General features: G+C 41.7%; 1 protein-coding gene across 2 annotated transcripts; it reads left to right on the top strand.

Moving 5' to 3' along the window:
• Window positions 1–27,317: 27,317 nt before the first annotated feature.
• Window positions 27,318–102,111, top strand: DOK5 (docking protein 5). Of its 2 annotated transcripts, none has more exons than XM_020779541.3 (8): window positions 27,318–27,779; window positions 80,699–80,806; window positions 88,546–88,660; window positions 88,783–88,902; window positions 91,495–91,684; window positions 95,777–95,912; window positions 98,251–98,371; window positions 101,449–102,111. In XM_020779541.3, the coding sequence occupies exons 1-8, from the start codon at window positions 27,714–27,716 to the stop codon at window positions 101,505–101,507; spliced, it is 915 nt and encodes a 304-aa protein (XP_020635200.3). In that variant the 5' UTR covers window positions 27,318–27,713; the 3' UTR covers window positions 101,508–102,111. The 2 variants fall into 2 exon arrangements, with proteins under 2 accessions (XP_020635200.3, XP_020635201.3); XM_020779542.3 differs by having other exon boundaries at window positions 27,562–27,779; window positions 91,534–91,684.
• The last annotated feature ends 42,068 nt before the right edge of the window (window positions 102,112–144,179 follow it).

The raw sequence follows: 144,179 nt of genomic DNA, 5'->3' as shown, positions 1-144,179 counted from the left end.
GCTGGCAGACATCCATCCTTGTGTGTGGCTGACTTATTTAACTTCTCTAAGACTATTTGCTATCCTAATCACTTGTGACTACATAGACTATCAGCCTGCTCATTTCGTGACTCCAACATGGTATTCTTTAAATTGTGGATGCAAAACAAACAACAACCACAACCACCACCGTTAACTTTTCTATTCCTTTTGTCTCTCCTGCCCCATTCAAATGATTTCCCAGACAGAATATTGGGTGATTCAAAAACAGACAGAAGAAATCCAGATCTGCATTCTTGTGCACATTGCTCAGGATGACAAACTTTGAAAAGTTGCTTTTTGGATTATTCATTTGCTGGCCAGGGGATTCCGGGATCTATAGTCCAAATCAGTACATTCTGAACTCTACCTAGAAGTAAATGCTACTTAAATTGAGGTGAGTAGGGATGTAGCCAGTGGCATAGTGGCAAATCTGGAAACACACCTGCTCATCGTGATAGTCCCTGTAACCTCTTTCTAAAAGGAGAATACAAAAGTGCAATTCTCCTTTGGATCACTCCACACCAACTAATGAAGAGATTTTAATTGCCTGTATAAGGTCAACCCCCTTCTGAAATACAGTGGTGCCCCACATGATGACGATAATCCATTCTGGGAAAATCGCTGTTAAGCAAAATCGTCATGCGAAGACCCTTTCCCCATTGGAATGCATTGAAACCCAGTTTCATGCATTCCAATGGGGAAATTACCTCGTAGTCCAGCGAAGATCACCCATAGGGAAGCCATTTTGCGAGTGCCGATCAGCTGTTAAAATGGCTGCCCTGCGAAACATGGGTCTGGAAAAGACAAGGCAGCCATTTTAGGAAGCCAACGATCGTCGGAAAAAATCATCGTCTTGCAAATAAACAGTCCGCGAAGCATGGACCTAATCATCGTCAAGCGGAATTCCCCCATAGGAATCACAAAAAGTCATCGTAATGCAGTTTTGTCGTACAGTGGGGTTGTCATCTAGCGAGATACCACTGTACTTTGTATCATAACTGGGATGGCTTGCAGCATTATAATGTTGCTGAAAAAAATCAATTGCTCTCAACTTCTGTGGGGATGGTAGCTAAGATCAGCAGCACCAAGAATGGTGGGATGGCAAATAATATCAATCCGTGCTGATCAGAAAGTCCTGGGCTTTGATCCTGCAAGCCCTGGCTGTACTACACCAATGGTTACTGCTGAAGACTTCTTGAAGGCATCAGGTTAGGGTAGCCTGATATAGGGGTTGCTTACGTGTACTTTGTCTCTTGATGGACTCTCTAAATCTTAGGCAAGTGTAAACAGAACAGCTCACTGCCGCACATGAACATGGCTGGACTGAGACAAATGTAACACTTAATCACTTATTTTATGGTCAGTATTAATTCATTGATAAGATGAAAGCTAGTAATCCATGGCTGTCCTTCACGAAGCTGTCCCAATTCAAAACCTAATGAGGGAGAGGAAGAGAAATTCTTATTTTCTCTGTCAGGCACAGGAAGCCAATGATGTTCTCATTTTAGATTCCTATTATCCAAATGTTTTGCCATCAAAACCCACAATGTTTCGCACAGTGCTAATTTGTAGATAATTTGGTATTGAAATGGCAGCTCCTCATTCTTTCAAGTATAATTATGCAGCCACAGTGAAACCAATCAGTCCAACAGGTCGTTTTGGGGGCTGAGCTTGGAAAACTTCATATTTTGGCTTCCTGAAACTCCCAGCCAACATGGGCCCTGGAAGCATTTTTCGAAATGCTTTACATTCTTTGAAAGCAGCGGGATGCTTTGTATTCAATGGTAAATGCACATAAAATAGTATGTGTGTTGGAGAGAAGGGAGGGAATGTGTGTGTGTGTGTGTGTGTGTGTGTGTGTGTGTGTGTGTGTGTGTGTGTGTGTGTGTGTGTGTGTGTGTGTGTGTGTGTAAGAGAGAGAGAGAGAGAGAGAGAGAGAGAGAGAGAGAGAGAGAGATCAATTCTGCTTTCCTCCTTACCATTTAAAGATTCGCCTTTACAGATCTCGGTAACAAAAAGAGATTGGGCATCAAACTGACATATGGATCTTCACCGTTTGGGCTTCTGCCATCCACACAGACAACGCTCGATGTGAATTTCCTCCAGCAGCTAGAAGGAAATTGAATTTTTAAAAGCACATTTGTTGAGAAGCTGGATTTCCTGTGGGGAGAGAAAAACAGCCTCTGAAAATAGTCAAGTCATAATGCCACCCTAGCAAACTCTTTCTGCTAGCTTTGTTGGTGTGAGAATTCTGAATGGATGCTAAAATTGTCATTCTTGCCCTTATTATACATATATTTCACGAGAAGTCTATCATACCTAGCAGTAAAGGTACAGAAGTTATTTTCAAATGTAAGGAGTACAGGCAGTTCAAGTTTTGTACTGAACAGTGAATCCTTACACCATATTCTGACAATTTAATTTTTTTTGAAAAATGTCTCCTTCATATCTGTGAGCAAAACAAAGTTCTGTGAGAGACCATAAGCTCACTCATTGTTTCAGTAGTGTCCTGGCATCTTGCCTCTGAGGGCCTCATTACAGTGACACTAATTTTATTTCTAGAGACAGAGCATTCTTAAGATTAAAAAGGCTAACCCATACTTGCTTCAATGCACATTTAGAAGATTAGCCTGGCTTTGTTTCATAACTGGAAATATGATAATATTGCTTGCTTGCATGTCTGATGTCTTGGGGATGCACTGCTGGAAGATTCATGTGCCTGGAGGGATAACGTAGTGAGAGGATGAAATAAATCTTTGTCTTAACATGTGATCTCATCCTCAATTTTGTCCAGAAATACTCACTAAACAATGACTTAGTATCACCCAGTAAGAGAAAGATGCCATTTATTCTTGCTTTGTATTAACTTGATTAATTAACAGGAACTTAGACTAAACGACTAAACAACAACAAGAAGCGTTCTCATTAGGTACGCCAGCTATGCATAACAGAGTGACTACATATTTTCTTTCTCTTTTTTCTTAAAAAAGCAGCTTTTCCAACTGCTCAAATGCCCCATTAATACTGCGCACGGGAAGGAAAAGTATGTGAACAAAGAGCATTTTGCTGCTTGCTCAACAGAAATTAGTTGGGTTAATTAACATTAATTAAGTTAATTAAGTTTTGTTAATGTTAAATTCTTCTTGTCGTTGTTCCTCTCGTAAGTCATCGTGGCTTTTCCCCCCGCTTTGGATGCAGCAACTCCTAATGCTGACTTTGAGTTGCCTCCGACGCAGTTTCACAGGTTCTTCAGACTTCCTGCTCTTCTCTCCCCCCACCCCGCAGTTCATTTCATCCCGGATGATCAGCTGTGACAATCTGTACTTTTTGTTTCTCACAATGTGACTGAAGTAGTCTAGCTTTTGGATGTGTTTTACGGCTTTGTTCTTCATTTTTGCCAATGTCCACATGTACCGCTAGCTGCCTGTTGGGTTGCCTGAACCAAGTTATTAGCTGGCTGGAGAGCTCAGTGAGGTAAGCATCTGGCTATGGAACCAGAGGTTGGGAGTTAAATTCCCCATTGTGCATTCAAGAACAGCCAGCCTGTATGGCTTTGGGAAAGCTGCACAATCCCAGGATGGCTTCAGAAAAAGGCAGTGGCAAACCACTTCTGAGTACCATCTACTTAGAAGACCCTGAAAAGGGCCACCATAAGTCAGAACTGGCCACTAGAGAGCACCAAAGAACATGTCCTTGTAATATTTTGTCCTGCTGGAGGGTCACTGTGTGTGTAGGCATCCTTCAGTCTCGAAAGACTATGGTATCGTGCTCTGTATGGAGGACTTGGAACAGCGTCTAGTGTGGCTGAGGAGGCCAATTCGAGAGTGACAATCCCTTCCACACTGGAGACAAATCCAATCTGTCCCCTGTCCAGCTCCCTGGTTTTGCTTCCTTTGTGACTTCCTCTTTGCCTCAGCCTGCTGGACAAGGGTCTCTTCAAATTGGGAGAGGCCGTGATGCACTGCCTGCCTCCAGGCTGAACGATCAGATGTCAGAGTTTCCCATCTGTTGAGGTCTATTCCTAAGGCCTTCAGATCCCGCTTGCAGATATCCTTGTATCGCAGCTGTGGTCTCCCTCTGGGGCGATTTCCCTGCACTAATTCTCCATATAGGAGATCCTTTGGAATCCGACCATCAGCCATTCTCACAACGTGCCCAAGCCAGCGTAGACGTCGCTGTTTCAGTAATGTATGCATGCTGAAAATTCCAGCTCGTTCTAGGACTACTCTATTTGGAACTCTGTCCTGCCAGGTGATACCAAAAATCCGTCGTAGGCAACACATATGGAAGGTGTTCAGCTTCCTCTCCTGCCGGGCACAAAGGGTCCAGGACTCGCTGCAGTACAGGAGTGTGCTCAGGACACAGGCTCTATAGACCTGGATCTTGGTATGTGTTGTCAGTTTCTTATTGAGCCATACTCTCTTTGTGAGTCTAGAGAACATGGTGGCTGCTTTCCCAATGCGTTTATCCAGCTCGACATCTAGAGAGAGGGTGTCAGAGATGGTTGAGCCAAGGTACACAAAGTCATGAACAACCTCCAATTCTTGTGTGGAGATGGTAATAGAGGGAGGTGAGTCCACACCCTGGCCCATGACTTGTGTTTTCTTCAGGCTGATTGTTAGTCCAAAGTCTTGGCAGGCCTTGCTGAAACGGTTCATGAGTTGTTGGAGGTCTTCAGCAGAGTGGGCAACAATGGCTGCATCGTCTGCAAAGAGGAAGTCCCTCATGCATTTCAGCTGGACTTTGGTCTTTGCTCTCAATCTAGAGAGATTAAAGAGCTTTCCATCTGATCTAGTCCGGAGATAGACACCTTCTGTTGCAGTTCCAAAGGCATGCTTCAGCATGACAGCAAAAAAGATCCCAAAAAGTGTTGGTGCGAGGACACAGCCCTGTTTCACTCCGCTTCGGATGTCAAAGGGATCTGATGTTGAGCCGTCAAAAACTACAGTGCCTTTCATTCCATCGTGGAAGGACCTGATGATGTTAAGGAGACGAGGTGGACATCCAATCTTGGGAAGTATTTTGAAAAGGCCATCCCTGCTAACCAAGTCAAATGCTTTTGTAAGGTCTATGAAGGCCACTAAGAGTGGCTGTTGTTGTTCCCTGCATTTCTCCTGCAACTGTCGGAGGGAGAATACCATGTCAGTGGTGGATCTATTTGCTCGAAATCCACACTGTGATTCCGGATAGACTCTGTCTGCAAGCACCTGGAGCCTCTTCAGCACAACACGGGCAAGCAGCTTCCCTACAACGCTAAGAAGAGAGATACCACGGTAGTTATTGCAGTCACCCCTGTCACCTTTGTTCTTGTACAACGTGACAATGTTTGCATCCTTCATGTCCTGTGGTACTCCACCTTCCCTCCAGTACAGACCTTTAACACTAACAACAACAAGTGAAAGAAAGTTCTTGTATAACAAAAGCAACAGTAAAGGTAATCTGACTGCCAGAGATAATGACTATCATAATGTTTTCTCTTTTGAAAGTTGATAGTCTCAACTCTCTTAATAAGAAGCAATAATGTTTCTTTAGGTATTTTCAAGATATAAATTTTGGAATGCTTCGTTCTATATATTGAACATGATCATGGCCCATGTTTTCTAAGGGGTCTTTTTCAATAGTGAAATGACTGAGTATCCATTTCATTGTATTTCCTAGAATCTCACGTGTGTCGACATATATTTTTCTGCCTGTAGGAGCATGTATGCATATTTGTGAGTGTATTTTTGTTGCTCCATTTAATAAAGCATGCTCATATGCACTTTTAAATGGCATAATTATGAAAAGTCATTCAAATTTTCAAATGCATACATGGATTTGGAAGCAATGCATGCTATGTCTACATCAAATCTTAGCATGTGCAAAATAAATGTTTTTCATAAAGAGCCACAACACTAAAAAAATTCTTTACAGTCTTATTTTATTTATTAGTTTGTCTATCTATCTATCTATCTATCTATCTATCTATCTATCTATCTATCTATCTATCTATCTATCTATCTATCTATCTATCTATCTATCTATCTGTCTGTCTGTCTGTCTGTCTGTCTGTCTGTCTGTCTGTCTGTCTGTCTATTTATTTATTTATTTATTTATTTATTTATTTATTTATTTATTTATTTATTTATTTATTTATTTATTTACCGCCCATTTGGTCTATTCGACCGCTCTGGGCGGCTTCCAATAAACAGATATACAATATTCCCAGCACTGTTGAAAAGCATTTGAATTAATACAGTGAGCTGAGAACGGGGGGTGGGGTGGTCAGTGGCAGTGGCGACGGAATCGAGAACATTAACACTAACTACACAATTGACAAACCTGATCACTCTGTGTTGCAAGTTTCCAAAATGAGAAGGGAATGTATACTCTGCTATAATCTCTGTCTAAGGTCTCTGCCATGAATCATTGACTGGAGATCCAAGGAAGATCTCATTGGGCAGAGTGTTTAGAAAATATGGTTTAAAACCCTCCGGCTACACAGCAGAGAAAAATCTAGACAGGGACCTACAGAGCAGATTATTATAATTACAAGTCACTCTCATACAACCCATTATTGTATAATTAGTTTTTTAGTTAGGTTCACCTCAACTGACATAACATAGTCTCAGTATATTCAGTCAGAAACTCTGATGTTGAGAAAGAATGAACACTGTATCTCTTTTACTTACAAAAAATTCATATATATCAGAATAGATACCAAGCATATTCATTAGTTACATGATATTTAACTGGTTAAAAGATGATATTTTAACTGGTTAGCTTCATTATTTGCTTCACCATCTGACTGGTTACATAAACACTCAAAACTCTGACACTGCCTAACAATTTCAGAATGATGCAAATTCTAAACAGACTCAGAACCCTGACTGAGGTAAAATAAATGTGGGAAAGGAATCTGAGGTAGAGAGGAATAGTTGACAACTTGAAGTGATTGACCTACAGATTGTAAATCCAACAGATCTTTGCCTTTACTTTAATATGCAACTCTTGTTCAACCTGTTTTGGTATCAGGACCAATATTTCTATTGTATATACTTTCTGTAGCCTCTTTTTCTCAGATCAAATGGCTGAACTTCTTTTAAAACCTTTAAGCTCCACAAACACTAGATAGTTCAGGCTTGATTCAATCTCGGACCCACTTATTTGTCTTTTTGGCAGTCCAAGATATCTACAAAGGTCTCCTCCAGCACCACAAATGAATCAATTTTTTTCCTGTCAGCTTTCTGTACTGTAACAGCTTCCACAACTGTACATAGTGACTGACAATATAATAGTCTGGATGATCTTGGCCTTGGTCACCAGTGACACATTCTTACATCATGATCTTTTCAAATTCCGTCATTCCTGCCCTTCTAAATCTCAGTCTTCTGATTTCTTAGCTACACTCTCTGTCTGAATGAGTGCTTTAACCATGGTATACAAGATCTCTAACTATTTCAATTTCTTCATTGACAGCATTATAGTTGTGCGTTTCCTCTGTTTTTCAGGGCATGATCTTTTTTCAGGGCAAATAGCAATAGGTTACATGGGCTGTTGGTGGCAGGAAAGTGTATGTGTACACACACATACACACACACACACACACTTACAATTAATAACATTTTAAAATAACAGGTTTAACATTGGAGCATTGGGAAAATATTTGTTCAACAATTCAGTGCTGTTCTTCAGCAATTCATTAGATCCACAAACTCATGAAAACACAGCTGCAGCTAGCCAGTTTTTTTTTTTAGGAGCACGAAAGAAACCGTGATGGCATCCAATATTGATTTTTTTTAATGAAAAAGATATCTTGGTTTCTGCAGATAAACACACGAACAAGTGGCATTTGGCATGACTGTACAGATTTCAGATTAATGGGCTTCACTCTTTCGAAGGCGGAAAGGAATGATCACAACCTTTAAGTATTAATCATTTTGTGACAATCTTTCTTAATAGCGTCATATGGTAAATTTAGCTTTCAGTGCTAAATCTCCCACTGTACTTCATCCATCCTCACAACGTCGTTACATATTTTCAGCACTCAAAATTGTGAATTAAAAAAGAAAGTAGGCAGGGAAGGAAGGAGAGAGGGAGAGAGAGGTTGTATGAGTCACTGAGTATTTAATCAAAGAGAGGAGGGTTAAGATCAAGGTTTTGAATGAAGAGGAAATGTTCGCTGCTGTTCCATCCATAGGGGCAGGTGAGAGAAGATCTGGAAGGGGACAGTTTGGGAAGGAAAAACAGATGCCATTTAAAAAGAAGAAGAAGAAGAAGAAGAAGAAGAAGAAGAAGAAGAAGAAGAAGAAGAAGAAGAAGAAGAAGAAGAAGAAGAAGAAGAAGAAGAAGAAGAAGAAGAAGAAGAAGAAGAAGAAGAAGAAGAAGTGGAAAATAAAGCTGTGCAACCAATTTGGGCAAATTCTGAACCCTATACCAAATGAGACCAATCTGTAGTGATTCCGTTCACGTCTGAAGAACCTATGATTGGCCCAAATTGTGTTTGAATGACATCTGGATAATTTTGGGGCGATGTCTTCCAGATGATAGGATTCAGCTACCTTGCTATCTTTACTCATGAGTTCACCATCCTTTTTCCTTACTAAAAATTAAAATAAAGTAAAACAACAACACAAATAATTTAATAAGGGGAAAAACAGAATAAGCACACAATGACTTTTAATTGTGACCCTTAGGAGCAATCTTCCTCTGGAAGCACCTTGAGCACCAAATTAGGAGTCAGAAAAGTCAAGACCAAAACTGTGTTACATGGTGGATTGGAGACTATGGCTGCCTTTATAGGGCAGATGGGGAAAACAGCATGTGGGCATATGCACATGTCCTGAAAGCATGGTAGGGGGGATGTTTATCCTTGATCGTCTTGGACTATTGTGAAACACATATGTTCGTATTCATATTAAGGGCATTGCAGTCCATATTTATTTCAACAGTGTTCCCTGTCCTCTGGTAGCCTTCAATGCTTAAATCCCCCGGCGTTTACTAACGTTCAGCCTAACAAAGCAATTAAGGCCACAATTCTATACACACGTACCTGGCAGGAAGCCCTACTGAAGGCATGGCAAAATCCAACTGAAGACGCATGAGATCACAGTGCACAGCACAAGCCCAAAGAAGTGGTTCACCAATGAGTATATCAGAGAGTGGCAATATAAAACAAAACTTATCAGAATAATCCTTCTAATTCTGCTTGAAAGTTTCTGTTCTTCAGCAGAAAGAGAACCATATATTCTATTTGATACTGGCATGCATTTGCCTTGTTTGTGTGTATGTAGGTGTGTATGTCTGCACTGCAAATTATTGGCTTCTAAAATATATATTTGGTTAGCTACATTGGAAATTGTGATACTGGTCAAGCTGGGTTCTTGAGACTAATCCTGCATAGTGATCAGAATCATATTTTCCCACCCTTATTAGAGATAAAGTGACATTCTCTCTTCAGTTCTGAAATCTTAAATAGTTTTGTCTGCAGATCATACAGTAGCTCTTATGTACAAACAAGGAAACCTGGAATTTCTGGCACCAGGATGATTTCATGTTGCTTGAACATGATAATTGTAATTACTAGGTAACCGAAGGAGAGTGAACTCCATCAACAAGGCATGAGTCTGTACCCCTTCACCAGCTGCTATTGTTCCCCAAATCTGCTGACCATCACTTTGCCTAGAATCCATTTCAGTTGTCGCTTTTTCAACGGTGCCAAAGCCAGACACACTCATAACTGAACAGATTCATTCGGAATTGGTCCCAACTGTTTTGTCTGGTTAGGCTTCAGTAAGCACCAGACCATATTTGCGTTCCTTCATAATGGCAGAGAAACAAGAAACAGTATTTTAAAACCACACAAACTTCTAATATGTAATGGGAAAGAAGCAAGAGGTTTATCTTGCATTAAAAAACTAAACAGAACTGAGTGTTCTGGTGTGAATTCAGATAAAAACAATAATCTAATGGAGACAATAAAGTGTGTGAAGTGTCATCACAGTTTGGCCAAAAAATCAGCAGAAAACAGAGCATCTACCAACCCTTAAGCTAGTGATTCCACCATCTTGATTGTTTCTATTAATTGTTATTTCTGTGAGGTATTTTAAGTTCATAAAGTTTATAAGTGATTTATAATGTTCAGTGTATGTTTATTCTTCTTTATTTTAATGTTATTTTATTTTTGTTTGTTTATGTTGATCATTATCTTATTTTCTGTTATGAACCACCCAGAGTGGACTTGGTAGCCATTTGGGCGGTATAGAAATCAAATGAAATCAAATCAAGCAATCAAGCAATCCTCCTCATCCTCCAGGGCTCACTTTATACTTCGTTCTCTGAAAAGGATGTTGTTGTTGTTGTTTAGTTGTTAAGTCATGTCCGACTCTTCGTGATCCCATGGACCAGAGCATGCCAGGCCCTCCTGTCTTCCAGTGCCTCCTGGAGTTGGGTCAAATTCATGTTGGTAGCTTCAGTGACACTGTCCAACCATCTCGTCCTGTGTCGTCCCCTTCTCCTCGTGCCTTCACACTTTCCTAACATTAGGGTCTTTTCCAGGGAGTCTTCTCTTCTCAGGAGATGGCCAAAGTATTGGAGCCTCAGCTTCAGGATCTGTCCTGAAAAGGATAAGACATGCAAATTGATTAGGTGGATGTTAAATGCCACAAGAAGGCCTTGAAGCATAATTTGGTCAGTGGAGATAGAAAATATTGTTTTCTTAGAAACCTGGAATGGGGGACGCTGTCAAGAAGGGGAGAAAAACATGTCTTTGGTTCTGTCTCAGCAGCTGCTCAGACAAGCTTGCCAAAGCTGTTTGAATTTCTTTCTGGTGCTAAGAGGAGAAGGTGCATTAGAAGCAGTGGTGATGGTGAGTTTGATTTTGTGGCTTTATGTATGTGTTGTATACATTTCAGAATTTGTATGGCATCTTCCAGACAAAAACCCTGCAACGGCAACATTAGTATACAATATTCCTCTGCCAGCTTTTAAGCAAAACTCTTTAGTATCAAAAATATTTTTAGGTAGTGCACAATTCATCATGTATGGGCAAAGCTAGAGACAGGGGGAATAATCACAAAGCTACTAATTCTTGATGAGACAAGCTGTCTCCACGAATTGAGGCAGCCTGTCAGGAAACTGCCAGCATTTTTACTTGCAGCATGAAAGTGAGACATGGAGCAGCCCCTTGCATCAAGCTTTTTGTAAATTACACAGAATGTTCCTGTGCACAACTACTGACTGAAATCCTGTTGCACAGCTCTGTATGTGCAATTTGTTGTTGCTACACGCTGTAAGGTTACCCTGATTCATGCAGACCTGATGAATGTGTGATCTCCCAAAAGTCCTATCTTCAAAAGTCCTGCTCAGCTCTTGCAGACTCAAGCTTGTAGTTTTCTTTAGGGAGTCAGTCCATCTCGTATTTGGTCTTCCTCTTTCCCTGCTATTTCCCAGCATGTTCGTCTTCTCCAGAAAATACAGCAGTTTCATGATGTGCCCAAGGCAGGGCAGCCTCAGTTTCAACATTTTTGCATTTAGAGATAATTCAGTTTTGATCAGCTTTAGAACCCACTTGTTTGTCTTTCTGGCAGTCCAGGGTATCTGCAAAGCTCTCCTCCAGCACTACATTTCAAATAAATTAACTCCCCCCCCCCCCGTCAGCCATCTTATCTGTCCAGCTTTTACACCCATATATGGTGATCAGAAATAGTAGCCTGTGAATGAACTTGGTCTTAGTTTGTCAACACTTACAACTTACTCTGTATTTAGGCTGATGATTGAACTCAGGTATACAAAATTGCTAATATTTCAGTTTCTTCATTGTCAGCGTTAAAGTTCTGTAGTTCTTCTGTAGTCTTCTTAATGTCTTGTCTTCTTAATGTTCAATTGCAATTTTGCTTTGGCACTTCTGTGTGCAACAGGGATGGTGTAATAAGCACTGGCCAACGGTAGTTGACTAAAGGCTTACTTTGGTAATTTCAGAGTGCATGTGAGATGAGCTCACATGCATCCTGAAATCACTAAAGGAAGATCTTAATTGGCAGCAATTTGTTTTTCCCATTCCAATTGCAGATATGCTCAACAGGATTCCAGTCACCGTCTTCTTTGTTTGCAAGGTAAAATATGCACACACACAGCAAGCACAGAAGGACTGGTTAATTCATCAAAAAGATACAAGTAGAGATGTATGCTGTGTATTTGTATCCAGAGGATATGAATGTGAAGTGAGCCAGCATAAGTGGCCTAGCAGTCCATTCCTGCCCCTTAGAACTAGTCTGGTCCACTTACTGGGCTCCACGTGGCATGCACATCCATCAACATTGGCATCACACTAATTGTGGCCACAGTCCCACTGGTGCTTCCCCCACCTCTCCCTACAGTCAACCACTTCAGCTCCCGGATACGAATACAAAGTGCACATCTTGAGATGCAACAAGGAGGGAGATATTAAAGTTTTGGAGAGATTGTGCCAAAACTGATTTCAAAAGGTGGGATTTTTCATTGATAGCACCAGAAAATGTCTTGCCATATTCCAGATGAGAAGAAAAGGTTTGCTGGGTTTACATGAAAAGGAATCAAGCAAGAATTTACAATCCCTAATACAAGCAAGCAAGCAAGCAAGCAAGCAAGCAAGCAAGCAAGCAAGCAAGCAAGCAAGCAAGCAAGCAAGCAAGCAAGCAAGCAAGCAAGCAAGAAGCAAGCAAGCAAGCAAGCAAGCAAGCAGCATAAGACATAAAACAGCAGTCGTTAAAAGGAACACAGAACAACATACATATTAATTAAAGGAGTTTGAAACAGAAATATTTTTGAGATTTGTTTAAAAGCTAGAGGAAGAAACACCATATATCTCTCAGTTGAGAGGGAATTCAGCTGCTGTGGGGCCACAGTGGAGCAGGCCAGGTCTCTGGCTCCTCAGTAGAGGCAAGTAGTGGAATTTTTGCCTTTGGAAGAAGGAGAAGGAAGAAGAAGGAACCATCAGTGGATATTTTTAAACACGACTGAATCCAGTGCTACAATTTCACTTTTAGTCATGTCAGGACTTTCTTTCTCCCCCTTCCTCACTACAAAGAGCCTCAACAGAAGTAGCATCTCTCTGCAATACACAGTCAGGAATCACTGTACACATCAAAGTAACATAAATATATTGGAAATTCCAAACATACTGCACCAGGAACAATGCAGTCAAACAGTGAAGTAGTAGACTCAGATTTCTCCAAACTACTGGTAATACATATTCTCGAAGGCTGGTAATTACATCACATCTTTGAATGCTTTTCAACACTTACAACTCTGTCTCTAAAGAACGCTTGCACTAAATGCAAATGCATAGGTGGGGGCTTAATTTGCTAGGTTTTGTTAGACGCAACAAAAGCACAAACAACAGTTTGCAGGATGGATTATATGCCTATAGGGAACAGTAGTTGTGGAGACCACCTGGAGGGACCCTGATTTCACTTGATCTACCCCTTTGCCCCACCCACTGCAAAGCTGCTGTTCTCAGGCCTTCCTTCCTTCCTTCCTTCCTTCCTTCCTTCCTTCCTTCCTTCCTTCCTTCCTTCCTTCCTTCCTTCCTTCCTTCCTTCCTTCCTTCTCTCTCCCAAGTGTGTAGATGTTATTTGCCCTAGTTATTTGACAGAGTTCTCATCACAAAGTTTTTCACAATTTTGCAGGACATTCTTTGCTGCTGAATCCATATGCGTCTCTGTGAGAGATTTCTGGAGAAGTTCTTGTCCACCAGTTTATGGTCCTTGACATGGTACAGCCCATTCAACGTCCTCATCAAAAGTAGACTACCTCTAGATGGGCGGCAAATAAATAAATAAATAAATAAATAAATAAATAAATAAATAAATAAATAAATAAATAAATAAATAAATAAATAAATAAAGGACCGAGGATGAGATGGCTGGACAGTGTCTGCGGAGCAACCAACATGAATTTGACACAACTCCGGGAGGCAGTGGAAGATAGGAGGGCCTGGCGTGCTCTGGTCCATGGGGTCACGAAGAGTCGGACACGACTAAACAACTAAACAACGACAACCATGTTGAAGTACAAGGTCCAGATCCATATCTGGAGAGGACCAAAGCCACTTTATAAACTGATTTCTGTGTGGTGCATAAGCTGAAATGGATGGAGCTGTGTTGTGCTGAAACTTTTTCAGGGATGCTGGCTAGGTAAAGTTAAAGGTTCCCCTTGACATTTTTAGTCCAGTCGTGTCCGACTCTAGGGCATGGTGCTCATCTCTGTTTCAAAGCTACAGAGCCAATGTTTGTCTGAAGACAGTTTTCCATGGTCACGTGGCCAGCGTGACTAGACACGGAACACTGTTACTTCTTACCGTGGTGGTACCTATTTATCTACTCGCATTTACATGCTTTTCAACTACTAGGTTGGCAGGAGCTGGGACAAGCGACGGGAGCTCACTCCATCCTGTGGATTCGATCTTACGATTGCTGGTCTTCTGACCCTGCAGCACAGAGGCTTCTGCAGTTTAACCTGCAGCACCACCACGTCCCATGGCGCCACCACGTCCCACGATGCTGGCTATCTTCTTACAATTCACTAGAAAAGAAATTTGCCTTGAAGAGAAGTTCAGAGGAGGAGAAGGTTCAGTTCTCATGATTGAAGTTATGGATTAAGGACTCTGCACACATGTCTTTCAATGTGCAGGCACATCTACACAGCCTATTATACTTCAGTTAAAGCCAAGGGAAAGATTTTTAAAAAGCTGCTTCCATTGGGCTTTTTCAGATCAGAACGTGTGACTAGCCAGGAAACCTGCAGCACAGTGAAAAGATGTGCAATAATATTAGTGTTCTTTAGCTGGCCATATGAGCAGCAGGATTTATTAATATTGATGTTTTAAAGATTGCTTTTAATATAGGATATTATTATAATATTGCCTATTTTAATGGTTTTAATGGTTTTAAAGTTTCAATATTGTTGTACGCCACTCAGAGACCACTAGTAATGGTGCGGCTAAAAAAAAAAAAATCTCGCAAATAAATGAATAAATAAAAAATTATGAAAGAAACAGGACCAGTGCTCTCAGCCCCCTTGCAGTATTATCCTAAGCTCAAAAAATATAATCAAAACAAATTCTACAAGGTGCTGATAATGAGGCAGACAAATTGGAAACATTTTTCATGGGGAAATAAGAGTTCCTGGAAATTGGATGACAAATTATGCCACAATCCTGGCTTCAATAATATGGCTCCTGCAATATTTTGTACAGGACTTAGAAGGGCTGTGTTATACAAGCAAAGTGTTATTTACAGTAACTGCTCCAAATGATTGATATTGGAAAAGTCTGAGAGAAGTTCTAAACCCTGAAGAAAAATGAATGTTTAGGTTAAATGTATCAGAAGACTTTTTTTTAATGAATGTTCTCAGATTTTTCTTTTGTTGAATCCCCTAAATATTGAATAATTAGTTTCAAAATTTCTCCATTTTTTTTTGGAGGGGGGTCTGCTTTCTTGTCACCAACACCTTCCATGCTCTAAAGAGGTGGTTCCTAACCTTGGGTCCCCAAATGTTTTCAGACAGCAATTCCCAGAAATCCTGGCCAGAACTGCTAGTGGTGAAACCTTCTGGGAGTTGCAATCCAAAGACCCCTGGATTACCTAAGGTTGGGAACCAGTGCTCTAAAGCTAGGTAGAAAGATTTGCAGAGGAAGCAACATGATGATCGGACTGCCAACACACTGATTGTTGTTGCCACAATGCAAAAGACCAACATTCTCAAGAGGAGAAATACAAAGCTTTTGTGCAGTGATGCCGAATGATGATCCCCTCCACTGAGAAACTGAGAATTTTTCCTTCCCCTGGAGAAGTGCAATGAAATGATGCTCCCCTGCCCAAATATGGTGGGGAATTTCTAAAAGGCACATATATAGCACACATTACTCCAGCCAAATCAAATACAATGGGGTGCAAATTACTCCAGACTTGAATAGGGATACATTCTAAAGTCCTAAATTGGCTTGAAAATCAGGCGGAGGGACCCATTCACAGTGCTACAGTACACTTGTCTAAGTTTAGTTACATGGTAGCAAACACCAGTCAAGTTATATTGGTGCCATATTTTCCGTGTATAAGACACCCCCATGTATAAGACGCCCCACACTTTTCTAACCCAAAATTAAGAAATCTAAGTAGTGCTTAGCAAATGTAGGGTAAAAAGGATCAAAGTGCTGCAGGATGGCTTTGATCCCTGCTTTCTCCCTTTGTGCTAACCCCCACGTGGCTTAGCAAAAGGAGGGGGAAAGGGATCAAAGCAATTCCATGAGTGCACAATCATTTTGATTCCTTTCGCCATTATAGAGCTATGGGATTGCTTTGATCCTTTCCCCCTCCCTTTGCTAAGCCCCATGGGACTTAGCAAGCATAGGGGAAAGCAGGGATTGAAGCGATCCTGCAGCATTTTGATCCTTGCTTTCCTTCTGCTAAAGCTTAGCAAGTGGAGGGGAAAGCCCTGCAAGATCACTTTGATCCCTGCTTTCCCCTACACTTGTTTTTTTCTCCTCAGCTTCTGTGTATAACACAACCCTCAATTTTTAGTCTAAAGATTTTAGACAAAAGTATAGCCTTATATGCGGAAAAATACAGAATATGGGAGGTAGGAGACACCTCCTGTCATCTTTGTTAGAAATGTACAATAAGAGCAATAACTGCTTGGTGCTTTTTTGACAGCCCAAATTTGCTGCCTAAAGCAACAACTTCACCTTGACTAGTGGCAGGGCTGGCTCTGGCATTCAGGCATCTTCGTAAGGATTGTGAAAGTCCATATTATGTGCATTCAAATTTTCCCATCCCACTTTCCTGTTTTTGGGGCTTACTATCCAATCTAGATAAAGACTGAAGGTGTTAGAAAATGAGCCACAAATTTCTATATGTAGTTGTAGATGAAAACACTAGAACTAGGTTATGTGCTACATTACTAAGCAGCAGCGATTTCCTTTTGTGCTGCTGGCTATGACTAATTACTTATTAACAAATCAAAACTATGAAGGGTTATTTATGGGTGTATGTGTTATTTTTGCTGCTGCTTTTAAAGCATCAGGACATAAAATGAAGGGTAGATACTTTTTGAAATTAAGGGCATAATCTGGGTTTAAAATACCCAACAACAAAATTATATTCAACAAATATGGAAACTTTTGTGGGATTCCATGGAATTCTTAGTTCTTAGCTCCATGCAGGTGTAGAAAGCTGCAACCAGAGTAAGCCCATTTGAATCAACAGAACCTATGGAGGGGCTGAGGAGGAAGTCAGACTAAACTGATTCAGTGTGCCTACTCTAACGTACTGTGCTAAACAACTGCATTTCCACCAATGTGTGCAAATATTCAATGTTTTCATCAACATTCCAAGAAAAAAGTGGTTTTTAATATAGTTAAAAGGTGGTTTGATTATGACCATCTACCAATTCCTCTTGGAGGTGGAGGCCAGAAGGCACGATGCACATGGAGGCACTTTCTGTCTCCTATCCCCAACAATATGCTCATTTTCATCTAGAATGCTGAACATTTCCTTCCTCCAGCCCCCTGAAAAGAGACATCAGCAAATAAAAAGCATGTCACCTACCGAAACATTTTTCCATGCTCCTGTAATGCGATTATAATTATTACCCATTTAAATTATTAATAACAGGGCTACTAATACTTCAAAGCGACCTTTTGTTCTTCCCAAACTAGAATGGTTAACACAATGTTGTGATTCTCTAATAATGAGATTTCATAAAAACGCTTCAACAGCAGCATTTATTTCCATGCCAAACTGCAGGATCTATAAGCTGCAGTTTGGAGGTAGAGGGCAGAATGCTTTCTAGAAGGTCCCACAATTAACCCTGACTTCATTTCTATTTCAAAGACTACGATCGCTGGTCTGGGAAAGACCTCTGGCTGAAATCTGAGAGCTGCTGTAAGCCAAATTAGATAATACCCAGCTGCAAATACATACTAGGCATAAAATAGATTTCACCAAACTATTCTGCTAGATTCCCAAATGTAACAGCAGCAGTTGGAAGTCTGAATTAAAGATACAAAAATCAAAGTTTCTCTTCTCTTTGCTAAATTAGCTTAGTTTATTTATTTCAGTTATTGTATACCTTCTGATTTGTGCAAATCAATATTCTGGGTGGTTGGCAATAATGTAATAAATTCAGTACAGCTCCCCCCAAACCAATCCCAGATGTACTCAGCCCAACATAACATCTCATAACAGACAAGAGAGAAAGGGGGGGGCAGGTAACATGCTCACAATAACTCTGGTGGGAGAATCTCTATGAAGGCTTCCTCAAGAGACAGGTCATTAACTGCTGGGAGGAAGGGAGCCACTACTAAGAGGCTCGAGTCCTCGTAGAGACCTTTATTGCCTCCCTTGGTGTGGCCACCTATAAGAGATGTACTGGCATGTGTGTCTGCATCTGCGTGCAAGCATGTGAGAACACCCACACTTTATATGGTTTTTGCAGGAAATATTCCTGGCAGTTATCACATACAAAGCTCCCTGTACAGTTACGCATGTACATTATTTTACTATCAAGTTTTCTGAGAACAGAGCCGTTGCTGCAGGTTGTCAGCTTGAAGCAGTATCCGGTCAGAGTGAATAACTCATATGACCAATATCCAGTCTTCACCAATGTTGGCAGGCATGTTGGGGAAAGACATAGGAAGCTCCGTTGTGATTCTGGCCTCTATAAGTACTGGGGGGAGCTTTCCTGGGCGTCCTCTTTGTGAGTATATAACACAGGGGTCTGTGACCCAATGTTCACCAAACTTTCAGACCTTGTAGAAAAGCGTCTGAGGAAGCTTCCCTGCAAATTTGGTGTCTCTAGGTGGTTGGGTACAGTTTTATAGCAATTTAAAGGAAAGATAAATCAACAGATCAATTTGTTGACAAATATTTGTATATTTGTATCCATTGAGCCATTAACCTTGACGGATCATGAATCAAAACGGATCGCCATTTTTAAAAAATTTGTCCCCATCTCTATAATAGGGTTTTTGCAACCTCAATGTCAAGACTCTGGTAAAGTGTTTCCCACCTCTGTGACCATGTTCTGGAAGAGATTTCTAAGTCCCATCCTCCTGCTTTTGGAGTCTATGTACTATCTGGAAACTCCCAGTTCCTAACATCCTGTTCGGACATTGCAAACAGAGTGGAACCTTTCAATTTAACTTTCATTCAGATTCAGAGTCTAGTATCGGGTGCATCCACAATAATTTTTTATCCTGCAGTTTTCTTGACTCATTCATGAAATGTCAGCCCTCCTGTCTACAAACCTCCTGTGTTTTCTCTCCACTTCTTCAGTTTCTTTTTTTCTTACCAGAAAACTTTGTTAAGGGAAGAAAGAAAGAATGCGTGCACCTACCTTCCACACAAATACTGTATATTAAACACACTTCCAAGGTGATAGGATTGGTGGTTATAACAGGCTCTATCTGAAAGCCTATGGTAGGTGTTACATAACAGCACTGATGTTACCTGTCTGTCATGGGTTTGGAGGGAAAGTTCCATCCTATGGGGAGTGGAAGGCGGGACATCAGGAGGAGGGGCTGTACTGTATAAATATGTGATGCCTGTGTGGTGAGATGCTGAGACAGACTGTGAGACACTGGGTTGGGACGAAGCAGCAGCTGGGGAAGAAGAAGCTGTTGTGGGAGTCTGGGTGTCTGACAGGGTACTACTGTGTGTCAGAGTACCAGCCTGAAAGGTTCAGGGGTCTGTTGGTTAGCCAGAACTGATGGGTTCAGGGTCTGTGCTTTAAGTTAAAGGTTCTAGGTGAACCAAACTGTATGCTTGTGTGTGTGAGAATAAGCCACGTTACTTTATTTTATTCACCTGATTGTTTTATTTACCCTGTTTGGATTTAAAATAAACCTTATTCTTTTGTTGTTTAAAAATCCATCCCTGGTCTGTGTGACTTATTATAGGGAATGGTTGGTGGCAGCTTAGTGTAACTGTGTGACATATCCCAGTAGGTCTGGGTTTGTCACATTGATTGGTGGCAGCGGTGGGATCCGACTGGTCCAGTTGTCCAGCGGTCCAGCAAAGCCTTGGCAAGTGTGCCCAGAGCAAGGGGGGTCTAGTCAGGGACAGTCTGAGGCGCGTAGGTAATCTTCTAGGTGTACCTCACGGGGAGGTGCACTAGTAGAAGAACGTGCCAACTGGGGAGACTTAGATTAAGGTGCTCTGAGGCAGCCTGATTTTGGCGGGAAAACGCTGAGGCAAAACTGCGTAGCAACAGTGAGCTAGCTTGCCAGCTGAGAGGCCCAGCAGAGGGGGGTAGGCTCTGACTCGATACTGTTGCAAATTTAGTGCTGAAGAACAGCAGCAATCTCTGGGGAGAGCTGGTTCTGAGGCAAAAAGGAAAAAAAGTGATCGTTTTATTTTGAGGCTTGACTTTTTAAAGCAGCCTGTTCTGAGGGGGGGTTATGCCCTTGACTCGAAGCCAAGTAGCAGAAATGAGTGAAGTGAAAGACCCCCAGATTGACCAAGGTTCTGAGGATGAATTTGGCTCAGTGCAAGGTGACAGCACAGGAGAGCAGGACCCAGAACTCAGGAAAATACTCCTAGCCCAACAGCATGAACTGAGGGTGAGGGAAATGGAGCAAAGGGAAAGAGAGAAACAGCGGCAATTTGAAGAAAGAATGGAGAGAGAGAAAATGGCGTTTGAATTAAGAAAACTGGAACTGATGAACCAGAACAATAATAATAATAGGGATTCTGAGGGAGGCCAATTGTCTAAGGCTGACCTGAAGAAATTCCCTGTGTACCACAAGGGAGATTGTCCTGAGGTGTTCTTTTCCTTAGTGGAAAGAGCGTTTGTGGACTTCTCAGTGAGGGAAACTGAGAAGATGACCATCATGCGGTCTTTAATCAGTGGTAGCCTGGCTGAGGTTTATGCCGAGATGCCTGAGGAATTGATGAAAGATTTTGCAGAGTTTAAAAAACTGGTGTTTGCCAGACATGGGATAAATGCAGAGCAGCTGAGACAAAGATTCAGGTCCCTCACCAAGAAACCAGAACAGACTTTTACCCAAGTGGGGGCCCAATTGGTGAGGCTGCTTGAGAAATGGCTATCGCAGGAGGGAATAGAGACCTATGAACAGCTTAAAGACTTGATAGCCCTGGAACAGTTCTATTCAGTTCTGCATGGGGAATTGAAATTCCAGGTGAGGGAAAGGAAACCGAAATCTGTGGCAGCAGCCGCAGAAATCGCGGATTTTATCTCCCAAATAAGAAAGCCCTTGGGTGAGGGGAAATCTGTAGGTAAACCCAAAGAAACCTACAGCAAGTACTCTCAGGGACCAGGGAAAAGCCAGCAAGGGGGAGGGGCCCATGGTGAAGGGAAGCCCTCAGACATGAAACCAAGACCTCAGATTTTGGAGGGAAAACCAAAACAAGATGAGAGAGAATCAAAATATACCAGAAAATGCTATTTCTGTCAGGGAAAGGGTCATCTAATCTCAGAGTGTGAGAAATTAAAGCAGCTAAAAGGAATGGTGCCTCAGAATTCTAGTGGGACCAAGCCAAAAGCTGTGTTCTGTGTCCAGAAAGAGCAAAGCTCATTGTCACAGAGGGAGCCTGTTGCCATGACTACTCAGTCTGGAACAGCTACCTATGCTGATCAGGCTGAGGAAAATGGTCCTCTTCTGGAGGTAAAGCGCTGCTTGCTGATAAAAACAGATTCTCAGTTGTTTGAGACAGCAGGGGTGGACGTAGGAATACTTGACCGTCAGTATAGGGGGCTGCGGGACACTTGTTCCCAGGTAACCCTGTGCCATCCAGATATCATCCCTAGGGAGTTTATAATCCCAAATGAGAGCATGAAGGTGGCAGGGATTGAGGGGCAGATAATCTCTCTGCCAGTAGCAGAGGTACCTGTCAACTTTCAAGGCTGGAGGGGAGATTGGCGGATAGCGATTTCATCGACTCTGCCAGCAGCCGTGCTCGTGGGAAATGACCTGGCTGAACATGTGAAACGGGTGCTAGTGATTACACGCTCACAAGCCACCACAGGGACAGTTCAGGGGGGTAATGATGAGCCAGAGACGGAAGCAGGTGGGGGGAGTTCAGAAGCTGTGGTGGAAACCTTAACCACAGACAGCAGATTTGGACAGGAGCAAAAGGCAGACGCCACTCTCCAAAAGTGTTTTGAACAGGTGACTGACGCCCAGCTGACACCTGAAACCCCAGTGAGATTTCTGGAGAAAAAGGGGATTTTATATAGAGAAACCCTGAGGAATATCTCAAAAGGGGGAGATGGGATCAGAAGTCAGCTGGTGGTACCTGAAAAGTATCGCCCCATGATCTTACAAAGGGGGCACTCTGACATGTTTGCTGCACACTTAGGAGTGAACAAAACACAGCAGAGAATAACACAGAATTTCTACTGGCCTGACATAGGGAAGCAGATCAGGGAGTTCTGTAAACAATGTGATGTGTGTCAAAGGCAGGGGAATAACCGCGACAGGACCAAAGCAAAGTTGTGCCCTTTGCCTGTGATTGACACTCCGTTCAAATGCATAGGGGTGGATATAGTGGGACCTTTGCCCAAGGCCACAAAGAGGGGGAACAGGTTCATCCTAACAATTGTGGACCATGCCACAAGGTATCCTGAAGCCATACCCCTGACTAACATTGAAACTAACACAGTGGCCGATGCTTTGGTGGGGTATATGTCCAGGATGGGATTTGCCTCAGAGATAATCACAGATTTGGGAGCATCGTTCACATCAAAGCTCATGAAACGCTTATGGCAGATCTGTGGAATTAAGCACAAGGAAACCACTGCCTATCATCCTGAAAGTAATGGGTTAACTGAGAAGTTCAATGGGACTCTAATGCGCATGATTAGGGCTTACTTGGCAGAGAATCCAAACAATTGGGACCAGAAGCTGCAACCCCTTTTGTTTGCTTATCGATCAGTGCCACAAGCCAGTACCGGGTTTAGTCCATTTGAACTTCTATTTGGGAGACGGGTGAAAGGGCCCCTTGATTTGATCAAACAAAATTGGGAGCAGATCACCCAGGATGACCCACAAGACGTTGTGACTTACATAGACACCTTGATGAATGACCTAAGGAGAAATCTAGAGCTGGCAGCAGAAAACCTGCAAGCTCAGAAGGTCAGACAGAAAACATGGTATGACCACAAAGCTAGAGAGAGGCACTTTGACCCAGGGGAGGAAGTGCTTTGGCTTAGGCCCTGCAGAGAGAATAAACTGCAGCTCAAATGGGCAGGACCATATAGGGTCATTTCCAAGATGTCAGACCTGAACTACCTAATAGAGCAGGAGGAGAACCAAGCAAGGAGGGTGGTTCATGTGAATGCCCTAAAACCCTACTACAGAGGGGAACAGAGGGTTTTATTCGCGATAAAAGCAGCTGAGAGTGAGGAAGCTGAATTACCCTTCTGGGAGGGTAGAGGGGAAGTAAAATACAACCCAGAGGAGGTAAAGATCAGTCCTGCACTCACCCAAGACCAGCAGCAAGAACTAAAAATGCTGCTTAATAAATATCAACAGGTGTTTTCCAACAAGCCGGGGATAGTGAAGGGAGTGATGCATCGGATCCACACAGGGGATGCACCCCCGCAGGCAGTATCCCCATACCGAGTAACGGGACCCTATAGGGACAAGGTGCGGAAGGAGCTGGACGAAATGCTGAGGGAGAACATAATCGTCCCCTCTTCTAGTCCTTGGTCCTCTCCGATAGTCCTTGTGGACAAGCCTGATGGGAGCATTAGGTTTTGTGTCGATTACAGGAAATTAAACCGTGTAACCACTCCTGATGCCTACCCAATGCCCAGGCTAGACAACCTGATTGAAACCATAGGGGGTTGTCGGTTCATCTCATCATTGGACCTGGTAAAGGGATATTGGCAATTAAGAATTGATCCCGGGGATCAAGAAAAGACTGCCTTTTGCAGCCCTTTTGGTCTCTATGAGTTTCGAGTCCTGAGCTTTGGTCTCAGAAATGCACCAGCCACATTCCAAAGGCTGATGGACCAGACCTTGGCAGGGCTCAGTGACTTTACAGTGGCCTACATTGACGACATAGGGATCTTCAGTAATACCTGGGAAGATCACCTGTTACACCTGGAGTTAGTGCTGCAGAGGTTAAGTGCAGCAGGGCTAACAGTAAAGGCCAGCAAGTGTCAGCTGGGTAGCCCAGAATTAAAATACTTGGGTCACATGGTAGGGGGAGGAATGATAAAACCCCTGGAGGCCAAAATAGAAGCTGTTCGAGATTGGCCTAGACCCAACACCAAGAAAAAAGTCAAATCATTTCTTGGGTTGGTGGGCTACTACAGAAAGTTCATCCCGAGGTTTAGCGAGATTGCGGCTCCGCTGACCGATCTGACGAGGAAGAAGGCTGATGACCGCATCCCGTGGACCAGCGACTGTGAGGCGGCGTTCCAGAGGTTGAAGGAGGCGTTAATCAACTATCCTGTCCTGCGTGCTCCAGACTTCGACCGGGAGTTTATCATCTACACCGACGCGTCTAACAGCGGGGTAGGAGCAGTTCTGTGCCAAGAGGATGAGAATGGTGACCAGCATCCAGTGTCCTACCTGAGTAGGAAACTTCAAAAAGGTGAGAGACATTTGGCAACCGTGGAGAAGGAGTGTTTGGCCATAGTCTACGCGATCCAGAAGGCCAAGCCTTACATCTGGGGAAGACATTTTATTCTGTGTACTGACCATTCACCATTGCAATGGTTAAAGACGATGAAAACCCACAATAGCAAACTTATGAGGTGGGCTTTGAACTTACAGGACTATGACTTTGAAGTGAAGGTGGTCAGAGGGTCAGTGAACTGTGTTGCTGACGCCTTATCAAGAAGACCTGAAGACTGAAGACGGCGAAAGAACATGGACTATATGTATATAATGGTGAACAAAAAGTTAAAATGTACCTGTGTTTTGAATTTGGGTTTGTATGAATAAAGGTAAATTAATGTAATGTATATGGTAAAATGTTTAAATGCATATTTGCTATGGTTAACTTGGAGTGTAAGTATATGTAAGTATTATATGGTATGTATAAATGTTGTTGTGTATTTTATGCAGGTTGTTTTTTTGGTGAAAAGCACTTTTAGCTTTCCCCCTACAAAACAACTTTTAAAGAGGGGAGGTGTTACATAACAGCACTGATGTTACCTGTCTGTCATGGGTTTGGAGGGAAAGTTCCATCCTATGGGGAGTGGAAGGCGGGACATCAGGAGGAGGGGCTGTACTGTATAAATATGTGATGCCTGTGTGGTGAGATGCTGAGACAGACTGTGAGACACTGGGTTGGGACGAAGCAGCAGCTGGGGAAGAAGAAGCTGTTGTGGGAGTCTGGGTGTCTGACAGGGTACTACTGTGTGTCAGAGTACCAGCCTGAAAGGTTCAGGGGTCTGTTGGTTAGCCAGAACTGATGGGTTCAGGGTCTGTGCTTTAAGTTAAAGGTTCTAGGTGAACCAAACTGTATGCTTGTGTGTGTGAGAATAAGCCACGTTACTTTATTTTATTCACCTGATTGTTTTATTTACCCTGTTTGGATTTAAAATAAACCTTATTCTTTTGTTGTTTAAAAATCCATCCCTGGTCTGTGTGACTTATTATAGGGAATGGTTGGTGGCAGCTTAGTGTAACTGTGTGACATATCCCAGTAGGTCTGGGTTTGTCACAGTAGGTTGTGAACAGAATGAACTCTGTGTGTCCTCAGAGCCACATGAGTCCATTATTTTATATCTTCACAAAGTTCATCCCTGGCATTGAAAATGTGTAACCCAGAAAAGTCCTGGAGAATCACAAATTAATCTCTAACTATCTTTCTTTTCCCAGCACTATTGCTGTTGCTTCTTCTTCTTTTGGCCTTTCAATGTGGGCGGTGGTGGGAAGAATATCAGGAATAACAAGACTTTGAGCGTGGAATGGGCTGTCCTTCATAGAAGGTTCTTACATGAAGGTGGGATGGCCCTCTGCCAGGGGAAGCTTTAACTCTGAATTTCCTGCTTTGGAGGACAATAAAGGTAAAGGTTCCCCTTGACAATTTTTGTCCAGTCGTGTTCGACTCTAGGGGGCGGTGCTCATCCCCGTTTCTAAGCCATAGAGCCAGCATTTTGTCCGAAGACAATCTTCCAAGGTCACATGGCCTTAGACACGGAACACTGTTACTTTCCCACCGAGGTGGTACCTATTTATCTACTTGTATTTACATGCTTTCGAACTGCTAGGTTGGTGGGAACTGGGACAAGCGACGGGAGCTCACTCCATTGCGTGGATTCAATCTTATGACTGCTTGGTCTTCTGACCCTGCAGCACAGGCTTCTGCGGTTTAGCCCGCGGCCCCACCACGTCCCTTTTTGGAGGACAATGGTCTTGTATATATTTGATGCCCCTTTCAGTTCCACAGTTTGACTGGGAATCTGTTAGTGGCCTAACTTTTGTTTACTATTTTATTGTACATCCAGAAAAGGCTTCCATGGTATTAACTATTCATTTAAACTCATACACACCGAGAGACAGACACATTTCTTCCCCACAGAGGAAACTGTGTTTGGGGCTTGGGGGTGCCTCCTCCTGAAATCCAAGTGGCAGGTGTCGATAGTGGTTTAGACATCTGTCTGTGGACCCATTGGTTGAGAGTTCGATTCCCCACTATGACTCCTTAACTAGGAGGGCTGGACTCCATGATCCATAAGAGTCCCTTTCAGCTCTGCGGTTCTAAGATTACAGATCCCTTCCACAGAGACACAGAGAGGAAAGTAGACAGTCGTTTTACTCAACTCCATCTCATGTATTCACCTCACAAGTCAGCTGAGGGGCACAAAGCTCTACCTTGCCCCCACATTAGAATTCTTCCTACCTACTGGTTTTGTCTGGGTTTGGCTTGAAAGCTGGGCCGTGGGCTTATTTGTTCAAAGAAAAGCTCCTTATTCACCCCAACCCATCCCCACCCTCCAAAGACACACAGGCTGGCAGTTCAACGGGGGTGGGGTGGGGGGCAGGCGTGGGTAAGGGAAGGGGCCTGACCCCTTCGCCTCAGGTAAGGAGGGAGGCGGGAATTACGGGGCAGCGGGAAATAGGCTGGGTTGCCCCCACTGGCTTGAAGCGCCCAGCCTCCCTTTGCACAAAATCTGGCGGTCCTGCCGGGCGGAGGTGGCGGGTGCCTCTCTCCCCCCTCTCCGCGTTTCGGTCTGCCGGGCAGCCGCCAGGAAGGGCGGGCGGATCTCCTCGCCCCCTTCCCGGGGAGGAAGGCGAGCAGGGAAAAGAGGAGGCGGCAACTGGGGAATCTAGGCTGATCCTCCGATCCTCTGATCTCATTCCCCAAGCCAGTCAGCTGCAAGCTGTCTTTTTTTCCCCTGTCAGCTGACCCGGGAGGAGACCCTTTCTTCCGTTTCATTCACACGCTTCCCTCCCTTCCCCAGTGGATTTTAAACAACAGCCACAACGCCCCCAGGTTTCCTGCCCTCCTCCAACCTCCTCTCGCCGTCGGGGTTTCTGAGTCAGAAGGACCGGGAGATTTGTTCCAAGGGCTGATCGGGGTGGAGGGAGGGAGGGAGTGAATGGGTGGGTGGGGGGTGGGAGGGATGGGGTGGGGTGTCGTCTGAAAAGCAAACCAAGGACACCCCCTTTTCCCAAGCCACGCCGACGACCTGGATTGCATCTCAACTTTTGCTCCAACTCCCGTCCTTCTCCGCCACGCCGATTGTCCAGGATGGCTTCCAATTTTAATGACATCGTGAAGCAAGGATATGTCAAGATTAGGAGCAGACGCCTAGGAGTAAGTGTGCCTATTTTCCCTCTCGCTGTATTTCTTTTGAGGGTGGGAAAGGGCTGTGGTTTGCCAGATGTAGCTTTTTGCCAGATGGAAATGTGTGGAGTGGAAATCCTTCCGGTGTCTGAGGAACTGAAAGGAAACCCATGGGTATTTTATTTTTTATTTATTTTTGTTCAGATCACCTTGCCAAAAAAATAAAAAAATAATAATAAAAAAAAAGCCGGTCTCTTCCAGATGCCGCTTTCCTGTGCGGGATCTGGAAAACAGATCTGGAAAATATAGAAACAGCTTGTATATGCACATTTCCAGTCAATGGAAGCAAAGGGTGAGAAGCAGCCCAGATCTGCTTCTCTCAATATACTGTACCTTTCCAAGGGTCTTAAACACTTTGATGAAATAGCAAGCTGTTGAAATTCACAGAACTCTTTATTAAGCAGGGTGTGTGTTTGTGGGGGTTGGATTGAGGATGTCAATAAAGCAGAAGGCAAGTGCAGATTGAAAGAGGAATTAATGAAGAAATCACAACCCTCTGAATGCCTTCCAACTTTCCAGATTGGCTCATTCCAGAGGAGAAGCCGGGTGGCAGCAAAAAAACTTTGGCTTGTGAATAGTTCTCATTCACTTTAGTGGTGTTTGCACACCCAACTTCTTGACAGGTTTCTGATCTCTTTTTATTTCCAGGTATAGATGGTACTAGGTTTCCTTGAACATTTATAGGTAAAGGGTATTGTATTGTTGATAAAAAAGAAATAAAACAACACACACAGGATTACATGCATAGACAATCATTTTGCTTCTTGAGCTGTCACAGTAGTTTTCAGATGAGAGATTTACAGTGCAACCCTATACTTGTCTACTTATAAGTAATCCCTTTTGAGTTCAGCAGAACTTTATTCCCAGAGAAGTATGTGCAGGCTTGTAAGTTAACAAACAAAAGTATGCGATTCCAGCCTTAATCAGTTTTGGTGGACATCAGTTTACACTGAAGATGTAAAATCTATTATTGGCCTTAATGTGTACATTCAATTCTTCTGTCTTGTCAATCACATCAGTGCACAAGTAATTGGAATGTCTGTTTTGGAGCATTTTTGTTAAGGGGTAGATATCAGACAGTCTATGGGAACATGTTGGTTACCCTACTAAATGTTAGGTTTTTTTTTTTTTTAAATGTCTTGTTACTACCAATGTAGGCACCAGTGTACATACCATGGGGTTATTTGTTACAGTATACACAGAGATTGTCACTACAATAAATAAATAAATAAATAAATAAATAAATAAATAAATAAATAAATAAATAAATAAATATCTGGTTGCACATTTGCTGATATGATACCCAAATGATCCCTCTCTTTCATTTTTGCTATTAAGAAAAGCCATGACTTTGGTATGTTAAATGAGAATGCAACTCTATTTTTGGTCTGAAGGATTTGGGGAGGAAATCATTTCAAGGGATCTAAAGTTTTACAGAACTGTGCGAGGAAAATATCTAAAGTTTTCATAGTACAGAAGACCTGTATATAGAATTAATACTGTGAGCATGTGTGCATTTAGAGGCATCTCGGGTCCCTTATTTATTTAATCACAAATGGTGTCCAACTTTACCTTGACTTGTTCCTTTATTTCAGTTATTTACACTTCATTTTCCAGTCTAGGTTCATGTGGTTAATGCTATTGAAGATTTCTGTCTGTCTCCCTTTGCCCCGATATTGCACTGATAATGTAGAACTGGGTCCTGGGAATCATGGTTTCAAGTTCCTAGGGATAACCTTCTTTGTCAACTTTTGGCAAATCAGTATCTTTGTCCCTTTGTTCTTCCATCTGAAGAATGGGACCGTTGTTTTACATTGGAAACAGTATACCTATCAAAACACTACCTGGTTTGTAGTTTTGAGCCAAAGTGAGATCCAGAGGTGCATGGTATAGTAAAAGAGGAAGAACTGGGCTGTTGGAGGTAAAAAGATAAAGCTTATTAAGAGTAGTTTGCTATTTTAAAAGTCTCAGAGGTAACCTATTGGCATTTGTGCAAGATACGTAAAATCTGCTGCTTCTAATTGTGCATCATTGATAACATGCTGGGTCATGTGTCCAATTGTGAAACTGAGATGCACCCCAGCGCCTCATCCATTAGCCACAATTAGCTATGACAACTTAGGCAGATCTGATATGAACACCAACGGAATTCCAGCCATTGTGAGTATTGTAAAGAAACACACTGAAATGATCCTGTGTACCATGCTCTTGACAGTAGGGTAAGAGTAAGACCAAATATAAGATGGATTGACTCCATCAAGGAAGCAATGGCCTTGAGTTAGCAAGAGCTGAGCAGCACTGCTGATGACAGGACATTTTGGAGGTTGCTCATTCATGGGATCATTGTAGGTCTTTGGTCACTTGATGACATGTAACAAGAACAACAAACACCATGATCTTGGAACGGTTGTCAGATTAAATGCTCAGTGTTTCCAGAAGTGCAGGTGTTTTCTTTAATGCTTGTATTCAACGGCTCAATTACCTATTTTCAGTTTTGCAAGAAACTTAGGGTCATAGTTTAGGTTGGTATTGTTGCCACTCCCCTCTTGTATTTTGGAAACACAATAACAAAACAGGCAGTTCCAATGATAGAATTATTTTACTCTGCAAAAACAGCATCTAAGAATAGAGATCTACAAAAGAATTCATGACTTACCCAGGCCGGAAGTGGTGCTTACATTTTGTCTAGAAAAAATATCTTAATGAACATGTGGTTCAGAATGCCTGCTCTCAAAGTATGAAGATTTCTATTACAGTGGGGTCTCGACTTACGAACGGCTCGACATACGAACGTTTCGACTTACGAACCGCTCTCATAGGAATATATGGACTCGACTTACGAACTTAGATTCGAGTTACGAACTCTTTTCCCCCTTTTTTTAAAGCTAAGTCATCTTAGGTTAAAAGGAAAAAAGAAAAAAATATCCCCATCTAGTGGCAGAAGGCAGAATAGCAGCTTACCATTAGTTTCTATGGACAAAAAGAGCAGATACGGATTAAATGGTTTTCAATGCATTCCTATGGGAAATGCAGATTCGACTTAAGAACTTTTCGACCTGAGAACTGCCTTCCAATATGGATTAAGTTCGTAAGTCGAGACCCCACTGTAATTAAAAACACACATATCGGTGTTTTAAGAAAAAGAGTCATCAGAAGATTACCCACATATGAGATGTGTCAGTTCTTAATTGAATAATGAAATTTTTATCTGTATGTCCACGTGTTCACTGATGAATATGGAGACACAGAAAAGGAAGGGAAAGTAATATTCAATATGAATTTGAGTTTCAGTTAAATGATCCTTATTTTATTCAGTCCATGAAAGTTATAAGACATTATCTTGGTGAGAAAATATGCCATTCTTGAACTTCAATTAGTAGTAGACATGCATCGACAAAGTAAGTAAAGCAAAAATCTCCCTTTAAAAAATCTGTACCAAAATGTAAAAGTATTGAACATAATACTGAAAACAGCAGTAAATTAGAATCTGGGAAAATGTGGGAGAATGGAGTTTGCACAAACAAGCAATATATCAAACCATAGGATGTTCAGTTTAGGATTGGATGTAGTGTATAAATGGTATACAAGTGAGAGAAATTGGGGTGGAATTAAATGGAAAACTCTTGTGGAAACTTACAGAAACGTTATGTGTGACCAAGTGTTGTAGCTGACAAAATCTTCTGCCACAATCAATATACTGTATTTGCTGGCATATAAGACTACTTTTTTGCCCTGAAAAACATGCCTCCAAGTGGGTGGGGGGTCGTCTTATACGCTGGATGCACTTCAGTTGGGATAGACATAGCTGCCCATAGTGGCCTTCCAATGCTCTCCCGGTGCCCATAGTAGCCTCCCGATGCCTGCCCACCTCATTCTACATACCGTCTAGTATCGCACGGTATCCAGCATGGCTGCGGCGAGCATCAGCCGTGAGACGGGGTGCCAGTGTTTTTGACGTGACTGGCCTGTTCTGCTCGGTGGGAAGCAGCGGCGCTCTGGCCCGCCCCTTGTCTACACAAAGCTCACACATGCGCACTAGCGCACTAGTGCTGGTCACAGGGAGATGCAGGGGCGGGCCGAAGGCATTGCGGTCATGCTGCAGCCGTATAATGGTGACAATGAATAGCAGCTTTTATTTGGTGTATGGAAGGTGTGCGGAAGAGGGGGTAGTCTTATATAGTGAGTATATAACAAACTCAATATTTTGAGTGGAAATGTTGGGGGGTTGTCTTATATGCCCAGTCGTCTTATATGCCGGCAAATACTGGTAGCTTCAGAACTCTGCCAAATTATTGCTTTTACAGTAACTATGTGGCTGTGTCTCTGGAAATTATAGGCACCAATATAGTGGAGAATGGGCTTGTTTGGAATCAGATAATTCACATTTTTCATGGAGAAGTGATCAGTTATTAAGAAATAAAATATCTTGAATAGTTTCCAAAATCTTTGTACTTTTTCACATTCCCACCACATATGAAAGTATGTACCAATTTCCTTCTCACATGTCCAACAGACCTTCAAATTACTAGCTTTAATTTTATTTAATTTTGTCGGTGTTAAATACCATCTTAAGCCAAATTTAAAAATTTTTTCTCTTATTCTCACTGACATAAATCTTAAAACCCTCATTTTCCACATCTTCCTCCATTCTTCCTCATTTATTCATTTCCAAAATCTTGTTCCCACACTAACTTCAATCCTTTCTCACTTTCTTCTTCTAAGTCAAGCAGGAATCCATAAATTTTACTCACTGTACCATTTACTGACTCAGTCATCTGACTATCTTCATATGATAATATAAATTGTTCATACTTCGTGTATTCTCTGCCTTTGTTATATTTCTTTGCCCATTTGTTAGTCCGTCTTTCTAATTGCATATAATTCAACCATGAAATATTCTTATTCTGAAGGATTGGTTCCATTTGACCATTCAATCTCATTTTATAAACAGTCTTTCAATCCAATCACTTTTTTTCTTTAAATAATTCCACATACACTTTCATATTGACAGGAAAATTCTCTATTTCACTCAGTAATCCTAGTGGAGAGTTCAATGGACATAAATTCTTGCTATATTTATACCATATGTTTAACATTGACTTTAAAAACGCGTTATTAATTTCACTTATTTTATATTTCTTGACCATACCAAATAGGTATTTTTCAATATCTACCTGTAATTCTGATGGCTCCATTTTCCACCAAATTAACCTTCCTGGGTTATATATAACTTCTCCAGTAAACCTTAATTGATTAGCCAAATAATAATTCTTTTTACAAATTTATACCACCTTTTTGTTGTTTTATACCAATACTTTTTATTTATTCTGGCTCTCTTTCCTTCATTACAATATTTGTTAATCATTCCTTGCCAAAATTTAAAATCATTCTCTGTTAACTGTATTGGTAACATTCTAAATAAAAAATTAAATTTTTGGTAAAATTTTCATTTTTATCAGTGCAATCTTTCCAAGCCAAGAAAGTTTTAAATTATTGTATTGTAATTTCTTTTCAATTTCTTCTTTTAATTCATTATAATTATATTCCTTTATTTTTTGAATGTCTTTTACTAAGTCTATACTTTAATATTTAACTGATTTACATGTCTTAAAGTCATATTTATCAGCAAACCTTCCTTGTTCTAAGTTATTATGATTAAAAAAATATTAATTCAGATTTTTGCCTATTTACGTGTAATCCAGTTATTTTTCCAAATTTTTTCCAAATGAGTTTTAATTCTGTCTATACTTTCCAGTGGATTTTTCCACTGTCAATAGGAAATCATCAGCAAACAAATTAATCTTTATTTTATTATTTTCACCCATACCTTCAATTAAATCATCATTCCTTATTACATTTGCTAGCATTTCAATAATCAAACAAAACAGAACTGGAGAAAGAGGGCAACCTTGTCTAGTGCTAATCTTTAAAGAACTAAATGACATGTGAAAAAGATTCAGAATTTAATCCTGAGATAGCTTTGTTATCAATACAGTATTTGAGAATGTGGAATATGATAAGATGACTGAAGAATTGATTACCAATTTATTAACAGCCGCTAGATTAAGAATAGCTAGGCAATGGAAATCAAAATCTGAATTTAGAATGGGTAATTGGTATAATGAAATATGGAACATACCTATAAATGATAAGCAAACTTGTAATTTAAAGGTTAAGAAAGGAGAGTTGAAAAATAATAATTTTTATGATATATGGGGCAGTTTTTTGGAATATGTGTTAGCAAGAGGAAAAGGGAAGGCTCCAAATCAAGAATCAATGCAGTTATGGAGAAGAGGACAATAAAAGAAGAAGAAGAATAGATGAAGAAGAAGATTATTGCAAGAGGTCCCGACTATGGTTGTGGGGAACACAGTTAATCTGTGTTTTGGTTTATGTGTTTTATGTTTATGTTATAGTAAAAAAAAAAGAAATAAAATATCTTTGACAGAATATAAACAGAATACAGTAGGAGGGGGAAATGCATCCTTTATTGCTTCATTTCTCTGTCTGCCTATAAATGTTGTTTAGTAATGTAACTGAAGTGGGAAATATTTCCAGTCAGAGAGTTCATGTGATGCAACTTGGTTTTGAATGTTGTGTAAGTTGGACACCATATATTACCCTTGTATCCTGTCTCTCCATCATTTTATCCACACAGCAGTCTTTTATAGTAGGACAGGCGGGATCTCTCTCTCTCTCTCTCTCTCTCTCTCTCTCTCTGTGTGTGTGTGTGTGTGTCTCTGTGTGTGTGTGTCTGTGTGTGTGTGTGTGAGAGAGAGAGAGAGAGAGAAGACATTTCAGAACTAGTTTACTATTATTTTCTTCTGCTCAGTACTAATGAGAGTAAGCTTGAATGTCACTGCTATTGTATATGAAAGCTCCTTTGCTAGTGTCACCTTATCTTACTGCTGCCAACCACTAGCTACTTGTGTCCTTCAGAGGTTTCTCTTCATTCATCTCCATTGAAACTGCTTCACTGGAGAGGGTGCATAGACCTTGATCTTGTTGTCTTCGCCTTGACTACTCCACCTTGGGGGACCCTGCTGGGAATCTTGATTCATAACAGAGTCCTGTGGGTATTGCTCTCGGGTACCCTGACACACTCAACCCTGCTCACCTTTTAAAGATGTGCATATAAGAGTGTGAGTTATTATTTCATAGGGTCACCGGAAGTTTGAAGCAACTTGACAGCATACAACAGGAATAACAGCAACAGCAACATAGCAGCACCGCCACTACCAACAACAAAACAGCTGAGGATATGAATCTGACCATTCTTGGTTCTTGTCCGAAATTCTCGTCGCGCTTTTATAAATACACTGCAAATAAGCAGTGATTTTTTTAAAATGATGATATCTTTGTTACTCATGTGCATGCACATGTGCACCCATAGATGCAGCAAACATTTCCCTGCACATTCGCATGCACACACACACACACACACACACACACACACACACACACACACACAGAGAGAGAGAGAGAGAGAGAGAGAGAGAGAGAGAGATATTTTTTCTTCTGTTGGAATTTTTAGTCAAGTAGGTTTAACACATTATAGAAACTTCCAAAACCTGTTAAAAAACACACATCCCAAAACCCTGTAAGTGAAGGTGGCAGTGAGACATGTCTGTGTACTAAATGCTGGGAAATGGTGAATGATGCATCTTTCAGGGCACTGCCACTTTGAGCTCTCTGAAGTGACTTCCATCTGTTTCCAGGAATGCTTCTAAAGGTAAAAAGGTAAAGGTTCCCCTTGACAATTTTTGTCCAGTCGTGTTCGACTCTAGGGGGCGGTGCTCATCCCCGTTTCCAAGCCATAGAGCCAGCGTTTTGTCCGAAGACAATCTTCCGTGGTCACATGGCCAGTGTGACTTAGACACGGAACGCTGTTACCTTCCCACCGAAGTCGTCCCTATTTATCTACTTGCATTTGCATGCTTTCAAACCACTAGGTTGGCGGGAGCTGGGACAAGCGACGGGTGCTCACTCCGTTGTGTGGATTCGATCTTATGACTGCTTGGTCTTCTGACCCTGCAGCACAGGCTTCTCTGGTTTAGCCCGCAGCGCCACCACGTCCCCAGGAATGCTTCTACATCATACATAAAGGGTGCAGTGTACTATGCAATTAGTTGAAGTCAGGGACTCTATAACTCCCAAATGCACTGTGTTATCTGCATGAGGATACAAGGAAAGGCAACACAAGGAAATGTCAATGGCATTTGAAAACAGGTTCCTACTAGATCATGGATGGGCAAATTGTAGTTCTATAACTTATGTTGAATCACTTATGTGAATGCATACACTAGTCTCTTGTTTACCAAACTTTTCTACACATGGCTATCTCTTTGAAAATGATCTTATAGGACTCCTTGTCATAGCATCCTATGTAGATGCTTGTTTAGGTTACAAAGTACATCTCCAAAAACCGGGGAAATCTTACTCTATTTCTTGTGGGTTTTGAGATTCTGGCATTCACACACTTTAAAGATTCACACACTTTAAAGAAGCAGTGCACAGACATAAGAGCTACAAACTTGATTAAAAGGAGAGAAGCAGAAAAGGATACATAGGATGTGGAGGAAATAGATTTTAAATCACTGGGCTAGACTGTTCCCCCCCCCCCGGGAATTCGACAAAGCATCCACAAAGTCCTGTCCTTTGTAACCAAGCATGTTGTTTCTCTGTCTCAATAATGTAATAGTGTTGAATAATAGAATAGTAGCTTATTCCTGCTTCCAACCCCCTCCAAAAACAAACAAACAAACAAAAAACACAACAGAGCAGGAATTTCACCCATAGTATTTCATCTACAAGTAAAAAGAGCTTATTTAAATTAAAGAGTTCTCAGTGGAATCTAAGAATCCCATGCACAGTATGCCAGGGGAAGAAGATCCAAATAAGCATAATTAACCCATTCCAGTGGAAAGAAAAACTCATTGTCATATGCATGAAGGCATGAAACACAGAAAGACAAGGGTCCCCTAATAGTATTGATGTGGCCTTGAGTGAACCATAGGAACACCGTGAGAAAATGTGTGAATTGAAACTAAGATAGATGGATTTTCTTTACTAGATGGGTGCTAGGTGGAAAACTGTGGTTAGGATATAGGAATTGTAGGTAAGCAATGTTACATACAGCACTGATGTTACCTGTCTGTCATGGGTTTGGAGGGAAAGTTCCATCCTATGGGGAGTGGAAGGCGGGACATCAGGAGGAGGGGCTGTACTGTATATATATGTGGAGCTTGTGTGGAGAAGTTAGGAGAAGCTGGGGAGAAGAAGCTGGTGTGGGAGTCTGTGTGTCAGACAGGGTACTACTGTGTGTCAGTCAGTACCTACCTGATAGGTTCAGGTTTCTTTATGGTTAGCCAGAACTGATAGGTTCAGGGTCTGTGCTTTACTTTTAAGTGTTCTGTGTGAACCAAACTGTTGTATGTATGATTGAGACTAAGCCACGTTACTGTATCTTATTCACTTGATCATTTTATTTTCCCTGTGTGTTATTTAAATAAACCTTATTCCTTTGTTTGTTAAAAATCCATTCCTGGTCTGTGTGACTCCTTACAGGGAATGGTTGGTGGCAGCTTAGTTATAGTGTGGCGTATCCTCCAGTAGGTCTGGGGTTGTCACAAGCAACACTTACTTAAAAGACAAATAAATCTCATGTAACTCAGTAGGGGGGATAAGAACCACATTTTCAGAGGAGGTGGCTTATGTTCTAATTTGCCCGAACTGCTACATCCTACTCTCTGGGCATCCTTGAGACAACACACACACACCAGCCAAAGTATACCATTCCCCTAATTGTGGAATGATCCCCCCTCTCTATTTTTACCCTTTCTGTTACGAGTCTCCTTACCTAGCATTAACGTTTTCACCTTCTTCGACAATTTGTCTCGCTTTCCAGAATTCACTAAGTCTCTTCTTTCTTCCACTTCACTGTAAGTGTCATTAGAAGACATCACAATAACTCTGCACATCTAGATTTCTATGGAAAATGTGGGTATATTGCAGTTTCACTGCATATTCTATCGACTGATTTACATACATGTCATAGGCTAAAATCCTGTTGCATAAATTATGCCTGCATAAGGGAGATGGTATCATCAACACGGGGATACTACTAGTAATTAAAGAACTCTTGTTTCAGTCTTCGGGCATGCACAACTCTCCCACAGCCAGTTTCATTGTATGTGAGTGATGCAAGCCTCGGGATTGAAGCAGGAAGTCTTCAGTTGGCAGCAATCTCTCCCTGCCAGTAACATCATCTGGCAGTGGAAGATTGCTAGTTCAGTGAGACTGATTCCTTGTGATTCATGCAAATGATTGGACTGAAGCAGGAGCTCTTTAGTTACTATCAGTCTCTCCCTGCCAGTGATATCACCTCCCTTACACAGACATAATTCCCACAACAGGATTTTGGCCACTGAATTATTGCACATCTATCATATTGTCTATTTCACTAGTACAATGTTGTTATACTCATACATTTTAATTAGAAATTCAGTCACTTTGATCTGGTGGTCACACATCACTGTTTCATAGGTTATGGTCCCATACTTCAGATTTGGGAGAGGTCAACTCCAGTTCCTGGACGTATTACTCCACATTTACCCTGTAATAACATCATTGTTGGTTTATGACCAGAGCAGAGGAATCACTTCTTCTAAAACTGGGCATGTATCTGTGAGGTATGTCCTACTCAGACCATAATCTCTCCCTTTCAGGAAAGCATCTGCTTGCCATAGCATTAATTTCCATGTATACAAAGGAGGTATATTTGCAGACATGCCACATATGGACATCAAAACCTGCAGAGATATCCAGTGTGTGATCTGTAGCCGTGCATTGAGGTGTAAGGTGTAGGGAATTGTACAAACAGATTTGGATTTATGATGCAGGTCCTTGTATAATCAGGGATGGTGCATCTGATCCTGATCTCTTCCGTACCTTTATCTGTGCAGTGGAGGACCATCTCTACACAAGTCTTCAGCAGACTGAGAATATCTAATAGCTTTGCAACACACAGTGCCAGCTTGTAATATTGTAACAGTTCAAAATTTCTGCTCTACCTTGAAACTGTTTATATTGCAGTAAACATAAACTTTGGTAAAAACTACTCTTTAAATGTCTTTGAAAATCCAGTTCAGGTTGCCATAAGTTGGATGCAACATGCCAGCACATCAAACACACACAGACATCTCCCAACATTGAAACAACAAAGTTTGTGCACACTTTTCCAATTATGCACATACTGTATCAGCTTTTTGAAATGGACCATGATGCTTTTTCTCATATTCAGATAGGAAAGGAAGTCAGATGTTTTTGGCTAATAAACATTCAAAGCTGCGAAGAAATTACGAGTTAGAAGTCTTTGATCCAAGATAGGAAACTGAGTTACATAATGGATCTCCAAGGGCTAATTTGAAAATCTGATTTGGGTTATTTATTCTCAGGAAAAGAGCAATTTTACATGCAGTTTCAAAACTGGCAATTAGCATATTTATTGAACAACAACAACAATAATAAAGGTGCGTTGCCATAGCAGCATTACCACGGCATCCTCCTCCTTTCAAATAAGATCTCATATGGAGTAAAATTATTATATTGTTTGTTTAATTTACCATATTTTGAATGTGAAAACCCATCCTTGGCTCCCTAAGACAAATATTACTATAAATATTTTTATTTTAGAAAATCTCTATGTACCATTTGGTTCCCCCACCTTGGAAGTCCCCCCCCCCGGATGAAAAAAAATAGATAAGCACAAAAATAATATGATTGCATTTCCACTGGGTATAAATTTCATGAACATAGTGAAGACTGTTTTCTATGCAGTTCTGTATAGGATTTAATTTTATTAATGCTATTTTATTTATTTTATTTATACCTTCCTTTCTCTGCAAGAAGACCCAAGGTGGCTTACAATATTAAAACAAACAAGCCTAAAAATACCATATTAAAAAATAAATAAATCAGTGGCTGGAATCTAGTAGTACGTGGCAATTAGAGTTGGCATGTTATATCAATGGAATTTGTGGAGGAGATGAACCGACAAATCTCCACAGATTTGCTGGGCCTACTCTAATGGCAGCTTACTACTGGATTTCATCCTATGTCAGTTTAAGACTAGGAGATAAAAGCATTTTAAAGCAATTTTAAAAAATATAATACATATATATAATCTGCCTTCCTACTGGCAGTCTACAAAAAAGGCTGGACTGAAGAGAATGCACTTTGCTTGCTGGCGGAAGGACAGCAAAGATGGGGCCAGCCTGGCCTCCTGTAGCAATGAGTTCCACAGACTGGGAGCAGTGACAGAGAAGGCCCTCTCCCATATCTCCACCAAACATGCCTGTGAGGGTCGTGGGACTAAGAGAAAGGTCACCCCAATTATTTTATTACTTTCAAGTCTCATAGATGGAAATGCGATCTTTCAGGTTGCTTAGACCGAAGTCTTTTAGGGCTTTATAGGTCAAAAGTAGCACTTTGAATTAGGCCTGGAAACAGACTTGAGTTTTTAACCATCCTATAGCTAGAGTTCTTTAAATGGCACACAGGGAAACTTAACACATGACATATGAACAACTATAAAACTGGGTTTTATCGAAGATGTTAAAATGGGAGTTTTAACTTTTCTCTAATTATGTGCAAAATCCTTTCCTGTTGGAAATGTGAAATCATCTTAATGAATTCTTTTCTTCACCTTTAGGTAAATGAAATAGTTGATGTTTTGTACCTTAGTTGCAACATGTGATACAAAGAGCATTAATCACAATATTATGTTGCTTTCCACATACGTTATACGTACAGCTCATCTTTTGCACCGAGGTGAGCTACTAAAGATGGTTAAGCACAGCACCCATCCCATTTCCTAATCCCTGCAGAGCCTTGTGGGCTGTATTTTGTCCCTTCTTACAGTTTGTAGGTTCAGCAGGTTTCGGGATGTTAATCTCCATCCTTCAGTGGTGTAGTGGAGATAAGACTCACAGAATCAAAACCTGGGGACTTTCTGAGCGTTGGAGACTATGACATCACCCCCAGGGTTTTCTTGTTCCCTCCTGGTTTAGCTGCAATCACCACATTAACTGGGAAATACATGGATTTTCCCAGGAACACTATATCTTTGCAACCTGTCCCTGTTATCATGCTAAGTATTCAAGGGTGAGTTGGTCTTGAATAGGCAATTAAGAGCCATTAACTTTACAAAAGCCCTGTCCAACTGTTAATGTGCACTAGTTCAATGCACTGCAATGTTTGGGTTGTCTTTAATAGGACATGCACTACGGGGAAATCTTACGGTGAGCATCTGCACCTAATTTACTATGCTACACAAAAATAAACAAAAATAAAGAAGACAAAAACATTGTGGCTCCTTAAAGACTAACTGCTATATTCTAATGAGAGCTTTCATGAGCAACTCCACTTCTTTAGTCAAATTCTTCTTAATTTGCTACAATACCACTACTGGAGTTCCAGGGTATTCCTGTGCATCTCCAGGTCTCCGGGCAAGGTGGATCAAGAGAACATTTGATTGTGATGGGAGCCTTTTACTGCCCAGTCCCTGGTGCCAGCAGCCCATTATCTGGATCAGGTGAAGAGAATGCTCTAGCAGTGAGCTTTCCATCATCCTCAGCAGTGATGTGGGGAGTGTAAAAAAAAAATTCTCATGTGAGCTGTAGGTAAAGTAGCATGGGATATGACCCCTTGCAGGAAAGACAGCAACCACTTTAGCTGCTGGTGTATTTTGCTTAAAAACAGTTCTATCTTTCCTTCTTCTGGGATAGTGTTTCCCAATCTGGAAGTCATGACCCCCCCAAGGGAGTCACAAAGGGAGGGGGTGTCACACATCTCCTTATATGTATTGTGACTCTTGTTAGACCCTCCCTTGACCTTTTAAAGCTAGATATTAAAGTTAGTGTGTATGTGTATGTTTGAGAAAGGCCATTGGGGAAAAGAAAGGAGCCTCTACTTTCTGAGAAGGGATAACTTTACCCTATTAAAAATGCCTTTTTATCATCAAACATGGCTGTGTGTGTAAATGTCACAGGTTACTTGGCTATTATAAAAGGGGGGGTGTCACAACTTGGAAAATGTTGGGAACCACTGTTCTGGGATATGGAATCTACTTACTGGGTTCTACCCACAACCTGGGCCCATTTTCTCCCCCCAGATTTCTTGCTAAACACAGACTTGTTTGTTCAGCTTCTGTGTAAACGATTTTCCTACCAGACCTTGCATGAACTTTGCAGATCTCCTGAGGATCTTATATGCTGCACAGCTTCTCAGAATCTGCCCTGTACACCATAGCATTTTGCCATTGATTGTAAGATGATGAAAAATTCCAAGAGGCTCCTGTTTATATATAGAGAGTGTGGTTGCTTAGAGCTGAGCATTCCATAGTTCCTTCCTTCCTGCTTCTTCAAGATCCTATTTAAAGAGGCAATTTGAGGATAAGAGTTGATACCGGCACTAGCACATCTTGGATGTGAGCCACCAAGGAGTGTAGATCCACCCACTGGAGACTGTGGATGCTACCTAAGAAATTCCCTGCCACTTCCAGCTGCTACTCTTTTAACTCTGATGACAGTTTTAATGATAGTATCATCATCGTCGTAGAACTACAGGGCTGGAAGGGACCCTATCGATCATCAAGTCCAGACCTGGTCAAAGAGGCAGAGTGGAAAATTGAACTCATGACTTCTGGCTCTGTAGTCAGATGATTAAATCAATGAGCTATCCAGCAGTTAATAGCACAGAATATCCAAGTAGAAATATCAGAGTTACAGGCTTCAGCAAATTGAGGATGATTGGTCTGCTTCAACATTGTACTGTGATTTAGTTTCATAGATGGATGAGAGTCTGAGCGCATAGTCTGGAAATTTGTACGTTGAAATATTCAAATAAGATAATGAAAGTCACACTCTGAATTAATAATCAGGGATGTCATGTTAGGCTCCATGAGCAATGAGCGATATTCAATAATCCAATATTCAATTTTAATCATCCAGTAACATCTATTAATTCACCCTGGGTTTGGAAAAATGACTCACTTGCATATGTATATTTTTGAAAAATATACATGGTATAACTACAGAATTGTGGGCTGGGGGCTCCATTTTATAGTACAGCAATGCAGGACTGCTAAGATGTGGAGCTGGATGAATAAAGGATTGCTTTGCTGGCCACACTGAAAGAGGTATAAGTCATTTTTTAATACAACATTCCCCTCCTCTTTTTTCTCTGTGTTGTTTGGGAGGCTGGGATCTTCCTCGTTCTTGACTAATGGAGCCCCTGAGGTGAATGATTGGTTTGGATCCAAAGGATCCGAAGTCCTCTGATCTTAATAAATACACACAATTATTGTAGTGTGTTCTGTGTGGTGCTGCCGTTGGAAAGTGTCAGGAAACCTCAGCAGGTCCAAAATGCAGCAGCCAGATTGCTGACTGGGGCTGGTTACAGACATCATGTGACCACCACCACCCCCCGGTTACAGAAGCTCCACTGGCTGCTGATGTCTTTTTGGGTGGCATTCAAAGTGCTGGTTTTAAACTATAAAGTCCTAAATGGCCTGGGTCCAAGCTATTTCAAAGACCATATCTCCCCCTATGTGCTGGCTCAGTCCTACCACCTTCACAGGTGCATCTGATGGGGGCACAGGAGAGGATTTTCTCTGTGGCTTCTTTCAGACTTTGGAACTCCCTCCCACAGGAGGCCAGACTGGCCCCAACTTTTCTATCCTTCCACAAGCAGACAAAGATCTTTCTCTTCAGGCAAGCCTTCCTTCAGTAACCAGCTACCTGTGTGTGGATTTTAGATAGATTGTTATGCATTACTGCTTTAACTGAATTTTAGTACTACTAGTTTTTTGTGTATTTTTGTGTTCTCAGACTACGAATTTAAAATTTCTGTATAATTATTGATCTTTGCCTAAATATTGACTGTTAATGATGTAAGATGTCTCTTTATTCATCGCCCGTAGTTTGTAGTTTTAAATACTGTATTGTCTTTCAGTGATATAAACCACTGTTTTATACTTGCCTTTCATTGTTGTAAGCCACCTTGGGTCCTTTTCATGGAGAAAGGCGGTAGGTAAATATATTTTAAATAAATAAAGAATTTCCATTCACCCTAGTAAAAGTCATTTCCTCTTCTTTCTTTAGCTGAGAAAGGGTTAATACCATTAAAAGCTTGCAGTATTCTTAACTGAAAGTGTACAAGAAAAGCATTAGGATCATAAAAACTAAGGAATGTAACTGAATATAAAGCTGCTATAACTTTGTATTCTGGACATGCTCTCCATCTCCCAAGGTCTGGCAATAAGAGAAGCGTGCGCGTGCACACACACACACAAACACACACACGCACATGCACACACACACACACACCAGGATCCTGTCCTTCCCTTGGAACATCACCCGGATGTAAAAGTCTCAAAGAAACCAAGATTGAGTAAAACCTCTTTCTGTTAATGCCTGGCTGCTGTTATGAGACAGCCTATAATATGTGGTTAGCAGGCTGTGTTTGGTTTGTGGGGTTGCACATTGTTCGTGTTGGCTTTCGCTTATAATCCCCCAGCGTACATGATTTCAGTTATCTCTTAGTGTCTCTAGTTATGCCATCTTTCGAATGTAAATTAGGACTTTCTTCCATTGCCAAAATTCTTGACAGGCAATTTGTTTGATTTGTCTGTTTTTCAATTATTAGAAGACCAAGGGGAAACCAAGGGAGAATGATAGCTCATAGCTGTGATATTTATATTCACTGAGCTTCTGTTGGATGCTTTGTTACCCAGCCTAGCTCACACTGGTGCTTAGTGGGTTGATAGGCAATTTGTAATTCCAGACCATGTTTCCCCAGCTTCTATGGATTTATGCTCCAGCCTCATCATAAAGGAAAAATTGCCAAGACAAACTGCTGGTTGTCGCTGAAGATTTACAAAAGAATATTTTGTACTCTAAGTTAATCTTAGAGGAACATCTTGCAAAATACTGAAAAATGCTTTCATAGGTTAGATATGTTGGCTCATGTACTTGATGAGCTTGGCTTGTGATGAAATTTGCTCTTGAAAAAGGTTAAAACTTATTAAAATTATTATTAAAATTGATTGTGACTGCCAAGCCTATCTTGAGCTTGTTGAGTGGAGATAAAAGACGTATCTGGCAGTGTCTGAATTACTTTTTGTTAGAAATGCTATGGTCATCTTTGACATTCAGGCGGAATGATTTCTTTCGTTGATAGAATGGGTTCCAAGCCTGCCCCAAGATATTTTACTGCCTCCAATGAAGATGGCACCCCCTCCCCATTCCATGTCCAGTAGCCAACCACACCGACAATTATACCTTACTTCAACACTGGTAGTGGCAGAACATTGTATTCCACTGTGCTTTGGCAGGAAGCATTTTTAGGAGGTAAATAAAAAGCTGTTTATTAGACCAGTGAATTCTAACCTTGGATCCCCAGATGTTTTTGAACTACAACTCCCAGAAATCTTAGCTAACACAGTTAGTGGTGAAGGCTTCTGGGAGTTGCAGTCCAAGAATATCTAGGGACGCAAGGTTGGGAATCACTGTAGCAGACAAAGCTATGCCCCTTGGCTACAGGTGGGCATTGGCTCCCTTTTCATGAGGATGGTTGATCTGCTCCAAATTTCAGTCTGAAGGAGGTGTCCAAGGTGCTGAACTTATTTGGAGCAGAGGGTTCAGTACCTTAAAAGTCTGGACGAAAACCTGGAGGGGATTCAGTGCCTCTGAAGGGCTGATGCTGCTTGTTCTGATTAATGTTATCAGTGAGCCCTTATGTGTTTTGAGCAAAAGAAGTATTCCTTGTTTCCTTGGAAGGAAGGAAAAATCTTAGTTTTTAGACAGTATCTTTATATTTTTCTGACATAACACCTTGCCAGTTGTCATGAGTGATGTAATTTTATTCTGCCTTTATTGTTATTATTTGGTTATGTGCAATATGATTTCCAATTTGCTGCCTTGCACTTTCCCAGTAAATATTTGGTTTCTGTAGCAGAGCTATCTTTCAAATAACAATAAATGTTGCATATAATCATAGGATAGAACTGGGCTTGAGCCAATGTGAGATAGCTGAAAGTTAAAGGGTGTGTTCATATAATGTGACATCATAGAAGCCAGTGTGGTACACTGGATTTTAGTGTTAGACTGGGAGATCCAGGTTGAATTCCTACGGAGCTGTGAAACTTGCTGGGCCAACTTGTACTTCTTAGCCTGATCTACCTAATGGGGTTGTTGTAGAGGAGGTAAAAGAAGAGGAGATGTGTGCATTGTGGTTTTTAGGTCAAAGGAAAAAAGATGGCATGTAATGTAACTCAGTGGTCCCCAACCTTGGGCCTCCAGATGTTCTCAGACTGCAACTCCCAGAAGCCTTCACCAACACCTCTGCTGGCTAGGATTTCTGGGAGTTGAAGTCCAAGAACATCTGGAGGCCCAAGGTTGGGGACCACTGATGTAACTAATACATCAATATTGGTTATTTATTTGCATAAATCAATCAAATGTGAAAAGGCCCTGGTTTTCTGCTAAGACATTCTGCAATGCAAAACATTCCCCTCTCTACACAAAGGAGGACTTGCTAGAGGTGAGAATTCTCACAGTAGTTAGAATCCGCAGCAGGCTGCCCTGGTATATCAAGACACCCTTTTGTGACCGCAGTTGAGACAATGGTGAGATGATTTCATATCCTTGATTTAAAGCAGCTATTTTTTCTTAAGAGGAAAATAAGAAAATTTACTCAGTAAAGTACGTGACAGAGCCTTTAGTTTGCAAGAACTGAGGAGGGCTATCAATGACTGTAAATTTCAAAAGCTACTGCATCAGGGGGCTGCTATAAGTTGGAAGCAGTACGGTGACCAATGATAACCGTTTTCTATTAGATTGGGTAGCAAACTATTTTGCTGGGTACTAGTCATGTTGAATAGCAAGTCGGATGCACTTCTTCACATTTCATATTGGGGGAGCTTCATTACATGGAGTCAGTTGACTTTGGTTAGCAGGAAGAGTTGCAAACAATTTGGTTATACAGCAACCTGGCTTTCAACAAACTGGAAACATTGAGAGCTGCGTGGCAAAGGTCAAGGAAGCAAATCACAAGTAGAAATACTAAAATAACAAGGTAGGGGGTTAACTTAGAAAAAGATCACTAAGACTCCAGTCCTGTGAACAACGTTGCAAGCTTACATGTTGTTAGGATCAACTGGTTGGAAGTTTATAATTTTCAAATATTGAAACCAGTGCTGAAAAAGAACATAATTGTTGCCTTGATCCTCAGGAGAAGCAGTGGTGCTTCCTACTAGTTTTAGTTCAGTTTATCACCGGAACCAACAGCTTAGATGCCCATGGAATTTCCTTTCCAAGAAAAGACTGAGGAGGCATGTGTCAGAATTGCTTCAAGTACACAGTATACTACTTCAGAATATGGTGAAGGATCAGATAGCAAGAGCTTAATTTGTAGCACGTCTCAATAGAGTACAGAGCAGGCTACACAAAAATGTGTAAGCAAATAGTTTGTTGCAAACACCCCCCAACAAGAAACAACAACGAACAACATGCATGTAAGGGCTACTGTTGGTGTGCTGATTGGTTGTGTGATTGATTGTATAATGATGACATGATTGGATGTACAACGGGCAACTGTCAAGATAGCTCTTGGTAGTATAATTGCCTGGTTGGGCTCATGTTTTCAAAAGGATTCTGGCCACAGTTGTAGTAATGCTTGTGGTAGTAGTTGTACTCGCCACCATCTATATTAATGAACATTTCACAGTGCATAGATACAGTGGACCCTCGATTTACAGACTGCTCGACTTTCAGACTTTTCGAGTTACAGACTTCTCTGGTTGCAAAATTTAGATTCGACTTGCAGCCAGAGAATCGACCTACAGACCAGAAAAAAACCAAAATGGAACAAAAATGGAACAAAAACGGCCGGTTACGGCATCAGTCGGTTTTCAATGCATTGTAGGTCAATGGAGACTCAACCTACAGACTTTTCGACCTGCAGCCACCATTCCAATACAGATTAATTCCACAAGTAGAGGGTCCACTGTATGTGGTTTATATAACCCCATTAACATCTGCCTGTTAATGTCAATAAGCAACCATTGAACCTGTGGCTTAAATTAAGCCATCTTCAGGCTGAAACTGAGAGATTCATGTTTGCAGTAGTTGCTATCAGAAAACAATGATGAGACAAAGTATGAGTGATACATGCAGGGACCTCTCAAGAATCTAAAGAAACTGCTTATCATTAGATGCCCTCAGCCAGCATCAACAGATTGTATGAGCTGGTCCAGCTACTGTTTATTTGTTTGCTTATTTGGTCACCATATGGGATCGGAGTCCACCTGGCTAACATGACTGAGACATTTCTTTCACTGCAATTAATATCATGAGTTTTAATTGAAAGTACTTATGAATTAGACAGAAAATGCAGATTAAATATTTGATTGTTATTTGATTATTTAGGGTCTACCTGGGGAGCAGAAGTGCTGCTTTGTGAGTGAAGAGGATCTTAGTTGTGGTGAATTCACTGATTTTGTTTTTAGTACACAGGACTGTGGACTTCATTTATTCCAGGTTGGTCCGTTAGACAGAGACTGCAATACAGGCAGTTCTGTATTTTGTTCTATATTTTTTCCACTCTCTATTTTTCTTTTTTCCATCCTGCTTAGAGCCTCCTTCTTTCTTATCTCTCCTCAAACAAACAGGCAAATAAAAACACAAATGGCCTTGTTCTCAGTACACCTCACATGAGGCTGTGTCCACAGGTAGGCCAATGAAAATATTGAAAATCAGTACCTACTCATGTAACATCTGCATCAGCCCTAAGGGGGGGGGGAAATGGTGGCTGTACCTAGGGCTGCTGTGATTGATGAATTGCAGCCTCCCCAAACCTGCTCCAAGTTTCACTGGCAACAAATACAATGATAAGGTCATTGAAGAATAGAGGGATATTTGTTTAGTATTAACAAGCAAGAAATTATTATTTTTCTTCTAATCAATGGTACAAAGGTACCTATTTTGTGACAGCAAGCCAAAGTTGCCTCTAACCCAGTATGTAGGGAACAACAACAACAACAACAACAATAATTGGAATATTAGAAGCAAATAACATCACACATACAAAAGATAAAGAACTGACTGGAAGGTAACATATCAAAAGACTGTGAAAATCTTAAAATCAAAATTAAAAGGGGGAAACACTTAAAATCAAAATTAAAAGGGGGAGACACAAAATCAAAATTAAAAGGGGGAGACACAATCACAGCTGTTCCAATAATTAGATTATCCTGGAGAGTTCACCTTTATGGCTGGCACAAGGTGCAGCACCATAGATAACATTCCGGTCAGCAGTCACATATTACCACTAGTCACAGGCCTTGAAGTCCTTCCAGACCTAGAGAGTGATCATTTACCTCTTCTTTTAAACATGGACAGATTATATTTACCACCAAAAATTGGAGGCTGTGGATTATTGCAAATACAACAGGTGGTAGAGGAGGAAGAAAGAAGCCTAAATGATTACTGTATATCAGTACAAGCAGATAAAAATTACTTGAAGCAGTGAAAATAGAGAATATTTTGAAAACAACAGAAACAAAGGTTCACTATAAGAAACAATAATGTGAAAATAAATTAAACAGCTAGAAAAATAAAACACACATGGACAGTACCTGAAAAATATTGATGGAAAGCATGATCATAATTCAACGTGGGCCTGACAAAAACTGGGGACCATTAAGAAAGAAACCGAAGGCCTGATTTTTGCTGCACAAGGAACAAGCACTCTAAACCAACGTGATGAAAGCTAAGATCCAAGGAATTAGTGCTAATAGCAAATGTTGACTCTGCCAAGAAAAAGGTGAAATGGTATCACACCTCTGTAAATGTCCAAAGATTGCACAAACAGATTACAATGTTAGACATGATAGAGTGGCAAAATTAGTGCATTGGTCATTATGCAAAAAATATAACTTGCCAGCCTCCAAAAACCTGTGGGAACATCAGGTAGAGGTGTCAGTAAATGAGGAAGTCAAGATCTTGTGGGATTTCTGGATTCAAACGGATAGAAACCTTGAATACAACACAGCAGACATATAGTAGTAATAGAACGAAGAAATGTCTGGATCATTTGCATTGCAATTCCAGGAGATGCCAGAGTTGAAAATAAAGAATTGGAAAAACTAATAAAGTACAGAGATCTGGCAATTGAAACATCTCGCCTCTGGAAGAAACACACTTCAGTGGTTCCCATAGTCCCTGGTGCTTTGGGAACAATATCACGAAATTTCACACAGTACTGTAAGCAGTTGCAGATCTCAGAAATCACACAATCAGAGCTACAAAACCCAGCTATATTAAGAACAGCATAATACTGCGCTGATAACAGATACTTAGGGTTTGGGTGAAAGGAACGTGGTGGTGCTGCGGGCTAAACCGCAGAAGCCTGTGCTGCAGGGTCAGAAGACCAAGCAGTCGTAAGATCGAATCCACGCAACAGAGTGAGCACCCATCGCTTGTCCCAGCTCCTGCCAACCTAGCAGTTCGAAAGCATGTAGATGCGAGTAGATAAATAGGTACCACCTCGGTGGGAAGGTAACGGCGTTCCGTGTCTAAGTCACACTGGCCATGTGACCACGGAAGATTGTCTTCGGACAAACGCTGGCTCTATGGCTTGGAAACAGGGATGAACACCTGCCCCTAGAGTCGAACACGACTGGACAAAAATTGTCAAGGGGAACCTTTACCTTTACTTTTAGGGTTTTGGTTAAAACTTGTATCTGTTATACAATACCAGTCAATTTTTTTGGTAATGTTGACTGTGCCTGGTGTTTCTGAATAATAATAATTGTACAGTATCTTGTAACTTGTAAACTTGTAATTGTTATATAATACCAGTCAATGTTTTTATAATGTTGACTGTGTTTGGTGTTTCTGAACAATAACAACAACAACAGTGTGCTGTCAAGTCAATCCTGACTCAGTTTTTTGAGGTTTTCTAGGTAGATTCTTCTGTGGGTATCCCGGAACCATGCAGCTTGCCCAAGGCCACACAGGCTGGCTCTTCTCCCTGGAGGTGTGGGGAATTGAACTCCCAGCCTCTAACTAATTCACTGAGCTATCCAGACAGCAGAAGCATCATATAGCCTGCCTTCCAACCCAAATTACTGTACGTTACAGCTTTTAAAACAAATGATGATGTTGAACAACTGAGAATTAAGAAATCAAAGGGTATGAATCCATGCATAAACCAGACTTATTTTTGGAGGATTATTGAGATTTGTGTGTTGGACGAGAGGCTCACTCTTTGTTTGTATGTGTGTATTTTTTCAGTGATGCACAAAAGGAAAAGTCATTCAAGAGAAAGATGAAAATGAGAGGCAAGGCTCTTAAAAACATGAAACTCAAAACAACAAAAATAGTTAAATGTACACATTTCTAATGAAATATATTGAAAACCTAGGAACCACACACCCTAGCAAAACAGTCAAACAAAATCCACGGACATCAGGATACAAAGTCAACAAATCTTTGAGATGAACAGTCCAAATGTTCAAATGAACAACCCAATTTGAGGACAACTTCAGACTTCATTATCCTTTCAGTTCAACATTGTTACATAAATGGACCTTAGCTAGACTTGACCTTCCCAGTTAAAGTGAGTTAATGGCAGACAGCTGGCTGGATAGCTCAGTGAGTTAGGTGTTTGGTTGGGAGTTCGATTCCCCATTGTGCCTCCTGAGAGAAGACTACACAAACTACACAGTACTTTTGAGTACTCTGGACCTAGAAAATCCTGGAGAGGGTCACCATAACTCAGAATTAACTTGATGGTACATAATTATTATTATTTTAGCAGCAATATAGCTAAAGCCAGGCTAATGGCTTTTTCAGCAAAGTATTGTTCTATTGGCAGAAGTATCCTTAAAACAAATCCATAATGGGAAAGGCCTTGTAGCCAGTAATTGCTCATGTTTGACTTCCATTTATTAGAGTAAATCTCTTTGTTTCCTTCTAATAGTTTATGTTCATTCTGCAGTGCTTAATTTGATTAAGGAGTAGTTTTCAGGCTTATTTCCTTTTTAATATAAATTCAAATGTATGCATGCTTGTGATAAACTCATTACGACTATATGAGTTTATGGCAATAAGTTTTCCTTTAAATGAGGTGTAAAAATGGGCTTGAAAAATAGATTCATCTGTATCATTCTGACTGCTTGGAGAATGCTTCCCACCCCCAATATTTGCCTGTTGTGAGTCTTCAAGTATTGTTTGCTAATCCACAGATTAAAAGCGATGTGTGTGTGTATGCCAGAAACGGAGACTAGCACTTTCTAGAGAGCAGGGGGTGCCAGGGACTCCCTGGGTTTGCCAGAGGTGGCACTGCCACCAGAATTTGGGTGTGGCCATCTAAATTTGGCAGCAACTACAATGAATGCCTATGATCCCCCATGATGTTCTTGTGATCAAGCTGGTAAAATATGAGCTTTCTTGGCCACAGTCATAAACACAACATGAACGAAATGTAGGCCGAATCAGAATCGTAGAAGTCATACAACAAACCTTATAAGGTGGTGTGTGAAGAATTGTTTACGATCTGTGGCCTTTTCCAAATGTGCCAGGGACCTTCAGGGGGGCAACCATATGGCCACCTTTGAGAATGGCTGGGCTAAATGGTGCAACTGTTTGATAGATTTGTAACTGGTTGATGGGCCGTATCTAAACAATGCTCACCAATGCTTCCTTATCAGCCTGGAGAAAAGTGGCCCATAAGGTGTTGACAAGTTCTGCCGAGGGTATGATATTGCCCCATGCTTTTATAAATGACTTGGGCAAAGTTGTAGAAGGATGCTTTTCAAATTTGCAGATGACACCATGTTAGGAGGGGTAGTTACTACATCAGAAGACAGCATCAAGGTCCAAGGTGACTGTATCAGGTTGGACAATTGGGCCAAAACAAATGAAATGGTTTTCAACCAGGAATAAAATAAAGTCAGCATTTAGGCAGGAAAAGCAGGTCCCTAAATATAGGATGGGTGATACCTGCCATGGCAGTAGTATATGTTAAAATTTTCTACGTGAGTCTTAGTAGAAAACAAGCTACATATGAGTCAACATTGTGATGTTACAGCAAAAAAAGAAACAAATAGTATGATTCTGTGCTGCATCAACAGAAAGATACCACCCAGATCAAGGGAAATAATATTATTGTCGTCTCTTTAGTCAGACGTCATCTGGAATACTTTGTGTAGTTCAGGATACAATGATTTAAGAAGCACAGCCACAAGCTGGAATGTAGAGGAAAGGGACCAAGATGGTAAATGTCTGGAAACCTGACCCTGTTAATGAATATTGGTATGTTTTCCCTGGAGAAGAGAAGCCTGGGTGATGATATAGTAAAGGTAAAGCTTCCCCTTGACAATTTGATCAGTCATGTCCGACTCTAGGGCATGGTGCTCATCCCCATCTCCAAGCCGTAGAGCTAGCATTTGTCCGTAGACAGTTTCCGTGGTCACGTGGCCAGTGTGACCAGACATGGAATGCCGTTACCTTCCCACCACGGTGGTATATATTTATCTACTTGCATTTTTATATGCTTTCAAACTGCTAGGTTGGCAGGAGCTGGGAAAGCCGACGGGAGCTCACTCTGTCATGTGGATTCGATCTTACGACTGCTGGTCTTCTGACCTTGCAGCACAGAGGCAGTTTAACCCGCACTGCCACCACGTCCCTGATGATATGGCAGTTAGGTTCAAATAATTGAAGGGTGGTTAATGTAGAAGTTGGAGATGTCGCTGGATTCAAATGAGAGGACTGGACATTCTGGCTAAATGTCAAGAAGAACTTCCTGAAAATAATTGCTATTCAACAGTGGAGCGGACCATCTTGGAAAATGGCAGGCTCTCCTTCATTAGATGTTTTTTAAACAGAGGTTGGAGAGCTATCTGCCAAGAATTCTTTAGCTGTAGATTTCCTGCTTTGGCCGTGGATTGGACATGATGACCTTGGTGTCTCTTCCACCTCTATCCACTCTATGAGTCGATGGTGCAGGAAGGTACCACAGCATCCTACTGCACTACATAGAAAGGTCAAGCAGAGTCTTCTCTTCCAAATGACTCAAAAATCACTGTTTTAGGTGGTGTACTTTGAGATTGTTACCAACTGTTAATACAGCTTGTTGGTGCAATTACAAACAGGCAGTAGTGAGGGCTGTGAAAGGAGTTGGGGGGGCACAGGTAGGCCATGGGCTATGTGTTGTTCATCCCTACCTTAAATAAAAGGTCATATGAAGGTATAATCTTGCGGCATTAAGCATTTTAAAGCCATTTTGCCATTTCTTTTATAGTCCATATAATTAAAAAGGAGGAAAAAGGGAGAAACCTGGGAGAGCGATGTATTAATGAGACCCTGCACAAGCAATATTAACAGGAGCAAAAAAATTAAAAAAATTATTATCTTTCCTTCTGCTTTTCCCTAATTAATGGCAATAAGTAGAAGGCAGGAGAGTTGTGAAATATTGCAGCCTTGTTCCTAAATGCTAAGCCTCCCCCTTCCCACATTGCACAGTCCTTCTAGTCACAAGTGGTAGTCCCTGAATATGTTGCACTGGCAGCCAGCCCATGTTATTAACGAACTGATTCTTTCTTTCTTTATTTTTTTAAGAGTCACTGACCTGCATTTGTGGAGGCTCCAGGCAGGTAGCTGGAATCATGCTGAATCAATAGGATTTTCTATGCCTTTTTTTTTTGTTCTGGGCTTAGTCATTGCACTGTGAACATGAGTCATCCAAATTAGGTCTGGAATCGGCTTCACATGGAAGCAAAATTGATATTATGGAGGAACTGATGATGGAAGTGCTCGGGCTGAGTAAGACTACTAGATCAAAAATTCTCAGAGAAGAGAAGTTGTGCACATTCAGTGTGCCTCCGCTGGAATCTTTTCAATGATCTGGAGGAGAGAGAGAGAGAGAGATAGAGAGATAGAGAGAGAGTACATGCCCCATGTAAGCGGACTTCACCAGCAATATAGTGTAGTGGTTAGAGCAGTAGTCGGCAACAAGCTGCCCCAAGTAGACTTTGTCTAGAGGGGCGGGGTATACATCTAAATAAAGTAAAGTAATCACCCACAAGCAGGTCACATGTAGCCCCTGGGTGCATTTTTTTGTAGCTCCCAGGGCCACTCCAGAGCCTTCCAATGAAAAACAAAAAATTTTTTTTGGGGAGCAAAAAAGGCTAGTTTTCCATTCAAGAGCTATAGGATCTTCCACAGTAATAAAACCAAGAGATAAACTGGAAGTACCCACCCAGGACTTCTTCTTTCTTTTCTTTTCTTCTTCTTTTTTAAAACAACAATTACTAGGCCCAGCATAAGAAGTTGTGGCGCCTGGTGGCAAGCAGTGCTCCCCTCTCAAGAATATTGAGATCAGTCATTGCTGTGTTAGGGTGCTGGACTAAGACTGGGGTTCAGGTCTTCATGCAGCTCAGAAGTTTACTGGTTAACCTTGGGCGAGGCACAATCTGATTTACTGTACTTTGGTGAAAATAAAGTTAGGGAAGGGGGAAGCAAAGCAATGCAGGGTATCCATGTAAAAATTAATGATCTAATCATGAACCAACAAATGGATGGAAAATATATTTTGCAGTCTGTGGACAGGATGATGCCCCTTCTCGCTTTCATGTATAGAAATCAACTGGATTATCAGTTGAATCTTTCTTGACTTGGCAAGTAGGTCAGGGCTAAGAAACTAAACTAGCAGCAGGCTATGTGGTGTCCATAGCTCAGTCCTGCAACAGAGTGGAAGAGCTGGGGAATTCCAATGGCCTCTAGCATCTGCCATTGGAGGCGATTGCCTTGTTACTATACCTAATAGTAGAGCCGGACTGGTTTGCCATTGATTCCAATGTAGTGTGAAGCCAACATGTCAGTGGAAAGACTGCATGTGACTGCTCCTGTTCCTTATGTGAACCCAATTTCTGGATGCACATGAGAACTCCTGTGCATGAATTGTGGGCCTGACCATATTAAGTGGGGTGCTTTGTCGTACTCATGTTCCAAATTCATCTACCTCCAGAACAGGAGCAAGGAGAGAACCTGCAACTTTGCTTTTCATGCTTTTCACGACACTCCTCTACCTCTGTGCATACTTTTGCACATGGAGATAATTTCTGTGTAGCAGAAAGAAATATGTGCAGTGGCTGAGTGTTTCTTGTTTAATAAAAATAGCTGGCACAGTTGTAGCAGCAGGAGGGCAATGACAGTGTCATGCTTAATAAATTTCAGACATATTTTATGATACTAATGTGGAAGCACAAAATCCTATCAGTTGTTGTTGGTTTAACTGTAATCCTAATTACAATGATAGTTTGCATGTAAATGGTAGTGCGTGAGCGGAGGGGCTGTACACTGTGTCTTGTGAGAGCTGATGGATGCTGCAGCATGAAACAGGGATGTGACGACTACTCAAAATTTTCATTCTCGGCAATCTTCTGAGTCTTGCCATGCTGATACTTCCTGCCAAGACCTCTCATTGCATCAGTGAGATTTCCTGGCTTCCTCTGAAAATGAGACACCATTCTCCTCCCCCCCCCCCTTTACACCTGTTGTTCTGTGCAGGGAACTGCCAAATCCTGTACAACTTAATGCCCCTTCTGGTGAATCCTGAACAGAAAACAAGCCATTCTGTCCAGGAATTATATTAATTCTTCCCAGCTTACCAGTTCTTTTAGGAAAAATGACTGTGAAACCACTAAGAACTTTTGCAAGATTTCCCATGAGGCATCCTGGGTGGTGATCCCTTCCATTTTCCTCCTAGTTTCTTTCCAAGGAAGTGAGGCTTTGAGATTCACATCCTTGTTGGGAAGCTCCGGGAATGTTAGAAAGAATCCCCTGAATTATTTCCCTGAAGGAAATATATAAACAGAAGCCCGACTGCTAAAGAGCAGGGAATGGAAATGGCCAAAGCACAAGCCAGGCAGAAGAAAAACTGTAATGGCCGAATTATCGTAGCTCCAGAACATTAAAAAGAGGTCAAGAAATGTTTGCCAGTAATCACTGCTGGCAGTGATTCCACCATCATCATAGGCATCCTTCAGTCTTGAGAGACAATGGTAACATGCTCTGAATCAAGGAGTGTTCTCTGCAGAGCATGAAGCCTGGGTAAACTAATATGGAGGCTAGGCTGTTACCCAAGCAGCAGATCCCCCCTCTCCACATTGCTGAAATGGTCCAATGGAAAAGCAAGAGCCAATTCAACTGGTTCCAGCAATGTCGCAGGAGTTGGCAGAACGACACGAACTGCCTTTGGGACTCTAGCTCCGGATTTTGCCTCAAGGGTTATTCCTGAAGCCTTTTCCATGAGTGGATATAGCTGCAAGGCAGTGCAGGTTTGAAATTGGAGTTTTCCTTCTCCTAGATGGGCTGCATTCCATGGCTAACGAGCCCCACCTACCCGGCCTGCTCTTTAATAATGCTGAAGTATGGTCCAACCCTTAGAACTTTCCTGCCTCCCAGGTATATGCAAATCTAATTGGCTTTCCTATATACCATATTAGGGCCAGAGATAGAATCAGAGAATTTGAGAATTTTGCGCGCCGTTAGGGACACGCTCATTTAAATGAGTGATTCCACCATACTTGACATAAATGCCCAAACTCTGGATCAGAGGGAGCAGAAGCATTTCTGGAAAGCTAAAAAAGATCTGAAATGCTACAGGAATTTATGTCATCCCATTTTGATGGGGAGAAGGGATGTACAGTAACATGGAGGCCCATAGCCATGCTTTGTGATCTGTTCTACCATCCATAGCCACTAACTAATTTATCCACTGGAATTTGGTGGCGAGACTGAAAAGTTCACCACTTTGAAAAAAGCATGCCCTGAAGTGAACATGCACCCTGTTTTTAAGTCCCCCCCCCCCAATCCTGGAAGCTTCCTGGAAGCTTAGATAAAGGAGTTAATTCGAACTAGTTTTTCATTGAAATAGTTTGCTATCCAGACTATGCAATGCTTTCAAACTACCTGAAGTCTATTTCAGGCCCTTAAGGATTGTGAAGGATCATAAAAGGACTTTTCCCTTCAAAGTCTTTGAAGCTGGTTGGCAGAAAACTGTAGACTATTAAAACCTATGCACCTCACAGTTATTGCCTAGGGGTTAGAACGTCCAGCAACTTTAGCTAAAGCAGGATCATTTTGTTCCTTGATGGATTTAATGGACATGAGCTTCTTCCTGGACCTCAAAACTCTTCATGGCTTTTCACAAGTGACAGTTCATTCTATCAGGAACTCGATATCTGATCTATATAATTTTTTTTAGATGCACTGGTTTGGCTTAGCAAAAATAAAATAAAATAACATCTCCCAGCTGCGGGAAAAAAACCTTGACATCTAATTGTGCTGCAGAACGTTGCAAAGTAAAATTGCTTACATGGATAAATTTATATCACGTTTTCCCTCTCTTTTAAGAAGAGAACAGTCTTAGTGAAGCAGAACGCATGATGAGATATGCCTCCCTGATAACAAGCTGCTGTCCTATCTCTAGGTCATCTATTTTTACAGGTTTATCGTAAGGGTATAAAAAGTCAAGTTTCTGGCACAGGGCCAGGTAGTAGAATACGATCTTGAGTTGCACGGTGGTGTGTTCGCTCAAGGAAAAAAAGAACGACAATTCTTCAGAATGCCTTACTATTTAAATCTTTGTTTTTCCCTACATGAAATAGATTCCAGATTTTTTTTTTCACAGTGGAAGTGACAGACTCAATAAAGAGAAAGACCTCTTTTCCAGAAGGTCATCTCTGGACTTTGAATGTGCAGTGTCTGCCTGGTGTCCTGTATACAATTACACCTAAAATTATTAAATAAGTTTATTAGGATCAGTGTAATACAGCTGATGAGCTCTTGAGAGTCCCCTGGACTGCAAGGAGATCAAACCTATCTGTTCTGAAGGAAATCAACCCTGAGTTCTCACCGGAAGGACAGATCCTGAAGCTGAGGCTCCAATACTTTGGCCATTTCATGAGAAGAGAAGACTCCCTGGAAACGATCCTGATGCTGGGAAAGTGTGAAGACAAGAGGAGAAGGGGACAACAGAGGACGAGATGGTTGGACATTGTCATCGAAGCGACCAACATGAATTTGATTCAACTCCGAGAGGCAGTGGAAGACAGGAGGGCCTGGCGTACTCTGGCCCATGGGGTCACGAAGAGTCGGACATGACTTAACGGCCAAACAACAATAATACAGCTGATGTAAATGTGGATATGTTTTCTTTAGCCTCTGGCTCCTGTTACTGGATTTATTGATTAGCTGAACAAATAATTACATTTCTATCCTGTCTTTCACTAAAAACAGCCCCTAGGCTCAAAAACATTTAAAAACAGGTCAGTGAATAAAATAATTCAAATAATAAGAGGAACAATAAAAACCATATTTGGTAGAAGAGTTTTAAAAGCTGCAGCATTCTGAAAGCAGTGAGAATGGGAGAAGGCCATACGTTTTACAGCTTGGAAGCAACATATGAAACAGCCCTCACACATCAACCTGCCTTCTAAAGGTAATAGTACTCTGAAGAGAACCACTAATCTTAATATCTGGAGAGTTTGATCATGAGATGTATGGTCCTTTAGATAGCTCAGCTCAAAGCCATTTGGGACTTCAAAGTAATTGAAGAACCAATACATTTGATCCCAAAGAGCAATTAGTGACTAATTCAAGTCTTTTGGTGTTGGGGTGACATTGCACACTAATTAGCAGTTTAGTTGCCTCATGTTGGACCAGCTGAACATCCCAGACACTCTTCAAGGCTACCTACATAGAGCACTGAGGCCTTTCTCTTGGTCCTACCACATTCACAGGTGTGTTTAATGGGGACACAAGAGAGGGACTTTCCTGTTGCTGCTCCAAGACTTTGGAACTCCCTCCCACAGGAGCCTTATCTGGCCCCATCTTTGCTGTCCTTCTGGAAGCAAGTGAAGACCTTTCTCTTCAGGCAAGCTTTCCTGTAATGACTGGCTGCCTGAGTGTGATGTTCTGCATCACACTGCTTTGATTGTGCTTTTACTATTTCTTGCGTTTCCCATTTCTAAGATTGATATTTTGTTTGTTTTACATTAATATTTCTATACTTAGTGTTTTTAGCTTTAAATATTGCCTTTAAATTCTGTATGCCACCTTTGTATACTTGTTGCTTTGTTCTTAAACATTGTCTTTAAATGCTGTAAGCCACCTTGGGTTCTTTTCTAAGAAGAAAGGCAGGGTAAATATATAATAAGCAATCAATCAATCAATCAATCAATCAATCAATCAATCAATCAATCAATCAATCAATCAAGCAAGCAAGCAAGCAAGCAAGCAAGCAAGCAAGCAATAAATTGATGGCCAGTGGAGTTTCATCTGCCTTGGTAACCATACCAGATTTGAATAACTGAAGATGGGTGTTACAGAGTTTCTCTTTTTGCTCTTATGAAATGCCTCCTCTCCTTCTAGGTGACAGCTCACTTCCGATTGCCAATGCAAGTACCTACCTATGGAGTAGCAGAGATCTGTGAAATCCAAGTACTCATCATGATGGTTCTTGTAGCTATCTGCCCAAGGAGAATCCAGAAATAGAGGCAGATCTATAGATCAATTTCACCACAGTGATTATGGCAGTTATTATCTCTACCAGGAGATAGACGTTTGTAAAACTCATAGGTCTTAATGTCCCATATAAGACGAAGTCACTACACAATGCATTGTGTCGTGATAAGGATAGGCCACACAGCAATGTACTGTTGGGAAGATCAGTTTCTCCTGTATACTGGCTACTGTGAAGATTTCAGCTACTATTTGTGTTGAGGTCTCCCACAAGTGTCTGCTGTTAAACAGTAGTCATTTTTGTTGCTATCTACATTCCAAAGTGCTAATTTCTAGCATCATGTTGACTTATTTAATTGTTGTCAGTTTATCTAACCAGATGTAGAGGAGACAAAATTCTAAATGCCACGATGGCAGAGACAACCCAACCTTCTTATGTGCCTTCAAAAAGCTGATCATTTAGAAGAAATTACTACGATTTGACTCCTGGGCTGTGAAGAGCATCCTGCTGTAATAGCTGTCCTGTGTCCAGATCAATATAGAAGTGTGGAGCAATTGCTTTTGCTCTGCTCTAATGAAAGCAGCAAATTAATCATTTTGAAGAAAATGCACTTGGCAATATATTAATCCCTGTATCTTGGTCTGGGTTTGTTTTCCTGTAATCCTTATGCAAAAGAAAATGAAATCTTGGCAATATGTGTTATTGATCTCTCTAGATATTGCTACTGTTCCAAATTTTATTGCTAAAATCATAGTTGACTTGCATAATGCTGAAGATGGCCCCGATCCAAATAAAATTGGTTGTAAGGCCAGCCCAGAGGTGGGAAAAGTTGCTTCAGTATAGTCTGAGGTATGTAGACTTAGCAGCAACTTTCAGTATGCCCTGTGAGACACAGTGATGTTAGAGTTTTTGCAGGCTGCCTCTCGTAGCCAAGACTGGGAGGGATCTTTCTGGACCCTTGACTTACAGACAGCTCAACTTACAAACTCTTCAAGTTACAGACTTCTCTGGCTGCAAAATTTAGGTTTGACTTGCAGCCAGAGAATTGACCTACAGACCAGAAAAAAAGCAAAATGGAACAAAAACGGAACAAAAACGGCCGGTTATGGATTAATCAGTTTTCAATGCATTGTAGGTCAATGGAGACTCGACCTACAGACTTTTTGACCTACAGCCACCGTTCCAATACGGATTAATTCTGTAAGTAGAGGGTCAACTGTATCAGTCTCTTCGGAACTAACCAATCATTACCTCCTTTCTCTGAATCAAAGAGATGGCTGTCTCTCTCCTTTTGAGCCTTTCCCCCTTTTCTGTCTGTCCGTAATGTATGACTAGTGAGTGTATATCTGTTTAAGTTAGGGGTGGATAAAATGGGACTTGTGATTTGCATGGGCCCATACCAATTTTAAAATCTTTTGAGAATTTGTTTGCTCAGAAAATATCTTTATTGTCTTTAGAGGGCATGGAGACCATGTTCCTGTGTTTTAAGACCTGCACAGGCATCCTTGTCGCATACTTGATTTTTTTAATACTAAAAAAATAGTTTTTGGTCACTAGGGGGATTTATTTATTTATTTATTTATTTATTTATTTATTTATTTATTTATTTATTTATTTATTTATTTATTTATTTATTTATTTATTTATTTATTTATTATTTGCTTTGCTTTGCTTTGCTTTGCTTTGCTTTGCTTTGCTTTGATTTGATTTGATTTGATTTATATCCCGCCCATCTGGTATATTCTACCACTCTGGGTGGCTTACAGAATATCAAAACAATTAAAAAAACATACAAATATTAGCATACAATAATAATAAATAGTGCAGGAATAAATAAAGAATAAATAGCAAAGCAAAAGAAATCAGTAGTTGACAGAAGGGAAGGCCTGGATGTACATCCATGTTTTCAGCTGGCATTTGAAAGTACCCAGCGTAGGGGCCTCGCGAATCTCCAGAGGAAGGTTTTTCCAAATGCGAGGAGCCACCGCTGAGAAGGCCCGGCTTTGATTCTTTTCCCTCCGGGCCTCCCTCGGCGTCAGGCTCCTCAGCCTCACCTCCTGACTCGTGTGGGTGAGCCGAGTAGATCTTGGTGGGAGCAGGCGTTCCGCCAAGTATCAAGGTCCTAAACCGTTTAGGGCCTTATAGGTAAGCATTAGAACTTTGAATTCAATGCGGAAATGGGTGGGCAGCGAATGCAGCTTGGTCAGAACAGGAGAAATATGTTGGTGTTTTCTCACTCCAGTAAGGAGCCTGGCCGCTGCATTCTGCACCACTTGAAGTTTCCGCATCAGCCTCAAAGCCAGCCCCACGTAGCGCGTGTTACAGTGGTCTAATCTTGAGATTACGAGCACATGTACCAAGGTAGTGAGCGCCCCCATGTCAATGTAGGGTCGCAGCTGGGCAATCCACCCTCAGAAATTCTGTCTTGTCCGGGTTCGGCCTAGGCCCATTTTCCTGCATCCATTGCAGTACAGCCCCCAGGCAGCGCTGGAGGGACAGGACGGCATCACCTGCAGTTGGTGAAAAGGAGATGTAGAGCTGGGTGTCATCAGCATACTGATGACACGACGCTCCACACCCCCTGATGACCCCACCCAGCGGTCTCATATAGATGTTAAACAGCATTGGGGAGATAGTTGACCCCTGTGGGACCCCACCATTGAGATTCCATGGGGCTGAGACATTCTCCCCAGGCTGTACTCTCTGGGGTCGGTCCTCCAGGAAGGAACGGAGCCAGGCTAATGCCAAGCCACCAATTTCCAACTTGGAGAGCCTCCCCAGGAGGATACCGTGGTCAAAGGTATCAAAGGCCGCTGAGATGTTGAAGAGAACCAACAGAGACACTTTGCCCCTGTCAGCCTCCCTCAACAGGTCAACGTACAGAACAACCAATGCCATCTCTGTACCATGGCATGGCCTGAAGCCTGACTGGAATGGATCCATGGAACTTTCTCAGCTACAACACCCCTTTTAGAAATTTAAACCCGTTTTTCATTAACAAAAGCCCATTGTAGCAAGCTTTACAGTATATAACTACTAAACTGAATTTTTAAGAAGATAAATGATTAAACATCAAGTGTGTAGATTGGGAAATATTACCCTGAGGCTCTTGGCAAATCTGAAAAATGGCCTTCAGTGCTGCTGGTGTCATTTACCCCTTCTTTAAGAAATACAGTGGTGCCTCGACTTACAAACTTAATTGGTTCCGGAAGATGGTCGTAACTCGAAATGGTCGTAAGTCGAAGCACCATTTCCCATTGAAATGCATTTAAATGCAATTAATCTGTTCTTGTCGAAGAAACAACAAAAACAAAAACAAACAAACAAACAATCAAACAAATCACTGCAAGACTCATTGGAAACGTGATTTATCCCTTCTGGCTGGGGGGGGGGAGGAGAAAAGTAATCAAGCATGCAAGACCCATCAGAAATGCAAAGAAAGCAAAGGAAAAAGCAAGGAGAACACATCGGAAATGTAAAGAAAACAAATGGAGCACATTGGAAATGCAAAGAAAACAAAGCAAAAAGCAAGGGAAGCATGCAAGACCTATCGGAAATAGGAAAACCACCCCATAAGCAACCAAATCCCCAAGACCCATTAGAAATGGGAAAAAAACCCAAAAAACAAAGCCCCCCAAGACCCATCGGAAACGGGGAAAAACCACTCCAAAAAGCAACCAAACTCCCCAAGACCCATTGGAAATGGGGGAAAAAACCAAAAAAAACAAGCAATCCCCCCAACACCCATCACAGCATAGAAACATAACCCCCTCAGCCCAAAACCATGCTGCAAAAACAATCAGAACAGTTTTTAAAAAGCAAAAAGCAGCACCTTACCTTACCAGGCAGCCTCCTCTGATTGCACACTCTCTAACCGTTGGGGTGAAAGAACTACAAAGAATTTTTATGTATTTATTTATTTGATTTGTACCCTGCCTATCTGGACTACCAGACCACTCTAGGCGGCTTCCAGTATAAAATAAAAATAAAATACAATTAAAATACAAAAATGTGCATAGACATGGAATAACAATTACAATCACAGTAAAATAAGGAAAATAGTATAAGGAGAATTAGAAAAAGAATTTAGGAATTGGCTGGAGGGAAGGCCTGGATGTATAGCCATGTTTTTAATTGGGTTTTAAAAACACCCAACGTAGGGGCCGCGCGAACCTCCGGAGGGAGGTTGTTCCAGAGGCGAGGAGCCACCGCTGAGAAGGCCCGGTTTCGTGTCTTCTCCTTCTGGGCCTCTCTCGGCGTCAGGCTCCTCAGTCTCACCTCCTGACTCACACGGGTGATCCGGGTAGACCTAGGTGGGAGCAGGCATTCCGCCAAGTATCGAGGTCCTAAACCGTTTAGGGCCTTATAAGTAAGCATTCAAACTTTGAAGTCAACGCGGAAACAGATGGGCAGCCAATGCAATGAGGCCAGCATTGGAGAAATGTGTTGGTATTTTCTCACTCTGGTGAGGAGTCTGGCCGCAACATTCTGCACCACCTGAAGTTTCCGCATCAGCCTCAAAGGCAGCCCCACGTAGAGCGTGTTACAGTGGTCTAATCTTGAGCTTATGAGCGCATACACCGTGTCGAGATAGGGCCGCAGCCGGGCAATCCGCCAGAGGTGGAAAGAGGTGGTACGGACTACCGACGCCACCTGTGTTTCCATGGTGAGCATCGGGTCCAGATGTATGTCCAAGCTGCAGACCCCACTCTTTGTGGCCAGGGTCGCTCCCCCAAACATGAGAGAGTCCCCCAAGCCACCAACCACGGGGCCACCCACCCTCAGAACTTCCGTCTTGTCCAGGTTCAACCTCAGCCCATTCTCCTGCATCCATCCCAGTACAGTCCCCAGGCAGCACTGAAGGGACAGGACGGCATCACCACCACCACCAGCTAGCAATTTGAATTTCCCACCTTTCCCCCCCTGCCTTTTTGTGTTTGCAACTGAAAGCTTTGTCTGCAGGTCAAAGCAAAAATTTTGGGGCTGGAGCTGATCATAACTCAAAATGGTTGTATGTCAGGACATTTGTAAGTCGAGGCACCACTGTATCAGTTAGGGAATAAAAGGGATTGGACTTAATAGTTGTATGCGGGAGGGGAGATCACATGCTCCTTGCAGTTCTAATTTTCTTCTACTGGTTTGGGAGCTTTCCTGAAGCTAGGCAAAAAAGCCCGAGAGTTTTACTCTTAAAGAAATAGTTTTATTCTGTAGGTTAGAAATATTAGACAGCATCACTATGAAATCAGCCATGACCTCCACGCAAACCAACACCAGAAGCATTCATTCCAGTCATGGATTTTGGAGCTGGAAGTACTGCAGAGAATTGGATCAGATAAAAAGAAATCACAGAGTTCACATTTGTAGAACCAGAAACAGATCTGTGGTCAGCAGCCTGGAAAGGTGTTCATTTTTTAAAATATGCATTGGGCAAAAGGGCAGCAATATTTGTAGAGTAAGGGCTCAAGGGAAAACAGAGGCAGTAAAAAGTCCCAAAGAAACTGTTTGAGTTAATTGAGGTCCACTATATCTCCAGGAAAAACACCTCCAGACGGAGATACATTTTCTGGGGGAGAAACCAGGGCTCAACACCATTTATGGATGAATGAATAACACAGTTGTACTTAATACTGATAAGAATGTGCCTTCTCAGATGGGGCTGAAATGCTCAGAGACAGAATATTCATGGCAGCAAACTCCACAAAGAAATATAAGGCTAGCCTCTTAAGCTGCTCAGCTAACCTGGAAAACAATACCACTAATATTTCTAGGGCACGAAAGTCATCCAAAACAGCAGTAAAAATACTAAAGAAACATAAACAGACAATAGATGCTGTATAACACTGGTTCTTAACCTTGGATTACTCAGGAGTTTTGGACTGCAACTCCCAGAAGCCTTCACCACCAGCTGTCCTGACTGGGGTTTCTGGGAGTTGCAGTTCAAAAGCATCCGAGTAACAAAGGTTAAGAACCACTGCTGTATAATACAGAAGTGAAGACGCAATGGCGTGCCACCCTATAGGATATGCAGCACAACCAGAAACTTCAGCAAAAGGCCAACCCATCTCCACTTGTCACCAATGCTTACTTGACCACCCAAAAGAAACCCTTTATCTTGCCCAAGGCCAATAGTTTTACACACATTTGTGGATTGAACGTGCAGGAAACAAGAGAACACGGTGTCGGTGCTGGTACGGATAAAGAGCAAGATGAGAAATATAACTAGCATGGCACCTACTAGGAGAAGATGAAAGTGAAGCCCATGTAATCATCTTACTAAGTCTGAATGATGTACCCCTAACATTAAAAAATTACTCTGGAGCACCACTGAATTGCATGTCCACCAACACACTTGCGTGTACAACACACTTGTAGACTGCCATTTCCTCTTGTGCCTTCCTGGGGCAAAACACTTCTTTGGATATAGAAGAAGCCTTCTCAAGTTGATAGGGAAATTCAGGGCCAAAAGTGCAGACAGTAAAATCCTATTTTAATCTATCCTTGTTACCTTCATGTCCTGGAGCCTGTTAAAGTACTGCCGATGTATGTATGGCTTAACAGACATTCGCCCGTGAATTTTGAAGCTGGTCGCCCAGATGTAAATATATGCATCGCATGAAATATTAGGTTAGAATTATATTCTCAAAAATCTATTTTAATGTGTTTTCTTTCCCCCATTAAAATGCTTTTTTAATGCAAATGTGGCAGTGGGTCGCAAGTTACTTGGCTATTATAAAAGTGGGTCACGACTCGAAAAAGGTTAGAAAACACTGATCAAGAGCAGCCGTTCCACCAAGGCTGGCCCTGCTTGAACAGATCAAAAAGCTAAGCTCACAAAGAAATCAAAAGTACCTAAAGACTGTATTAGGCATGGCATATTTTTTTTTCAAGTTAATATCCGAACTAGTTCAAATTTTCTAAGTTCATATCCAAACTAGCGGGTGGTACTTTTCTAAACACTTGAGACAGAAAAGCTGTCAGTGGTACAAACATAAGATGAGGCATTCACGAATATTACATGGTGTCACTGTGAGAGATGCAATTAGTTGGGCAGCCAAGCCAAAATATTTCACGAATATACAAAGAAAGTTCCATCTAAAGCTGAAAGTGGGTTAGCACCTCCTTCTGCCTAATGGTAGGGCAAGCTTTGTAGCTCTGTATAATAAATAGAGGGACGTGGTGGCGCTGCGGGCTAAACCGCAGAAGCCTGTGCTGCAGGCAAAGAAGACCAGCAGTCATAAGATCGAATCCACGCAATGGAGTGAGCTCCCGTCGCTTGTCCCAGTTCCCACCAACCTAGCAGTTCGAAAGCATGTAAATGGGAGTAGATAAATAGGGACCACCTCGGTGGGAAGGTAACAGCGTTCTGTGTCTAAGTCGCACTGGCCATGTGACCACGGAAGATTGTCTTCAGACAAAATGCTGGCTCTATGGCTTGGAAATGGGGATGAGCACCGTGCCTTGTAGTCAGACCCGACTGGACAAAAATTGTCAAGGGGAACCTTTACATTTACCTTTAATAAATATGGACTAACAATGTCTGTCCAGGATTTCACATAGGAGTCTTCCATGGGTCTTCCCACCAGAAGGCAAAGGCTGACCTGATGGGACAGGAGTAGAGTTAGGATTTTTGGATGTGTTTGGCTACAGATCCCAATATTCCCCATTCTGAAGGTTCTTTAAAAAAATCATTACATAAAAGTAAAGATGGGGATCTGGAAGTTGAGTCAAGGCAACTGGACTTCTTTCTTGTTAGGTTGAAACGTTTCACTACTCCTCCAAGCAGCTTCTTCAGTCGCTATTTGGAAAAGTAGCAAAATGTGTCAGCCTAACAAGAAAGAGGTCCAGTTGCCGTGACTCAGCTTCCAGATAACCACACCTGGATGACTGAGAAGCTTCACAGATATGAAGAGAGGGAGATTCATATATGGATATCCCTGCCGGAACTGGCCCTAATGAGGGCCTGGGCTCCAGGACCGGACTGTCCACTCATGCGTCCTGCTGCAGTGATGGTCCCGCTCATCTTGCCAATGGAGCTCAGAGCTCTGCTGTCTTCCTGCTTGGCTGGCCACTCTAGACAGGGGATGGGAGGATGAGTGTCGCTGCATGACTGCTGAATGGTGAGCCAAGCAGGAAGAGAGCAGAACTCCAGGTACCATTGGCAGGATGTGCTCCCCCCAGGTCTTTTGGAGATATAATAAATTTTCCTCCCTTTATGATACCCCATTCCCCTTCGAAAACTGCATTGACTCATGCAAGGTGCACATCCTTTCTCCTTTATTAATTCAAAATCAATAAAATATTCCAAAATGTCTATAAAAATATTCGTGTTTGTCAATTGCTTCTTTACTGGAGATTCAGTTTGACAGGAGTACACCTTATAGGCACCTACATATACCTCACCTGGGAGAAAGGTCTCAGCCAAAAGGCTTTAAAGCTTAGCTAGGCCTTGTTGCTGTTTAGTCATCAAGTTGTGTCCGGCTCTTCGTGACCACATGGACCAGAGCACGCCAGGCCCTCCTGTCTTCCACTGCCTCCCGGAGTTGGGTCAAATTCATGTAGGTAGCTTCCATGACACTGTCCAGCCATCTGCCATCCCCTTCTCCTCTTGCCCTCACACTTCCCCAACATCAGGGGCTTTTCCAGGGAATCTTCTCTTCTCATGAAATGGCCAAAGTAGTGGAGCCTGAGCTTCAGGATCTGTTCCTCCAGTGAGTACTCAGGTTTGATTTCCTTCAGAATGGATAGGTTTGTTCTCCTTGCAATCCAGGGGACTCTCAAGAGCCTCCTCCAGCACCACAGTTCAAAAGCATCAATTCTTCTGTGGTCAGCCTTCTTTATGGTCCGTCTCTCACTTCTATACATTGCTACTGAAAAAACCATAGCTTTGACTATGTGGACCATTGTCGGCAAGGTGATTACTCTGCTTCTTAAGATGTCTAGGTTTGTCATCGGTTTCCTCCCAAGAAGCAGGCCTCTTTTAATTTCATAGCTGTCGCCATCTGCAGTGATCATGGAGCCCAAGAAAGTAAAATTTGTCACTGCCTCCATATCTTCCCCTTCTATTTGCCAGGAAGTGATGGGGCCAGTGGCCATGATCTTAGTTTTTTTGATGTTGAGCTTCAGAGCATGTTGGATGCCTTATGACCTGAGAGGCCCATCTTCCAACATCATATCTTTAAGCCTTTTGTTTCTGTCCATGGGGTATTCTTGCGAAAGATACTGGAGTGGCTTGCCAGGTCCTGCTCCAGGTGGATCGCGTTTAGTCAGAAGTCTGCACTATGACCTGTCCGTCTTGGGTCTCCTTGCACGGCATAGCTCATAGCTTCTCTGAATTACTCAAACACCTTCACCACGACAAGGCAGCAATCCGTGAAGGGGTAGCTAGGCCTAGCTGTCCCAAAATTCCCTTTTCCTGCCCCAGAGCTACCTGGGAGCTTTCTTTCTGAAGCAAGGCCTAACTAAGCCTCTTGAGGTTTTTCTCCTGAGTCCCATTAAGGCATCTGTCTCTTTGTCAGGTAGAACCCCCAGAATGGAAAATGATGGGTTTTGTAGTCCCAGAAGTGTTTAACAATATATCATCCCTAATGGAATGATTTGTATGACAAAGTGTATGTTTTACCTCTGAGTAGCAACCCTTTCTTAAAGATTCAAGGATAGCCTAAATTTGAGAATTTTTATCTGCATCATAGATGATTTGTGGACATAAATTGAGTATGTTGATGTAATGGGAAGATATAGTGCTCTGAAAACATTGGTGGAGAAAAGAGTAGGGGCTTCGATTGAGCTATGTTCTATTTCCAGCTGCTTTATATTCCCCAGTTCCATTGAACAGAAATGCATACACAGCCTGTTTAATATACTGGATGCCAATCTGAATAATTGTTGTGAATAGTTATGACAACAGTCCAGGAAACAATGAATTAATACATACTTATTATTCAGGCCTATTATTCAGAGAGCAAAATGCTCCCGAAGGATAGTGCCGTTAGACGTTTGTGAACCTATTTCACTTGTTCAGTGTATTGGACAGGGTTTTTTTTCCTGATTAAGTCTGAGTCCAGGAGCTATAGCTGTGTTGAATAGGCAACAATGTGAATTGACATTTTGAAAAAACAGAGGCACGGTGAATTTTGTAATGGATTCAGTGTAAGGAAGGTCATACTGCAATGAATGTAGATTGTATATACTAGGGTTTGCGGAGCAAAATTGGATCACTGAAGAAAATTTGGTATTTGTACTTATGTCCCCCAATGGCGGGGGGGGGGAACAGTCTATGTCATCTGGACAGCAACCATGGGTTAATTTTAGTGTGGGACATAGTGTGGAAAAGGGGAAAGACTGCTTTTCCCCAGAGCAGGGAGTGTGCAGACTTAAGTAGGGAAACAGAAGAGGATCACAGTGCTGAAAATATGATTTTGTTTGTAAGCCGCTCAGAGTAGATTCATTGGATTTAGATGGGTGGGGTAAAAGTTGGAAAATAAATTTAAAAATTACAAAAATGATGCTTAGTGTAGTAAATCACAACTAGATTAGTCCCACTGATTGGAATTTACAGTTGACTCAACAAATCCCCACTGATCCAATGGGCCCATTCTAGTTGTGACTTACTACGCTAAGCAACAGGATTTCACCCATTGGTTTAGGTCCTTTTGGAGTTTGGTGATGGTAACACTGCATTCGGTGGTCTACTTTTGGTGATGGCAGGACACATGACGGAGGCCTAGTTTTAGCAGGTCAGCGGCATCCTATTCCCTGAATTTTCAAACCAGAGACCAGGCAGTGGGTCTTCATAATGACATAGGGTGGTACTCTGTGATATAGAGGTTGCAACAAGCAAGAGTCAGTTCTGTAGAACTGTTTTTATGCTCACTGTGGAAATGGCCATATGTGGAATCCAGTACAGTGGTGCCTTGCAAGACGAATTTAATTCGTTCCGCGGTTAATGTCTTGCGAAAAATTCATCTTGCAAAACGCGTTTTCCCATAGGAATGCATTGAAATCTAATTAATGTGTTCCTATGGGCAAAAAAAAAAAAAAGTCAGAACAAAGTCAAATTTGCTTTACAAAGGGTTTATTAAGTACTCTTTAAAGCCATACATATTGTGCAGATGATTTAAAAACTTTCAATAAAAAAACTTTAACTTTTAAAACATCATAGAAAAACATTTAAAAATCAGCAAACATGATGCAGGAACAAAAAACAGAAAACATTCGTCTTGTGAAGCATGGCCATAGGAACATTTGTCTTGTGAATCATCAACCCCATTGCCAAAACCATTTGTCTTGCGAGGAATTTGTCTTGCAAGGCACCACTGTAAATAGGACCATAGTCTGTTGATAAACTCCAGCTCACCATATAATTTGGCAATTCAGGGGGCTGTGGGTTTTTTGTGGGGTGGCTGGCAGGCAATAAAGGGCGTACCGCCGTTCCTGCTAGATCCAGGATCTAATGTGGTCTTCTTATATAATTTGTCACACTAGCAAAGCATCAGTCTGATTTACCCAGTAGGAACTTCTCAAAATGTGAATGGAGCTTTTAATTTCTGTTCAGTGTTTACATTCTGGAATGGATGGCTATAGTCTTTCCTAGGAAGTCTTGTGGGTTTTTTCCTTTATAGTCAATAAAACCTTTTATTTGATCTTGCAGTTTTCACTAGGGAAGTGTTGGTAATGAAATACTATTGACTATTGCCTCTTAAACATTTTTAGAATTCTCCCCCCTTTCTAAATGAGGGGAAGAGAATTTGAGTATTCATGCGTGTTAATGGTTGGTCTACAGGATGGCACTTAAAAGCAGTGGAAAAATATGTATAGCTCAGCCTGTTTTGATGTCTCCATTTTAATTATATATCTGTATTTGTTTCCATATCTGTATCTGTATAATTTTTGCATTAATTTTCATGTAGTAATTTCATCTTTGACTTTTGTATCTTTTCAAAGCTGTAGTTGAATTGTACTTGATCATTTTATTGTGCTACAATCTCTGGGCTTTGTTTGTGTTGGAAGCAATCCAGTGGTTCTTCCTGAGATGAAAGATAAGTTGATGGAGTACTGTCATTGCTCAGCGGGTGCCTGACCATGTTCACCTTTCACAATATTCAGTGTATGGGCTAATACAATTACTGTCATTGGCCAGAATCGTGTTGGTGTTCATGTAAGGGTCCTGTAACCTGCTGCAGGTAGTTGTGGCTAACTGATAAGGTGTTGGGGCAAATCTTGGCTGCATGCCTGGTCACATGCCCAAGATGCACCTTGGCACCTAATCAGTTAGCTACAATTAGCTGTAGAAAGTTACGGAAACCTGATATGAACACCAATAAAATTCCAGCAATTGAGCAATAAGAGCACCTACTGGATGTGTGACATGGGAGGTTTTTGAAGTAATAAGAAGGCTAATGAGTCACAATACTGGCACTTTCTGTAGGTAAGAACCTCATGATGCAGTGGTTAAACTGCAGTGCTGCAGTCAAGATCCTGCTCATGATCCGAGTTTGATCCGGACAGGCTCAGGTAGCCAGCCTGAGGCTGACTCCATCTTTCATCCTTCCGAGTTTCGTAAATTGGAACAATGTGTAGTATGCATAATTAAATTGTAAATGGCGCAGACAATGTTTTAAGCACTATGGGGCAGTATATAAGCAGCACACTTTGTTTTGCTTTGCTTTCTGTTCCTGCAAATGACATAATAGGTCGAAGTGGGATAAATGATTAAGCCTTACTATATTGTTTACCGAGTATCACAAGAATCAACAACCAAGAATGTTGCATTTGTATTTCTAAAACTAGAATTGAAGAGTGAATTTTGTTAAGAACTAAATTGGCCTCATTCAGGCATAATGTGAAGCCATAACGCTTGAATGTCCATGGAAAATCCTTGGGATCATGTGTTTGCCCTCCTCTCTCTTTGATGTAGTCATGAGGAAAGGATTAGAAATACCCATTTCTAAGGTCTGTAGTTCTTTTTAAATTATGTCTATGGGAACCGAATTTGGGAAATGTATAAAAATAGACTTGGCAGATGGAGGCGAGGGAGGAGAATCAAAATCCATTTTATTAAGACTGGCCAACCAAAATGCTAGCAAATTCTGTCAGCTTTCAAGTGCTGCAGAACACTCGATCCATTTAGTAATGCAGTTCTTCCCATGGCTGGCCTGAGACATTTTGCTACTTGAGAGAAAGGTCAAAGTACTCTTTTCCATCCCATGCATAGAAACTGGTCAAGGTGGCAGCTGAATATTACTTAAATCAGAGCTTGTAAATGTTTCTCCTCTTCCCCCCCCCCTTTTTTTTTCTGATATGGACTGGGCATTCTGAGATCTGTACTCAAGAAAAATATGTATTACAAGGTTAGACTTTAACATGGGTGATATTCTGGGCATATTCAGCTCTATTCTCCAGCATCTCTGCGCCTGCCAGCTGAGGCAGTTGTCTCACTCTGCCTAACGACAGAGCAGGCCTCTGACTGCTTCACCCTTTTCAGCACTTTGGGATATTGTGCTGAACAGCTGAGATGGGGAAACGTAGAAATAACAATAGCAAAGCAGAAAATATCCCGAGGAATCTCTGCTCTACCCAAGCCTGTTGTAGTGAATGGCAGTTATTCAATTATTTTGCTGTTGATCAATTCCCCGTTGTTTTTGCCAGAGCTGTGCAGAGGAACTTTCTGGAATAATTTATTTTTAGGAATATCCTTTCAAAGAAAAATAAATGTCACATCTTCCAGTCTTTCAATAAAGGCTGTGCAAATTAATATCATTGGTTCGTGTGAACATTGGTGTGCTATTAAAGATTTCAGCTGCACAGTAACAGACTCTGGAGTCATGAATTGTAGATTTTCAGAAAAGGAGATAAAAAAAATATTAATTGCACTCCGAATGAAGGCAAATCTCCTCTCAGCAGTCTTGTTATTGCAGTAGACAAATAGGCATGTTTACTTTCTGGCTGTTAGCATTACAAATGCAAACCATGATGCTTAACCTTTACAAATAATCCTAAGGTTATTTTAATAAGTCACAAACTGTTTATTCACCAACTGGATCCCTGAAGTCCAGGAAAGAATTTTTTTATTTGCTTAACTGCTAAGGACAATGCCACCTGGAGACTGCAGCAGCTGCTGGTCAACCTCTGTACTTTTTCGAAGGACAATTTGCTTTCTTAGTCCCGTGGCATTATTATAGAGACAAACACTACAGTTCTTCTCTTGGGAGGATGTAGAACCATAGAACCTTAGAATAATTGACTTGGAAGGGGCCCGTAAGGCCATACAATCCAACCCCCTGCCCAATAAAGAAATCTAAATTAACGCAGATCTCACAGATGGTTGTCTAATTTTCTCCTGAATGACCCCAGTGCTGGAGCGCTCACCACCTCCCAAGGTAATTGCTTCCATTATCATACTGCTCCAACGGTTGAGAGGTTTTTCCTGATATTCAGGCTAAATCTGGCATCCTATAGCTTGAGCCCGTTATTACGTGTCCTGCACTCTGGGATGATTGAGAACAGATCCTGCCCCTCATAACTCCTCCTTTCTTAAGGCTAAACATGCCCAATTCTTTCAGTCTTTCCTCACAGTGCTTGGTTTCCAGTCCCCTGATCATCCTTCTTGTCTGAACTACCTTAGTTTGTTGGCATCCTTCATAAAGTGTGGTGTCCAGAATTGGACACAGTAGTCTTTAGGCCTAACTAGTGTTGAATAGAGGGGAATTAGTACCTCACAGGGTTTGGAGACTACAGTGGTGCCCCGCATAGCGACGTTAATCCATTCCGGATTAATCGTCGTTGTCCGGAAACATCGCTATACAGATAGGAAAACCCCATAGGAACGCATTAAACTCCGTTTAATGAGTTCCTATGGAGCTAAAACTCACCGTTGAGCGAAGATCCTCCATAGCGCTGCCATTTTCGCCGCCTTGGTAAGCGAGGGCAGCGCGCGAAAATACTTGTGGCGGCCATTTTGGTTACCCGGCAGCCATTTTGGAACAGCCGATCAGCTGTTCTAAAAACATCACAATGTGAACATCAGTAAGCGAAACGCTTACCGATCATCGCAATGCGATGTTTTCCCTATCTAAATTTTTGCAGTGCGATTGCAAAAAATAGATCACTATGCGGATTCGGTGCGCATAGTGATCTATTAAACGGTGCGCTCGTTATGCGAGGCACCACTGTATACTTCTATTAATTCATCCTAAAATAGCATTGGCCATTTTTGCTGCAACATTGCACTGTTGGCTCATATTCAGCTTCCCACAGCTATAAATACTCAAATATCCAACAAATTGCACCAGAGCACAGACAGAGTTCTAGCTCATGTCTTTTGAAGATGCCGGCCACAGAGACTGGCAAAACGTTAGGAAGAAAAACCTTAAGAACACGGTCAAACAGCCCAGAAAACCCACAACAACCATCGGATCCCAGCCATGAAAGCCTTCGAGCGATAGGGAAAGTTACAGAAAATTGAATGCAGACTTCTAAAGAATAGCAAGGAGAGACAAGAGGACCTTCTTAAATGACCAGTGCAAAGATATAGAGGAAAATAATAGAACATGACTTAATGACTAAACCAACAACAACATGGCAGCCTTGGCGAACCTGAGGGCTGTGTAGGTTTACTGTAATGACTGTCATCCCACAGATGATAGGGGAGTCATAGTGGCACACCTGAAAGTTATTTCATTGAGGGAAACTGATCCCTGGAAATCCTTTCTAAAACTTTTCAACATTAGGCTTGGACTCTCAAAAGCTAGCTTAGATGCTGGGAATCACAGGGTTCCCTTATCACATTGTATGTGTCTTATGCCACCATATTGTTTCCAACTTACATCAACCCTGGTGTGGTTTCTAAGGCATGTAAGAAGTTTCTAGGTGGTTTCACCAGTGCCACTCCCGAGTGAGTTCCTATAGCCAGGCAGGGATTTGAACCCAGGTCTCCTGAGTCACAGTCCAACACCCTATACTACTTTGGGCCTCGTGAGGGATTTGTATTGATTTACACTGAAAGTTCTTACAGCGTAGTTATAAGAACCAACTAAAATCATACATGTGTGAGATAGATTTGAGTTTCACATAACTCTTCCCCCGTGATTGACATTGAAGAAAAAAGAGTGGAAGGGCGATAAGATCTCTGAACAGTGGTGTGGCTCACAGTGCAGAGATGTTCATATTGTCTGTATTTTCTAGCAGCAGCTTTTTTGAGGGTATGAAACAGCTTCCTGTGTCCACCCCCCCCTTTTAAACTGTGTTTTATACACATAAGCAGCCCGTGGTGTGAGAAGCAGGGTGCCTCACCCTGAAATGTTGCAATAGGTTTTGACACAAGGTGCTTATGCGCACACATCCCATCTTATTATCATCGTTCCTTCCCGCTTTTTGCGTTGAATCCAGTCTTGTGAAAGAGAAGTTTAACACAATGATTGAAAATAGTGAACTTGCATGAACATGGTAAAGATACAGCAAAAGCTCCCCTGAAGCTAAAGTCCCTGATGATAAAAACTAATGTATTAGGAAATGCACATTTCCTGCTGTTACATTTCCTGCTGTTCTTGGTTAGGCATGTCAAGTAATTAGAGCTGTGAAAGAGGCTAGCGTTTCTATTCCATCAATTGATTGATTTTGACACATTTCTGCATTTAATGCACTTTTACAATCCAGTGTTTTTCACCACTTGAGGGAGCACTGCTTTTAGATACCGGATAAGCAGCTTGTCTAATGAGGTCTTGAATATGCTGTCAAAACCCTTTAATTCCGGTGCATCTCACTATTGTATCTTTTTGGCCTAGTAATTTTTTTTCCAGTCTTCTCCCAACTACAAAACATCCTTTTAACTGTCCAGCAAACAAACAATGCTCAAGTATACATAATGAGAAAGATGCGATGCCAGCTTTAATTAAATAGTCAATATGTTTGTACAGCATTTCAACAACACCAACAAAGCTGGCTCCTTAGGCAATATTGGTCTCTTGGGGTTTTACAGTAATTTACACTAGCATATTTACCATTTGTATTTTCTTAATTTTGCAATCATTTTTATATTATGCCATCATTTTGTTTTCCTGGTATTGTTCTCATGGGAAAATATACAAAATTCTGAGTCATATCCTTAGAGGCAGCAATTTGTTTGGTTTGCATTTTAATGCATTTTAATGCAAACTGACCTAATTTGCACTTCTCAAACTAATTTACAAACCAGAATGCATTTATCCACCAGTTTTCCTGTTTCTTTGAATTTTGTGATGAGATTTTGTAAAAATTGGTACATTTTGCATAGTTTCATTTTATTACAGAAAAGTGCTTGAAGAAATGTGCACATTACATAAGAACATAAGAGCTGGATCAGGCCAAGGGCCCATCTAGTCCAGCTTCCTGTATCTCACAGTGGCCCCTCCAGATGCCTCTGGGAGCACATGAGACAACTAGATACCTGTCTCCTGATACCCCTCCCCTGCATCTGGCATTTGGAGGTACCTTTGTTCTAAGCCTAGAAATTATACATCCCCATCATGGCTTCTAATCTGTGATGGACTTTTCCTCCAGGAATCTGTCCAGTCCCCTTCTAAAGGCATGTAAGCCAGATGCTATCACCACATCCTGTGGCAAGGAGTTCCACAGACTAACAACACGCTGGATAAAGAAATATTTTCTTCTCTTCTTCACATTGATTGATTGATTGATTGATTGATTGATTGATTGATTGATTGATTGATTTGATTTGATTTGATTTGATTTGATTTGATTTGATTTCTACCCCACCCCTCTAGACAGAATCTATTCGGGGCAGCTTACAAACAGTTACAAAAACATCATAAAATGCAATCATATAAAAGCATCATTATTACTATCAAAATATGGCATAAAACAATTACATGATTAAATCAACAGATTTAAAAGTTCAAGATGGCAAAAAGGAAAACTAAAGAGGAAAATATTAGGGGAAAATATGCTTTTGCACATGAAAGTGAACAGAAATATCCATGCAGATTCAATTCCACACCCCAGCCCCAAATTGGAAGCTAGGTAGAAATACAATTTGCTGGTGCAAGTGAAAAACACAAATGTAACAGAAAGCAAAGCAGACAAATGTGACCATACATATTTTGGGTGAATTTGTGTTTTTGTGCCATCAAGTTGGAACTGACTTGTAGTGACCTTCATAGGATTTTCCAGGTAAATGAGATACTTAAGGAGTGGTTTTATCAGTTCCACACCCACACACCCCGGTCAGTTTCCATGGCTGAGTGGGGATTCAAACCCTGTTCTTCAGAGTCCCAGTCCATCTACTCTGTCCACTATCCATCAGTACGAATCAGGTGGTTCTAACTTCAGCAAATTTCCCCTGTTTTCTAGTGACTGCATTTATTTTCTGGTCCTTGTTCTTGACTTATCACTGTCCCAGCTTTTAGCCTTTGGAAGCAAATTTGGAGATAAAGTTTTGTACTTCTTCTGTATTAAAGCGCAATGCTTATTTTGCATATTTCAGGTAGGGAGATACATTTTCAGCTGGAAAATATAAAAACATATAATCACAGGAGAACAATAATACTCCTTTTCTTTTTTTCCCCTTCAAATATAGCATTCCTTTTCTTATCAAGTTAAATGGGTTAGTTTATTTCCTCTTGCTTATCTAAATTCAGTGTTCTGCTTTCCTTCCAATCCCCCGCATGTCCATCTTTCCAGACAGTAAACGATGCAGGCCAAATCATAACAATTCCATAAAAAGTACAGCTGTATTGGTTGTGTGGCTAAATATTCTATGAATCACTCTCAGGTTTTTAGTTGAGGGCTGCTGTGTTTGGCTTATCAGTGCACGGGCTTCTGAGGCTGGCGTAGAACAAGAGATTGAAAGTGAACTCAGAAAGGAAAGCACCCCTAGCTATGCATAATAATCCTATTCAAGTGTTCTGCTTGAATCCACCTAAAGCTACATGGGAGGAAGAGATGGCCAAATGCATGCAAGTCACACATCCGGTGTCCCCACCACAGCTGGAATCCAGCAGGATATAAGCACATCTAACATAAAGGTCTGCAAAAGAGCTAGATGTGCCGTATCTGGACTGTTGATCACAGCAGTTCTGTAAATGTATTCAGCTGAATGTACTTAGAGGTTCCTTTGCAGACTACACATTGAGTTTTTGAAGGTCCTATTGACTCACAGGTCGGGACTGCAGTTCATGTGCATGTCTGCATCCCCAGTGTCCATTCCATAATTGCTGCGTGGATAATGTTATTCTTGATTTTAGTCACTAGATGGCACTGGATTTCTTTGTTTCTGGCTGACGTTTGAAGTCTCTTGTTTCCTGAGTTGTTCTTTTATAAGGGACACAATGAAGTTCTTGTCTTGCTTCCTAAATGATTTGGCCTCTGGTTTAGTGATGAACAGAAGATAGAATGCGACTTATTGCCAAATCACTAGTTGTCCGGCCTGATGTACACCATTTCTTGTGTTTAAGTTCCCATAAAATAGTTGGATTTACTTCTGGTTTCAAGTTATCTTGAATAGCATTGTTGTAATAGGCCAGATCTGGCAAACTAGTGATGCGCAAAAAAATTGGGGCATTGTCCATATTGTCAATGATGAGAGATGATTACATCATTATTTTCCTCAGAGACATGAACGTTCTTCATGGTAATCATTCAGAAAGCCTGAGTTGTTACTGACCGAAATCCAGCAGTAAGCTGAAACTAGAGCAGGCCCATTGAATCAGTGGGGATCAGGAGAGTCAACTCTTCCATAAGTTCCATCGATTCAGTGGGCCTACTTGAGTCATGACTTACTGCTGGATTTTACCCACTACGTGTCGTGCATTGTGACTGATGTCGGGAAATCATAAGTTGCCATGTACCATGTCCATAGCTTAGAAATGTCAACTATGGATCTTTTGGCTTGCTACACCAGCTTCAAAAAATGCATTATAACTAATTAATTAAAAACCAGCCAATTAAAATACAACACAATAGCAGTGGATTTAGCAACATTGGGAATGATTTGTCATTGTTCCATTAACTGGCTGTGTTCTTTATCTTTGCACTCTGAGTGAGCAGAACATGACAGTGGTCACTGTTAGATGGCAGTATGTCAAAAATCTTAAAGCCATTCTGCAATATTTATTGAGTTCTCCATATCTCGTGATTTGAAATCATTGGCTTGTGTCTGATATCCACTTAAGTGAACTTATGTTTCACTGAAATCAGTGGAATCAGACATGATTTCATGCATACATGCATACATGTACACATGATGTTTAAAATAACTATAAGTGGTGCAGAAATTGTTCTTTAAAAAGTGTTTGTTTTTCTAGATTTATCAGAGATGTTGGTTGGTCTTTAAGAAAGCATCAAGCAAAGGGCCCAAAAGAATGGAGAAGTTCTCAGATGAACGTGCTGCGTACTTCAGATGCTATCATAAGGTAAGGAATGTCTGATGATACCCAGTTTCCTCCTACCTTTTCTAATTGAGAATTATAATCCTTATGACTGTGACAGCTACTGTATCTGTGGCACAAATCCAGCTAATTATATTTGTAGCAAAGAACCATTGAAAGGAACATAACGGGAGTGAGTCACAGCTTTCTCTTCCCTCTGGTTTCATCTTTCGCATCGCCAGTGACACCTACATTGGAATTCAACATTTGCAGCCTTTCTAACTAAATTCACCTGTAACTTGCTTTTCTTTTTTAGAAGAATTCATTGCAAAAGTTATACAAGATGTATAAAAGGAAGAATTTCTTCACAGAGCTCATACCGAAACTATGGAATTTACTTTGCTCAGTGTAATGATGGGTGCTAACGTGGATGGATTCAAAATTCATGGAGGTTAAGTCCATCAGTAATTACTAGTCTAGAGGGCTATATGGCACCTCCAGTGTCAATTGGGGCATGTCTCCATGTATCAGTTGCTGGGAAACAAAAGATGGAGGGTGCTTTTGCCCTCATGTGTTGCTAGACAATTCCCCCCCCCCGGGCTGGAGTTACCACAGGTCAGGAGATCTTCCATGTCCCAGCAATTACTGTGCCCAAGAATGCAAGTCACAACATGAGAGAAACAAATAGCTACTGTTTCTGAGAAGGATACTGATAGAAGGATCTTGTTCGTTCTGTTGTTGTATTTAACATTCATTTTTATTGGTAGACGGGGGAAATGGGGATCAGGAGACAGAGAAAGGATCCAGAGTGACTGTTGGCATGCTGAAGGTCACAGATGGAGGATCCATTTGAGTTAAGAGATGACAAGTCAGATTTAAAGGAGCACCTAGGAATTGATGGAGGATGAATTCTTAGTAATTGTTATGAAAATCTGTGCAAACTGTGTCCCGCCTCCAGACAGGTCAGGTGATCGCGCGAAAGTCTTTGGATGATTCCTTACATATACTGATTTGGGCTGTAAGAGAAGCCATTTTTTCCGTATGTATTTCCAAATACATTTACCCAGCAATGCCAACACAAAGGTTATAAGGACTCCTAGCTACCACTGGGTGAAGCAGGAAACACAATCTTGGCATTGTCAGTCAGTCTGTCTGGGGATGGTGTCAACTAACACATAAATACAAGATGCAAGAACTGTATTTCCTGCTCCGTGAACACTCAAGTCTATTAGGTGCTACATCAATGAATCTGATATAATTTCTTTGTTAATACAGGGGTTGGGAACTTCTAGTCCACAGGCCTAACCTGGACAATATGGATTCTCTATTCATTCTATGAGGATCTGAAAGTAGCTTTGCCCCACTACAAACCTTCTCCACCAACTCCTCCTGCCTGTTTACATAAATAGTATTGCCGAGCTATAAATTAGCCAAGTTTTGTTGTTGTTTACTTTTGATTGGTGTACTGATTTCACTCTGCCTAAGAAGGTACATGTGTAATTTCCTCTGATTCCATGATGACAGTAATCAATTCTTTAATTTTTAATCTCTCGGGGTAACAGCTTACTATGTTGATGAGTTAAGACTTCGGTCTGCCAAAATTCAAAGAGCCCAGAAACAAAAATATAAGCCTTTGGTACCTGATAGTTTCTTATTTGGCTTAAGAAGTATTTAAAGGACAGTCCTCACCGGAATACTGAATGTGAATCCACTTCATCTGTGTGCTCCCATCTACCTCTCTCTAATGCATATTTACTGTGCTTGTCATGCCTGGGAATAGAGTTTATTGAAAATTTAAATGAGCCATTTTCAAAAGCCATGGAAAGAGACTAAAAATATTTTCCTTATTTGATCTCCTATAGGGATTGCATGGGAAGTTTATACAGAGCAGTAAATGTTGGTTCCGTGTAGAAGGTTTGTCATCTGTAAGGATATCAAGCTGGCAAATTACTGATATAAATCGTATGTCTTTTTCTCTCTGCATAGTCATTCGAAGTAGCATGGTATATCCATTGCTCTGAAAGATATGTGAATGAGAACCTGAATATAAGATGCAATCCTCTTATATAGTCACTTCTTCTCTCCTACTTCTTTTTTTTAAAAAAATTACGTGTACATAATCAAGAGCATAAGCAGTTATCTGAAACCCAAGGTTTGTAGCAAGCCATTAATCCTTATTCTACAATCATTCCCTGTGCATAACATTTGTCTGAAAAGAAGCTGTTCAGGTTCCACCCAAATTTCTGTAGCAAAAGAAGTTACTTCACAAACTTGTAACATCTTCTGTGGGAAGTTGTTGTGAGCAAAAGCACAAAGTTGCTTTTAACTGGCAAAAATTTGCTGCTGCAGTTTACATCACTGATTGATCTCTCTAATCACTGAGATGGTGGGGACGGGTCCCTATGTGAGGTCACTTCTGCTTTACATTGTCTTGCACGTTGCATTTCTGTTTGTTTTGGTTTCATGTTGGCCAGGTTAGGGCAGGGTCTACATTCACTGGTTTAGAGATAGTTTCCCTTTTCGTTTAGGACTCAGGTGGTGTGGGACTGCATAGGGTGCTTCCGTTCTTGTCTGAGTTCAGACTGATTTTGCTTCCTTGTGAGTTTTGAATTTTTTTCCTTCGCCACTTGGATTCCCCCTTTCTTGGGCGTTCTGCCCAGCATTAAGCAGAGCAAACTTGCTGCCATTACCACTGAACTGCCTTGGGTATTGCTGCAGAGCAAGAACACTGCTTCACTCCCCATTGCTTTTTCTTGCCTCTCCCATCCTACAATGGGCATTAGTCCCATGAGGCTTGCTCCTACTCTGATGCTATCTTGATCCTATAGTGCATTGCCCACAACCTAGAGTACTCCCCAAGTCTTCTAGCTTTCTCTTCCTTGTCTCATACTACATAGGATGTAGAGGAATACCATATTTTTCCATGTATAAGACTATACTTTTGTCTAAAATCTTTAGAATAAAAATTGAGTGTCATCTTGTACACGGAAGTAAGCTGAGGAGAGAACAAAAACAAGTGGAAGCGAAAGCAGGGATCAAAGTGATCCTGCAGGGCTTTGATCTTTTTCCCTCTACACTTGCTAAGCTCCACTTAGATTTCTTACTTTGGGGTTAGAAAAGTGGGGGGACGTCTTATACATGGGGGCGTCTTATACACAGAAAATATGGTATTTTTCCTCAGTGGTGGGGTGGCAGCACATTTTTTAAAAAAACTTGCATGTTCAAGTGAGGGGAAGCCTTTGGGTCTGCAATTTCTGAATTATGTTTCAGATTCAGGATCCAGCTAGTATCAGGTAGGGTCCAGAGCATTCAAAACCAAGTAAGGCCCTCAGCTGAAGTGTCGAATTGATACCTAAACTGAATTGGTCTATATAATAATCAACAGGGCTCTTCCGTTTCCCTTCCTCAACTTCGAGTGTGACTGCATGGTCAAAGATCATGGGATTTGCTCAGTTTACAAAAAGGGGAATTTGGAATATTTTTTTTACTGATCTCAGGATGTAGAGGCTGATTTGAATTTGTCCAGCTCTTTTCGTTCCCAAAAAAGCCTGGACCTCTCCCACTGGGGACTTCTACTTTTTCAAGCTGAAACAATTTGAACAGGCTTTTCCCCATGCAGTTAGTTGTGATACATTATTGTAAAGACAGTGGGTGTATCTGAGTGATGTTTTGTTGACATAGGCAGTTGGGCCATGATATTCAGGCCCAGTGGGACATACAGAAGCAAAGCACTATGATTTTAATGTGGGACATTGAGTGCTAGTCCTGAATCCTGTCAAACACAGTAAGCTGTGGATCATGTGGGAAGGCCCTTTTATTGTGAAGGAAAAGCTTAGTGCTGCTAATTACTTAATTGAGAGGTCTCACCGCAATTGCTCTTTTTATAGTTCACTGTAAAGCCACATTCTGGTTCAAAGCTTCAGACTATTACATTTCTTAAACACGTTTCTATAGAAAAATAACATAGATAAGTACTTCAGAATGATTCCAGCAGGGATCGCCACCTTCCCCTTCCCATCTATTACTCTTTCCCCTTGCTTTCAAATAAGGAACATAAGCATTACCTCATCTCTGGTCACATACAGTTTTAAACTCTTAGCATAATAAACTGCAATAAACTTGTGCATGTGCACATAGCTGTTACGATGAACAGAACTGCTCGTGTTTACACAGATTAGCGTTTCCTGATATTGGCACTATCAGATCAGGACCTTTGGCAGTATAGATAATGACCACAGGGAGATGAACAGTCTCTATTGTCTGCTTTATGAGTGGATGCCATTGTGAAGTGCACATATGGGAAGCAAAAGTAAGCCCATGAAAACAAAATTTGCTCTTCAGATAGATGAACTTTGAAGCTTTAAATGGGAGCCGAGGCTTGCAAAATGCATGTTGATATATATTGCTCTGCCTTTTGGAATTTGGTAGAGTGGTTGCTCTTTCATGTCTGACCTTTAAAAATGAATTGATAATATGAATAAATTGAATAACGTCCTCTCTTTTTATTATTTCTTTCCCTCCTAAACACTATAAAGCCATTGCAGGCCATCAATAATTTCAGTCACATACAGTTTTCTTTATTTGAAAACAAACAAAACAAAAACTTGACAACTTGACAAAAAGATTTCAGATTTAAGCTGTCCTGCAAACTTGCAAGTATAATTACCGGGCAGGAATACCATGGCTAACTATGCACGTAACTATGCCTACGTACATGGAAATATGCAAGAAAGCAAGTTTTAAATACTATATCTATGGGTATATTTTAACCATCTCTGTATCCCACCTTTAAGAATATAAAGAAAGCTATCTGAGATTGTATCACAGTTCTGTGGTGTTCCTTTAGACATGACTCAAGCAATGGTGCCGCACGGGGCAAAGGATAGGATAGATTTCCCATTGAATGGGTAGAAGCTGAGTTGACTTGGCATCGTAACTGATATTAGTAAGGACAGTTTGAGGACAGCTGGTAAGCATTGGAGGCTGGGAGTAGGCTATTTGTCCCATGCAACTCTTTTCTTTTTTCATTTCTATGGCCAGTTTGCACTCCTTCACTTGACAGAGCTGTATTGCTGACTCATTTTGCCTGCAATGAGTCACTCTGCCTGACCGGCATTCTGTTCAGAAAGGATGTAAATTGTTGCTTGTCCCATCCTTCCAAATGAGGATAAGGAACTATTATATTTTTCTTCTCCCCAGTAAGGATGGTAAGGAATCTGCAAAGTCTCTCGATACTATTCTTGCACAGGGGTGAGGAATGTTTTGCACAATATGGCATGCCTTGTCTAACACTAGGATGTCTTCTGTTTTATTTAATGGATATTACCAAATCTGAAACACTGGATGGGTTGCTTGCATATTTTTAACAGCCATTCAGTCTTTCTTGGCTTGTTGTATGTGTACAGTACTTTGCTTTGCAGAGGGAAGAGACGTTATTCTGCATAGACACTTTTCCCTAGTTATGGGGGGTTAATTGGAAAAAACAGCCCCTTCCTGCCCTTGATTGAAGATGAGGAATCTCACGGGGGTTTTGCAATTCCTCATTTAGGTGTCTTGTCCAGTTGAGATAGCCAAAAATAACTGGAAATGAGGGATTTTACTCAATTAGATCTTCAGGCAGATGCTTTGGGTAACCTAGAAGCAGAGCTGTCTGTTGTTTTTTTGTCTCCAGTGATAAATGTGAGAAATAGCTGCAATGCTTTGAAAAGTTTATTTAATTACAGTTCCAGTTCTACGTAGTTAGCTGCAATTATAGTTGCCACATTCAAAAATGGATTTCTTTACTTTCTTATTATTTTCTAGTCACAAATATATATATTTACTTTTTTTAAAGTAAATTGCAAATGTGCACATGAGAATGCAAACAGCTGCTGGTTTGTGGTACAAAAGACACGTGAGTTGTAAAGCCACACTTTCTGTAACTATAAAAATTGGCTAAAACCACTGAAAGCTACACAACAAAAAAGTCAAAATGCACCTTGTCAGGTTGCATTCATAACTAGAGATGGGGGTATTCGTATATGTATACGAATACCCCTGCATAGGTGGAGATAACAAGGGTATGGCCCCATGGTGCCAGACGGTCCACTCACTGATTCGCTGCTGCTGCGAGCTATACGCTAGTGTCTATCACTCCATTGCTCACGATCGGCTAGCCACTCCTGGTAGGAGGCGAGATAACAAGCCTCTCTGCCAGGTCGAAGAGTGGCCCCACGAATACGAATACCCCTATCTCTATTCATAACAGAACTTAGCTATGGTTTGGTTCTTGAAATTAGAAATTAAATTAGAAATTAGAAATAAATTAATTAAAAGTAACTCATGATATATAACTAGTTACAATCAAGCTCTGAAGCACTGATCACTCTAATCACTATAACAGACATGGACCTTAAGCAGGTTTCATGTACACCTTTGGGGATTCTGCAAGTTTATTCCAGAAATTTTGCCTCAGTTTCACCTTCTGCCTGTTTTGCAAGCTCTGCCACCTTGAGCTGCAGGCTGTGCTCACTTTTGTGAGTAATGTGAACCCTAAAAAGTTTGGATTGAGATAATGTATTCCTCACTCCTATACTGTACTGGAGGAAAGGAATTTATATTTATAAAACATGGGTGAGGCTCAGAGGATCAGGTCTGATGTATAAGCAAATTGTAGCTTGCCAGCTGTTTCATTTGTTCTGTGGTCATTTATTTATTATTTATTTAAAACATTTCTATCCCTTCTTCCTCCTTAAGAAGAACCCAAGGCAGCTTACATCATTAAAAGACAATATTTAAAGCAAAAAGAAAAAAAAGTATACAAATACTAAAAAGGATCTAACAAATACCAAAGAAAAATATGGTAAATGGAAACAACATCAACACATATTCAGTGCAGAACCCCACACAGGCGGGCAGTCACTGAAGAGAAAGGTCTTTGCCTGCTTGGGAAAAGACAGCAAAGATGGGACCAGCCTGGCCTCCAGTGGGAGGGAGTTCCAAAGTCTGGGGACAGGAATAGAAATGCCCCTCTCCTGCATAGCAGACTTCAGAAGACTGCTTTGTCTTGTTTTACCAGCTACTCAGACATGGTGTTCTTTCCTGCATACCTACATAGAACCAGTGTGGAAATGAGACAGCCTAATACTGAATTTTCTGATTTAGTTATCTTAATAAATTACCTCAGTACCTGTTTTACTTTAATCCACCTTGTCTGCTCTGCCCCTTTTATCCATTTCACACATTTGCTTGATGGCTGAAATTCAGTAATAAGTCACAACTAGAATAGGTCCATTGAATCAACAGGACTTCTTGATAGCTCAGTGTTTTAGGTCTCTCACTGTAGAGCCAGAGGTTAGGAGTTCGATTCCCCACTATGCTTCCTTGACAGGGGCTGGACTTGATGATGCATAGGGTCCCTTCCAGCCCCACCATTCGAAGATGATGATGATGGAGGAGTTGACTCGCCAAATTCAGTGGATTTCAACCACTGTGCTGTATTTGCATTGTTCACTTTTTCCAACCAAAGCCTGAAAAACATGTGATCTGCCAAATGTACAAGCCTGCTGGTTATTTTAACTCCCCCCCGCCTCTTTTATTTTATTTTATTTTTTTTCAATCTGAGGTTGGAAGCAGAACCGGGAAATGTATTGCCCCCTACTGGGTTGTCAAACATGGTTCGTGACTTGCGTTCATCTCAGTGAATCATACGTTATGCAAGCCCGTTGTATACAATGCTCTTTGTACAACAATCTCACTGAGAATGGCGAGAAGCTGCTTTTTAATTTTCATTGTGTCCATTTCAGGTTACAGAACTGAATCATGTGAAGAATGTATTGCGGTTGCCAAAAGGTACGAGGAAGCATGCTGTAGGGATCTATTTTAACGATGACACATCCAAGACATTTGCTTGTGAATCAGGTGGGTATCATTCCCCCCCCCCCCTTTTTTTCCCTTTCATTTTTAAAATATTACTTTGCAGCAGTAGTAAATAGACTAAATGTACCACACCAACATGCAAATTTTTGGTCATTTATATGCAGAGCTGGAAGCTGATGAATGGTGTAAAGTTTTGCAAGTAGAGTGCCTGGGGACTCAGATTAATGATATTAGCCTGGGAGAACCTGACCTATTGGCTTCCGGCGTAGAGAGGGAACAGAGTGGTAAGTAGAGACGTTTTATACACAGCCACAAATAGAAATGTTCAGGGTGCCTCTGCCATGGGCTCATGAAATCCAGAAATACTCCAAGACTGTAAGGCCAGGACAACAGTGTTAAAATTTTCCCTGTGATCTTGTTTACGATCTGTGGTTTCCTTGTGGAAGTGTGCATATATATATGTGAGGTTGGAGAGTTGAAATGAAAAATAGAAATTAAAAAAATGGAATTGGAGCTGTTAAAGGGGAAGGTAGAAACTGAACCATTTAACTAACCAGTGACAAATCTATATTTACATCCACGTTTTTCATATACTAATATTCAGCAGTATGTTATGAGCCAGGGTCTCTGCGCCATAAGTCCTGGATTGGTATACTAGAAGAAGAAATTGATATAGGAATTATGGCATTAAAAGCAAATGCCCACAATGACTTCATAATAGAGAGGGGCACTTACTGCAGTTCGGCAGTTCGATGCAGTTTGCCAGATCAGGCCCAGAGGTCGTTCATGGGCTCCCTGACCTGTACTCTACCTCCATGCGCCTTAACTTAATTCAAGGTAGTATAAGAGACATTGTCCGTGTGTTTGCGCTCTCTGTGCATATTGGAAAATTGACAGTGGGAACTGATCAGAAGTATTAATCTACTTTGAGGGTCAGGATCACTTGGAATGAAGCACAAGAGCCTCAGTACTAATACTCTGCCACTTGGCATGATTTCGTCATACAGCTTTCATTTGGTCTGCAGTGTGCCTCACACACGCGTGAAAGCGTCTCAGATGACTATAAAGCAGAGAGTCTCAGAAGACACTAGCAATTAGAATTAACCCTAAAACCACATGTTACAAAAATGTGTGGTCACTAGCAGCTGGACACTGAATTCTCCTCACTTGCACTGCAGTAGGATTTCATGATATTTCATGGGTTGCTTTCGTAACACGTTTGAGTTCTGTGGTGATAGTTGTTTACTCAGATATCTATTAATGAACCTTGCAAACACAATTTCACTAATTGAGACTCTTCTTATTCACAATTATGTAACAGATAACACCAGCAATTCTAACAACAACAAAATGCTATAATTTGTGAACCCAGTTCCTTAGCAACGGTACCAATGCAGAAGTTGCTTGTAGAATTGCAAAGTTCAAGGGTCCTTTTGATTTCAAATTCAGACAAAAATCTAAGATACCTTCCTCAGTGGTTATCCATAACATAGAAGATGTTACATAACGTAGAAGCTCCCCATGCAGAGTCCCCAAAACCTTAGAATAAAAAATAAATTCAATTGCATATACATGAATTCACTATGTGGAGCCAGCAGTCCAACACAAACATATAACACTTAGACCAAGTTGGCAAGGGCCTTAACAGTCTAAGGAGCAATGGCAGCTCCAGCCTCTTCAGCTCTCCCGCTCTTTATGATTCAAATATCTGAAAGCCCTGCTTTTTCTTAGTCCTACCCCTTTGGGTTGAACCAGTATTTCATAGGGGTTACACTTTATCTATGGATACTTGTCTGCTTCAGTATTTATGGATGCATGACTCTCATAATTTGTGAGCTTATTCATGGTATGATGTTCCTCTTGGTACATTTTTTCCAGTTCTGGGAAAAATTACTTCATAAAAAAATAACAACCCTCAGAATCCCCCAACCAGCATGGTTACTAGGTGATTATGAGAAATATAGTACAAAATTTTTAACCTTTCAGTGCTGTGGGTTTTAGTGGAGCTTTCTTGTGTAGGAAACAGGTACTGCAGTACGAGATATTTCCTTGTACTGGAGAAAAAGTAAGTCAAAGTGTCACATCAAAGACAAACTCCATTTTAAGAAGCTCGTGGAACAGTGGTTAAACTGCTGTACTGCAGCCAAAACTGTGCTCACGACCTGGGGTTCGATCCCAGGTAGCCGACTCAAGGTTGACTCATCCTTCTATTCTTCCAAGGTCAGTAAAATGAGTACCCAGCTTGCTGGGGGGGGGGGGAGGCAATGTGTAGCCTGCACAATTCACTTGTAAACTGCCCAGAGAGTGCTTGAAGCACTATGGGGCAGTATATAAGCAGCACACTTTGCTTTGCTTTTTACATGTTGACTAAACAGCACTTGAATGGGCTTAACCTAGTTAGGGCTAACAACTAGATTTGTCCCAGAGCTTTGTGCATGAAATACACTACTACCTCAGGCAGAGGTCTACATGAAGTACTCATTTTCTGCATGCAATAGTGTTTTATGTAAAATTTGGTGGCTCTTCACAACTGTGAGTTTCCCTGCAAACTGAAATTATACAATCCAAAATTGTAACCCTCCACCCATCATTCAGTTTAGAATACTTCTCTCATTTTATCAAACTGTTTTGAGCAAGGTTCTAAGGTGCACCCCTTCATGGTTGGGGAGCGGAGTCATGGGGATGGAGTTGCTCATGAGAAGAGCAGAGTCCCAGCCAGTAAGGCTAAAAATTAGAGGGAATGGGCAAGCATGATCAAGTACCCTAGGCACTGAAAAATGCCACTGAATATGCAGATATTTTGATATGATTGTATAATGCCTGCAGTCTTTTAATTCTGCAAAGATTTTAGTCTAAATCTTTTGTTTTTCTCCCAGAGAGATTCAATGTGTATTTGATGCCATCTCCTAATTTAGATGTGCACGGAGAATGTACCTTACAGATAACGTTCGAAAATATCTGTCTTTGGGACATCCAGAATCCCAGAGTCAAACTCGTCTCTTGGCCTTTAAGTGCCCTCCGGCGATATGGGCGGGATTCAACTTGGTTCACATTTGAAGCAGGGAGGTGAGTGAATATCTTCTCTCTAGACTTTGGCTGATTTGGGCACTTCAGATGGAAAACTCTCGCAGACACGAACGTGGGAGGACTCTGATTTCAGTTCACAATTAGGATGTAATGGGGACTTTTTATTCAAGTGAGGAGAAGAAGTAAAGGGTTCCAGGGAAGCATGGAGAGAGTGGTAGAGGGCATGGATTTTCCTGAGAAAAGGCTTAGTGGGAGAATAGCTGAGAACCATCAGGAAGTTGAATGACAGAATTATCAGACTAGATCTACACTATACATTTTTAGCTCTTTGATACACCTTTAACCCAGAACCTCTAACTAGCAGAACCAATAATTGTGGAAGCTTGGGATCCACTCTGCTGGACAGCTGGAGTGCTGTAGTTCAACAGAATGCCTAGACTTGACTCTCTAGCAGGACCACCACCCTCATGATTCATTAGGATAGAGCCTGCGGTTTTAAAGTGGTATGAAACTTACATAGTTGTGCATACAACTGGCCTGAAGCCTGTTCATATAGCTCTCTATGTGTAAGAGGGATAATGTCATCATCCATGGACTTTAATTAAAAGTTTCCTATCTCCTCCCCACTTGGGATCCCTTTTGATCTGGGGAAGCATTTTGGAGCCTCTGACTGAAAGAGGGACTAGAAGTCATCTTCCAAACTCTGCAACTGCGCTTCTCCATACCGAAAGATAATCTCTCCCACTTATCATAACAATATATCCACAACAAAAACACGCTGATCACCCTATCTCCTGAAAAAGGCAAAAGCTGTTCCCACAGCTATAAATACTCAACTATCCAACAAACAGCAACAGAGCATGGACAGAGTTCCTACTCTAGTCCTTCGAAGATGCCAGCCACAGAAACTGGCAAAATGTCAGGAAGAACAACCTTCAGAACACGGCCAAAGAGCCCGAAAAACCCACAACAACCATCAAACATTATATATCTTTGTTAGTACTTTTGTATTAAATAAAAAAACATTTTGGTTCTGCAAGCCATGCTTATTCACTGCCACAAAGCTTTATCCTCACCCAGCTATCTTTGTCCTTATATGAGGGTGGAATTGTGGACCTGAGATAAGGTCCTGGTAGCAACATACCAATGAGGAATTTGAATTTAATTTATTGCACTCAAATAAATAAATAAATAAATAAATAAATAAATAAATAAATAAATAAATAAATAAATAAATAAATAAATAAATAAATAAATAAATAAATAAATAAATAAATAAATAAATAAATAAATAAATAAATAAATAAGACCAGCACCAGCTTCCCTTCTGTTATCCAACTGTTAATAGCTAAGATCGTCGCACAAACAATTGCATGCTTTTTAGACTAGAGATGAGCACAAACCCTCAGTTCAATGGTTCGCCCTGGTTCATTTATTAGCTGAACAGATGTTTGGCACTTCACAGCCCTGCCTCCGCCAATGGGTGCCCAATCAGAGGCAGTGCCCTGGCTTCCCTGCCCTGCCTCCTCTAGGCACTGCCTCTGAGTGGATGCCCACTAGAGGAGGCGGGGCTGCGAAGTGTCAAACACCTGTTTGGCCAATAAACAAACTGGTTCAAACTGCCAAATTGGAGGTTTGTGTCCGTCTTTACTTTAGACCTTTAGAAATTATTCAAACTAGATTTCTGAGAGTTATATTTTCAGCTCCATATTATATCCATAACATGGTTTGGTGCCTAGAATGAGGTCTATTTCCTATTGAATGTCATACCAGTGTATACCTGATAAGCTACTGGCTGAAACATATCTTTCTGTCAGTAGGACTTGCACTGTTAACATTAGAGATCTTTCAAACTAAATGGAAAAGACACCTGTCTAAGGAATTACTGTCCCTGGGATTTTCTCCCAGCACCTTAATAGTGCTTGCTTGCTTTAAAGTCAGACCAGTTGCTAAGCAGAGAATCTGGGACATAGAATTTAGAAGAATATTTAAAGATTGCTCAGTAAGTAGAGTGCTGTAGCAATAAGACATTTGTGCCCTCTACATATTTTTTTAATGTATTTGATTTATACCCCGCCCATCTGGTCTAAAAGACTACTCTAGGCAGCTAAATTTGGCTAATTTAACTTTTTCCAAGTTCAAGAAATATTTATTTAATGTCTTGCCTTCTGTGCTCTTGGAGAGGAGATATCATGGAGCACTTTTTCAGTATCATTAATATTCTTGTAATAGTGGCAAAATGGGACACCTTTCCTTCTACCAGGATCATCGTAAAGAATTTCTTATATCTATTCTTCAAAAATTCCCATATAGATCTCCCCCCAAATATCTCAATGTTTCTTTCTGATCAAGTCCTCGAAGTTACTAATAAAGTGGTCAAATTTTCTGCAGCTGCCATCGCTTGCTGCAGTTCTCTGTTAACACACAGGGATTTTTTTCTTCTGTTTTGGATCCTTCTGATATAAATTTTACTTACTGTGTGGATACAGAGCTTTGCATAATGTGCTACTGAGGAGAAACTTTAAAGGTGGTTGTCCAGAGTGATTAAAGAAAAGGAAAAGAAGGCCTACCATTTCTTCCTGGAAGGGGAAATATGAGGAAGGTAGCTTCAGGAGAAAGTGAAGGACCATCATAGCAGGGCAGATACAACTTCCTCTCTGGAACTGTCACATGAAAAAGTGACTGGAAAAAAGCTGTACATTTGAAGAGCGGGCAGAGAAAAATCTGCACATTTCACCCGTGTGCAAAATTCTGTTTAAACACATTTGCATTGATGGAAAACCATATTTAGGCACGACATACAGTTTTAAAGCCAACACACAAATTGGGGAGAAAAAGAGAAGATAGATCCCATTCTGTTAAACTAAACTAAACCAGAGCAGTGAAATTGGACTAAACTTGGAGGGAAAAGAAGGATGATGTCTAGAGAATTGCATGCCCCTAATCTCTCTCCTTTGTCTGTATGAGGTTGTGAGGCCTTGTTTCATAGACTATGTGAATAATAATAGACAGTGCTATTGAGACACACAAAAAGCAAGACATGGATGCAGCCGCTGCTTTATATCCCTTTAATATCACATCTCAAGCCAGTAGTGGCACAGGAAAAATTATCTCATTCTGGGAAAGCAGCCAGTATTTTAATTCTCCTGAGAAATAGAATCTGGCCACTGTAAGCCCAGGAAAATATGCTGAATCAGAGTTGGAGATAATTTTAAAAGAAGGATATACATGTATTACACTTACCCATCTGCTAGAGAAAAATTTTGACCAGGGCTTTGAAAACAGGCATACTTTCGAAAACTTAAGTGGGCTGTCAGGATAACCATAGGAAAGTGTAAAGGGGGAGGGAAATAGCAAACAACACAGTGAGCCCTTGTTGCTTCTCCATATTTTTTATTTGCATCCTATGTTTTTTTCAAAGAGTTTAAGAATGCATCCATTGTCTCCCTTCAGCCCCACCCTTCTGATGCTTATGACACCCCTGTGAAATACTGACAGATACTGACTGGCTCAAAGCCCAAACTGAGCTTCATGGCTATGTGGGCAATTAAATCTGTATCTCTGTAGTCTAGTCCACCACTCTTACCAACCACTACACCGTATTGGCTTATATGCAGATAGCATGTCTTGGATCCAAGCTGCATGGTTCAGTTTGATGGACTGGGCTGAACAGAAATATTTAGCAGGAACAGGATTCAAAACAAGGGAGAACATGCCTTCTGTTTTTGTTCTGTTAATGAGGCTGCCGTTGAGGCTCTACGCAGAAAAATTGTTGTAAAAAAGTTCTGCTTCAAGAGATAGCATGGCTTAAAATCTAGAATATATGAAGATTGTCTAAATCTAAAAGTGAAAACGATCCCCTTTGTGTGCTGTTCTTTTCTTCCTTGAATGGGTTTATAAAGATTTGTTTGGGCAGCCCAGGTACACTGGTTGCTGTGAAGTTGGGTACCTAAACCCAGATCGTAGACTACTTGGTTGTGGCTTGTGAATATACACACAGTATGATTGTGGTTTAATGTGGATTAATCTGATGGTGTCTTCTTCCTGTTTGCTAGTCTTTTTTTTGAGGGAGGGTATCTGCAGGCAGTTTTAGAGAGGTATGTTTCTAAATCAGTCCGATCTTTCTGGCAGGATGTGTGACACAGGGGAAGGACTGTTCATCTTTCAGACGCGAGACGGGGAGGCGATCTATCAGAAAGTTCACTCGGCAGCTCTGACCATAGCAGAACAACATGACCACTTATTACAGAGTGTGAAAAACTCCATGGTATGCGCCCTCGTTATGCCTCTAATCCTCTAGCAAGCTCGTATTAATGACACCAAGTCTGTAGGCCATCTTTTCCTAAGCAGGAATTCAACTTTTGATTTGACGGATATGTCTGAGCATGCGGCTTCCTTTGGTCCTTGTTAACTTGCCCTGGTTCTTTCTTCTTAACCTGTGGGGGTCACCAGACAAGCAATTTGGCAGCTCTTTAATGAAGGCATGGTAGGAAATGACTTGGGCCAGCTTTACCGATTGACTCACGATTTTGAATTGAAAAAGTCAAACATTATAAATATGTTGCTGCATCAGATCTGAGAGCAGTGTAGGTAATTCATGGGCGCCAGCCCTACCGTTAGGAAAATGACGACATTCCCTTCTTCATCATTGTCATCTTAGAAAGGCAGAGCTGGGAGGGGCCCTATGGCTCATCGAGCCCACCCCCTGTCAAGGAGGCATGCTGGGGAATCGAACTCCAAGTCTCTGGCTCCACAGCCAGATACCTAATCCACTGAGCTATTTGGCTTCCCAGAACTAATCCAAGGAATGGCAGTGAGAAGGATACAGTCATGTCTCTCAGCCTCTTGTGCTTGCCTGCAGCCCTCAGGTGCAGTGGAATGTATCCTCCTTTAGTCAGTGTTGAAGTAAGATTTAGCTGCCTGTCCATTTGGCTTTTGTCTGGGAAATGGTGTTGTTCTTTGCCTCTGGCAGCAAAATGTCTTGGGCTGGCTCTATTAGTAATGTAGGGCTTATTAAAAGTTATAGAAATGGAAAGGGAAGCAGAAGTATTTTTTCCTTCTCTTGTGATATTCAATAGCTCAGGGGACATTAAGGGGACTAAGTGTTTCCTCCAATTAATACATTCTGCCCCACCCCTGAATTTCATTAGACATGCATGCTTCAGCCATCAGATTTGCAAACTAAGCCTATGTTTATTTTCTAATGACCAATCAGCCACATAGTGGGAGAGAAACATATGACAAACACAAATTTTTCACTATTAGAGGGTGGTGTGACAGACAGACATCTTTCACCACTAGAAGGAGCACCTCTTTTAAAATCATGCCAAACATGCCTAGTTTGACCCTTTGTCTCTAAACTTTCTGAGATCTGTAAATGAAAATAAGTCAAGCTGGTGGCGTTGTATTCCCCTTCCAATTTCTTTCTCTTCTTTAAAATGTGCCCTCTTTCAATATCTCCCCCTCCCATGCACACAAATACAGCATTTTTTTGTTTGAAGCTATTTATTTATTTTGAGTAAACAGCTCTCTTCAGCCCTCCCCTTCTACCAGAGATTGCTCCTAAATCCAAACACTGCTTTATTTTCAAATTAGAAATGATTATTCTAGCTCCCTGCACATCATATAAGAGTACACTTTGAGAGTTTTTTTTTAAAAAAATCATTATTTTACAGAATGCTGCAATTCCTAAAATAGATTTCTAGTTGTTTCCATGGCATTGGATTATAGAATAACAGTGCAAGCTGTTAAGTCACATATTTGAGGGACCATATTTATTTAATGTGGTGTGGGTAGAAGCTTCAATTGTGTGATTTAATAGTGTTAACATAGATTGTGGGTGTTTAAAGATAATGAGCTGATTTTGAAATGTGTGTGTGTGTGTGTGTGTGTGTGTGTGTGTGTGTGTGTGTGTGCATATGTGCATCTGTACGAATGACTAAACTTTGCAGAACTTAGAACTTAAATGACAACTCATGAATAAGAACATCAGAAGATCTCTATTTGATTAGAACAGAGACCCATGTGTTCCAGAAGGCCTTTCTACAGCAGGCTGTGAGAACCAGGTGTCACTGGGAGATTTACAAACAAGATATGATTGTAGGAGCACCACACCCACCCGTATATTCCATAGCCATGGCACAATTCTTTGCCTGTCTGTTCAGAAGAAAATTGCATTGAGTTTATAGGATTGCAAACATAATTGTCAAAATCACAGTGTTTAAGCATATTGGCTAAATTTATAAGTCATTAGCTCAATTGTTTCTAATGTCCTTGATTCAGAGAGGTAAAAGAGTTGGAAGCCCATGGTAGACATAACAACCCTACCAGCCTGAACACATTTCATCTTGTCTGATTTCAGTTGCTAAGCAGGTCAGGTTTGATTAGCACTTGGGCTGGACATGACCAAAAATGATCAGGGATCTACTCTGGGAAAGAAACTTAGAAAATTGTTCAGAACTGGCCATTTTGATTGGGGTAGACCAAGGATCTGAGTTAGAATTAAGCAGATTCCCGGGTTCTTATGATCTAGTGGGACATCAATGGAGAAGGATTGAATGTTGTCACCAGGTCTTAATCCCTGCATCTCTTGGGCTTCCTTTCAGCTGCAGATGAAAATGAGTGACCGAGCGGTTTCCCTTGGCACCATGGTCCCCTTGCCACGCAGTGCCTATTGGCAGCACATCACACGGCAGCATAGCACCGGGCAGCTTTTTGGTCTACAAGGTGAGAAGCATGTGTAACCGTTCAAAGACTGTCTCCGATCCTGGCAGTGGCAATCCAGCTGTGATTGTATTTACCCTTAAAGGCTTCTGCCCCTCTCCTGTCCTGAGGCTCCTAAAGGCTTTCCCACAGCAAAAGGGAGTCCTAAGGAGCCGTGGAACCTGAAAGCTAGAGAATAGGAAGCTTAGGAAACTTCCTGTTGGGGGATAGGAAGCTTATGATAGGAATGTATTTGCGAAGGCTTTCATGGCCGGGATCTAATGGTTGTTGGGGTTTTTTGGGCTCTTTGGCCACGTTCTGAAGGTTGACCTCCAGAACCTTCAGAACATGGCTAAAGAGCCCGAAAAACCCACAAAACCATTAGGATAGGAAGTCTGAATTAAATTTTATTGGTGCCTGATGATGATGATGTCCTTGGCTTCTGCTGGGGTAAATTTGAGAAGATTTTACCCTCCATCTTAAAAAAAAAAAAAAAAAGAGAGAGAGAGAGAGAGAGAGAGAGAGAGAGAGAGAGAAACTTTTCCAAGTTCTACCACTAGGTGTGTCAGATTTTGATGACCTGCACTGCTTCAGCAAGGATTCTCGTAAACTGCCGTCCATGTACATATGTGACTGAGCTCCTGCATGGACAGCTATTACTTGGGACCCTTTCTTTCCCATCCTTTCTTTGTTTTTCCTTGCATGGCCAGACACGAAGGGGTTATTTTTGTACAGTACTGAAATTCAGCCAAAAGCACAAAGGAGGAGGTTATTGACTGCAGTGCTGAACCTGATGTTGCCAGATCATATGCTGTGCCTTTGTTCTCTGTAAGAACCATCCTCATTCAGTCTGAACAGGGAAGAGAGGTGTAGTAGAACCAGCAAGCAAATCTTCATTCTTCCCCCATATTACTCATTCTAAGCCACCTATTGGTCCACAATCCATTGTACTTGGGAAAGAATAAGGCTTATTATCCACTCCAGGCTATTAATAATTCAGCTGGCTTGCTATGAATATTCTCCCACTCATTCGCAGCGAACGAATGTCTGCTTTCTTCCATGTACAGTCTACAGACATTTGCAAAAGCACTGCAGAAGAATTGGAAGAGTAACTGTACATCTTTTTACATATGATCCTAGGATATTTTGCAAGATGTAATTCCTACCCACCCACCAATAAACTTGTGTTCATTGATTTGGGAAGAAAAGAGCTTAGGAAAGTTACTTTTTTGGATGACAAGATCCAGATTTCATTAGCCAGCATGCCCATGCTTGGAGAATATGGCAAAGCATTGCAGTCCAAAAAAGGGAACATTTTCTCTGAAAAAAAAAAACATTTTAAAGTTCTGAGAACAGCATAGATATTCAGATTTTCAGGGCATGGTGTCCCTAACAGTTTTAAGACTTTAGACGTGTGGCTAGTGGTTTCTCTTACAATCAATGAAGGACATCTAGTGGCCAATAAAAGTATATGCAATGGTGTTCCTTTCCAATTACTGTACGCCCTCAGAGGCTGAACTCTTGAGTACAGTACAATCTGTACATGTCTATTCAGGAGTAAGACCCTCTGAATTCTGTGAGTTTTATTTCCAGGTAAGTGTGCATAAATGAGTTGAGTTGAGCAGCAGTTCCTGTAGTCGCCCTATATATTTTAATAGTGCAATCCAATGCATGTCTACCCAGATATAAGTCCCGTTGTGTTCAACAGGACTGAATCCCAGTTGAGTGTGCTAAGGTTAGCGGCTTAAAATCCAATACAGAGAATATAGGGAAAGCAGGGAAGGAAGCTAAGTCCTGTCTTATCTTAAGAATTACAGTCCAAAATTGATCCTAGTGTAAGGCACATAACATTGAGATTGAAAATATTCAAAAGCTGCTCTTTTGCTTCAATGAAATGCATATTTTTTTTCCTATCTGAAACTATGCTTATGAGCTTTGTTACACGTTATCAAGTTACATTTGGCTATATGGTGTTACCATGTTCATCACTGGTACTTTTCAAATGGAATCAAACAGTAACGGAGAAAGAATGAGCCCCTATTAAAAATCAAAATATGGCATCCAAACACTCACAGAGGAGGGACGTGGTGGCGCTGCAGACTAAACCGCAGAAGCCTGTGCTGCAGGGTCAGAAGACCAAGCAGTTGTAAGATCGAATCCACGTGACGGAGTGAGCTCCCATCGCTTGTCCCAGCTCCCGCCAACCTAGCGGTTCGAAAGCATGCAAATGCAAGTAGATCAATAGGGACCACCTCAGTGGGAAGGTAACAGCGTTCCGTGTCTAAGTTGCACTGGCCATGTGACAACGGAAGATTGTCTTTGGACAAAACGCTGGCTCTATGGCTTGGAAACGGGGATGAGCACCGCCCCCTAGAGTCGAACACGACTGGACAAAAATTGTCAAGGGGAACCTTTACCTTTTACCTAACACTCACAGATCAGGTAACACTGGTAGCAAAGTGGTGTAACAAACAACAAAGAAAAGAGAAAAGTTACCATCCTGCCGTTTTTTTGAATGTATATTATAAAAAGAGGCAGAGCTGTAAATAGCAATTTTGGTACTTAAGGCAATTAACATAATATCCCACCCATTCTGCTTTGATGCATGGCATGAACCCCTTCTCCCAAGAAAAACAAGGAGACCCTGCTCCTTTTCAAAAGAAAGAGAAAATGTGTGCATGGTCCCCTGGCCCCCGAAAAACCAAGGTGAATAGGAACAAGAGGTATAGATTCTCTCAAACTTTTGGTACCCCAGGAAAAAGTCCCTGTTGTTCTTCTTTATTTAAGGAGTGGAAGGGACATACTTTAGGAGTAAATCACATACCTGCACCCAAAACATCCCAGATTCAGACCCTAGCATCTCCAGGTAGGGCTTGGCAAGAATTCTGCCTGAATCCATGGACCATACTGGTCTCATGGACCAAAGATCTGGCACACGATTGGGCAATTTCTGTAAAGGTATGCTTTTCCTAAGCAAAAAGTGAAGCACAGTGCTAAGAAGAGAGAGAGAAGAATTTTTAGGTACTAAAATTAGGAATGGATAATTGTTGGCTAAAATATTGCTTTTCCCCCCTCTCTCTTCCTGACCTGATTTGGAGAAGAAAGTCCACTGAAGATCCATCGAACAGAAACCTTCCCCACCTACCGGTCAGAACATTGATAAAAGAAAGCCAGGGACTTTTTTTAAAAAGTGTGTGTATGTGTGTGTACGTGTGTGAATCTTGAGAAGAATTCATCCAGTGAAGAATATTTCATTGACATTGGACGAAAGCAAAGCTGACAAAAGAGAGGAAGACTGAACCGAGAATGCATTATTGCGTTTACATTTTTGGTTAAGTCATACGCAACCTTTGGAGAATTGCTATATTTCATAATTACATCTGGAAGTAAAAAAAAAAAGAGTCCTCTCGCTGTGTGATTTTTAAAAAAATATAATTGGTATCTGTTAATAATTTGTCCGATGCTATAACTTGTTCAAAGTTTATTTCCTTGACTTTGATGTTAAGTTAGAAGATGTAACCTCTGGATATTTTTCTTTCACTTCAGTGTCCTGAATCATCACTGAGCATAGCACTTTTCAGAATGGTGACCAGTTCTTTAGAGCTGGAATCTGTTGCTTCTGTCTATTAAAAGTCTGGTCAAGACTCATTTAAGTTACCAGAAGACAATTCTCTTGTCTTTTTGTTTATATTTATTTCCTCCTGTTTAAATCTTGTACTTTAGCAGCTGAGAAATAAAATGTTCTTTCCAATCATCCTATGAAACATTGCAGGCATGTTTTTCTGAGGCGCAGCTGGGAAATGTCGGCATCTTATCCAAGGGACTTTGAGCAATAAACATGCTCAGTTCAGATTAAGAAGATCTTATTTGAAGTCCCATTTTCAGGTTTGAGTGTAGCGGCGCAGCCATTTTCAGTAGTTCATCTTGGTGTAGAAAGTTCACTGACCCCAAAATGGAAAGTCTTGTTTTCCCCATTCCCCTTGGTTCTTGCACCAGATCTACATAAAGAGGGTGACCAAATTGAAGAAGGAAAGCACCGTCTGTTTGTAGAGGCCCTCCCTGTAAGGTGAGGAGAATTGGTGGAGAGCATCCACAGACAGAAGCTCATCAAACATATATGTGCATAGGAAGGCAACAAAAGTGAAATAAATAAAGTCATGTAGGAAAAGAGGAAGACCAAGCATGAGATGCCTTGACTCAATAAAGGAAGTCATGGCCTTGAGTTTGTAAGAATGGAGCAGGGCTGCTAATAATAGGACCTCCTGGCCACAATCTCAAGCTTTCCTACTTTTGCTGGCTCATTGCCTGAAACTTTGTGGATACCCCAGGGTGAGTACATCAGGATATCCAGCATGGACAGCTTCTAGGAACATAAGCATTCCGTATTTCAGTAAAAATAAAACTGAACAATAGACCTTCTAGTTGAAGCATGCATGACTAGCTGAATGCAACCTACGTGCCATGTGAGTTCAGAGAAAGACTGTATACACAGCAGATTCATGCAGTTCCTAGTGGGATGTCCCACATATAGCTGTTGGGCTATATTAAATTATCTTGATTTCATGTTGTGAAGCAGTGTGAAGATGAAGTTACACTGAGAAAGTTCATGTCTCTTTGCATGCTGTGTGTGTATGCCCATGTGTACATGTGGAACATCTACAAGCCATAATGAAAATCTAATTTTTTGAACTTTTTTTGCCAATGATTGCACTCTCAATCATGCTTTTGGATATGCAAATAAGTCTTGATCTGTTCTTCTCCACTGGCAACAATTTCAGCCTGAAGATCAATACTGATAAGACAGTGGTGATATACCAAACTGCTCCGGGTGCAACTTATGAGGAACCAGTTCTGAAGTATATGAAAAACCCCTTATTGCAGTGGACAAGTTCTTGTATCTTGGCAACACTGTCTCTTGCTGCATCCTCATTTATAATGAAGTGACCGCACACATTTCTAAAGCCAGCACCCGTTTCAGAAGACTTTGATCCTTTGTGTGGGATCAAAATGGGACTCTAGCTGAAGATCTACAAAGCTGTTATTCTGTCCACTCTATCTAATGACCCAGATACAGTCGTGCCCCGCTTAACAATTACCCCGCATTACGATGAATCCGCTTTATGATGATGTTTTTGCGATTGCAGTTGTGATCACAAAATGACGGTCTAAATGGGGGAATTTCACTTAGCGATGATCGGTTCCCTGCTTCGGGAACTGATTTTCACTTTACGATGATCAAAAACAGCTGATCGTCGGGTTTTCAAAATGGCCACCGGCTGCTTAAAATGGCTCCCCGCTGTGCTTAGGGACAGATTCCTCGCTATACAGGCACTGGAAATGGCCACCGTATGGAGGATCATTGCTGGATGGTGAGTTTTTATCCCATTGGAACGCATTAAACGGTTTTCAATGTCTTTCAATGGGTTTTTTAATTTCGCTTTACGATATTTTTTTCTTAACAGCGATTTTCCTGGAACGGATTATCATCGTTAAGCAAGGCACCACTGTATGTGGACTGTCTATCAGCACCATGCAAAGAAATTCTGTTTTTCCCATCTTATCTGTCCTAGAAGAATTCTGAACATCAAAGGGCAGAATAAAGTCCCCAATCTTAAATGTTCTGGAGCAAACACAGATGACACACATTTTTACAATCCTGAAACAACATCTTCAGTGGACTGACCAGGTTGTCATGATGTGGGACAACCGTCTTCTCTGGAGAGCTTATTTCAGTTGTTTGATTGTATAACAGACAAAAGAAATGACTCAGAGATACACTGAAGTCTACACTGAAAGATTTTAATATTGACCATGTGAATTAGGAAGCTGTCTCTCAAAATTGAAGTGTCTCACAAAACTCTGTCAAACAAGGAGCTAAAGAATTTGAAACAAAAAAGGGGAAAGAGTAGTGAGAATGCAAGCATGTAATTTCTCAACAGCTCCCCAAGCCCACTATTATCTAACCTGCCCCCACTGGTTCTGTATCTTCCAGGCTTGTATTGGGCTAGTTAGTCATCTGAGCGTCCATCAACATGCTAGCGTCCAACTTTAATCACTCACATCTTCTCTCTCCCCACCAGCTGGTGAAACTATACTGAAATCTATCAAACTGATCTTTTCTCTTTTTGCATTGAAGACTCATTGCAATTGTTGCCTTTCACATTTGTTCATGCTTGCTTCCTGGTCTGTGTATCAAGTGTGGCCTGAGCTCATGGAAATGAAAAGATTTTTCCTACCTCTCGTGGACAACAAGAGATGGGCACAGACCACCAGCACAGGTGGTCCGTGGTCATTGTGTTCTTCCTTCCCTTGTCTCCTCTGGTCATTTGCCTACTTACCAGCAAAACCTTGCTTCCCTCTTCCATCTTCTTGGGCAATCTTCCACTTACTGGCAGCAGTGCAGGATTCCCTGCTCTGCCTCTTGGTCTGAGTGGGCAACCACCTGAGCAGGCAGTGGGGGCAAGTCTGTGCTACTGCTGGTGAATGGGGGAATAAACTCAGGAGGTAGAGGAGGGAACCACGAGGTGCCCAAGGAGCACCTGTGTGAGTGCCACACCAAACTGGGCCGAACCACCAAACTGCACTTCATGACCCTCTCTAGAAGTGACTCCATAAATAATTATTTTGTGATGATTTCTTTGCAGTGGACTTCTCTACTAATGGGTCTTACCCTAACTTTGGGTACCAGCTTGGCATTTGCACATATTAGAAATTAAAAACGATGTGTCTTCCCCATATATCAGTCAGCAGAACGTAGAGTGACAGCTTGATGCATTGATTATGTCAGATGATCCTTATGTTATGAACAGACAAACCCAACATACGAAAATCATGGTATTATGCCTGTAATCATATACCCGTCCAGACTATCTAAATTCTATCATCTAGGTCCAGGACTGGAATAATTGCAGGTCTCCAGTTTGGACTGCATGCAGCCCAAGGAACTGGGCTGTTATGTGAAAAGCATTAAAAGAGACTTCAACAAGTTTGTGGAGCACTGGACCGTCAATAGCTACCATTCAAGATTTTTTAAAAAAATCTTTATTTCCTGTACAGCAAACAATGTAATGTGATAATTTTCCTCTACGCTATAGATGACAATACTGTGTTAATTTCAGAGAGATTATCGTGCATTTATGAGATCATTTTGTGTGTTTGTGTGAGACAGTGTATTTCTGGGGTAGTGGAGGAGAAGAAACTCAATAGAAAAAGCAACCTGGCTTTCCTTCTTGTGTGACAGAGTGCTAACTGAATGGGTTGGTTGAGTCTTTTTGATCTCATTTCTCTGTGAATGTGTATGCATATATTCATTGGTACTAAGGGGAAAAGCACTGGTTTTGCCTTGCTGTATGTTACAAAAATATGGAACAAATAAGTGTTTGTTCTTTTGTTCTCATGATGAATAGAAGAAGTCTCATAAGAAGTGCTGGAGGACTCTTTGTGGCCATGCTGCCTCACCAACTTAATATTGGTTGTCTTGACAAGAAGGGAGATACAAGATTTCTTCATATTCCTACTGTATATCACCTCAAGGCCCATATGTACTGTGCTTCTGTATTCGTTGCTAAAGAACATAAAATAGAGGGTCTAGTTGCACTCATGTTTAACTAATAGGATGTTTGTGAACAGGACTTTGGACTGGACCAGTGGTCCCCAATCTTGAAAACTCAGGTGTTCTTGGACTGCAATTCCCAGAAGCCTTCAACACTGGGGGTTCTGGGAGTTGCAGTCCAAGTATGCCTGGGTTGCCCAAGGCTGGGAAGCACTGAACTAGACAAGCCAGTGGTGTGATCCAGGGAAGTTCTTCTTATATTCTTATGTTTTCTGATTTAGTCCTCTTGGTTTTATTGGGGGTTCATACCGGGAGAGGAGCCCATTATCAAATTGTTAATAGAGGGCAGTAAATACATTTCAGTGACATATTCCAACTTGATCTCAAGCAAATCCAAAGGTGACATTTCTTGTAAATGTTCATGTTCTGAAGCTGAAATAAATTTGTCATCAATATTTTTAATGAAGTAGAAGTATAGCAGTAGCTGTATACATACGGCTAACCAATAAAGCGAAAATCAAAATGTATAGTGAAATAGAAACCTAGGATTTAATATGAAGGTGATAGAAGTAAAGGGAAAACTATTAAGAAAACAAGAAAGGGAGGGAAGGAGGGAGGGAGGGAAGGAGAGAGACACATAACAGCTGACTATGGCAACTGTTGAGTCCTACATAAATTCAACAGTCCACAGGAACGTAATGGGTAGGAAAGAAAGATGGTGGCAATTTCTCAGGTAGAGGTTCCCCATTCACCCCTCACAATTCCAAGTAGAGAATTCTTGCTGAGAGGAACAAGGGAGAAACAGCATGATGCAATCTCCCCGTGCAGCTGTTGTCAAGAGCTGTGATATGTTTCAAGGCCTATGATGATGGCAAGTGGCCCAACTCTACCTGCCTAGATGGGAAGCCAGATCTCCTCCTTTTGCGGCAGCAATAGCCACCCTCTCACCACTGCAGTGCTGGCCTGTGGTAGCTCTCCATCACCATTAATTGCCAGAGACCCAAATGACAAGTTATTAAATCTCCTTGTAAGCACCCTTTGGTGGCTCATGTGTGGGGAAGTGGTGTGCATGTGTGAGAAGGAGATCAGCATTTCTTACCCTGATCTGTATGAATTGCTTCCATTCCTTAATGCTCAGAGTTGTGTCAGATCTGCCATGTTTTTCACTTGTTTACTGAAAAACAACCCTGTCTAATTCAATGACATTATGTTCAGATATAAAGCATATTTACTCATGAGTTAATCTTATTTCACATGCTAGCAAGGTTATGCTCAAAATCCTACAAGGTAGGCTTCAGCAGTATGTGGACCAAGAACTCCCAGAAGTGCAAGCTGGATTTTGAAGGGGCAGAGGAAATAGAGATCAAATTGCTAACATGTGCTGGATTATGGAGAAAGCCAGAGAGTTCCAGAAAAACATCTACTTCTGCTTCATTGACTATGCAAAAGCCTTTGACTGTGTGGACTACAACAAACTATGGCACGTTCTTAAAGAAATGGTAGTGCCTGACCACCTTATCTATCTCCTGAGAAATATATATGTGGGACTGGAAGCAACAGTACAAGGCTGTATATTGTCTCCCTGCTTATTTAACTTATATACAGAATACATCATGTAAAAGGCAGGACTGGATGAATCCCAAACCGGAATTAAGATTGCTGGAAAAAATATCAACAACTTCAGATATGCAGATGATACCACTCTGATGGCAGAAAGTGAGGAGGAATTAAAGAACCTCTTAATGAGGGTGAAAGAGGAGAGCGCAAAAAAAAAAAAACATGGTTTGAAGCTCAACATCAAAAAAACTAAGATCATGGCCACTGGTCCCACCACTTCCTATCAAATAGAAGGGGAAGATATGGAGGCAGTGAAAGGTTTTACTTTCTTGGGCTCCGTGATCACTGCAGATGGTGACAGCAGCCACAATAGTATAAATAGTAATAGTATAAATAGTAATAATAATTTTGTGCCATTACATCAATTTGAACTTATGGTGTCCCCTTCCAGGGTTTTCTAAGTCTAGAGTACTGAGAAGTGGTTTACCAATCCCTTCTTCTTCAGGTTGTCTGGAGCTGGACAGCTTGCCCAAGGCTACAGGGGCCAGCTCTTCTCTTGGAAGACCCAGTGGAGAATCAAACTGCCATCCTTTGGCTTTGCAGCCAGGTATGCAACTCACTGAGCTGTCCAGCCAGTTAAGCAGAGCATCCCAGCCCTGCCCCGTTTGTCCAAGTTACACTTCCTGCTTAAATTGCTCTAGTTATGTTGCCCAGTGATGAGAGTAAAATGGAAGTTCTGCTTAACCACAGATACTCTCCAAGTAAGTCAGAATTCTGATTTTCCAGGGCTCTGATTCATTTGCTGAGTCCTCCATGGATAGCAGAACTCTGTGGGTGGAGAGAGAGCAGGGCCAGGTTACTAATGTCTTTGTGTGAGTGTTAGACATGAGTTCGTGGCTGGGATACTTTGGGAGGTACAGTCCAAAACTTGATTTTTTTCCCTAGATTCTTATCCTACTGCAATCCCAGTCATTCCTGCAAAGCTACCCACAAATGTCAGAGGCCATTCAAAGACCCATCCGTGGGTCCACAGATGTTCTTGCACTAGAACTCCTAGAAATCCTAGCCTACACAGCTAGTGGTGATGGCTTCTGGAAATTTTAGACAAAACCATCTGGGGACCCAAGTTTGGGGACCATAAGTTCCACCAGAAGGAGAAAAAATGGGTTTCTTCTATGAATTTGTCAAAATACTGCACACATACAGAAAGAAATGATACTTTAAAGCCAGTGCCATGGAACACAAACTGCCCATACGTACAAAAAACTTTGTCTAAACACCAAACACAAAGTTGCCACCATAAATAACATACATAGGAAACTTGCTGGGTCAGACTGGGGTGCACACCCACAAACAATAAGAACAATGGTTTTGTTCCTGTGCTAGTCCATAGCAGAATGTGCTATATATATTAGTGAGGTTAGGTTTCAGTCAGGCAGTAATAATCTTGCATGATTCCTTAGAGCAACATCCACTAGCACATTCTATCTATATTGGCGGGCATTGCTCCTCCAGAAGTATGTCAAGAGGTTCTAGCAAATAATAATGAAACTTAGGTAATACAGCACCAAACCTATTGCTTCATGGACACAAACCTCTAGATGACAGCTAGAATCAAGAAAGGTTTTTGTTGCATACTTCTCAAGCTCTAAATATTAGACTGTTAGAGGCTAGGTTAAATCTATGAGGCGCAGAAACAATACACCTTGCTGAATGGATGAATGTCAAAGTGCATCTTCCACAAGACTCTGGCTGGACTATCTGGAAGACACTGAATAGACTTTGAAGTAGGAAGATCAAAGAAGAATAAAGTAAATGGGGTTATTTGGATACAGGACACATTTTCTGCGAAGGTGGAGAAATTAAATCAATGGTCCATTTACGTGCATGCAATTTATGTCCCACCACATGTCTTAAAGATCTAGCACAGAGGTGTCATACTCAATTTCATCTTGGGCCGCATTGGCATTATGGTTGTCCTCAAAGGGCTGGTTGTATCTGTAAGACTATATAAATGTATCTACCTTTTATCATATTAAATATAATCCTCCTCATTGGATTATTACTGGTTTTAGTAATAATGTAGGTAATAACTAGCTCTGAAAGTAAATGTCTATGATCAAAGTCTAGAAATAATGGCAAGCAGATATACTTTTTTTTATTTTAAATTCAACATACAAAAAACAAAAATAGAGCAAGAAAAAAAGAGAATAATAAAAAAGAATAACTAAACTGAACCCTCTACTAAAGTAAACCCTCCCCCCTTTGGAGTCAGAGACTGGCAAGCAGATATTCAAGTGTACAACTATTGTACAATTTATTGACAAGTGAGTTTTAGTAATGCCCATTGACACCTGCTCCACAGCCCTACCCGTGTTTTTTTGTTTTGTTAATTATTCATGGAAGTCTCTCACCTTTCCCTCACACTTGCCACGGCCCTCAGCCTTCATTATCACCTAGCTCCTCGCTCGCTTCCGTAGCCGATGCGGGAGAGGAGGTGGAGATGGCCACTGCTAGGCGATGCCATCAAACAGTCTTTTCCAGGAGCCATAAAAATGGGAGTGGACAATAGTGAGAACTACATTTCCCAAGGTGCTGTATGCTGCCCAAGATGCTGCACTTTCTGACTCTTTGCTGCTTGGAATGCTGGGATTAGAAGACCCGCTGGGCGGATTCCCAGTATCTTTGTGGAACATTATGGGCGATCGAGTAAGCGCCTGCGTATTGTATGCTGCACAGTAGCAGGCAACACTGTGAGGGCCACATGAAATGGCCCGGCTGGCCGAATTCAGCCCACAGGCCTTGAATTTGACACATATGATCTAGTAAATAGCCGAGATAATGCTATTGAAGTTACCCATTTCTAGTCAAAAAGCCCAATCATTTTAACATTTTAAATCTGTTTGAACTTTGTTCATATACAGTACATCTATAAGTTTAATTTGTGGAATTGTCTAACTTGAATGAAGAAAGTCGTCTGTGTCTTGGTATCATGGACTGCTGAAAATGACACAGGACACTTTTTGTCCCAATATAGTATATTGCTCAGATATGGGGAAGTAATTCCATGGTGCCCAGTCCATTTTGAACATGAAAACAAAACTTGTACATGGCAAGAGGCTGGAACTTGGGACATGATTTACAGCTCTACTGAGACACTAGCCTATTCAGATCAGAGGCAATAATGCCTATTCACATGTTACCAACATGCTTAGGAATGGCACCTAGTGCTATCTCCCTCCATTGTTGGGTTCTTCAAAGTTTTGGCACTGGGGCAGTAGACGTATCCTGCTGAAATATAGGCTCTATGTGTGAGTTGGAACTCTCATTTTCTGGGGTTCTCACTGGCATGTCGGCAATATATGTAAGTATAAACCTCTCCTCTTCAGTCGTGGCACAGAAACTGTGAAGAATGAGACACTGCCTTCTAAGTTGGTTCACAGATCTGGCCTTTGTAATGCCTGAATTGAGCTAAATTCATAGAATGCCTACCGTTTCCATATGGAAAATTGGACTTGTGGGCTACAAAATTCTCTTGTCCCAGTTTAGATTACTAGGCCTGGGGTTTCAGAATGAAAAAAATGCAATGAAAAAGCAAGGCATTGTTGTAATTATTGAGACAAAATATTGGAACTTTGAAAGGTGCAATTTGTTTCTGCAAAAGGATCCATATAAAATAAAGGAAAGTTAAATAGCACCATGTTCCTCACCAAGACAAATCAATAGACTATTTTTGATTAAGACATCTTGCATAGGTGAGTTTAATTTATAAGAAACAAAAATCCCCCCCCCCCATAAAATCATTTATTTCATGATAGGCTTCTCACATAAATCAGTGCTTTAAATGGCAATTGGGATGAAGTGTCTTGTTATTCTGGAAGTTTTGTGCCACCAGCAGATTCCTTTTTGGTTAATTTGGTGTTTTGTCATGGAGATGGCAATTCAGTAAACACCTTCCTTCAGACTTTGTGCGGTGCAACAGATAAGGTGCAACTGCGTATACAGTTAAACAGTCCAATTATAAAGGAAACAAGAAATTCTATAACCTTGCCATTGAACTGATGGCCTCTTCTGTTGACTGCATCTGATATCTGACTCTCTGCAGGAGAGAGGGGGAATGCCTGGAGAAGAAAGAATGCCTTCAAATATTTTGTATTCCTTGTACGACATGAGTTCCATTTATGACATTACATGTCAAAGAGCTGTCACAACCTGTTAGACCAACGTCTACCTACGGTTACTTATGATCATAATCAAATGGACAGACTATTTATTTCTCCGCTGTTGTGAGCCAAATTAGCTGGAGAGGCCATTAGCAAATCAGAGTCAGAGACAGCAGGATGTCAGACATCCCCTGGCAATGGATGGAAGGTTTCCAAAAGGTTGCCGGAAGCCAAATTCTAATAGCCTCCGTTGGACTTTAGGACTTGCCTGTAATAATGTTGATCGTATGACGGAGCATGCCTTATCTGCTGCAATTCCTGAAGCATTCTAAAATACTTATCAAATAACACAGTGACCACAGGTAAGAGGAAAGATCAGGCAGAGTCTAGGGAAATGAAAGCGAATGTGTGACAGGGTGAATATGCCGGGTAGCCAACAGGCTCATAGTGAGCTGTCAGGCCCCTTTAAGGTGGCTGAGAGAGCTCAGCCAGGGGAAAAAGACCAAGGCACAGGGAGAGAGGGAGAGAAGACATCTGGGGAAGGTGCAGTAGCCTAATATGAAACACCTGGTCAGGACAGTCATGGGCCAGATAAAAAGGAGTAGAGAGGGCTTTAGGAGGCTGCGGGTCAGCAGAAAAGGAGGAGGAAGAAGAAGAGACCTGGTACAGTGGGGTCTCTACTTAAGAACTTAATCCGTATTGGAAGGTGGTTCTCAAGTTGAAAAGTTCTTATGTTGAATCTGCATTTCCCATAGGAATGCATTGAAAACCATTTAATCCGTATCTGCTCTTTTCTGTCCATAGAAACTACAGTGGAACCTCTACTTAAGAACTTAATCCATTTTGGAATGGTGTTCTTAAGTTGAAACGTTCTTAATTTGAAGCAAAATTTCCCATAGGAATGGACTGAAAACCAATTAAACCGTTCTGGCTGTTTTTTTGTTATGTAGAGGTGCGTTCGTACATTGAAGCATTAGTTCCCATAGGAACTAATGCAAAGCTGGTTAATACATACTCTACCACTAGGGGGAGAATTTTTTTTTAACCTAAGATGACCTAAGGTTAAAAAAAGAGCAGGAAAGGGTTTTTTTTTCCTGTTCTTATCTTGGATTTCTGTTCTCAAGTAGAAGCAAAATTTAGCAAATGGAGCTGTTCTTAAGTTGGATTGTTCTTAAGTAGAGACGTTCTTAAGTAGAGACCCCACTGTAGATACCCCCGAGGAGCTGCTGCCACCCAAGTGGACCAGAAGGGCTGTATGATGTTCCTTCAGCTGAAGGATCACTGCTAACTGATGGTGGAGCCTCCCTCCAGTTGTCAACCTAGACAAGGCGAGAACAAGGGGGAAGGGGAGGACTGGGAAGCTGGCATCTAAATTAAGGACAATGATTTAAACTGGGCAAAGTCTCTTCACTGGGAACCCTCAGTGAAGTTAACTAAGTTAACTGAGGATCCTACTGAGGGAGAGGGTGCCTCGTGGCGCAGTGGTTAAAACGCTGTACTGCAGCTAAAACTGTGCTCACGACCTGGGGTTCAAATCCCAGGTAGCCGGCTCAAGGTTGACTCAGCCTTCCATCCTTCCGAGGTCGGTAAAATGAGTACCCAGCTTGCTGGGGGGGGCAATGTGTAGCCTGTATAATTAAAATTGTAAACCGCCCGGAGAGTGCTTGTTAGCACTATGGGGCGGTATATAAGTCCAATAAATAAATAAATAAATAAATAAAGAACTGGTGTAGCTGTAGAATTACTGTACAGTCGTGCCCCACTTAACGATTACCTGTATAACAACAAATCCGCTTCACAATGATGTTTTTGCGATCTCAATTGCTATCGCAAAACGATGTTTTAATGTGTTTTTTTCACTTTGCATTGATCGGTTCCCTGCTTCGGGAAACGATTCTTCGCATTACGATGATCAAAACAGCTGATCATTGGGTTTTCAAAATGGCCGCCGGCTGCTCAAAATGGCCCCTCGCTGTTTTCTAGGACGGATTCCTCGCTTTACAGGCACCAAAAATGGCCGCCATATGGAGGATCTTCACTGGACGAGCAGGTATTCAGCCCATTGGAACGCAATGAAACGGTTTTCAATACGTTTCAATGGGCTTTTTTATTTTGCTTGACAACGTTTTCACTCTACAGCAATTTCGCTGGAATGAATTAATGTTGTCAAGCGAGGCACCACTAAATAAACTGCCCATATGGTAAAATCCTGAAGCTGAGTCCATGGAGTTTGTGCCAGGGAACCCAGCTGTCACCAGCTCCACAGCACCAGAGGATGGCTGTGCCCACCGATTGTGTCTGCTAAACTGTTGGAGTAATGGTAGAGGAGAAATGGAACAGATAAGCAAGTGAAGAATGGTTGAGATCCTATTGAGTAACTTATGCTTGTGGGTGGTGATGATGTCACCGATAGAGAGAGATTTCCAGTATGTAAATGTTTCTGATTCTATCCCTCTAAACCCCACGCAATTCCTTTCATCAGGTGGAAGGTGTGGGAAGTGCAGAACAGAAGACAAAAGTCTTAAATCACCACCACAAACAGGAGAAGATTTTGGGTGGTTAAAGACTTCCTTTTTCTGTCCTGTGGCTCCCACAGCTTCCACATGGTAGCTGGAAAAGCTGCAAGAGAGAAGTAGTAGATTTTAATTATAAAAAAATTACTGTCTGCTGGTAATGCCATCAGCCTTCCGTAAACATTTGTTACACAACAGCATTTCAGCTAATTTTCTAAGCATGATGAATCACTTCCTGTTAAGGTGACCATTCATGCATCATTGAAAAGAAGAAGAGGTACAGTAGGGAACTGAACTCCCAACCTATGGCTCTGCAGCCAGATACCTAAGCTGTTACAATAATATACTTTTCAAATATGACACTTAACTTCAATAAACTTCAGTATTTACTGCCTCGATATATAATTATTAGATTCAAATATAATTAAGTGGCATCAAACCTTTAATATTTAATTAAAAATCTTTCTAAATGAACTAAATTATGCTTCTAATATTCGTTCATTAATTTAAACATCTGTCTAATTTGTTTATAGCTTTAATATTTCATGCTAACCTACCTACAGGGAGATAGCTATATCTCCCTGAAGGTAAGTTAGCTTGAAATTGTCTTTTTCAGCACATTAAAAAAAGAAAAGTGGGGGGATGAAGAAGGATTCTTGTGGCACCTTTAACAACAGATTTGTTTTAATGTTTACTTTATGCTAAAATAAATCTATCAGTCTTAAATGTGACAGAAGACATCTTTTTTTCCTTTTCAATATTAACATAAACATTGATCAACTAAAATCAAACCACGCTTCCACAAACTGTTGATTAATTTAAATGAAAAATAGTGAATTTAATTGAGCATAATTAAATCACAGCTTCACCTACTCAGTATTACAATGCAAGATTTTAATATCTAAAATAAGTTATGCTTGTGTTACTTAATATTAGTGTGAAGGTTTTGACAGGATCTTTGCACTCACAGAATGTAATGCTCAATGGATGCGACACTAATGCCAACAGAAGCAACCATCCCCCTGCCCTACACACCCAAAACTGCACATCAACACTCAAGATAGGGGAGGGAGAAGAAAGGTCCCCACCTGAATCGCTGCTCACCAGTGTCTATAGTATAGCTGCTTCTTGGGTTGCTGCATGGATAATTCCTGGCTTGAGAAGTCCTGGAGGTTGAGACATTGTAAGAGGCATGGCAAAAGCTGGTTTTCTTCTCCTTCTCCTTTCTTCTTCTTCTTCTTCTTCTTCTTCTTCTTCTTCTTCTTCTTCTTCTTCTTCTTCTTCTTCTTCTTCTTCTTCTTCTTCTTCTTCTTCTTCTTCTTCTTCTTCTTCTTCTTCTTCTTCTTCTTCTTCTTCTTCTTCTTCTTCTGTTATGCTTTCCATAATGCCTTGGCCACATGGAGACCCAAACCCAGGCATTAAGCACTGGTCAAGAAGAGGTCACACAATGGAGGTGGGCGGGTAGAAATTGTGATGATTTTGCACAAGAGTGGGTGAACAGGATGCTGGCTTTTCTCTTAGTATGGAATTCCATTCTGGACATTTGGGAATTGCTTTATAACCTTATATCCCCATTTGTTTGGGGCACCGTCAGCGATTATTCATTCATTCATTCATTCATTCATTCATTCATTCATTTAACTTATATGCCCCCCCCCACTCTACCCAAAGGTCTCTGGGTGGATTACAACATTTAAAATACAATAAAAAGATAAAACAATTAAAATGCAATTAAAATATATACTCTAAAATTGCCATCAGGAACTGCATTTGATATTATTTCAATTAAAAGCCTTCCAGAACAGGAAGGTTTTGACCTGGCGCCGAAATTTCATCAGCGCTGGCGCCAGACAAATCTCAATTGAGATGGCATTCCATAGTCTGGGGGCACACCACACCGAAAAGGCCCTCTGTCTACAAGCCGTCTCTCTTACCTCCTTGAGGGATGGCTTTTTCAAAATGCCCCCCTGGCTAGATCTTAACTGCCGGGTAGGTTCATATGGAAGGAGGTGGTCCTTCAGGTATCCAGGGCCCAAGCCGTTTAGGGCTTTGTATGTCAAAACAAGCACTTTGAATTGAGCCTGGGCAGCAACTGGTAGCCAATGTAATATAAAAAGAATCGGCTTGATGTGTCCCCTAATGACCCCACCACTCACCATCTGCGCAGCTCGATTCTGGACCAGTTGCAGTCGCCGGACCGTCTTCAAAGGCAGCCCCACGTAGAGCGCATTGCAATAATCAATACGAGATGTTACCAGTGCATGTGTAACTGTCATGAGACTCCACTTGTCCAGGTACATAATGGACTTGGGGGAAAAATTAGAATTTGGGTTTATCACTTCTTATTTCTCCTCCATTCTTTACTTTATTGATAAAACCTAAAGACACTGAAGGTGTAACCATTTTTGCTGCTGCTGCTGCTACTACTGAATACAAGTCAAAGCCAGCCTTAGTGGTGAGCCCAGCAAAAAACTACATGACTGAGGTGCTTTTGTTTTTAGGAAAATGATGCTCATATGTGTTGTCCTTGCTCTTTGACCTAGAGATGAGACCTTTATTGATCAGACACACCACAAGGTTGCCCCATGATGCCCCCTGGCTGGCCTAAGAGTCATGACTTGTGACACAGTTCTCTTTAGAGAGGAAGCAGGTGAGGAAAGAGCTTTCATGAGTTCCAGTGAGAAAGAGCCTGGTCATTTGCAGCAGGCATCACAAAAGAGGGACAGGGGAGATAGAAGGGGAAGGAGTCCCAAGAATGGAAGGCAAGATGAGGCAAAACAAAAAGGAAATATGCAGCTGTTACTCTCTCTCTCTCTCTCTGCTTCCTTCAACCCATCTGGATGATGCCATTGCCAGACCAAGTCCAAACTGAAGGCAAAACCAGGTCAAGTTGAGAATGACATGACATTGCTTTACCCTGCATTTGAGTATGCTGATGGCTGTCCTTTGGATGCTTTCCAATTTCATTGGAAGTTCTGCCCAGATTCCAAACGCAGCATCTTGCATGGGGAAAAAAAAGCAACTATATCAGAGTTATCACAACAGGTGCCAAATAATAATACAGAGCGAAACATCTTGTATGGTGTCTATTTAGTGCAGCAAAGGCTCATGGTTTAGTAGTGAGCTCATGTTTTTCCTGGAGAAGATCCAAGGACAAACCCAGGTAAAAAGATTTGCTGATAATGGTGAGAAAGACTTTCATTTGACACTGTGGAGAATCAGGGATGTTAAGAAATGCCACCCATTCAGAGATTTTATTTGAGATTAGACAGCCTTGATGCAACGAGATTGTACCTTCCCCATTTCCTTCTCAAATTGTGCGCCCATAGAAAATGGCAGGGTGACTACACGGGTATTTGGCCTGTTGTTTGGGCTGCTGTGGGGATGGGCTGCTTTGCTCCTTTTGCTGGCAATCAGATGATGTAATCAGAGGTCCCCAACCCCCAGTCCATGGCCCCGTGCCGGTCCGTGGCCTGAGCCAGACTGGGCCGTGGAGACCACCCCTCCATGCACTCTCTCGGCACAGCCACTTTGCGCATGCGCCCACGCTACCGCTCCCCCACCCTTTTGCGCATGCACCCAAGCACCTGCACGAGTGCTGCACCACTGTTTGTACATGTGCCCATGTACCCACACAAAACCCTCTTGCTCCTTCGGACATGCTCATGAACGCACACATGCCTGTGCAAGAGTGCACATGCTCCTTCGTGCATGTGCGCGAGTGCGAGGGGGTGCACTGCCTTCCCTAGCTGGTCTGCGGGGTTAAAAAAGTTGGGGACCCCTGCACTAGAGTGAACCAGCCCATCTCTGTTCATAGCTTTCTGGACTCATGTCAGGGGCTACACTTTTTTAGGTCTGTGTAAAATCACTCCATTTAGCTTTGTTCCCAACATGTGCAACGACTGGGACTGAACCTAAACAGAGCTTCCTGCTTTGGTTTCCCAGGTGGCTTCAGTTTCCCAGTATCATCAGTGGCTTAAACAAGCAGCACAGTGATTTAAATGATATTGGGAACCTGGGAAGCTAAAAACTTCATTCAACTGCTCCTCTGTAGAGGGTGAGAGGGAATAAGGTTTTTTAAAAAATCCAATTAGGGCAGTGCTGATGCACTTAGATTAGATTAGTTTTGGCATCCTTCGGTGTCAAGAGACTATGGTAACATGCTCTGTATGGAGGACTTGGAACAGCGTCTAGTGTGGCTGAGAAGGCCAATTTGAGAGTGACAATCCCTTCCACACTGAAGACAATCTGGCCCCTCCCTGATTTTGCTGGTTTTGGGACTGCCTTTTTGCCTTGGCCTGCCGATGCACTGTACTTTTCAGAAAACAACTAAGAAAAAAAAATTAGAAGCTTCATCCTGGAAGGAGAAGACGACAGTAGAGGGCAAGGAGGGGTTTATCTATTCTTGTCTTTCTTTTCTTCTCTTAAGGGAGGCAGGCCAAATAAGGTCTCTCGAGATGCCTGTGCCATGCGGATGCAAGATTGCACCACATGGCACCCTGGGCCTCGATCTGACCTTAAGCCACCCTATTTAGCCTGTCATGCCAAATATTTTTTCCCTGCCAGTTTCTTCCATGTGTGTGTTATGCGATGCCAAGTTGCTTCCGACTTATGGCAACCCTATGAATTAATGATTTTCAGAAGGTTCTACTGTATCATTAACAGCCTTCCTCAAGGTTGTGGCGTCTGTACAAAGATGTGCAAAATACGTTCTGCATAAAATTCCTGGCTCTGTGCAAAAAATGCTCTCCATCCCTTGGGGAAGCTAGTAGGCCTACGCACACACAGCAAGGAGAACAGGCCAAGCTGTGTGATCACAAAGACAAAACAATCCACCTAGTTCTATTGCTTTTACCACAAGGCGACGCTTTTCAGCAATGCATATTTTACATAAATGCCAAAAACCCTACTTCTGGAGATAAATCAATTCTGAGTTTTCCCCACAACCTGCCTTGACTTTTTGGAGCAGGATATTAAAGTTAGTGTATGTATGAGGAAACAGGCCCTTTGAGGGAGAATATAAGACCCTGCTTTCTGAGAAGGGATGACTTTACACCATTAAAAATGCTTTTTTTAATGCAAAGGTGGCTGAGGGGTTGTCATAGGTTACTCGGCTATTATAAAAGAGGGTCGCGACTCAAAAGAAGGTTGTGAACCATTGTTCCAAAAGTTATCTTTTTTTATAGTGCAAAGACGAATCTAGTCAGAATTTGCATTCCTAATACTGAGTGACTTCTGGTTAGACGTTCTGCTCAGTTGTTATCAAGTCCAGCATTATCAAGTGAGTAAGTTCCTACTTGCACATAAGACCAACAATCAAGCAAGAACCCAGAATCCTCTTCAGTGTGAGCTCCACACCTGAGCAAAACATTGCTGGCTTGCGTGTAGCACCTACATGCAAGTAGGAAGCACTCCTTTTCAGAATCACTGCTGATTGCGCGCAAAAGGAGAGGAGGGAGGGAGTGAGGCTTGGCATTCTGCTCTCATGATGCTGATGGATGTGACAACGGAACAGGGCATAACCCAGAGTCCTGTTATTTACATATGCCAGCATAAGGTAAATGGCATAAATCTCAGTGGCAAATTGCTGCTAATTAAGATATTCATATTCCTTGGTGCCTGCTAAGGCAGTGTAATGAAGAATATATTCCTTGATTTCTTCTCTAGCAGAAATTTGCTGCTGTAGTTTATGCCCTTTAACTTATGCCAGTGTACATAGCTAATAAGATTCTGCCTGCTACTGGGCCAGTTGTGTGAACAGCTTGAGTCAAATGTGCAAAAGCTTCATAAGTTCATCCCTATCTATAGGTGATTCAACTGCGTTTTCTGTTGTTAGGAATTGTGCAGACAAATGCTTGTCCTTTGGTGGCTTAATTTTATGTTCTACCAAGAATATTTACTATTTGACCAGTGCAGTCCCCCCCCCCCGCCCCGTATAACACTAGGAAGATGTATCAAGAGTGTCAAGAGTGTTTGGCCCAAAAGGACAGCAACTCAACTCCCTTCAGTACAACTGTTTCGGGGCCATTTCAAGGCAAGGACTAGTCACTAGGATGATGAGATCACCTAAATATCCATCAAGACTGGACCTGGTATCAAACCCAAGGCAGCAGATTCTGAGTTTCATGAAAGGCATCAAATGTTTATCCAATTTATATTGATTACATTTTTATTGCCAGGAAGTGTACCTGTGATTTTCCTTTGTCTCAAGCAGCAAAATAACTCGACTGTGTGAGAGAGATGCTTGCAGCAGCATCTCAGGCAAACTTTTGGGACCAGTCCTGAAAACCAGAGACTTGACCTGTCTTCCCGTAAAATGACATTTCCTCTAGTGATGATTTGTTTAGGATCATGGTCATTTTTTCCTTTCAAAATATGCATGCTGATTGCTGTGCCCAGATAAGTCACTGCATTTACTGTATAATTTTGTAGTAAGCCAAGTCAAAATATTTTTAATTTTATGTTTAAAAGGTCCCCTTTGACAATTTGTCCAGTCATGTACCGACTCTAGGGGGCGGTGCTCATCTCCGTTTCCAACCCATAGAGCTAGCGTTTGTCCGAAGACAATCTTCCATGGTCATGTGGCCAGCGCGACTAGACACGGAACGCCGTTACCTTCCCACCGTGGTGGTACCTATATAATGTGCCCTAAAAGTGGAGCAGAAGGGCAACTGCTTAAGCATGGCTCTCTCGCACTCTGATAAGCTCACTATCATGTACCCATTCCTGCACTGGTTGTGTGACTGGTCTGACAACCAGTCACACAGTGGGCAGCCAACTCTTTCACTCCATATTGAGGTAAAGGATGCTGACTTTCTTATTGGCTTGTTATAATACACACCTCTTCACAGGCCTTTAGCTAATGCAGGGCAAACGAGGCTTTCCCCTGGACACCAAAATTTAGAGGTCACTAAAATCAAGAGGTGAATCTACTAGGAAGTACTGTAGAAAATAAATGGCCATGCCTTCCTGCTATTTCCTTCTCTCCTCCTCTTCTTCATCTTCAAAAAATAAACATTCTCTTTCTTTGGGGGGTATCCCCTCATTCTCCTCCTCTTTTTTCCTGGAGTAGGTGGTGCTCATGTCCATTCCTCAGGCCAGAGTGGGTGGAAGATGGTGCCACTTGCCCTGAATGCCAAAATGGCTAGTGGTGGCTCTCCCACTTTCTGGATGAACCTGCTTGACATCTGTGGTTTTAGAACTTCTGGATAGCTCAGTGGTTTAGGTATCTGGCTGTGGAGCCTGAGGTTGGGAGTTCAATTCCCCCTGTGACTCCTTGACAGGGGCTGGACTTGATGATCCATAGGGTCCCTTGGTGATTATGAGGTAAAGTCTTCTTATATATTCCATCTTCTTATATGTTCCATCCAGAGTCAAGGTTGGCCATACTATAAGGCAAAATGAGGCAACCATCTTAGGTGGCAGATTGGTGAGGGTGGCAAATTTTGTTATTCCTCCTTTCTCATCTTGACAGGGCCTTTGCTATTTCAGAGAAATTGAATTTCTGGTGTTATATAGAACTGCAGCTGTCAGACTGCCTCTGGCCAAGGGCAGAAGAGCATTGACTATTGCAATATTCTTGATCCACACTTGCTTTTTTGGCTCAAGCTGCACTTGATGTGCTAGCCACTTTCTCTAAATGACTTGCAAGGCTCTCTGCCTCTGCCAATGGATGGGGAAAGGTGTTGGTAATGGGGTGGGAAGGGATGGAAGCCTGCAAACTCCTTTTTCCTTCTCCCACATTGTTTGGCCCTGTGTAGAGTCTTCTTTGGTGTGCCACCACATTTGAGTAGCAAGCCTAGGATGGCCACTGGACTTAATTTGCCTACCCATCCCTTTCCCCCATTTTTAAGGCTGCAAGAGCCCTTTCTGGAGATGTTTACATGGGAACAAGCCACACTGGACCTAGTGTGTAACTTACTTCTGAAAGCGTGTAACTTACTTCTGAATTCGCAAAAAGATCCTATTGCATGAGTTCATTGAGACATAAGACAGAAGAGAAAGAAACACCTCTGTACAATGGAAGAGGAAGAAACAAGAAGATTTTACTCCAGAGTAAGCAAAACTGCATAAGTCACCGTGATGGATTACAGCTAATTAACAAGGAGCTAGTCACATGTGTGTCAGGCACCTTATTAATTAGCTGCAGTTTTCCATCACAATTTGCAAAATTCAATTTACTTTGGAGTAAAATCCTAACAACGTTCTGGCCACTGAAACTTTGCAAGCAGAATGACACACTATCGCAACATGCACCATCAGGAGACTGCTGCATCGTTAACTGGACTGATTAGAATAATCTTACATTTCTTTTCCCCAGAACCACTACATTGAAGTTCTTAGCCCTAAATAAGGCAGTAGTTGAGAAAACATGGAAAAGATTTGAAAAAAAGAATGGTTAAGAGTTGGGGTTTTTCTTAGTTGTACTACTTTCCATTTCATTTCTTTAATTGTTTAACCACTAGATGTCTCTCTCTTTCCACCTCAGATGAAGTGGAGCACGCTTTATTTACTTTATCTGTGCCTGCTCCATGCTTTGATCCCCAGCTAAACTGGGGTTTACAGCCAATAAAGCCAAAATATCTTCCATATTTTCTTCTTTATATCTGACTTAGAGAACCTTTCCTTGCCCTGCTCCCTGCTGCGTGAAGGCTCTATATTTTATCTCCTCTGTACTCATCAAATGAGAGGCATCAGGATTATTCTAAATGGGATCTCACTGGTGAAACCTTATAGAAAAAACAATAAGTAGGGCAAGATGGGAGCTGTAATTGTCTTCCCTATATATAGACACAGCCCTAGGCAGAGTGTGGAGCAATGATATTTTCTGGGTCACAACTAGGCCACCAGGGGAATTCTGGGAGTTGTAGTCCAGACAAGGACTTTTCCCATGCTCTCACCCTAGGCAACACTTCTTGAGGGTTTTTCCCATTATTTGGAATGAAAGAGGGGCTTCTATTTTCAGTCATGGATGATACGTAGTGCATTTCTTAAGAACAGCAGCACACTCTGATTGGAGAAATGACTCCACCTCCAAAAGGAAGCACCAGTCTTTTATAAAAAGTGTCTGGAGGCTGCGGAGAAGATGGGATGAGAAAAGAGAGAAATAAGAAGGCAGCAAGACAGTATCATAGGCGTGAATAGATCCCCACTTCCATTATAGTAACAAAAGCCAGTTTTGTTCTACCTTCCATTCATCAGGAATTCTATGATAAAGTCGATTCTAAAAATGAAATGTGGGCCTTTTGTTAAAATATCCAGCTTCATTTATTCATCTCAGGGCCAAACTCTGTATTGCATATGGCCTTTTTTATTCTCTTCATCAGGAGAAAAGTAGAATAGAAATGGATGAATGGATGGAATTCTTTAAGTGCTGAAAATATCTGATTGACTTTCATACTTTTCACAGTCTGTACTTTCAACTTGCCTTGTGATTGGTCTTCTGGAGTTAAATACAGGCTAAATTTGTGTTTCTGATAGCAAATACCTCTTTTTGCACAAGTATGCTATTGTATTAACAGCCTCGTTATTTTTCTTGATGAAAGAAAGATCAGAAACCCCTGTTTCCATCCAGTCCATTCTTGTTCACACCACCTCTGAGCAGACAAGAAGATCTGCCTGAATCACATCTCCAGAATACTGATGGATTTCAGCTTCTGATGAAAGGCTATAAGGTGCAGTTTGCATGGCTGCACCTGTTCAGGCCTCTATGATACAATTAGCAAGGCAGCCTTTAAAGGCTACTGCTTCCAAAGCCAAATTTAGACCTCAGAAGCCATCTCATCCATCCACCTGCTCTGCTCATGATCTACAAGGCTGGATGCAACTCATATTCCAATAACATGTTTTAGGTCCTTACACTGGGAAAAAGGTGGAATGAAGGGAAAATAAGTAAAAAAAATGAGGGAAGATTAAGACAGGAAGCCACCACAGGGCTTATTGATTCCAGCCCTCTGCTGAAGCATAAAATTCCTCCATAAAGCATCTCTAACAGCTGGCCATCCAGCCTCTGTTTAAACATCTCCAGGGTTGGAGAATTCACCACCTGTAAGGCATTCCATTCAATTGCCAAAGGGCTCCCTCTGTGAGGAGGTCCTTCCTCTAATGGTGAGTCAATGTTGCTTCATAATGATAATCTTTGAACTGCAGAGCTGGAAGGGAACCTATGGATCATTGAGTCTAGCCCCTCACAAGGAGGCACAATGAGCCATTGAACTCCCAACCTCTGGTTCTGCAGCCAGAGACCTGGGATTTAAATGCATTACTTTGAGTTTTACTCTCTGGAGCTGGAAAAAAAACCCCAAGCTTTTTTTCCCCCCTCCATCTTGAAGTACTGCTATTAGACATAATAATTTCTTTTTGTTATATTTTTATTTGTTGTTTCATGTGTTTGTAAGCCGCCTAGAGTGGTCGAAAGACCAGATAGGCGGGATATAATAAGAATAAATAAATAAATAAATAAATAAATAAATAAATAAATAAATAAATAAATAAATAAATAAATAAATAAATAAATAAATAAATGAAGCTTGTTCCATCTTCCACATGATAGTATTTCAAATATTTGAAGGAAGAGAGACAGACACCTACATTTAACATACATTTAAAAACAATACATAATTGAAGTGCACTGTATCCTGCAGTGCTTTAATTTAAGCCCCTGGGAAGCAGATGTTAAATTTACAGCTTTTTGTTGCTATATTTGGATCTTAAATGCCTCCTGTAGGTTTTGCTTTTGTTTAGAGGACCAGATTTCCAAATAAGATTTTTTTAAAAATTACAAAATAAAATAATTTATGATGCAGCTAATCACAGCTAAAGCAAAGAGGTTAGATCACCAGCAGAGTGGTCTTTTTACCACGCTCTGTTCTGCAGTAAGTTCTGGCATGCAAAAAAGATAAAACAAAATGAAGCAAACAAACAAAAACACAAAGAAAACAGAAAAAAAAGAGAGGGAAAGATGACTTCCTGGTCAATGGCTTCACAGAGAAAAGGGACAAATGTTTTCGGTTAGCTTCTTTCTTCTCTTATATTCTCACATTGCTCTTTACATTAGCTTGCAGGTGACCACCTTAGCTTGCAAAGACCACCATCACTTCTACAGAAACAGGAAATCTTTTCCTTCAGGGGTCAGAGTCCTAGCTACCAACTTAGAAATTTGAAAAAATTGGCAGAATCTCCCACCCATGCGTCTTTGATGCATGGGTGTTAGCCTCTCAAAGACAAAGGATACAATCATTAAGTGTAAGGATGTGTTGCTGGAGACCGAGACCAAGATCATCCACTCTTGCTCTTGTATTTCCAGTCATTATATATGGATGTGAAACCTGGACAGGAAATAGAGCTGACAAAAAAAGAAAATTGATTCATTTGAAATTAGAGCTTTGAGGATACCCTGGAACAAGTAGGTCTAAAGCAAATCAAGCCTGAACTACATATCTCCGGAGACAAAAACATTGAAACTGAAGCTGTCCTACTTTGGGCACATTATGAGAAGGCAAAACTCTCTGAAATAAGTGAACAAACAAACAAACAAACAAAGCCAGGGAAACTTGAAGGCAGCAGGAAAAGAGGGAGACCAAATACAAGATGGATTGACTCTAGAGACGGGCATGAACCTGTTTGTCCTAATTTGTGTCAGTTTGTAAAGGTGGGTGGCACAGGTGCTGCTGCTTCCCTTCCCCGCCTCCTCATCCACGCCAGCCACTCACCAGGCCCAGCTTGCTTGCTTCTTCCGCCTCCTCAGCTAATCTCCCAGTCACAAGAAAGAGCACAGACTTCTCTGCCCAGCTCTTTTGTCTGAGTGGCAGATCAGCCAAGAGGGCAGAGCAGAGAAATCCGAGCTCTTGCAGGGACTGGAAGATCAGTTGAGAAGGTGCAGGAAGCCAGCAAGTTGGGCCTAATGAGTGGCTGATTGAGCCAGAGGCGGCACAGGACAGGAGCAGCAGCACTTGTGCCGCCACCTTTACAAACTGGGGCAAACTTGGATGAACTGGTTCATGTCCATCTCTAATTGACTCCCTAAAGGAAGCCACTGGTTTGAGTTTCCAAGAACTGAATAGGGCTATTGAGGACAGTACCTTTTGGAGATAATTCATCAATAGGGCTGCCATAAGTCAGAAGTGACTTGATGACACACAACAACATTTTTTTTAAAAATGCAAGTGAATATGGGCAGGAAGTACTGCCTTTTATTTTCCTTATATTAATTGGTAGGTGCATTGCTAGATTGCTGCAGTGGCTGCCAAGTTCCTAGACTTTGGGCAGCGTGACCAGCTCTTTGCCCTCCACCCGGGATAGAGAGAGACTACCTAGCATCTCGAGACTAACAACGGGGAAGGGGGAAAGCCCAAGGTACTTAAAGGGCTTTCCCCCCTCACACTGCCCTCTTCCTTTTTGGGCAACCGGTTGAGGAGGAGAGTGTGCTGCTTGGTGGTGCTTTTTCTGGCTGCGTCACTTGGCTATCGAACTCTGAGGATGGGAGGGAAGTATCAGGTCCCTCCCAGGGTCTGGTTTTGATTAATTTCTACAGTTTGTCCTTGTTTATTTGGTTATTTAATTTGGTTATTTTTTTTGTAAGTGATTTAATTGGGTCTGGTTTGAAGGGGGGAAAGCGGTGGCATGGTTGTGTGCCTACCGCTCCTCGGCGCAAAGGGCTTTGGAGAAAAATAAATAAAATAAGTATAAAGGAGAGAAATTATGGAGGTGGAACAGGAGGGGAATAATATTAATAGAGATTATTAGCTATAGATTTCAATTATAATTATTGAGGTAAATTTAATTTTGAATAAGTAAGAGTGGATTGATAGAGCGTAATTGCTTTAGTTCACATTCCTTTGTTAGCGAAAGGTTTTTAAATTAGTACAGAGGTTGATCAATTTTAACTTTGGCTTTTCGGGATCCTCTCCTTTCTGTGGTGAGGTTAAAGGCTGAGCAGGACCTGTAGGTGATTTGCCCGACTTTCATGCTTAGATTTTCCCTCCACCAAATTCAAACCACAATGATCAGGTAGATGGTGTGGCTTGAGGAGCAGACAGTCATCTAGCCACACCTACACCAGTTTTCAAAAAATAAAAATAAAATACATAAATAAGGAGGAAAAAGAGAGAAATATATCAGATAGAAAGATTACAGAACATAAAATCATATATTTTTAATAATAATAAATTATTATTATTAATAACAACAATAAAAACAATAAAATAAATAGAATAAAATTAAAATAAATAAAATAAATAAAGATACATTAGAACATATTAATAAGTTAGATAATAATATAAATTAAATAACAGTGATTACATGTTTTATTAATTTTAAGAGTGTATTAATTAATGGAGTAATTTATTTAATATTTTCTTATAAGTTCAATAATTTTTTAAGCATTAGAGTATTTATTAAGAATCTTGCTGTTTAATTCTTTATAAATAAGTGGATAATCAATTGGGATGAATTCACTGAGCCAGTTAATTAATTAAAGTCAATTCTTATTGAGATTGATTACAATAATAGTTACCCCAGTTTTCCCCCACCACAATCCTCTTCTGATGGAATTCCCCTGGAATTGTGCACTGTTAAATACACCTAATTTGACGAGGTGGTGACTATGGTTAGGAAGCGTGGGGTGGGGGCTTGAGCTGGCAAAATGTGACATTAAATCAGCATTTAGGATCTTGCCAGTTCATCCCCTTGACTTCAATTTATTAGGCTTCCAGTTTAGAGGCTCATTTTATATAGACAGGCCTCTACCTATGGACTGCTCAGTGTCATGCACCGCTTTTGAGAAATTCAGTACTTTCACTGAATGGAAGATTAGACACAGTGTGCATTGTAATTCCACGGCCCATTACCTTGATGATTTCCTTTTCTGTGGGAAAAGGAACTCAGGTAAATGCATGTTCAGATTAAATACATTCCAAACACTGGCAAAAGAGCTGGGGTTGCCCTAGCAGATGAAAAAACAGAAGGGCTGCGACATCCCTAACCTTTCTGGGTATAGAACTCGACACGGTTCAGCAAACGTCAAGGTTACCCCAGAACAAATTGGTTGATCTTAAGTCCAGGATAGATGCTCTGCTTTATAAGAGAAAAGCATCACTTAAGGACTGGCAGGAAATAGTCGAGCATTTAAACTTTGCCTGTAGAGGAGTGGCACCTGGATGAGCATTCCTCAGACGCCTATGTGTATCCATGAGGGGTCTTAACTGACCAACCCATAGGATTAGGGTAACTTGAAGTATGAGGGATGATCTCCTGGTTTGGAGTCAATTCCTTGAGAACTTTAACAGGATCTCCTTTTGTAGAGCTGAAATGGGGCTGCAAGCAGATTTCCAGGTGAACTCGAATGCAGCTGGATTTTTAGGATTTGGCATCTATTTCTGAGGTAGGTGGTGTTCAGGCACATGGCCAGATGCATGGCAACAAAATGGCACCACGAGGGTACTTACCTTTTTGGAATTGTTTTCCAATTGTGGGTCCACTCTGGCTCTGGGCAGAGGAATGGTTCGTTTTTGGTGCAACAACCAAGCGGTTGTTTATATCCTAAAGAACCTTATGTCACAATCAGAACGGGTCATGGCATTACTCTGCAGGCATTACAATTTAACGTACTGGTGCATGCCCGCCACGTTCCAGGCATAGACAATAAGATAGCTGACGCTCTATCATGCCAACAGATCGAGCTGTTCAGGGAGCTAGCACTAGAAGCCAGAAGCTCTTCCTCTGGAGGTCTGGCAGGTTGGCGTGAGGAGGCATCCAGAGCAATAGGTTTGGCCCTGGCACCCAGGACAAGAAGGGGTTACCTGGCCATGAGTATAGAGTTTCAGAAATTTAGGAAATTGATTGGTCTAGAGCAGGTTTGGCCAGCCCCAGTTGAGCTCTTACAACAATTTATGGTACAGCTTAATAGGAAAGGGTTAGAACCAGGAACTATACAGGGCAGGCTATCAGCGCTGGCTTTCTATGCGAAAATAAATAGTCATAAGGATTTGTCAGGGGATTATAGAATTAAAAAAATGTTAGAGGGATGGTCTAAGGAGAGAGGGAGAGGGAGGGACTCTAGAACATCCATTTCTCCTCTTTTAGAATGCATATGTGAGCAATGGGTGCTCCTGTGCAAGGATGAATATGAAAGAACTTTATTTAATGCAGCTTCCCTAATAATGATAGATGATCCAAAGCCGATCAAACAGGCAAGGGGAAGGAATTAGTTTTTGGGCAATGCAGCATAGAGTGCATATGCCCAGTCAGAGCCACAAGGGCATACTTAGAATGGCGAGGTCAAGAAGCAAGATATTTCTTTCAACATGCTGATAAGTCACCTTTGACTAAATATCAGTTTTGGAAGTTGACTGACTTAGCTTTAAATAGGGTTGGTGTTTCAGGCACTAAGTTTGGCACGCATTTGTTTAGGATCGGAGCGGCATCCACTGCAGCAGCCATAGGTTACAGCCCAGAGGATATTAAACAATTAGACTGATGGTCATTGTCAAGCTATAGAAGATATATTAGGACCCTGCCTAACGTATAAGCAGGGGTAAGGCTTATGTCTTTACAGGTCCCATTAAGTCTGGAAGACGAAAGCAGATAGTGATCATTGGCTATAGTTATATACACTAGGCAGAACGCTATGCTGCCACATCCCCATGGGGGAGTGATTTGGGGCATGGAGCCCAGGCACACATTACCTGGAAAGGGCTGTGAGGTGGATCCAGCTGCGCAGGATGATGGCTTTTGGTCAATTCCCACCAGAGATGCTGGTAGTTCACCTCTAAGGCAATGACTTGCCTAGAATTTTGGGTAAGGCATTGATCCTGGACATTCTGCATGACCTTAAGTGGTTGAATAACACGTATCATGAGATGCAGATCTTATGGTCCACAATTATTCCTTGGTTAGCCTGGCGAGGCTCTGGGATGATTTGTGATGTTAACAAGGCCTGGCGGGGCATTAACAGAGAAGTATGCAGAGGTGTCTGCAGCGGCCTGGGATCAGTGATAGGTCACCAGAGGATCCAAGTGGAGAAACCTGAATTATTCAGGAGTGACGGTTTCCACCTTTCAGATGCAGGTTTGGATGTATTTTTGGAAGACATCAAAGGGGGCCTACTTGTTGAGCTCGAAAGGCTCTGTGGCGGGCATGGGAAATAGTAGTGCTAGTCCCTATGCTGTGGTGGGTAGTGCGGAAATAACATTTATTTTTGGTGTATCCCAATGGAAAAGCCAACATTTCTGCTCAGAGGAACAGTGACCTCCCGACACTGCGGATCGTGCGATTACAGTGCCTGTGGTGGGAAGGATGCACTGGGCCACTTCCGGACCAACAGTCATCAACTAAAGATGGTTTGAGATCTGGGGGTGTTTCTTAGCAGCTGACGGGTTTCCTGCTGTCTTTAGACCGCTGGAACTTGGGGCTGGGGACTCACCCATTTCTTGATCAAGGGGTATTTGGATATCCCTGCCATTAACCTGTTTCTGCACTATAGCAGGCTCCCTCTTCTGCAAAATGATGGCAGATTTCGAATTTGGATATTATCAATAAAATGTGGCCCGCATTTAACCCACATCACTGTCTCGTGTCTTTATTCCGGGGTTGGGAGGGCAAATTGGTCTAGGTCAAAGCCCCATTTACTCATCCTAGTTACATCCCTATTTGGGACTCTAACTTTCAGAATCCTTCAGACAAGATGGCAATAATGCTCTAGGTAGCTTGTGAGGGAAGGTCTGAAATGGGCCAGACTATCAGTTTCTAAACCTATAGCTCTGATGTGGACCAAATGACATGTTTTAACTCTTATTTCTAAACCACGGGGTGAAGGGAAAACAACACCAGAGTAACCCCCTTGAGAGGTTCCCCTCATATATTGATCGCAGGGCATAGAGCAGTGAGGGACACAATGGGGGCTGGGGTCTCAGTGGGTTTAGGCTTTCCCTTACCCATCCAAGCTTGTAGAGAACAAAGCTGTACATTTCATTAGAATCCTGGGGCACCTGCATATCTTCAGATGTTGATGAACCACAGTTCCAATCACACACACACACCCATTGATTTGGTTGTCTGGAACTAATGGGAAAAGGAGTCCCATATTTGAAGAGGCACATGTTCCTCAACCCTGTTTTCCAACAGGCCAATCTTCTCAGTTCACTCTCAAAAGAACTGAGATGGGAAAGTTTAATTCCACTGGCAGTGGTATTATCTTCTTTCTGAACAAAGGCAAATAAACAACAACAAAGAAGAATGCAAGGAGGTAGGATTATTTCATTCTTCGTATAGTCATATCACTTCCTTCCAGATAACAGGAGCAGTAAATATTAATGACGAGGTACCTGAGGGAAACTCTCATGGCGGACCTTTGATGACCTTTTCTGGGAAGATCGTAAGATCAATAGCAAACGGAACTTACCTTGAGCAGTAATATGGAAAATTCACTCCGCTGAAGTGTGTTTGGGGGTGGATTGGTGGCTGTGTGGTTTTTCAAAAAGAACATTTATTCTGCTGATGGATTATTCAATTTACTTGTTTACAGCATGAAACCAAATCAATCCAGAGTCACTTTCTCTTTGTAGCATGTGACGGCAGAACCAATCATGGGAAAATGTTTCAAACTGTGTGATCTGTTCCTCTGAGCAGAAATGGAGCATTTAATTAGAGTTTCATTTTCATACTCAATGTGAATCTCTCTGTTGTTTGGTCTCTTTTCCTTTCCCTTCTTTTATTTATTTGGCTGCCCGGCTGTCTGGCACGCACACATGTGAGAGAGAGAAAGAGAGAGCGAGAGAGAGAGAGAGATGGGAGAAGGAGACAGTGCTTAACATAAAGAAAAGAAATAATAGTTTGTTGGATGGAGCTATACAATTTCTCACATGGTGAATAAGCGTTATACAATCTGCTGTGTATGTAACTATGATGGATGAGGCAGTCAGCTGAAGAAGGAAATAGAATGTGGCTGTGTGCAGCATCATTGCATGTTACCAGTAAATAAACATTCTGAATAGCTGTGGTCAGATACAATTTTGGAATCACATAATATACATGCTTTGATTTTTGGAACTTCATTGTATTGACTTAGAGGCATTTCACACATGTCGGGGCTGCGTACCAGCATCCATTTTAATTTTCTATGCATAGCAGATCACACTCCATTGTCAGCTGATTGTACAACATCGTACAATGTATGTCTCTGCTAGTGCCATCACCTATAGAGTTCAACATCTGGCATGCCACGCCAAATTTCGCTTTTGAAGATTTGCTGTTATAGGCTGAAGGATGAACCTCATGCATTCTGGAAGACTCTTGGCATGGACTGAACTCAGTGTGGCACCTGATCCAACAGCTATCCTGAAATGAAGCGGATCTCAGTTGGCTCAATGGCTTCTTCAAAATACAGATGACAAGTCAGTCCCAAGTGAGATGTCAGTATCCAACAATTTACATAGATTTCTTCCATTTGTCTGAATAAAATGATGTTCCCATGTGCTGGTTTCCTTACCTGGCAGCAGATTACCTATAGGTTTGTCTTTTTGTGAGAATTATTGCACTCTTGTATGTTGTCTTCAAGAAGTTTTGTTTGGAAAGGATCTTTCTGGATTGGGGTGAATATCAGTCAAAGCAGCAGCAACCAATTGTTCTCTCTCTATCTCAGAACTTTGAAGAGAGACACACCTTTCTGCTAAAGTCTTTTTTTCCTGCTCCTAGTTAAGCCCTCTTCTAGTTAACCAGTTAATGTTTTTCTACAGAACCATAGAATCATAGAATAATGCAATTGGAAGGGTCTTATAAGGCCATCAAAGCCAATCCCTTGCTGTTTGTTTCAATCTATGAAGAAGTGTGAGTAAATGGAATATTTTTATTCTTTCTCTTACCAATGTCTCTGAATGAATTATTGAGACAGTAAGTGTCAGAACTAAGTAATAAGGGATAGTCTACTGAGGAGAGATCTGAACCTAATTCTGCTCTGTAGGTCCCTGAATAGTTAGAGGTTTCACTTAAGCCAATACATTTCCACACTTCGTCCAATACTTTTCTCATATGAACCTGCCCAGGTTCTGAAATCTCCAGAAGAGACATTCACCATTGTCCTACAAATATTTAAGATGCATTTGGTGGAAACTTGGGAGGCAACCTTTTCAGCAGCTCAGCCCAGACTCTGGGACACCCTTCTCAGAAAGAGATTACCATATTTTTCGCACCATAAGACGCACTTTCCCCCCACAAAACAGGGGGGTGGAAAGTCTGTGCGTCTTATGGAGCGAAGAAAACAGATTATATTTTCCTGCTTTCTTCTCCTAAAAAATTGGTGCATCTTATGGAAAGGTGCGTCTTATGGAGCGAAAAATACGGTATTTATCAATTATAAGATTTTACTCATGCAAAGTGATGAAGTGGACACAGGGTGAGAAAGCCTTAAGGACTCTTAGTTATCTTACGTCCAGTTTAGTGCAGTGCAGCGATAAGTGCAGACATAGTATAGGTCGGGACGTCTGCAGTCCCTAGTCTTAAGTGACTAGATAGGCGGGATATAAATAAAATAAATAATAATAAATAATAATAATTTATCTGTGGGTTTGTTCCAAGGAGGTCAAGGGTGGCTTTCCTTTTCACATACAGTAGTCTTGGTTGGGTTTCCTACTACTTCATTAAGAGTGCAATCAGAAAAAGGAAGAAAATTCTGGTTTGCTCTGCTGATTTATCTCCAAGCTCAACTTACAGAAATCAGAGTTGCACGGTAGGAAAAATGAAGTAACAGTGATTTAGCAATCTACAAATTGAAGTTCCAGTAACACCCTTCCACTTATCATCAGGGGAGGGATACACAGCTTAGTATTTTCTCATCATGGCCCTCAGAGAAATGTACTGATTAATTCATTATTCTAACCCCCAGTGGTTACAAACTTGGCTGATTCTGAGGTGCAGCTTCCAGTATGTTAGTTCTCCACCGTAAAATACTAAACCAAGGAGGTTTTGATGAAGAGGTTTAGGGAAGGTGATAGGAAATGTGCCACCCTCCAGATGTTGTTGGACAGGGAGTGCTCGACATTCTTTACCTTTGGCTATGCCAAAATGGGCTGACTGTAGGTCAACAATATTTGGAAACCTGGATCTTCCCCAACCCTTCCTTAAAACTCAACCGATCGATATTTTTTTAGTTGCCCAAGGAGGCATTCTTTTCAATATGAGGCAAATAGATGAGACAATCCATATCCAGTTTTTGGAAATCGTAACCTGGGAAAGTGGACTAGAGAGATGGTGAAGCACAGCCGCATAACTGACTCACCAGTTGTGTGCCCTTCATAATGTATATATCCCGAGCCGATTTACTGTGGAAAACAAGAAATACAGGATGACAGAACTGAAAAACACTTAAAAATAACACAGTGACTCAAGTAAACTATCAATGGTTCCAAAATCTATAAAAGGCAGGTGAAAAGTCTGAGAGAACAGAAAAGTTTTGTCTGGTCCCTCAAATATAATGGAGCAAGCAATTTTTCTCAGAGGAATAGTTTGTGAACTCTCTGGTTGAAATCTTGCTCTAAAGACGATAATTTAATTTAATTTAATTTAAAGCTTCCTATTCACCATTCACCTTGGTTAGCAGGGACCACCTTTTAAAAATACTTCCCAAGATTGGATGTCCTCGACTCCTTAACATCATCAGGTCCTTTCATGAGTTTTTGATGGCTCAACATTGGATTCCTTTGACATCCGAAGTGGAGTGAAACAGGGCTGTGTCCTCGCACTGACCCTGTTTGGGATCTTTTTTGCTGTCATGTTAAAGCACGCATTTGGAACTGCAACAGAAGGTGTCTGTCTCCGGACTAGATCAGATGGAAAGCTCTTTAATCTCTCTAGATAGAAAGCAAATACCAAAGTCCATCTGAAATGCATGCGGGACTTCCTCTTTGATGATGATGCAGCTGTTGTTGCCCACTCTGCTGAAGACCTCCAACAACTCATGAATCGTTTTAGAAAGGCCTGCCAAGACTTTGGACTAACAATCAGTCCTGAAGAAAACACAAGTCATGGGCCAGGGCGTGGACTCACTGTTACATACAGCACTGATGTTACCTGTCTGTCATGGGTTTGGAGGGAAAGTTCCATCCTATGGGGAGTGGAAGGCGGGACATCAGGAGGAGGGGCTGTACTGTATATATATGTGGAGCCTGTGTGGTGAAGCAGAGGGAGAAGCTGGAGAAGAGCTGAGAGAAGAAGCTTGAGTGGGAGTCTGTGTGTCAGACAGGGTACTACTGTGTGTCAGTCAGTACCAACCTGATAGGTTCAGGTGTCTGTATGGTTAGCCAGAACTGATAGGTTCAGGGTCTGTGCTTCAAGTTAAGTGTTCTGTGTGAACCAAACTGTGTGTATGTATGATTGAGACTAAGCCACGTTACTGTATCTTATTCACCTGATCATTTTATTTTTCCTGTGTGTTGTTTAATAAACCTTGTTCTTTTATTTGTTAAAAATCCATCCCTGGTCTGTGTGACTTCTTATAGGGAATGGTTGGTGGCAGCTTAGTGAAACTGTGGCATATCCCAGTAGGTCTGGGTTTGTCACATTGATTGGTGTCCAGCGTGTGGGATACGACTGGTCCAGTTGTCCAGTGGTCCAGCAAAGCCTTGGCAAGGGTGCCCAGAGCAAGGGGGTCTAGTCAGGGACAATCTGAGAGCACGTAGGTAATCTTCTAGGTGTACCTCACGGGGAGGTGCGCTAGTAGAAGAACGTGTAACCTCAGATTGGGGACTAGATTAGGGAGCTCTGAGGCATCCTGTTTTGGCGGGAAAAAGGCTGAGGCAAAACTGTGTAGTAGCAGTGATTTAGCCTGCCTGCTGAGAGGCCTAGCAGAGGGGGGTAGACTCTGGCTCGCAACTGTTGCAAGTTAGTGCTGAAGAACAGCAGTAATCTATAGAAAGCTGGTTCTGAGGCAAAAGAAAAAAAAAAGTGGTCGCTTTATTTTGAGGCTTGACTTTTGAAAGCAGCCTGTTCTGGGGGGGGGATTATGCCCTTGACTCGAAGCCAAATGGCAGAAATGGGTGAAGTGAAAGACCCCCAGGTTGACCAAGGTTCTGAGGATGAATTTGGCTCAGTGCAAGGTGACAGCACGGGAGAACAGAACCCAGAACTCAGAAAATTGCTCATAGCCCAACAGCATGAACTGAGGGTGAGGGAAATGGAGGAAAGGGAAAGGGAGAGGCAAAGACAATTTGAAATAGAGAGAATGGAAAGAGAAGAAAGATTGGAGAGAGAGAAAATGGCGTTTGAGTTGAGAAAATTGGAACTGATGAATGAGAACAATAATAACAATAGGGATTCTGAGGGAGGCCAATTGTCTAAAGCTGACCTGAAGAAATTCCCTGTGTACCACAAGGGAGATTGTCCTGAAGTGTTCTTTTCCCTAGTGGAAAGAGCGTTTGTGGACTTCTCAGTAAGGGAAACTGAGAAGATGACCATCATGCGATCTTTAATCAGTGGCAGCCTTGCAGAAGTCTATGCAGAGATGCCAGAGGAACTGATGAAAGATTTTGCGGAGTTTAAAAAACTGGTGTTTGCCAGACATGGGATAAATGCGGAACAGCTGAGGCAAAGATTCAGGTCAATCACCAAGAAACCAGAGCAGACTTTTACCCAAGTGGGGGCCCAATTGGTGAGGCTGCTAGAGAAATGGCTATCTCAGGAGGGGACAGAGACCTTTCAGCAGCTCAAAGACTTGATAGCGCTGGAACAGTTCTATTCAGTCCTGCATGGGGAACTGAAATTCCAGGTGAGGGAAAGGAAACCGAAATCTGTGGCAAAGGCAGCCGAGATCGCAGATTTTATTTATCAAATCAGAAAGCCCTTAGGTGATGAGGGGAAATCGATGGGGAAACCTAAAGAAACCTACAGCAAGTACTCTCAGGGACCAGGAAGAAACCAGCAAGGGGGAGGGGCCCATGGTGAAGGGAAGCCCTCAGACATGAAACCAAGACCTCAGATTTTGGAGGGAAAACCAAAACAAGATGAGAAAGACTCAAAATATAGCAGAAAATGTTATTTCTGTCAGGGAAAGGGCCATCTAATCTCAGAGTGTGAGAAATTAAAGCAGCTAAAAGGAATTGTGCCTCAGGATTCGAGTGGAACCAAGCCAAAAGCTGTGTTCTGTGTCCAGAAAGAGCAAAGCTCCTTGTCATTGAGGGAGCCTGTTGCCATGGCTACTCAATCTGGAACAGTTACATCTGCTGATCAGGCTGAGGAAAATGGTCCTCTTGTGGAGGTCAAGCGCTGCTTGCTCGTGAGAACAGATTCTCAGTTGTTTGAAACCGCAGGGGTGGACGTAGGAATACTTGACCATCAGTATCGGGGGCTGAGGGACACTTGTTCCCAGGTGACCCTGTGCCATCCAGATATTATTCCTAGGGAATATATAATCCCAAATGAGAGCATGAAGGTGGCAGGGATTGAGGGGCAGGTGATCTCACTGCCAGTAGCGGAGGTACCTGTGAACTTTCAAGGCTGGAGGGGAGTTTGGCGGCTAGCGATTTCATCGACTCTGCCAGCAGCCGTGCTCGTGGGAAATGACCTGGCTGAACATGTGAAACGGGTGCTAGTGATTACACGTTCACAAGCCACCACGGGGACAGTTCAGGGGGGTACTGATGAGCCAGAGACGGAAGCAGAGGGGAGTTCAGAAGCTGTGGTGGAAACCTTAACCACAGACAGCCGATTTGGCCAAGAGCAAAAGGCAGACGCCACTCTCCAAAAGTGTTTTGAACAGGTGACTGACGCCCAGCTAACACCTGAAACCCCAGTGAGATTTCTAGAGAAAAAGGGGATTTTGTATAGAGAGACCCTGAGGAATATCTCAAAAGGGGGAGATGGGATCCGAAGTCAGCTAGTGGTACCTGAAAAGTATCGCCCCATGATCTTACAAAGGGGGCACTCTGACATGTTTGCTGCGCACTTAGGGGTGAACAAAACACAGCAGAGAATCACACAGAATTTTTACTGGCCTGACATAGGGAAGCAGATCAGGGAGTTCTGTAAACAATGTGATGTGTGTCAAAGGCAGGGGAATAGCCGCGACAGGACCAAAGCAAAGTTGTGCCCTTTGCCTGTGATTGACACTCCGTTCAAATGCATAGGGGTGGATATTGTAGGACCTTTGCCCAAGGCCACAAAGAGGGGGAACAGGTTCATTCTCACCATTGTGGACCATGCCACGAGGTACCCTGAAGCCATTCCCTTGACTAACATTGAAACTAACACAGTGGCAGATGCCTTGGTGGGGTATATGTCCAGGATGGGATTTGCCTCAGAAATAATCACAGATTTGGGCGCATCGTTCACATCGAAGCTCATGAAACGGTTATGGCAAATCTGTGGAATTAAGCACAAGGAAACCACTGCCTATCACCCTGAAAGTAATGGGTTAACGGAGAAGTTCAATGGGACTCTAATGCGCATGATTAGGGCTTACTTGGCAGAGAATCCAAACAATTGGGACCAGAAGCTGCAATCCCTTTCATTTGCTTATCGATCAGTGCCACAAGCCAGTACCGGGTTCAGTCCGTTTGAACTTTTATTTGGGAGAAGGGTGAAAGGGCCCCTTGATTTGATCAAACAAAATTGGGAGCAGATCACCCAGGATGACCCACAAGACGTTGTGACATACATAGACTCTTTAAGGATTGACCTAAAGAGAAACCTAGAGCTAGCAGCAGAGACCCTGCAAGCTCAAAAGGTCAGAAAGAAAGCTTGGGATGACCAGGAAGGCAGGGAGAGGCACTTTGACCCAGGGGAGGAAGTGCTTTGGCCTAGGCCTTGCAAAGAGAACAAACTGCAGCTGGGTAGCCCAGAAATAAAATACTTGGGTCACATAGTAGGGGGAGGAGTGATCAAATCCCTAGAGGCCAAGATAGAAGCAGTTCGTGATTGGCCCAGACCCAACACCAAGAAAAAAGTCAAATCATTTCTTGGGTTGGTGGGCTACTACAGAAAGTTCATCCCGAGGTTTAGCGAGATTGCGGCTCCGCTGACCGATCTGACGAGGAAGAAGGCTGATGACCGCATCCCGTGGACCAGCGACTGTGAGGAGGCGTTCCGGAGGTTGAAGGAGGCGCTCATCAACTATCCAGTGCTGCGTGCTCCAGACTTCGACCGGGAGTTTATCATCTACACCGATGCGTCTAACAGCGGGGTAGGAGCAGTTCTTTGCCAGGAGGATGAGAATGGTGACCAGCATCCAGTGTCCTGCCTGAGTAGGAAACTCCAGAAAGGTGAGAGACATTTGGCAACCGTGGAAAAGGAGTGCCTAGCCATAGTCTACGCGATCCAGAAGGCCAAGCCTTACATCTGGGGAAGACATTTTATTCTGTGCACTGACCATTCACCACTGCAATGGTTAAAGACAATGAAAACCCACAATAGTAAACTTATGAGGTGGGCTTTAAACCTGCAAGACTATGACTTTGAAGTGAAGGTGGTCAGAGGGTCAGTGAACTGTGTTGCTGACGCCTTGTCAAGAAGACCTGAAGAATGAAGACGGCGAAAGAAACATGGACTATGTATATATTTTGATGACAAAAAGTCAAATGTGTCTGTTTATTAAACATGTTGGTTTGTATGAATAAAGGTAACTTGATGTATTGTTAATGGTAAATGTTTAAATGCCTAATAGAGTGTAAGTATAAGTAAGTATGGTATTGTATGTTATTATATGACTGTTTTTGTTTGTTTTGGGTCCAGGTTGTTTTTTGGTGAAAAGCACCTTAGCTTTCCCCCTACAAAACAACTTATAAAGAGGGGAGGTGTTACATACAGCACTGATGTTACCTGTCTGTCATGGGTTTGGAGGGAAAGTTCCATCCTATGGGGAGTGGAAGGCGGGACATCAGGAGGAGGGGCTGTACTGTATATATATGTGGAGCCTGTGTGGTGAAGCAGAGGGAGAAGCTGGAGAAGAGCTGAGAGAAGAAGCTTGAGTGGGAGTCTGTGTGTCAGACAGGGTACTACTGTGTGTCAGTCAGTACCAACCTGATAGGTTCAGGTGTCTGTATGGTTAGCCAGAACTGATAGGTTCAGGGTCTGTGCTTCAAGTTAAGTGTTCTGTGTGAACCAAACTGTGTGTATGTATGATTGAGACTAAGCCACGTTACTGTATCTTATTCACCTGATCATTTTATTTTTCCTGTGTGTTGTTTAATAAACCTTGTTCTTTTATTTGTTAAAAATCCATCCCTGGTCTGTGTGACTTCTTATAGGGAATGGTTGGTGGCAGCTTAGTGAAACTGTGGCATATCCCAGTAGGTCTGGGTTTGTCACACTCACCTCCCTCTGTCACCATCTCCACACAAGAATTGGAGATTGTTCATGACTTTGTGTATCTTGGTTCAATGATCTCTGACACTCTCTCCCTAGATGTCGAGCTCAATAAACACATCGGCAAAGCAGCTACCATGTTCTCTAATCTCACAAAGAGAGTATGGCTTAATAAAGAGCTGATGGCATATACCAAGATCCAGGTCTATAGAGCCTGTGTCCTGAGCACACTCCTGTACTGCAGTGAGTCCTGGACCCTTTTGTTCACGACAGGAGAGGAAGCTGAACACCTTCCATATGCATTGTCTCAGACGCATTTTTGGTATCACCTGGCAGGATAAAGTTCCAAATAGAGTAGTCCTAGAACGAGCTGGACTTTTTAGCATGTGTACATTACTGAAACAGTGACGTCTACGTCGGCTCGGGCATGTCATGAGAATGGCCGATGGTTGGATTCCAAAATATCTTCTGTACGGAGAATTCAATCGATGCAGCACTTATACATATGTAATTTCCGCCCCACTATGTTAATGAAAGAATATCTGGCAAATGGCCAAGATAATGCTATTGAAGTAGTCCGCTTCTGGTAAAAAAAAAAACACTAACCTTTTTAGCATTTTAATTTTACCGATATTTCGTATACATCCATACTTTTAACTTACACAACCCTCTTATACAAATAAAGAACACTATACAGCAACTATTCTTACTGTGTTAATTCTGTTATTAAACATTGTCATCGTTTAGTCATTTAGTTGTGTCCGACTCTTCATGACCCCATGGACCAGATCATGCCAGGCCCTCCTATCTTCCACTGCCTCCCGGAGTTGGGTCAAATTCATGTTGGTTGCCTCGATGACACTGTCCAACCATCTCATCCTCTGTCGTCCCCTTCTCCTCTCGCCGTCACACTTTCCTAGCATCAAGGTCTTTTCCAAGGAGTCTTCTCTTGAAACATAGTACCCTCAAAATACATAGAACAGTATCTAAGCTATAATACTATATGCACCCTGAGTACAGAGAAGCAAGATCGGGCAAGATGAAGCAGAGACTAGATTAGTCTCTCGCTTTTTACTATACCTCATGGAATCCCCTACCCAGTTACTATGCTGACTAGGGTACTTCTGGGAGTTGTTTAAAAAGCAACTTTTCCATGCTCTTACAAGGGCATCATGTTACAGCCCTTTCTGTGATCCCAGAAGAAGTATATTATTATTCTTCTGCTGTTGCTCTGGACTGTCCCAAGAGATTATGCAGCCTGCAGCAAAGACCAAAATGGCTTCACGTGTAATCCATACACCACAGCTGGCTACGGGGGTTCCCCTCCCCATACCTAAGAATAGCAGACAAGTTTAAAATGAGTATAAGAAAATGTATGGCACAGAGAAGCATTCCCGTTAAGACAGGGAAAAGATCAGGTGGCACGATTGGTTTTTTCCCCCCCTAACAATCTGCCACAGTGCTTAATGGCCAAGCTGAGCCACTCTCTGTTCCTTTACTGGAAGCAAAGAGAGATTAATTTATCTTGCACATCTGAATAGCCCTTACATGGCTTTCAGCACTATCAGCCTTGGTATTTTTCTGTCCTGTCTCTCTAGGATGGGACTTGGAGTCACTGTGCTTTGGTGACTCTGGTCCTTCCTGGAAGACAGAAGCTAGAAGGTGGTGCTGAAAGAATGCTGTTCAACATCCTGGCTGTCAGCCTGCAGCATCCTCAGGGTTCTGTTTTGTCTTATATGTTATTTAACACCTACATGAAACTGCTGGGGGAGGTTGCCTGGAGTGTTGGGATTCGGTGTCACCGGTATGCGGATGGCTCTTAACTCTATCTCTCCTTTTCATCTAAATCCTAGAAGGTTGTTTTGGATCTAGAACAGTGTCTGATGTCAGTAACAGACAGGACGAGGATGAAAAAATTGAAACTGAATCCGGACTAGACAGACATGCTTCTGGTCAGCCAAAAGACAGATTGAAGAATAGGGGCCCAGCCTCTTTCTTTCTTTCTTTCTTTCTTTCTTTCTTTCTTTCTTTCTTTCTTTCTTGCCTATCTGATCAGTTGTGACCCCTCTAGGCAGCTGGATGGGGTTGCACTCCCTCTGAAAACACAGGTGCACAGCTTGGGGGTGCTCCTGGATTTGTCTCTGAGCCTTGATGCCCAGGTTTTAGTGCCTTTGCAGAGTTAAGACTAGTATGCCAGCTGTGCCAGTTTCTTGAGAGGGCTGATCTGGCTACAGTGACACATGCCTTAGTTACATCCCGGCTGAATTTCTTTAATGCTCTCTATGTGGCCCTGCCTATGGAAACTGTAAGGAATAGAGATGGGGGTATTTGTATATACAGCTGGATGTAATGAGGGTCCGCCCCACGGGGCCAGACTGTCCAATCACCCGTCCACTGCTGGCACCGGCTCTGTTCTCCCTTCCAATCGCTCCTTGCCCATGTGGAATGGAGCAGATAGAAACAACTGAACATGTCCTGTTGTGGTGTACATATTACAAGGAAGTACGTGAAGAACTTGTTTCCCCTTTGATTGGTCTATTTCCCAGTTGTACAGAGCAATAATGTATGCATGGGCTGCTGTCTGACTCCAATCCCATGCTTACACATAGTGTTGCCAAATTTCTTACTGCTGCAATGGGCAGCAGTAAGATGAGCCTCTGTAGTTAGAGCATGGTTTGCTAGACATTTTGGAATTGGTTTAGGGGAGATGTTTTGTTGCTGTTGTTGTTCACCTCAGAATCAATTATTGCTTTGCATTTGATCCTAATATTTTTGCATACTTCTGTATATTCATATATTTTGATGTTTATTTGTGACTGGTCTTTTGACCGGTCTATCTATCTATCTATCTATCTCACTCTGGAGCTCCCAGTTGGCTAGCCATGTGTCAGCCTGGCAGGGAGACTCATCTTCCCTCCTCCTGCCAGGAGTGGATAGTCAATCAGGAGCTCCAGAGCGATTGAAAGGGAGAGCGGAGCCAGTGTCGGAGGTGAACAGGTGAGTGGAACCTTGTCACGTCCATCTATAGTTAGGAAACCTCAGCAGGTCCAAAACGTAGCAACCTGGTTGCTAACTGTGGCTTGTTGCAATTCCACTGGCTGCTGAACCATTTCCAGGTTGAATTTAGTGTTTTGAGTTCTAACCTATAAAACTCTAAACGGCTTGGGCCCAAGCTACCTCAAGGACCACATCTCCCTTTATGAGACTGTTTGAGTGTTAAGATCAACCTGAGAGGCCTTTCTCTCAGTCCCACCACCCTCACAGGTACGTTTGATGGGGCCTTGGGAGATCTTTGCTATCTTTTTGCAAGCAGGTGAAGATTCTTCTCTTTAGGCAACCTTTTCCTGACCGACTGGCTACCTGAGTGGGGTATTTTAACTGGATTGTTGTATCTTACTGCTTTGAATGTGTTTCAGTATTGCTTCTGAGTTTTTTTTTTTTTGTGGTTTTAAAATGATATTTGTTTTATCCTTCTTAGTATTTGTATACTCACTCTTGTTAGTTTTTATATTATATTTTAAGTATGTAAGCTGCCTTGGGTCTTTTTAAGGAGAAAGGCAAAGTAAAAACAAACAAACAAACAAATAAATAAATGCTAATGTTTTAAGTCTGAGTATTTCTCATTTTCTTTCCTATTTCTGGATTAAATATGTGCATACATTGCATTGCTTTGTCCAGATTTTCTTCATGATAATATTCAAATCATCTTTTTAAAGGAAAGACTGGAAGTAATTAATTAAACATATTTCCATATAGCTTGA

Source organism: Pogona vitticeps, chromosome 4, assembly GCF_051106095.1.
Source record: "Pogona vitticeps strain Pit_001003342236 chromosome 4, PviZW2.1, whole genome shotgun sequence".
In the NCBI taxonomy this organism is placed as follows: Eukaryota; Metazoa; Chordata; class Lepidosauria; order Squamata; family Agamidae; genus Pogona; species Pogona vitticeps.
The sequence above is the reverse complement of the archived record's forward strand: the minus strand, read 5'-3'. Positions and strand labels throughout refer to the sequence as shown.

What these genes read in the sequence shown, in the direction of transcription:
- DOK5 (XM_020779541.3), top strand. Translation starts at nt 27,714, where the DNA reads ATGGCTTCCAATTTTAATGACATCGTGAAGCAAGGATATGTCAAGATT. An exon ending in TTAGGAGCAGACGCCTAGGA is followed by an intron (nt 27,780 to 80,698) that starts GTAAGTGTGCCT and finishes TTGTTTTTCTAG; the next exon opens with ATTTATCAGAGATGTTGGTT. An exon ending in ACTTCAGATGCTATCATAAG is followed by an intron (nt 80,807 to 88,545) that starts GTAAGGAATGTC and finishes TGTCCATTTCAG; the next exon opens with GTTACAGAACTGAATCATGT.